At 52.7% G+C, this 131,027-nt stretch overlaps 3 protein-coding genes and 1 long non-coding RNA gene across 5 annotated transcripts; 3 read left to right on the top strand and 1 right to left on the bottom strand.

The window, feature by feature from the left end:
- Nucleotides 1-13,590: 13,590 nt before the first annotated feature.
- On the top strand, nucleotides 13,591-16,818 carry LOC122381227. The gene is made up of 2 exons (XR_006256494.1): nucleotides 13,591-13,797; nucleotides 15,576-16,818. It is a non-coding gene; the product is annotated as an uncharacterized LOC122381227 (long non-coding RNA).
- Nucleotides 16,819-30,372: 13,554 nt separating this feature from the next.
- Nucleotides 30,373-41,589, top strand: LOC122381226 (deubiquitinating protein VCPIP1-like). Its single transcript, XM_043365170.1, has 15 exons — nucleotides 30,373-31,126; nucleotides 31,505-31,756; nucleotides 32,646-32,807; nucleotides 33,454-33,649; nucleotides 35,004-35,138; nucleotides 35,340-35,464; nucleotides 35,807-35,918; nucleotides 36,890-37,098; nucleotides 37,424-37,509; nucleotides 37,807-37,951; nucleotides 38,363-38,495; nucleotides 39,090-39,271; nucleotides 39,547-39,972; nucleotides 40,239-40,559; nucleotides 40,825-41,589. The coding sequence occupies exons 1-15, from the start codon at nucleotides 30,905-30,907 to the stop codon at nucleotides 41,356-41,358; spliced, it is 3,240 nt and encodes a 1,079-aa protein (XP_043221105.1). The 5' UTR covers nucleotides 30,373-30,904; the 3' UTR covers nucleotides 41,359-41,589.
- A 27,570-nt stretch (nucleotides 41,590-69,159) lies between these two features.
- LOC122381225 (fibroblast growth factor receptor-like 1) lies at nucleotides 69,160-119,448 on the top strand. Its single transcript, XM_043365169.1, has 8 exons — nucleotides 69,160-69,384; nucleotides 91,646-91,802; nucleotides 111,248-111,520; nucleotides 114,420-114,628; nucleotides 115,196-115,349; nucleotides 116,418-116,533; nucleotides 117,311-117,545; nucleotides 118,582-119,448. Exons 2-8 carry the CDS (start codon nucleotides 91,703-91,705, stop codon nucleotides 118,932-118,934), a joined length of 1,440 nt encoding a protein of 479 aa, XP_043221104.1. The 5' UTR covers nucleotides 69,160-69,384; nucleotides 91,646-91,702; the 3' UTR covers nucleotides 118,935-119,448.
- LOC122381224 (E3 ubiquitin-protein ligase KCMF1-like) lies at nucleotides 119,379-130,590 on the bottom strand. Of its 2 annotated transcripts, none has more exons than XM_043365167.1 (8): nucleotides 130,211-130,590; nucleotides 127,745-127,912; nucleotides 127,230-127,369; nucleotides 123,119-123,366; nucleotides 122,424-122,556; nucleotides 121,882-122,084; nucleotides 121,573-121,645; nucleotides 119,379-120,729 (listed from the first exon to the last, which is right to left on the bottom strand). In XM_043365167.1, exons 1-8 carry the CDS (start codon nucleotides 130,257-130,259, stop codon nucleotides 120,295-120,297), a joined length of 1,449 nt encoding a protein of 482 aa, XP_043221102.1. In that variant the 5' UTR covers nucleotides 130,260-130,590; the 3' UTR covers nucleotides 119,379-120,294. The 2 variants fall into 2 exon arrangements, with proteins under 2 accessions (XP_043221102.1, XP_043221103.1); XM_043365168.1 differs by having other exon boundaries at nucleotides 123,125-123,366.
- Nucleotides 130,591-131,027: the final 437 nt, after the last annotated feature.

Raw genomic sequence — 131,027 nt, 5'->3', positions numbered from 1 at the left:
CATTTATCACCAAATGAACAGACTCCCCGGTCGTCGGTACACCGGGAGCAGAGAGCAGAGTGGTGGAGTCGCGGAGAACTTGGGAACCACAATCGACAACCAACGAGTTGTGAGCGAGAAAATCGTTACCGAGTAGTGGCTCTGTCACTTCAGCCACTACAAATGTCCATGTGTAACTGCGTCTGAGTGTGGGGAGGACAATATCGAGAGTGGCCTCGCCATGCACGCGCAGTGGCTGCCCGCTGGCAGTCGTGATCGAAACAGCGGACGGGTGGATTATAGTTCCATTCACATAGGAGGGTGGAACCAGGGATACACCAGCGCCAGTATCCACGATGAATTTCAGGGGCTGATCATTCACCTTGGCTGTTACCCTAAGGAGCGGCAGGCCGAGGGCTGCGTTTACGGCCTGCTCCTCTCGTTTCCCGACTCTGAGGCTGCACGGGAGGGAGATGCAGCTCGTGAGGACGGCTGCATGGTCAGATCAGCAGCTTTGTCGGGCCAGTGACACCATGGCTTGCAAGTGCGTGCTCGGCTGCCGAAAAACAGGTGAGCACGGCATACTTTCGGCTTCTGGTCAGGGTGGAACGGCGTGAGACCGAGAGACGCCCTTGAATCACGAGCAGGGGAGTGTGTGGCGGCTCGGCTCTGCGGCTGAGTGGCCCTGTGGTACCTTGGGTGCTGCTGAGCCACAAAGAACGCCTGTGAGTCGGACTGTGGGTCCTGATCCTGACAGTGAACCATGTTAGCAGCTGAGTTTTGCACAAGAGGTATCAGTTCGTCCGCGAGTTTGCCCAACTGCGACAATGAGAGCTCGCGCTGAGAAGCCAGGGCCGTAGCAATGCCTGTGGGTAGCGACTGGATAAATTTGTGCCGAACGAGATCGTCTCCGACACCAACCTTGTCGGCCACCTCTCTGAGCTCGCTTAGAAAGAGTGAGGGGCGGCCCGTCAGACGCGTTTTGCTGATCAGTTTCTCAAACATCTCTGGCTTTGTCTTTTCGTACATGTCAGTGACGGCTGTCTGTAGCTCAGAGAAATTTTTGTTGCTCAAGACAGCACGCGGAATGTGCGAGATGGTTTCCGGAGGCAGGGCAGAGAGAACGTGGTAGAACTTGGTCTGCGAGTTGGTGATTTTGGCAATGTTAAATTGGGCGTCCATAATAGCAAACCAGCCGTCAACCGCGGTGTCCATAAAAACCGGCGGCTTGATCGACACATGATGGACCGGCTCAGCATGAGCGGGTTCCATCGTGCCCTCGTTCGTCATGATCGTTAAAGTATAGCCGGTGTTTGCAATGCACTGAACAGTTAAAATTTAAAACACCGAGTGCAAAATCCGAAAGAGCCAATGGAACGCCGAAATAAAATCACCGAGAAGATAAAATGTAACGGAAGTTAGCAGGGATTCAGCAGGGGTTCAGCAGGGATTCAGCAGGGATCGACGGCCCCTACGATTTCGCTGAATTTTGGTGGAGAGGTGCAGAATGGTGTCCTCTATCGAAAATCCTAGTGCCAAAATGCGGGGAATCCATCAGGGGGGCCACAAATCCCAAAAAACAGTATGCCCTCAGGGCACAATCGACGAACTTTGAAAACCCTACTTCTAGCCGTCAAAACAGCTAAAAATGCACGTCATTCGAAAGAGGACAAAATTTTACGTGCAACGGTACCAAATTTAGGGGGCTAGCGCCCCCCTGAACCGAACAAAACAGCTTCAAATATATGGGCCCGGGAGTATGCCCTCGGGGCATAAATAAACGTTTTCAACAATTTCAGGCCTATAACATCGACAAAATCCAGCAATATGCACATCATTGGAAAGAGCGTAATGTCCCAAACAAAAAACCCAAGTAACATTTTTCGATGGGGCCCACCTGGGGCCCACGGGACCCAATTGAAATTTGGGGCCCAATGGGGCGGCCCCTACGATTTTCTTCAAAATTTGCACAGACACTCTCCTGGGCCCCCTCTTCAATCTGGCTGAAGAAACCTACCGGGGAATCCAAAGGAAGGGGCCCAAAGAGGGCCCCAAAGAGGCCCTTTCTAAGTATTGCCCCTAATTTCGCGACCAACCCCGGCAATATGCACATCATTGGAAAGAGCGTAATTTCCCAAACAAAAAACCCAAGTAACATTTTTCGATGGGGCCCACCTGGGGCCCACGGGACCCAATTGAAATTTGGGGCCCAATGGGGCGGCCCCTACGATTTTCTTCAAAATTTGCACAGACACTCTCCTGGGCCCCCTCTTCAATCTGGCTGAAGAAACCTACCGGGGAATCCAAAGGAAGGGGCCCAAAGAGGGCCCAAAAGAGGCCCTTTCTAAGTATTGCCCCTAATTTCGCGACCAACCCCGGCAATATGCACATCATTGGAAAGAGCGTAATTTCCCAAACAAAAAACCCAAGTAACATTTTTCGATGGGGCCCACCTGGGGCCCACGGGACCCAATTGAAATTTGGGGCCCAATGGGGCGGCCCCTACGATTTTCTTCAAAATTTGCACAGACACTCTCCTGGGCCCCCTCTTCAATCTGGCTGAAGAAACCTACCGGGGAATCCAAAGGAAGGGGCCCAAAGAGGGCCCCAAAGAGGCCCTTTCTAAGTATTGCCCCTAATTTCGCGACCAACCCCGGCAATATGCACATCATTGGAAAGAGCGTAATTTCCCAAACAAAAAACCCAAGTAACATTTTTCGATGGGGCCCACCTGGGGCCCACGGGACCCAATTGAAATTTGGGGCCCAATGGGGCGGCCCCTACGATTTTCTTCAAAATTTGCACAGACACTCTCCTGGGCCCCCTCTTCAATCTGGCTGAAGAAACCTACCGGGGAATCCAAAGGAAGGGGCCCAAAGAGGGCCCCAAAGAGGCCCTTTCTAAGTATTGCCCCTAATTTCGCGACCAACCCCGGCAATATGCACATCATTGGAAAGAGCGTAATTTCCCAAACAAAAAACCCAAGTAACATTTTTCGATGGGGCCCACCTGGGGCCCACGGGACCCAATTGAAATTTGGGGCCCAATGGGGCGGCCCCTACGATTTTCTTCAAAATTTGCACAGACACTCTCCTGGGCCCCCTCTTCAATCTGGCTGAAGAAACCTACCGGGGAATCCAAAGGAAGGGGCCCAAAGAGGCCCAAAAGAGGCCCTTTCTAAGTATTGCCCCTAATTTCGCGACCAACCCCGGCAATATGCACATCATTGGAAAGAGCGTAATTTCCCAAACAAAAAACCCAAGTAACATTTTTCGATGGGGCCCACCTGGGGCCCACGGGACCCAATTGAAATTTGGGGCCCAATGGGGCGGCCCCTACGATTTTCTTCAAAATATGCACAGACACTCTCCTGGGCCCCCTCTTTAATCTGGCTGAAGAAACCTACCGGGGAATCCAAAGGAAGGGGCCCAAAGAGGGCCCCAAAGAGGCCCTTTCTAAGTATTGCCCCTAATTTCGCGACCAACCCCGGCAATATGCACATCATTGGAAAGAGCGTAATTTCCCAAACAAAAAACCCAAGTAACATTTTTCGATGGGGCCCACCTGGGGCCCACGGGACCCAATTGAAATTTGGGGCCCAATGGGGCGGCCCCTACGATTTTCTTCAAAATTTGCACAGACACTCTCCTGGGCCCCCTCTTCAATCTGGCTGAAGAAACCTACCGGGGAATCCAAAGGAAGGGGCCCAAAGAGGGCCCCAAAGACGCCCTTTCTAAGTATTGCCCCTAATTTCGCGACCAACCCCGGCAATATGCACATCATTGGAAAGAGCGTAATTTCCCAAACAAAAAACCCAAGTAACATTTTTCGATGGGGCCCACCTGGGGCCCACGGGACCCAATTGAAATTTGGGGCCCAATGGGGCGGCCCCTACGATTTTCTTCAAAATTTGCACAGACACTCTCCTGGGCCCCCTCTTCAATCTGGCTGAAGAAACCTACCGGGGAATCCAAAGGAAGGGGCCCAAAGAGGGCCCCAAAGAGGCCCTTTCTAAGTATTGCCCCTAATTTCGCGACCAACCCCGGCAATATGCACATCATTGGAAAGAGCGTAATTTCCCAAACAAAAAACCCAAGTAACATTTTTCGATGGGGCCCACCTGGGGCCCACGGGACCCAATTGAAATTTGGGGCCCAATGGGGCGGCCCCTACGATTTTCTTCAAAATTTGCACAAACACTCTCCTGGGCCCCCTCTTCAATCTGGCTGAAGAAACCTACCGGGGAATCCAAAGGAAGGGGCCCAAAGAGGGCCCCAAAGAGGCCCTTTCTAAGTATTGCCCCTAATTTCGCGACCAACCCCGGCAATATGCACATCATTGGAAAGAACGTAATTTCCCAAACAAAAAACCCAAGTAACATTTTTCGATGGGGCCCACCTGGGGCCCACGGGACCCAATTGAAATTTGGGGCCCAATGGGGCGGCCCCTACGATTTTCTTCAAAATTTGCACAGACACTCTCCTGGGCCCCCTCTTCAATCTGGCTGAAGAAACCTACCGGGGAATCCAAAGGAAGGGGCCCAAAGAGGGCCCCAAAGAGGCCCTTTCTAAGTATTGCCCCTAATTTCGCGACCAACCCCGGCAATATGCACATCATTGGAAAGAGCGTAATTTCCCAAACAAAAAACCCAAGTAACATTTTTCGATGGGGCCCACCTGGGGCCCACGGGACCCAATTGAAATTTGGGGCCCAATGGGGCGGCCCCTACGATTTTCTTCAAAATTTGCACAGACACTCTCCTGGGCCCCCTCTTCAATCTGGCTGAAGAAACCTACCGGGGAATCCAAAGGAAGGGGCCCAAAGAGGGCCCCAAAGAGGCCCTTTCTAAGTATTGCCCCTAATTTCGCGACCAACCCCGGCAATATGCACATCATTGGAAAGAGCGTAATTTCCCAAACAAAAAACCCAAGTAACATTTTTCGATGGGGCCCACCTGGGGCCCACGGACCCAATTGAAATTTGGGGCCCAATGGGGCGGCCCCTACGATTTTCTTCAAAATTTGCACAGACACTCTCCTGGGCCCCCTCTTCAATCTGGCTGAAGAAACTTACCGGGGAATCCAAAGGAAGGGGTTAAAAGAGGGCCCCAAAGACGCCCCATTGGGCCCCAAATTTCAATTGGGTCCCGTGGGCCCCAGGTGGGCCCCATCGAAAAATGTTACTTGGGTTTTTTGTTTGGGAAATTACGCTCTTTCCAATGATGTGCATATTGCCGGGGTTGGTCGCGAAATTAGGGGCAATACTTAGAAAGGGCCTCTTTGGGGCCCTCTTTGGGCCCCTTCCTTTGGATTCCCCGGTAGGTTTTTTCAGCCAGATTGAAGAGGGGGCCCAGGAGAGTGTCTGTGCAAATTTTGAAGAAAATCGTAGGGGCCGCCCCATTGGGCCCCAAATTTCAATTGGGTCCCGTGGGCCCCAGGTGGGCCCCATCGAAAAATGTTACTTGTGTTTTTTGTTTGGGAAATTACGCTCTTTCCAATGATGTGCATATTGCCGGGGTTGGTTGCGAAATTAGGGGCAATACTTAGAAAGGGCCTCTTTGGGGCCCTCTTTGGGCCCCTTCCTTTGGATTCCCCGGTAGGTTTCTTCAGCCAGATTGAAGAGGGGGCCCAGGAGAGTGTCTGTGCAAATTTTGAAGAAAATCGTAGGGGCCGCCCCATTGGGCCCCAAATTTCAATTGGGTCCCGTGGGCCCCAGGTGGGCCCCATCGAAAAATGTTACTTGGGTTTTTTGTTTGGGAAATTACGCTCTTTCCAATGATGTGCATATTGCCGGGGTTGGTCGCGAAATTAGGGGCAATACTTAGAAAGGGCCTCTTTGGGGCCCTCTTTGGGCCCCTTCCTTTGGATTCCCCGGTAGGTTTCTTCAGCCAGATTGAAGAGGGGGCCCAGGAGAGTGTCTGTGCAAATTTTGAAGAAAATCGTAGGGGCCGCCCCATTGGGCCCCAAATTTCAATTGGGTCCCGTGGGCCCCAGGTGGACCCCATCGAAAAATGTTACTTGGGTTTTTTGTTTGGGAAATTACGCTCTTTCCAATGATGTGCATATTGCCGGGGTTGGTCGCGAAATTAGGGGCAATGCTTAGAAAGGGCCTCTTTGGGGCCCTCTTTGGGCCCCTTCCTTTGGATTCCCCGGTAGGTTTCTTCAGCCAGATTGAAGAGGGGGCCCAGGAGAGTGTCTGTACAAATTTTGAAGAAAATCGTAGGGGCCGCCCCATTGGGCCCCAAATTTCAATTGGGTCCCGTTGGCCCCAGGTGGGCCCCATCGAAAAATGTTACTTGGGTTTTTTGTTTGGGAAATTACGCTCTTTCCAATGATGTGCATATTGCCGGGGTTGGTCGCGAAATTAGGGGCAATACTTAGAAAGGGCCTCTTTGGGGCCCTCTTTGGGCCCCTTCCTTTGGATTCCCCGGTAGGTTTCTTCAGCCAGATTGAAGAGGGGGCCCAGGAGAGTGTCTGTGCAAATTTTGAAGAAAATCGTAGGGGCCGCCCCATTGGGCCCCAAATTTCAATTGGGTCCCGTGGGCCCCAGGTGGACCCCATCGAAAAATGTTACTTGGGTTTTTTGTTTGGGAAATTACGCTCTTTCCAATGATGTGCATATTGCCGGGGTTGGTCGCGAAATTAGGGGCAATACTTAGAAAGGGCCTCTTTGGGGCCCTCTTTGGGCCCCTTCCTTTGGAATCCCCGGTAGGTTTCTTCAGCCAGATTGAAGAGGGGGCCCAGGAGAGTGTCTGTGCAAATTTTGAAGAAAATCGTAGGGGCCGCCCCATTGGGCCCCAAATTTCAATTGGGTCCCGTGGGCCCCAGGTGGGCCCCATCGAAAAATGTTACTTGGGTTTTTTGTTTGGGAAATTACGTTCTTTCCAATGATGTGCATATTGCCGGGGTTGGTCGCGAAATTAGGGGCAATACTTAGAAAGGGCCTCTTTGGGGCCCTCTTTGGGCCCCTTCCTTTGGATTCCCCGGTAGGTTTCTTCAGCCAGATTGAAGAGGGGGCCCAGGAGAGTGTTTGTGCAAATTTTGAAGAAAATCGTAGGGGCCGCCCCATTGGGCCCCAAATTTCAATTGGGTCCCGTGGGCCCCAGGTGGGCCCCATCGAAAAATGTTACTTGGGTTTTTTGTTTGGGAAATTACGCTCTTTCCAATGATGTGCATATTGCCGGGGTTGGTCGCGAAATTAGGGGCAATACTTAGAAAGGGCCTCTTTGGGGCCCTCTTTGGGCCCCTTCCTTTGGATTCCCCGGTAGGTTTCTTCAGCCAGATTGAAGAGGGGGCCCAGGAGAGTGTCTGTGCAAATTTTGAAGAAAATCGTAGGGGCCGCCCCATTGGGCCCCAAATTTCAATTGGGTCCCGTGGGCCCCAGGTGGGCCCCATCGAAAAATGTTACTTGGGTTTTTTGTTTGGGAAATTACGCTCTTTCCAATGATGTGCATATTGCCGGGGTTGGTCGCGAAATTAGGGGCAATACTTAGAAAGGGCGTCTTTGGGGCCCTCTTTGGGCCCCTTCCTTTGGATTCCCCGGTAGGTTTCTTCAGCCAGATTGAAGAGGGGGCCCAGGAGAGTGTCTGTGCAAATTTTGAAGAAAATCGTAGGGGCCGCCCCATTGGGCCCCAAATTTCAATTGGGTCCCGTGGGCCCCAGGTGGGCCCCATCGAAAAATGTTACTTGGGTTTTTTGTTTGGGAAATTACGCTCTTTCCAATGATGTGCATATTGCCGGGGTTGGTCGCGAAATTAGGGGCAATACTTAGAAAGGGCCTCTTTGGGGCCCTCTTTGGGCCCCTTCCTTTGGATTCCCCGGTAGGTTTCTTCAGCCAGATTGAAGAGGGGGCCCAGGAGAGTGTCTGTGCAAATTTTGAAGAAAATCGTAGGGGCCGCCCCATTGGGCCCCAAATTTCAATTGGGTCCCGTGGGCCCCAGGTGGGCCCCATCGAAAAATGTTACTTGGGTTTTTTGTTTGGGAAATTACGCTCTTTCCAATGATGTGCATATTGCTGGATTTTGTCGATGTTATAGGCCTGAAATTGTTGAAAACGTTTATTTATGCCCCGAGGGCATACTCCCGGGCCCATATATTTGAAGCTGTTTTGTTCGGTTCAGGGGGGCGCTAGCCCCCTAAATTTGGTACCGTTGCACGTAAAATTTTGTCCTCTTTCGAATGACGTGCATTTTTAGCTGTTTTGACGGCTAGAAGTAGGGTTTTCAAAGTTCGTCGATTGTGCCCTGAGGGCATACTGTTTTTTGGGATTTGTGGCCCCCCTGATGGATTCCCCGCATTTTGGCACTAGGATTTTCGATAGAGGACACCATTCTGCACCTCTCCACCAAAATTCAGCGAAATCGTAGGGGCCGTCGATCCCTGCTGAATCCCTGCTGAACCCCTGCTGAATCCCTGCTAACTTCCGTTACATGAAGATAAATGCCTAACTAATCACACGGCGGAGAGATGGCACAGAAACCATCATGGAAAAGTGGCGCAGAAGCCACTGTGGAGCGACGGAATAGCAATCCATGTGGGGGAATAAAATGAAATAATTGATTCGGGAATGAGCGGAGGCGACAACCCGGAAGTATAGAAAAATCGAACAAGAATCACGTCGGGGGTCACCAATATGTGGTGCTGTGGGGCAGTTCACCACATATCAGTGACTGGATTTTACGTTAATCAGAAATGGAGAATATCAACCTGGTGCGTGTTCCAAAAATTCAATCAGTTCGATCCAAACGGCCCCAAGTAAAAGAATTAATTAAAAGAGCGGGTTGTTATATTTAAATTACCAAAACGAAGTCAAAAACCAAAACAGCGAATCAGACAATGGAGCGACGAAGAGACGAGAATGAAATCCAAGTTTGCCAAATATGCCCTGCCTAATCTAAGTTATAAATCCCGGACAGAACGGGCCAAATCGCGGAGCCAGACGTGACGCGTCTGCTCGGGCCAAGAGCTCGGCCAGAAGTCCCGGGGTAGCGCGCGGCCCGACGCAGCGGGCCGGGTCCAGACATGCGCAGAAGCACTCGGACACCACGTGGCTGCCGATCGGAGCGCGGATTGGTCACTGGCCGACGCACTGCGGCAGCGCAGGCCGCAGACACGCGGTCGCATCGTGATGGGACAAAGTTCACGAACAGACACGTCCTGGGCCGCCTCCCCAGCGCCGGGGCGGGGTAGCGACGTCACAAGTCGGCGCGCGAATCGGTCTGCGCCGGGAACTCCCGTGCCGGCCGGCGACACACGTGGTTACCACATGGTATTGCAGGGACGTTTCTTATAGGTATCTTGGCAGGAACCATCGATAGTCATGTTTAGCTGGATAAGCATTTCAAACATTCGAGTTTATTGTTCATTGAATGAGGCAACTCTCTGCAATAAACGAACAGACCATTATGTTGAGTGCACAGTAGGTACATACGGTCATGCTCAGGTATGCCCCCACGGAAACGAGTGGATGCGAAACGCAGGCACGAGATCTTGTTGCGGAAGCTAAAAATGAAAATGAACGTGGTAACTTCCCCAGTAAGCAACATGATGGTCAAAATGCGATCGAGCTCCAAGCCCAATACAGCAGAAAAAATACTCTGCTGCTCACCGGAAAGGTGATCCCTACATTCGTTCAGGGGGAGGCCACTAGGCAAATTGTTGTGGGACTCCTTCGGGAGTACCTTGGCATGGATGTGCACCCGCGTGCGATTGCTGCCTGCCACCGACTCAGCAACAAGTCCACCATCCTAGTCCGCTTCTTGGACCTGGACGAGCGGATGGCCGTATACAGGCAGAGGCTGTCTCCCAAAAAGCGTGGACTCTTCATCCACGAAAGCCTGACCAGCGAAAGGCTGGCAGTAATCAAAATCCTCCAGGAACTTCATAAGCCGCGTGAGTCATCCCCGTTCATCTCATACTACACATCCATGGGTAGAATCTTCATCAGGCTGAGTGATCAGGCAAAGCCGGGTTCAGTCAGGACCGTGGAACTCCATGTGGGAGTCACGGAGGGTCAGATCCTGGACATTTGCAGGGCTCATGGTCGTCCGATGGATGTTGGTCGCAGTGACCGTCCCCGACACCAGGGGGCGGGTGGTCGGCGCCCTCGGGATGGTGTTGGGGGTCGGGGTGCTGGCGGGCCGGCCCGGGGCGGTGAAGCCTCCCTGACCCGCTCCGGCCAACCTGGTCCGGACCCGGCCTCTGGCCGTCCCTCGGGTGCTGGTGATGCGATTCAGCCTCGTGCTGTGGTGACCGGCCCTGAGGTGCCTGGCGCCCCTGGTGCTGTTGCTCCTGGTGCTGTTGCTCCTGGTGCTGCGGCCCCGGGTGCCGCTGCGCCTGGTGCTGTGGCTCCTGGTGCTGCTGTGCTGGGTGCTGCTGCTCCTGGTGGCGCGGCCCCGGGTGCTGCGGCTCCTGGTGCTGCTGCTCCTGGTGGTGTGGCTCCTGGTGCTGTGGCTCCTGGTGCTGTTGCTCCTGGTGCTGCGGCCCCGGGTGCCGCTGCGCCTGGTGCTGTGGCTCCTGGTGCTGCTGTGCTGGGTGCTGCTGCTCCTGGTGGCGCGGCCCCGGGTGCTGCGGCTCCTGGTGCTGCTGCTCCTGGTGGTGTGGCTCCTGGTGCTGTGGCTCCTGGTGCTGCGGCTCCTGGTGCTGCGGGTCCTGGTGCTGCGGCTCCGGATGCTGCGGCTCCGGATGCTGCGGCTCCGGATGCTGCGGCTCCGGATGCTGCTGCTCCTGGGCTGGTGCACTGACTTACCTAGACTCGCCTGGTTGAGGCACCTGTAAACAATTGTTATGCCTGTCCCATGTCATTGGTGCAGATTGAGCCCACCGTCCTGTTGTGTCCTATCATGTGTGTCCTCATGCTGAGTGTTGACAGCTGTTTCCACTCCGTGTTTTTGGCAAACAGTTTTTTTTCTCTTGTGTTTTTGGCAACCTGTTTTTTTTTTTGTCTGCTTTGTCTAGTCTCTGCTTTTTTGCTCGCTGTTTCTGTGGCTAGGTTTTGTTGTCGTTTCTGTTCTCCTGTTCCCTTCCCACACCACCCTGACACCTGTGAATGTAACTGGCAAATTTACACCTACTTTCTCAACCTTGGGTAATGATGTCGACTCCCCACTTCCCGAGTACCATTCTCTCCTTGAGTCCTGCCAGTACACTGCACTTGGTGACTTCAACGGGCTTAGCTTAGCCCAAACGAGTCTGCTTATCTTGCACTTAAATATTAGATCCCTTCCAAAGAACTTTGACGTACTTGAACACTTTGTGCAGAACCTTAGTATAAAACCTTTTGCAATTTTTGTGAGTGAAACGTGGCTTGATGATGCTATTTCTGACTCTTTCAACCTAGTTGGCTATAACCTCGAAACCTCCTCTCAACTAGACCACAGAGGCAAAGGTGCTGCTGTTTATATTAGAAATACTGTGGCCTACTCGAGAAGAAAAGATCTTGAGTCGAGCATTCAGCAATACCAATCTATCTTTGTGGAACTTAAATCTACTCGGAATAAAAACATTGTTCTTGGGGCAGCCTACCGTTCACCCTCATTTCCTTCCATCCAGTTTGTTGATTATTTGGAAGAAATCTTAGTAAAAATAAACAATGAGCGTAAAATTTGCCTCATTGGAGGTGACTTTAACATAGATATCCTGAAACATCAAAATGATGATACTTGTTCCAGTTTTATTAACTTGTTATCCTCATTGGGCTTTTATCCCTGTATTTGCCTTCCAACTCGAATTACTTCCCACTCTTCAACTTTAATTGATAATTTTATTTGCAATGATCTTTCTTATATAACGTCCCCTACCGTCATAGCACATGATATTAGTGATCATCTTCCCATAAGCATCTGCCTTAAGGTTAGTGATGATTCCGGGGAAGGATCACGGGCCAAGCATAATAACTCATTTGATTTTAGAAATATAGATGCTCTCAAACGTAGCTTGGCAACAAAATTATCGCGTTTCTTCCAAATTATTGATGCTGAGGTGGCTGGCACTTTTCTTACAGACACCTTGAGCAATGAAATACTGCATCACAGTACTAAAAAGGTCAGTAGAAGATCCACACCTTTCCAGCCTTGGATCTCTTTTGGGCTTCTACGCTGTATTAATAAGAAAAATTATCTCCATAAAAAATTCTTACATTCTCCCACAAAACGTAATGAGGATGCATTCAAGAAATATCGCAATACCTTAATTCAACTCATCAGGACTGCTAAGGCTCAATATTTCAAACGTAAACTTAATGAAAACAAGTCTGACTCCAAGAAGGTCTGGGAAGTGCTTCTCACCATGATCAGGAAAAAGAAGCCCAATGAGGATCTCCCTTCCTATTTTGTTATTGATGGTGCTAATGTCTATCAACCCGATTTAATCTCGGATCGTTTCAACACATTTTTTTGCAATGTGGCCACGAACCTTGAGGCTTCCATTCCCCCATCAGTAATTAATCCTCTTTCCTACCTTGGCGATAACCCACCTACCAATCTATTCCACTTTAACCCTACTAACCATGATACCGTGCATCACCTCATACAGAGCCTAAACAATTGTGGTGCAGGCTCTGACGGTATAAGTACCAAAATCGTCAAATTACTTTGCCCAGAGCGCTGTTCGGCGGCCGGCTAGCGCGCTAGCCCGCGCACACATACGTGCACGTTGCCCCGGCAACGGGCTATTGACCAATGAGAAGCGCGCTACGGGGGGCACAGGTATATGAAAAATCGCAGTGACGTTGCACTTTCCTCGCTTCTCATTGGTCAATAGCCCGTTGCCGGGGCAACCAGCACGCATGTGAGCGCCGGCAAGAGTACTAGCCGGCCGCCGATCAGGGCACAGATATCGTTCCCTACCTTACCCATCTCTTTAATCTTTGTCTCCTCCAAGGCACATTCCCAAGTAGCTTTAAAAAGGCAATCGTTGTCCCTATTTAAAGGTGGGAACAAATCAGTGCTGCCAGATTTGGAGGATTTCCGCAAATCTGGAGGATTTTGAACTCTATTTGCGGACAAATTTCGCGTTTGGAGGATTTTTGATTCTGGAGGAAAATCTGGAGGATTTGTCACCCGATTAATATATTCAATTTCATGGAAAAATACAACGCGTTCAAGACTCAAAAGACATTTTCCTGCCCAGCTTCACCCTACCCGTTAGGATATATCACTGCCCTTTATCACCGTGAGACTGGAATGTCTCAGTCTGTAGCTATATCCACGAATATCATGGTGACTATTTGTTCCTATTTCGTGTACGATTGTACCATATGTTTTTGAAGGTACCGAACTACTGGCGGATCAAAGGGGGACATTTGGCGCAAATTCCCCCCCCCCCCTCCTGCAGCGTCCAAAATCGAAGAAAATTTTCGTTTTTTTTCAAGGATAAAACGAAAACTAAACAACTTTTATTATAAAAAAGCATCTTTTAAACTACACAGCAGTGCGAAAGGAATCGAAATCCGATGAGTTTTTAGAATTTGGAGAAACCTTTTCGGAGATATGCCCTCCCGCAGCGTCCAAGACCGCCTATCTGGATCCGCCAATGGGATTTGGAGGAATCTGGAGGATTTTTGTAACTGATCTGGAGGATTACAGCCTTCTCCATCTGGCAGCACTGGAACAAATTTTTGTTTAACAACTATCGACCCATCGCCTTACTGCCGATCCTTTCTAAGATTCTGGAAAAAATCGTATATTCTCAATTGTCTTCTTATTTAGCAGTGGAAGGAATTCTTCATCAAAATCAATTCGGCTTTCGCAAAAATCATAGTACTTTCATGCCTATCTCCGTTCTTTACGAACACATTACAAATGAATTAAGGAGGAGGCAAGTATGTGCGGCAGTCTATTTGGACCTTTCTAAAGCCTTTGATACTGTCAACCCCAAAATTTTACTTCAGAAACTGAACTTCTATGGTATACGGAACAAGTCGCTCGACTTTTTTCATTCGTACCTAACTGGTCGCTCTCAAGTACTAAAGTACAACTCATTTACTTCCACCTCCTCCAAACCTATCACGCTCGGTGTGCCCCAAGGCTCCATTTTGGGCCCCCTCCTCTTTCTTCTCTACATTAACGATATACACCTCAGTTCTAACGTGCCTCATTTTCTTTTGTACGCTGACGATACCGCCCTTCTCTTTTCTGCCCCTTCCGTTGATCAACTTCAAGTAGCTATAAATAATAGCCTCCCTAACGTAGCTTCTTGGCTTAACAGCAACAGGCTGACATTGAACGTTAAAAAGTCTACTTATCAATTATTTTCTATTCAGCACCGTGTGTCGGATATTAACATAAGCATTGGTGGCAGCCTTCTTGCCCGCAGTCACTCTTTCAAATATCTAGGCGTTACTATTGATGAGAATCTTAAATGGAGTAGCCATATTAAGCACGTCGAAAACACTATCGCGAGAAACATCGGACTTATAGGACGCTCTCAATTCATGCTCGACTCGAATTATCTTCTCTTGCTCTATAATGCCCTTATCCTCCCATTCCTTAACTATTGCCTGCAAATTTGGCCAGGGGGTAGCACATACCCCTCCAATACTTCTAAATTAGTAATCCTTCAAAAGAGAATTGTCCGAATTATTGATCACGCTCACCACCGAGACCACACCAATCCTCTTTTCAAAAAATATAGTATACTGAAATTTCATGACCTAGTTAAATTTTCGCTCATTAATATAATGCACTCCTTCATGACGGGTACCCTCCCTTCGGCCATAGCCGATTACTTCACGGCTTGTCCACAGAACGACCTACGGTCCGTTCGATCTCCTCAACATTTTCAAGTTCCCTTTGCCCCTACAAACTATAGAAAATATTCACTATATGTTCAGGCACCTGCTGTCTGGAACGAAATTATAGCTAGTAATTTGCCCAACTTAGAGGATGTTCCTAGATCCAAGTCATTTTTCAAAAAGGTAGCGAGGAAAATATTTATTGATAGTTACTGAACCTTGAGGGGTTGGCTCCTGTGCATGTGACACATTTGCAGGTAGCTCTTCTCTCGTGTTGATGTCCTCCCCGTGTGTGCGCTGGCGGGACTCTGCTACCTCTGACATCCCTGATCCTATTCCCAAGTCACTCCTACCCTCATCTGTGTCCGTCTTTGATCTTTAGTTTGGATATATTTTATTTATATTTGTTCTTACTTCCTCGTTAATACTTACATTTTTAGTACCTCATTTTTATGTTACTAAATCTTTTATTTCGTTTACTGTCAGTCACCAGAATTTGGATGAGTGATTACTGTATACTGTCCTGTGCCGTGTGTGTCTTGTACTGTCCTGTGCTGATGTATGTCTTGGTAAACTATTGTACATCTTCTTTTTCCAATATGCTGTGGCCTTTTGTCTGCTCCCCTTTCTTCCACGCAATTTTCTTTTAAACCCCACCCCTAAACGCCAGTCATTTGGAAGCTGATATATTCACTGGTGTATACATAGCGGTCGATATCTCTGATGGGCTATAGGGCGCCGACCACAGGCTCTGCCTTACGGGCCTTGCCTTCTCACCGTGCTCACTTCCCTTTCCGGCCCCTCTCTCTACCCACTCTTTACCAGCTTCCTATACCTCATCTTACTCACCTCGCTTACCTCCCCAGGACACGGGGGACTTCACTGATGATTGGGTGCTCTGGGCCGGTGAAGCCTAACTGTCTGGATGGACGCCAGGGATCGTAGCCCTCTGGCCGTGGCTGCGCCTGTGAGACATCCAGGAGGGACACCTCGTCTGCTGTTGGCCGCGGGCCAGGACCGGACTGTGATGTGTCCAGCAGTGACCCCTCGTCTGCTGTTGGCCGCGGGCCGGGGCCGGACTGTGTCGCTCCTACTGCAACTTCCAGGAAGACCTGATTGAGCAACCCACGGCCATGTCCGGCGTGAACTGGATCTCCGGCAGTGATACTGCCCTAACTTTTTGTGTATCGACATGCCGGACCGCCGCACGTGCCGCGGGCGGTGACCGGCTGCCCCGGCGGGTACATACTGCTTGGCCGGGTGGTGGCGGCGGGCGTGCGGTTACTCACCGATCTGAAGTCTTCGCCGGGGCTCTGCGTGGCTGAGTTGGAGAGTGTTGCAGTCTCGACGTGCTGGAGAGGAGTGACGGCGGTGCGAACGACGCAGGTCACATCTGGCCCTCTGTGCGTCAGTCGCCATCGAGAGGCGACGTGAACTGGATCCGGTACTCCGACTGTGGCTGCTCTCGGTGTGTTGTGGTTGGCATGTATGCACTTTCCGTGACATACCTATACTAGTCACCCACGCGGCGCCGGCCTCCCGCACTCGTTGCGGCTGGTACGATTGCTGACGCCTGAATCCGTGTGCTGCCACCTGACGGCTGATAAATGAACTTAAGCCCACGCGTGTGCCCGTGTTCGACCGTTAGTGTCATAAAACGGTGCGTTATCTCTGTGATGCGGCTGGGATGTGGTCGGTCGCCACTTACGATATGCTGATGCAGGCGTCATCATGTGTTCATATGATCATCATATGATCATATGCGTCAGTATATGATATATTGATGGTTTCCGGATGCTCTACTCCGTGACCAATGACTAGCTGCGCTCGCTAGCATGGCGACATGCCTACTGCCGGTGTCACGCCCGACTATGCGGTTCCGGTGCGGAGTTTGATTTATCTTGCACTCATGGTTGATGGCCTATTTGACGCTACTGGCATCTCCCTAACCTCTAACAAATAACATGTCTACTTTACTAATTTATTAACTGTGACTGTCCCTGTTCCTATTCCCTGCCCGCCAGTAGCGCCACCTGTATATGAACTTGCACCTCATCATGTTCACTGTTTGCAATATACCGCCGGTGGAAACCGGTCATGGATTCAAAAGAGACATGGCATAATCCGCATTACAGGAAGGTCTGGAACGCATGTGAAAGAAACACTGGATGACTCGTAAAGCACACGCAGTTACGACGAACACACGAGTGCGCACATGACTCGTAAAACACACGCAGTGACGACGAACACACGAGTGCGCACACCGGGCGCTTGTCGGGTACATGTTGTGCATCACTGGGCGCTAGTAGTCGGTAAGCAGCACATAGGTGGCGCAGAGATACTACAGATCGAGAACATCACGTGCGAACCGTCGGCGACCCCGAGAGGACGGTGGCAGCTCCCGGTCTGAGCGAGGGGTGGTTAGGGAACGCGAGCACGGGTGACAGTGATTCGGGAGACACACCGGTATAGCAGTAGGCTGCAGAGCTGGGCATTGCGCAACTTAAGTCCGCAACTCCGCAACTCCGCAACTTGCGGACTACCCTCTTGGTAGCGGAGTTACGGATCGGCTACCGAGCCCAAAAAAGTTGCGGAGTTGCGAGTTGCGGAAGCGAAAAATTCTAAAGCGCAACCGCTACCGGGGCCGCCACCGCTGGTGGGGGCGCCACTGTACTCTTTGCACTCCACTGCACACTGCACGTGTTTCCAGGCTAGTTTTTGAAGCTGATTTCGAATTTAATGACCGTTTGAACATTTACGAAGTAGTTTTAGTGCCTTAGTAACATGTTACGAGGCTTTCAGTGGTGGTTGACACTGGATAGGCGGTAGGACGCCTACTGGTTGACCTGACCTGACCTGACCCGACCAGGCCCAAATGCATGAAGGCGTCATCTTTGATCAAAACCAACATGAAATTTGTTATCAGCGCCCCCCAAAAAAGCATAAAAGCTTCACTTTACGAAGTTCTAGCAGGTCCGATTTTCCCGACTTTTGGGTCATTGACCTGGCCTGGAAGGTCAACCAATGACCTATGATGACCTTAAAATTGGGTATCATCGGCTTCCTCTCGTCACGGGCAACACGCTCGTTTTTTTCCCGCGAAGCTCTAGCTCGATCAGGGGCCGAACGGCAGGGGGGGGAGGGGGTCCAACCGACGCACACGTTAGACGCTGTAAAACACCGCACACAGCGAGGGTTAAGTCAAATTTTATGGTCACCAGCACGGGGCCGGGGGCGGGGGGGGGGGGTGTTTGGACACCCCTCCGTAAGGTTTTCCGCAAATATATAAAAAAGGCGGCGGCAGCGCGGCTGTTTTCGACACTGCTATTAACACATCCTTTCCACTCATTGTATCAACATGTCAGACCCAGGTCACCTCAGGTCAGGTCACCAGGTCAAGTCAAGGGACCCAATATCCGAAAAAAATTAAACACCCGCCCTAGCAATACAGGGCAATATAGCAATATAGATACACCTATTGACCGATATCACTTTGAGACTGTCTGCATGTGACAAGGGTAACAAGATATAGGTACAAAGTGTATTGTCTCATATTTTTTTTTAATATTTGTGACTTAAGGTAAGGTCAACTGTGTGACCTCTCCATTATAAGTCAATAGGAGAAAATACAACTCGTCCGGATTTGCGGCAAAATGATCCCAAACAATTAAAACATGCAAAGAGTAGCACTGGCAGGTCATTTACGTCGACTGGTGTCGCAATGACTTGCGCATAGAGCATTATAGGTCACGTGACGTCATCAGAGGTCACCAACAGTCAGGTCACCAACAGAGGTCAACCAAAGGTACTACCTGTCAGACATAACACTGCACTTCAAGACTAAAACTGATAAAACATAGGAACCTAATAGAGGTTGGTAGCGGAGTTGCGGAGTTGCGGAGTTGCGAGTTGCGGTTTTACGATCTGCAAAATAGTTTCGGAGTTGCGATTGCGCTTTGGGTACCTTAGGTTGCGGAAGGTAGCGGTAGCGGTTTCCAAATTTCGGTAGCGATGCCCACCTCTGGTAGGCTGTCGGTCAGGGGAGTGCGTCCCTGATTCAAGGGCCACAGCTGGAGGGGTCGCCGAGGGCGATGAGGCGGCGTTTGCAGGATCTGGCTCTGGACTGGGGCCCTGCGCGGGGGGCGGAAGTGACTCAGCCCCGTCGGTCTGGGACGGTGGTGTGCCAGTCAGCGAAGACTGAGCAGTGCCAGGTCGCAGCTGTGGGTGGTGCAGACCGTGATCGGCGGGGTGGGGCCTGGGCGCGGGAAGAGGGACAGTAAGTGTCGTGTGCGCGAGGGGTACAAACGAGCGCAAGAACTTCCGATTGCGTAGGGTCATCCGTCGTGATCCGTCGAGCATGATCTGGTATTGCCGAAACGGCAATGCGGCCACCACCACTCCACGGCGGTCCCAGTTTCGAGGGTGGTTGCCCGACTGATTTTGAACCAGCACATGCTGGCCAGCTTTTAGTGGAGGCAGGTCCTTAGTGTGTGCTTGCAGACGCTCATGGTCACGAGAGGTGCGCTTGGCTAGTGCTTTCTCCCTCCAGCATGCGACATCTTGCCACGTCTGGCTGAGATCCTTGTGGTTACGTAGGGGGGGCTGCAGCGGTAGCCCTGGGAGGAAGTCCCGCAACTGTCTCCCGAGGACTAGCTCAGCTGGGGACAAGCCGGTGTCTCTGTCAGGGGTGTTGCGGTGCTGCAAGAGTGCGCGAGTGAGTTTCACAGAGTCGAGGGACCCATCAGCAGTGACGTTGTCCCGTATGAGGCGTTTGGCCGTTTTCACAGCGACCTCAGCACGGCAGTTCGCGTGAGGAAAAGCGACCGATGTGAGGCGGTGGTGGATCCCGTGCTGAACGAGGAAATCCTTTACCTCTTGGGCCATGAACTGAGGCCCACCATCACTTGTGAGTGTTTCGGGGACCCCCAGACCGCGGCAGAGTTCCAGGAGGACGTCTTTTAGGCTGATGCCGCGCCAGATCTGAAACCAATTGCTGAATCGGTCAACAACGACCCCGTATGTGTTCCCCATGTACGTGAAGTAATCGGCAGCCACGTGTTGGAATGGATATTCCGGCGTGGCTGGTGGGATAGGCGGCATGTCGGCCTGTGATGGCGCATGTCTGTTGCAAGCCGCGCAGCGTTGCCGGACCGCTTCAATGTCCTGGGACATGTGGGGCCAAAACACGGAGCGTTCCGCGCGTAGCCTCATGCCAGTCACTCCCTGGTGCGCGGCATGGAGGGTGTCTAGGACACGGGACCTGAGAGCCTCGGGGATGACAGGTCGGCCGTGGAAGAGAAGGACGGGCCCCGACGTGCTGAGGTCGTGCCGGATGCGCCAAAGAGCGCGGAGTGGATGAGGGAAACCATCCGGACACGCAGGGAATGACGTGTTCGCCATTTGAACTGCCTGGCGGATGATGGGGTCTTGTTCCGACGCCCGAGACAGGGTGGGCCAGTCGATCGGTTGCAGTGCTGGCGACACCGAGCACAGAATGTCGGAGTCGTCTTCATCACCTGGATCCTGCGGGCGTGCCATTAGAGAGAATAGGTGATGGAAAGAGTAGCCCTCATCGACCACAAACAGCTCGTCGATCTGTGACTCGACAAAGCTGTCATCGGACCCCTCGCGCTGTTCCCTCACACCATACCTCGAGAGAGCGTCGGGGCCTCCATGGAGGCGACCCGGGACGTGGACCAGAGAGAAGGACCAGCCGAAGCTTTTCTCTTTTAGGCGTCTCAGCCTAGGATTGTCTATGCCGTCCAGGGAACGGTCGCCGAAGATACCCAGGAGAGGTTTGTGGTCGGTTCCCACCACCAGTTGGTCACAGCCGAGTGTAAAGTATTTAGTTTTTTCGAGGGCATTGGTGACGCTCAATGCCTCGCCCTCTGTTGGGGAATAGCGACTCTCGGCGCTAGAGGTGAACCGAGACCCGACGCCACACACACGCCACCCAGCGGGGCAGCAGGTCGGCTTGAGTTCGGTGCAGGTACAGTGTTTTTGAAGGAGGACGTACCCGAGTCCTGTTTTACACCAGTCCGTGAGGATGCACGTGGGCTTGGCGCGGTCAAACGACTGGATTCCCTTCTCCACCTCCCGAGCGATGACCTCCCTGGTGTTTCGGAACAGCTGGTCCAGAGTCTCGTCCCAGTACCAAGGACAGTCCTTCTTAAGGAGGGCGCGGAAGGGGAGGAGTTTAGGCTGGGTGGCATAGAAAGCCGACACTTGATTGACCAGAGCCATGAATGATCGAAGGTCGGTCACCGAGGTCGGCGTCGGAAACGACCGAATAGCCTCCGTGTGGGACGGCAACGGTCGGACGCCGTCAGGGCCCAGACGAAAGCCGGCCCAGTCCACGGTCTTTTCACAGAACACGAACTTGTCGCGGTTCTGGAGGATGCCGTTTCGGCCACAGAGCGTCAGATACTCCGCCGCATGTTGGAACATGCATCGAATCGTGGGCTGGTACAGGATGGAGTCGTCGATGACCCTGTCACAAGACTTCACATTCAGTGTGACCCGATCGAATCGGTGAGTGTAGGCATCTCCGGAGACCTTGTACCCTTGAGGGACGGTTTTGTAGCGGTACCTGCCCCATGGTGTCAGAAAGGTCGTGAGGTGGCGGTCCGATTCGCGAATGGCGACGGAGTGGTAGCCGTTGAAGGCATCTGTAGTGGTTTTCCACTGATCCGCGGGCACGGCCATGGCTTTTTGGAAAGGGGGCATTGTGGGATGCGTCTGACGGATGCTGGCCTCGTTGAGGGCCTGGAAGTTGATGGTTCGGCGGGGCTCGCCGTTGTGCTTGCGGGTCACTACCATTCGTGAGCACCACGTGACTGGCTCGTTGACGTCTACTTTTTCCAGTACCCCCATGGCGACGTCCCTGTCAAGGTCCCGACGCACCCTGTCTTCCCAGTGTAGGGGAACGACAGCTGGTGTGTACACGGCGTGAGGGGTCGCGCCAGGCTTCACGGCGAACTCGAGGGGTGGGCCGTGCATGAGGGGGAGGGGCTGGTGGCAGCAAGTGTTAAACGTGGATGACGCGTAATGGTCGAGCAGCAGCTGCTTCAGGGCAGGGATGTCAGCATCGGTGGGGTTATCTGGCAGAGGTGGCGGCTCGGGTGTCGGAGCGCGGCGAGGGCATCCGCATGGTGCCAGGTCAGGTGCAGACGGAGCCGAAGCAGCCGGCTCGGTGTCGAGCGCGGAGACAGCTCCTGGTTTACCCGAAGGTGGGTAGGGGAACTCGGAGGAAATGGAGCCCAGCGCCTGGAGTGCACGGGCAGAGAGGTACAGTCCAGTCAGTTCCTCCGCCGCATACACAGCCTCCAGCGTAGACGCCGACCGGCCCCCGTTACTCACTTGGATGGTGGCAGGGAGGGTTCCCCAGATCGTAAGTCGGGCCCGGTTGGCGGTCGAGAGCGTGATACGTGACGGCAGCAAGGACGACCGCCGCACACCTAGGGCGCTGAGGGTATCCGGGCCGCAGCAGGTCACTGTGGCACCCGTGTCAGCCACTGCCACGCACGTAACTGGTGGCGGGACCGCGACACTGTCACGGGCCCGGTCGGTGCATGGGAGGCTGGCCACGTCGACTTGGACCTGCACCGGCAGACGGTTTGATGCTGGGCCAGCGTCGGCGATGGAGCTGCTGCTCGGTTCCAGGATAAACCGGGAGCTCAGCTCTAGGAGAGTGGCGTCAATCTCATCTGCTGTTTCTCTACGAGCGGGCTGACGAGGCCGGTGTTGGCTACGGCAAACAGCTGGCAGATGGCCACGACGACCACAGGTGCAGATGTGGTTGACTGCCTTACACTGGCGACGGTGGTCGTGGGCAGCCTCCCCACAGTTGCGACAGACTGTGTGGGATGCCTGGCCGCTTGGCTGTGGCGGTGCGTTGGTGCGGAGTCCAGAAAGTTTCAATTTTTGATACGAGGAGCGAATCCGACCCAGTTCTTCACTCTGGATAGCTTGCTGGCTCCGTTTGGCGGTTTCCTTCGTCACTGCATACTGCTCGGCCGCCGCAAGTGTAAGCGGAGTTTGAGTCAGCAACTCTGATTGCACCTCGGTGTCGCACAGGCCCGACAAGAACTGGAATAGCACCATTTCCTCCTCGAAGCTTACTGCCCGGTCACAACGGCACTGTACGACCAAGTGACACTGTCGCGCCACCTCACGCAGCCTCGCCGCGAATTGCGCCACGGGCTGACCGGGATCTTGCTTCATCCGCTGGAGCTTGAGGATGTGGGATAGCCGGTTCTCAGGTCGCACCATGAGGTCTGCGATATGAGTCAGGAGTTGGTGCTCGCTCAAGGATGTGAGTCCAGCACCAAATCGGGCGTACAACAGGCTGTACGCAGGCGAAGGCAGCGCTTGCAAGACAGTGTCTGGGTCATCGCCAGATATGCCGGCCCTTCGCTTGTAGGTCGTGAGCTGCTGCCTGAAGACCCCCAGCGCCGTGTCTGTTACAACACCATCTGGCGAGACCTCCAGTGTTGGTAACTTGGCCTTCTCAGGGGCGGCAGCAGCGGTTGGTGGGTGCGACGCTGTCTGATGCATCTGCAGCAGCTGAATGCCCACTGACCCGTCAAGCGCCGGAGTCTGGAACCCACAGTTGGGCCAGGGGCACTGCAACTGGATTGCAGAGGGCGTAGGTTGAGCAGGAGTGGTCATAGCTGTAGTTGCAGGCTTGTCGGCTCGATCAGATAGCAAAACTTCAGTGGAGTTGCCTCATAGCTGGATAAGCATTTCAAACATTCGAGTTTATTGTTCATTGAATGAGGCAACTCTCTGCAATAAACGAACAGACCATTATGTTGAGTGCACAGTAGGTACATACGGTCATGCTCAGGTAATGTTTTCCATCACTATTGTTTTTCTAATGATTCTTTTACTCGTTATCATGTCCGTTATGTAAGGTGTCTGTCTTAAAACCGATTGATCCCGTGGTGATGCTCATTTTCCAGATGCTGAAAACATGCATATACAAGTTTGAGAAATAAGAGATAAAATTGAAAAAAGTCTCGAAAGAATTATAAAAAAAATAGCAATCCAAAAATTCGTAACAGACAGTTTAAAGGGACCCTCCCACCTTAACATTAGATTTGAGTTGAGATAGCCAAATTGGTGGCCATGGCCTGAAAATACCGGTTTGGGCACTCACAACATCGAAAAATGCTTTAATTCGGAGATATCGAATTTCAAACTTGCAGTTTTCGGATTCTAAGGGGCTAATGCCACGGTCATTGAATACTAAGGTAACACGGAGCCGAAGCTTCAAGCCAGGGGACGCGGGAGGCATGCCGTCAGCTGATTGTGTACAAGAGTTTACCCAGGGCCCTATGGGAGTGCTTCTATGGGGCGAATTCGATGCAACAATGGCGCAGTAGCGACATTACTCTTGTTCGATGTCTTTCGGACGACAAAGATTCTACGCCGTTTGGCCAATCACATTCCATAATTGCAGCCGAGCCCCCGTTGACCTAGAAGAGGATTGGCCGGACGACGTACAATCTTCGTCGTCTGAGAGACATCGAACGAGGGGTACATCGACTGAATATACATTGCGATTCAATATTCAGTAATATGGCCTTGATTCAGTATTTTATGACCGTGATTGCAATTTGCATTTGAGCTCAGCAGTCGAGTAAGTTGTGCCAAAAATACCAGAAGCGATATCCTTTATTGATATACGGCCTTGACCAGAAGTGTTGCATGCCCTGGATGCAGAAAAACAAGATTGAGATGAGTGGATCAAGATGTATCTTTAGTGCAGATGTATCAAGATGTACCTTTCACTTAAGATCCATGCAGGTGAGGTTCCAGTGAAATTTGAATTCGATAGGTAGCTATTTTTGTTTTTGCTTTGATACTTGTGGTAAGGAAACATGATTATGGTTGCATGAACCGCCCACTGCTCATTGCTGTCTTGTCTCGGGTTCGATATCCGATCACCATTCTTAAATAGCTCACCCCATATGGAAATCAGGTTTCAGGAGGCCACTAGGCCTGTGGGGCCTGTATTGTATTGTATTGTATTGACAATTAAAACACTCTCCATATTAAAATGGCTATTCTGAGTGTCGCGTCTGAGTTAAAAGGGGAAAACGAGTTAAAATGCACTCAAATCACAGCACTCAGTAAACATATCAAACCATTCACTCATCCCTAAATACGTAAAAACCACTCGGAAACAGAGGGCCTGGTCTCAATGAGCTCCCAGTGCTAAGGACAGTCAGGCTCATATGTTGGGTAAGGTCAGGTTCAGGTAGGCCAGTATGCACTCTGCAAAGCATGGCAATTTCGACAAGATCTCGTCTGTGCTGGCTTGTCCGGCTGGTGAGGCTTTGGTGTGGCGTGGATTTAGCTTGGTGCAGTGCGGATTTTGTGTAGCGCGGTGCAGATTTGGCCTGGTGTGGTCAGGTGGTGGGGGATGTAGTGTAGTGCATTTTAAATGTGGCTTGGTGATGGACATGATGGACCCAACAAAATGGATGGCCAAAATTGAAAAAAGCATTAATGGAGCTTTAACATGCAATTTAGTGTGCTCTCGGGCTGATAGGTGTGCGGTGGTCAGAACGGACTGTGCCAGTGCTGGTGCCTGGTGGTCCCACCAATCACGGGGGTCATCTCCTGTTGTGACCCAGGGGTCTAGTCAAAACCTTACCTATAAGTCTTCATTTCACTCATATATTAAACCTGGCCCTTTTTCAGGCACAAGCTTTGGATGAACTTCTGCTTCTGCGGTCAGCATTCTTACAGGAGAACCCAAGATTCACTGTACCTGTATGCATTTCAAAACTGAATAATTGATAGCAACAAGTCAATATTTGAAGTTGCAGCCAAATGCTGTGCCTTCTCTGCTGCAAGAGCTACATGTCACCATTGAAGCAAGGTAAGTGTTAAAAGAAATAGTTCACCTTCTGTGAGTAATTTGATTAATAAAATTCAAAAAGATGTGTTAAAAATGTGATGAATAAAATTTAAATGTATTCTAACTTGGAATTACACACTTCTTCTAAAGGGATTTCATTATTTTAATGATTAGAGTTATGAACACTAACTGCTGAACAACCTATCAGCTGCAAGGGATTCTGCTCCTGTAAGTGCTCTCATCGCTGATTGGCCACTGTGTGTGTTGAAGAGGTTTTTGCTTGCTGTAAATGAGCACTAGAACATGAATTTAAGCACCAATATTCACTGATAAATGGTGAATATCTCAAACGGTTCAAATATAGGGCATACACAAATCTGCTCTATCAGACTGCTATCTCAGTTTAAAATCCCATGTTAAAGGTGAACTATTTCCTCGACAGGACCAGCTCGACTCCTGCAGTAGGAGTCCAGCCTCGTCCAGTCGTCGCCGCTCGCCAAGACCAGCCGGACTCCTGCAATAGGGGTCCAGGCTGACCCGTTCGTCCAGTAACCGCCGCTCGTCAGCACCAGCTGGGCTCCTGTAGTAGGGGTCCAGCCTCGTCCAGTCGCCGCCGCTCGCCAAGACCAGCTGGGCTCCTGTAGTATGGGGCTAGGATGGCCCGTTCATCAACCGGTCCTGAAGTCACATCGCTGTCAGCCAGCCGAACTCAGTACATAAGTCACCAACCCTGAATGTTGCCAGCCAAAGTCGGCAGTTTCCTTCGGACAGTCATCTCACCAGTGTTGTACAGTGTACGAGGTTAGTGACGCAGTTAAATGCGTCAATTAAATGCGAGGACGTGCGCTTGTATGCAGCGTTTTGTCATGTTGAGCTGCATGGGTGTCGATTTTCACCGAATTGAGGGTGCCCACTGCCCGGGCGCAGCAAATCCGCCGCCGCCTCAGCGGTGACCTTGACCCGCACCGTCTGTTGGGGCTCCAAAGCCAAGCCAGCCGAGCCGGCGGGGAATTTAAAGAGCTTGAGCACCCCCAACCCGGCGGAAATTGACACCTATGTTGAGCTGTATGGATGCGTTTTAGCCTTCCGCCGTGGTGGTAAATAGCAGCCTACATGCAGAATTAGGCAGGCTTATTGGCGGGCTCATTATTGGATTCATTGTGTCACGTTTGTCGGCACGTGTAAGATGTGCTTAACTGCCATTGGCTCTCGGCCTGGCGACTTCTGGGGACCACGTAATGGGGATGACAATTGGGATCCTGTGCCTTAAGCCGGCCATTTACGTCCATGGCTATATACCCCCGTACTAGGGCTAGTTATGACGTATATAGGGATCCACGAGATCTTTTTTGATGAATGGGTTGTGCAGTGTTGAGATCCGCGTGTAACGTCACTGTTTGGCCAGTCTGCCCTCAAACGGGTCATCTTTACTCATATTTTATTTACATGAACGCTTTGCATGGTCCAGTGGTTTATATAGACATCTTCCTTGCACTAGCTAGTTTTATGTGGCCAGGTTGATTGCCTGTCAGCGCGGTCACGCTGTCGTCTTTCGATTGGTGCGCTTAAATGCGGCGAGATGAATATAGGATTTCCTTTGATGCTATTTAGTACCTGCGCCCAGCTCAACTGGGGAAGGGGGGGGGGCACTGCCGACTTTTGGTCCCATTCTTTCCATGTAACGCCCATAGAGCCCATGTTAAAATGCCAAAATCAAAGGGGGGGCACGGTGCCCCGGTGCCCTCCCCGTTCCGCCGCCTATGCGCGAAAGTACCAACTACCATCAGTTTCCAGTTGTTTGTGTCCCAATGTTTTTTATGGGTTGGACGATTGGGCTTTTCCTATCGCTCATAGGTTATGCAATTATTTTGTTAAACGCTCTAAAATTGTTTCTCTACAATACAAGTCATTAGAACTTAGAACTGAAGCAAATAGATATTGATGGATACGATCTCAAGGGGGCCGATAAGAAGGAAGAGCGCGCGGCGCAATGATTGTGGAGCACAGCACACGATTAATGTGAGGCGCATTTGAGCGAGAAATAACTTTATTGAGCAGAAATGAGCAGAGTACCAGCATTGAAACTGCACCAGTACCAGCATTGAAACTAAATATAAGATATCTCAGAAGGTTGCGCTTTTGGGGTGAGTTGTGGTGCTTTACGCCGTACATCATGCTTAATGAATGTGACCGTCGTGTTTGTGGGATCCCCGTCGGTACTAGTCAGCCCCACAAATCGTGGTATCATAAAGATAATCTTCGCCTCCGGTTATCATTTTGATATATCTACGAAACGGGTGCTGGGTGGTACACGAAAGCAGCTTTTTCAGGTGAGTTGAAAGGGGAAGAGGTTCTTTGAATTACCATTTCGGACCATGGTTCTAAAAAGCGCTAGTTTAAAACTATTGTTATAATTCCTATCGTAAACCATCGGACGCTCGACGCTGCATTGGCATCCTCGGCGAGCGATTACCGGCACATCGTACCAATTGGTACGATGTGCCGGTAATCGCTCGACGAGAATGATAACGTGGCAGGTTTACTGATATGTAGGACTATCAAATAAATGTAATAGAAACGATATTAAATCCACTACCTCTTTAGAAGCTCTTGGAATAAACCTGGCTATCTGGTTGGCGAAGCCAGGCAAACTATATGCTTGGAATGGCTAAATGTCCATTGTACATGACATTAAATTGAATTATTTTCCTTCTTAGCACTTAAAATACATTTCAGCGACACAAAACTCCCAAAAGTCTGATATCTTGCCCGTGGTATCGTGGTACGATCGGCGAGTACCTTCCTACGCAATGTCCATGGCTATGCGAAGTCTAAGGTTGGCCTACATAGCCTTGGGTTGGCCTGTTTATACTATTTCATATCGTATCTATGAAAATAAAGTGTTCACGATCGCATAGCCAAACTGAGAATAAAATATTTATTTGCAAAACTCCAGCAATACCCCTCGCTTGATACTATAAAAAAATATTGCACACGATCATGCAAAGCCGTGAATCCTACCGCCTTTATTTAGCGCCGGCGTTCCCGCGTTAATAATTTCTCCTGAATCGGAGGACCAATAATCAGCTGACGCACCGTTGTTTTGATGTTGGCGGACCGTGCCAGCCTGGGCTAATGCATTGGTATGCCCCCTTAGAATTTGTGACGTCAGCGGAGATCTAACGATTTTGAATCTTTTACTAAAACGTTTGGTAGCACGCGGTGGTATATGCTGCTTTGCGCGCAACAAATGCCGCACTTTCAAATAAAGTCGCTAGGAACAGCGGAGATCCCGAAAAGTAAACAAAAGTAAAAGTCTAATATCTTGAAAACCGGTGAATATTTTTCGATGAAATTTGGTAGATATTCGTTTTTGCTCTTTCTGAACCGAGCGACATCACTTTCATGCCAATTCATTAACTTTTTTGAAGGTGGGAGGGTCCCTTTAAATGAAATTTAACATTTTCCGTGTAAAGTTTTATGTCAAAAATTCCAAGAATATTTCAGTTCGCGTGCATTCGGCATCCGGCTAACAGGGAAAATTTTCCGGGATCATCGGGATCATCGGGATCATTCGTTGTTTGAGCTGACATCGGTTATATCAATATCGTTATATCTTGGGGGCTGGGGCTGTCACCGTGCACAACAAATATGTCAAGCCATTAGTGAAGCAAAGCAATCTAGAATTTGGCTAATTGCATCGATGGTCCCTGGGGTCCCTGCAGGCTGCAACACAAAAATATTACTGGTAATCCCGTATCATTATCCCTCATTTTCCGATGCCGAGCGCACGCAATGTCTGCCGCGAGCCATAGATGAATACATTTATTTATATACACTGTGAATACATTCTTCATAAATTGACTTGCATTGACCCAACAGAACCAACATTGACCTCTATTGGTACCGTACCTACTATTAGTACATATCATATTGGTATGTAGTTATAGCGTTTTTATATACCTAGGTGTATTTAGGGCCTTGTACGTAGGTACCGTAGGTACATATATTAGTACCTTTATTAGCATTAGGTATTATAGAGGTCAATGTCTTCATAACTTGTTTATAGCTCAGTAGATTTTCTAAACATTGTACTAGCGTTAATAAATTTGAGAATTTTATAAATGCGCTCATGCCTTAGCTTTTACATGTGTGGTAAACCCTTAGATCAAGATCAAGCCCTTAGATAGAATCAGAATAGATTAATGTGCAGCTTTAGAATAGATTAGAATAGATTAGAACAGAATAGATTAATGCAGCTTTAACACTTAACTCCCACTATGGTGTTACTCCCACTCCCACTCTACTCCTACTAAGGTTTTGCCTTAATTTTTGCACAAATAGGCACCCAACTTTGGCCAGAAATCATGCAGAAATGTCAGCACAAAATTGCTTGCGCCAAATTTTGGGGCATGATTTTCGCAGGCATCCTGCCCTGTATAGTGCATGAATGTTTTCCAGTCTGGACACCAACCAGCCTGGACAGCCTAGAGAACAGAGATCCACACTGACACTAGTCTTGCAATCAACGCTGTGTGGTTTTTAGGTACCACAAAATTTATAATTCCCACGTCTGATTTCTGAACCTCTGAATTGAAAACTGGAATTATAAAAAAATACCTATAGAGGCTATTTATTCCCTGGGCAACCCATTTGTGGTTATTTACATCATTGTTTCAGCACTGCTGTGCCAGCACTACTCAGCAGTTGCACAGTAATGCCCATGGCCATAGATGTATTTATGTACCTACCAAGTTTTTAATTGATATTCATGAAAGTGTAAGCTCTGTAGGAAATTATTAATACCTATTATTTCAATCAGGCTTTCCTGTTTACCCTGTAAAGCCTTGTGGTCAGCTACAACATCAGAAGACAGAGGAAATTGAAAATTGCAGTGCATCTAATTGAAGTTTCAACTACTTTTAAGCATGCAATCAGCTATAGTGATTCATAGGGGTGTTAAATGACAGTTTATTTAATTCTGTTTACAAAGGCTTCCAAGTTCCAACATAAGGCACTACAAATGACATTTATATTGTTTATTGGTAGGTGTTCCACGTTTGAACTACATTCTTTTTGTGCACAGTATCTCATAGCATAAATTAATGCCTACCTAACTGTGCACAACCTTCTGTTTATTCAGCAATGTTTAATACCATAAACTACCACTAGTATTTAAGCTGATATTGGTACACAAATAGCTTGAAAACTTGTGAATTAATAAAAATGATACCTTTGTTTGCAGCTCAGTTCTTTTAAACACACTGCTGGCTATCTTCACCACAATCGCCTCTGCTGCCATTAACAGTATCAGCAGCAGCCAATATGTCGGCGTTCATGCGCGGCGCGTGCCCGGACGCCGGCTGCGCGCGCGTGCTCTTCTTTCCGGCGCACGAGCGCAGTGTGGAGTGCTCCGGCTGCGGCCAGAGGCACGCCTGCTCGGCTCTGGAGTCCGCCGCGCCGGTGGAGGATATCAGGGCGGCGGCGCTGTTGACGTACCGCCGGCTGGCGGCCAGGGGCGCCGGCGCCGCCAGGGGACCCGAGAACGTGAGTGGACAGGGAGAAGGGGTGATGGCAGGGGTGAGCCGTGGTCCGGGGGGAGGGGTAGTGTGTGGTAGATGTAGTGCGACCTGTGCTGACTTGAAGCATGCATAGTCTTTTATGGTCACTAAATAGTTTGATGGCCCCAAATTGCAGGCTGCGGGAGAAAATTACGGGTTTCATTTGGAAGCAAGCGCTATTTCCGTATGATTTTGCGAGGACTGGATATGTACTTAAGCTGGACTGGTTCTTTCACTTTAAGCTTATTAACACTGGTGCTTATATGAATGACGCTTCTGTATAAAACGGAACCAAAGCACTTCCTCTCCACTCGCTCCCCGCTCTCCGCTGACCGCTGCACACCTCGCGTTGTGTCCGCCTCAGGTGAAGGTGCTCGGCTCGTCCAACTACCACTGTAAGCTGGTGTCGCCGCTGCTCAGCTCGCACGGCCTCGAGAAGAGTTCGGGGCGCGCGCGGCCGCTCCGCGAACTCACGGGCCAGGCCGAGTTTCAGTGCTCGGTGCTGGCGCCGTACGCGTTCCGTCTGAGTGAGGAGCACCTGGAGACGCCCGGCTACGGCCGAGACACGTCCGGCAGCGCCGCCTACCTGCGGCACACCCTCCAGGCCGTGGCAGAAGTGCGTACCAGCTGGGCACAGGCGGTGGTCTGGCAAGGGATTTGTGGATGACTTGGAGCCGAACCTGGCTAGCATTTTGGCTTTGTAACCATAACGGTATGAATGTTCTCATGCGTCAAGCTCCGTGTGTGCGCATTTTGGCCACGGACACATGATATGATCGCGGATAGGAAGTGCATATCATACCCTGGGTATGATGAGATGCTGGAATTCAGCATTTCAGCGATGCACTTGTCATTCTCAATTATGTGTCACCCTCAGTGCTTTGCGTGCTCTTGTCTAATGTCTTGCTGTTATAGTTCACTTTCACGAAATTATTTTTTTTGCAATGGATTTGTGATTTTTTATGTTCAAAATGATCAGCAAAGAAAATAAAACCTTTTTATAACAAAAGATTATTTTCTATATTTTTGATATAGGAAGAACTTTTCAGTTTCTGTAAGGCACACGCGATCCAGTATGAAAAGAGCATGGGTCCCGAAAATTCTTCAGAAACTAGAGAAATTATCGCGGCCACCGGCATTTGGGCGATCTGCTCGTGCTTTTGTTACTGGAGCGCCTCACTGGAGCGAATTTCTCTAGAGTTCTCGTAGATAATTTCTCTAGTTTCTGAAGAATTTTCGGGACCCATGCTCGTTTCATACTGGATGCGAATATATGCAAGGCACACATCCTCAACGCAAGACACCTTTTTCGGGACGAGAAATAGAATATCTTTGCCTAGGGTGATCGTTGGGCTGTAAAAGCTCCTGATTTATGCTCGTCTCAGCCCAAGCTACGGAACTGCTATTCCAGTTCAAAACCCATGTTAAAATGTGAACTATTTCCTTTAACCTACCTGTGTCTCCAGTCTCCACCAGCTGCATTTGACGGTGTGTGCTGTGTGCAGGCCAATGACGGCGAGGAGCGGCTGGTGCCGATCCACGCCGACGGAGACGGACACTGTCTGGTGCACGCGCTGTCCCGAGCGCTCACAGGCCGCGAGCTGTTCTGGCATCCGCTGAGAATGAACCTGCAGCAGCACTTCACCGACAACATGGGCCAGTACCGGGTGAGGCTGATGGCCGGGCGGCTGCTGAAGGAAAATTGGGATGGATGATAACGTGTTATTCTTAGTTAACCAAAAAAAAGAGGCTTTGTTAGTATTATAACCTTGTTTTTAATATGGGGTCATCGCCTGGCGTGGACCGGTTAAATATGCTGGCGAAATAATTGTGGTTTTGGGTCATAGGAGCGGGGAAAATGTCGAGGCTGGGCTCATCGTGTCTACGATTGTGTGAATCATGGTATTTGGTTTTCCTGTCGTCTATCTACAGCGGAAGGAGCCGCCCGATAGTCAATAGTTTTCTCGCCCGATATCAACTACCTACATATATGCAACAATGCATACAGGGCACCATGACATGTACTGAAGCGGAGCCAAGCATGACCAATGCAGTCCGGTATCCTTAAAACCCATGACCATCATCATATTCATAAAGTGAAGCCAACAATGAACAAGTACCGATCTTTATCACGGCTCACTGTCCTCTCCACTTCACGAGTCCCTTAGCTTTACCCAGCATTCACCAGTCTGTCTCCCTCCCACTCCCAACATTGAACATACACTCACCAATCCGAATCGCTAGCTCCGACTTCGCAGTCACTACTCCGTCTAACCTCCATCGACCATCTCCGACCCACCGGCGTGTCCCCAGGAGCTGTTTCGCGAGTTCATCTCGGCCGAGGACTGGCCGCTGATTGTCGACGAGTGTGATCCAGACTACGTGCCTCCCGACGGCCAGCCGCACGGGCTGCGCAACATACACGTGTTCGGCCTGGCTAACGTACTCCGGCGGCCGATCGTGCTGCTCGACAGCTTCACAGGCCTCAGGAGCAGCGGGGACTACGCCGGTTAGTGACAGTGAGACGATGGGAGGCGGACAGATGGGCATTATTTGGAGGTATTTGGAGGTAGTGTGGGGTTGTTGGCTGGCTGGCCGGTCGATTAGTTGGCCGTGTGGTAGAGGAAAGGCTGGAAGGGGATTATTACGGAGCGAGCGAAGCGAGCGGAGTCTTACGTAGAATAACGGAAATTAATACATACTTTACGGTGCGTTCACTGGAGATTAACCGTGCGTTAATTCGAAGGTAGCCGTGCACCAATTTAAATTGGTGCACGCGCGTGCAGTGATGACTTTCTCGACTGAAGTTTTCGGAAGGGTCATTGACTTTATTCTTAGAATTCCCATAAAAGGCCCTTTTAGTGGCATGGACTAGGTTTAATTTTCATTTAAATTCGCACCGTTAAGCATGTATTAATTAGTTTAACACATGGTTTCCGTGCATAAATGGTTTTAACGCACTCGTGGATGGAATGGAGCACTCGTGCGTTAATGCACTCGTTTCACTCGTGCATTAACACACTCGTGCTCCAATCCATCCACGTCGTGCGTTAAAACCATTTACACACGGGAAACCATGTGTTAATATATATTTCTGAGTATGAGCGGCCGGCCGGCCGGTCGACCGGCCGTGCGGACGCTTTTGCGAGGCTTATATCTCAGCAACCACTTGACCGATTTACACGCGGTAATTTTTATAGGGTAGCTTCATTCCTTCTACCAAGTATTGGACTATTCCCGATGCATGTGAGTGACCCCTTATGCACGTGCCACGTGCAAAACGAAGAGGTGTCAGTTTTGCAATTGTTGCAATATTTCGGTAACTACTTGGCCGATTGCGCTGAAAGTTGGCATGTAGGTAGGCACCCACTAGGCACTGCATATCCATGTGCCAGAGTTGGGGTGCTGCTGCACGTGCGCACGTGCAGGGGTCGTTTCCAGATCTCGAGAACGGCTGGACCGATTGCGCTCAAATTTGGTACACAGTTAGGGACCGGTTAGTAGGGTGCCGTGCAAAAGCCAGTCGGGACCCATTTTGCACGTGCGCACGTGCAGGGTGCCGCTCCTAGATCTCGAGAACGGCTGGGCCGATTGTGCTCAAATTTGGCAAATCGCTAGAGACCGGTTAGTAGGGTGCCGTACACAAGTCAGTTGGAGGTACCCCCTCGCAATTTCGCACGTGCAAGGCCCACCCTCTCGCTCGCTCCGTTAGTCGCCCCATAAGGCGTTATACTGGTTTTTATTACCGATTTCTCTTATTTTCTCATCTTCATGAGACTTACAGGTATTTGCTGAAATAATCGTTCAGCCTTGCTGCTCACCACCCTGCCTCTACTAACTGTGTACGTATCGGTGTTTGCCAGCTCTGTTCCTGCCGGCGCTGGTGCCGCCGGACCAGTGCCGCTCCGGCGCCTCCCGTCAGCTCAACTCGCCCCTCTGTCTGGCCTGGAGTAGCGCTGGACGGAATCACTACATCGCACTGGTGCCCGTCAAAGACAGTGAGTCCTCTTCGTCAAGACTGGAACGTAACTTGAAAGCTAATATCCATTTAACGAATTTGTTACTTACCTAAAGTTTTTTTTTGGGATTCTGATGATTCGTGGCTATGGCAGTACCTAATTCAAGTGTAAAGTAGCGATTTGCCACTTTCACGACCAGAGCTGGTTGTAACGAGACTTAGTATCGCCACACCTCCCCAGGGAAGCTGCCCCGCCTGCCCGTCTCGCTGCTGCCTAAGGTGTGGGGCGTGGACCAGTCCCTGAGGGACCGGTACCTCACCATCACCGACGGCTGCTGTACCATCGGCAGTGACAAGTCGCTTCAGGTGAGGCTGAGAAGTTGGAGTCAGGGCAGCGTTGTTGTAGGTGGTACTGGTGATTTCACCGCCTCGGCTTGCTAGAAATTGGATGAGATGTAGCTGATGTATTGACGACACAAAATTAACGGAGAGCTTGCCGTGAGATTGTGTGGGTCAGCGCCGTAGTTTTAACCACCACGCAGCCACATATCATCTTTCACCTGCAGCCGCTAACTAAAATATGCATTGATATTTTGATACAATATCAATGCATATTTTAGTTAGCACACTATGTCAGCTCTGTATAAAACCTGCTACTTTGGTACTACAATCTCGTTTTCTGACATACCATTGTTAACTACCTTTCAGGACGGCTACATCCAGCGTCTGACGGCCGCCATGGACGAGCTGTTTGTGAGGAACAACGGCGTACACCCGGAGCTGGTGGCCGACGCGCACCTGCACCTCTTCAAACGAGTCGGTCAGTGACACCCAGGCCAATCCGGCGTCGCTATTTCACCGCTGGCTGTATTTTGATAATCTTCCATTGTTTGTTAGTGGGAAAAATTCATGTCCGCTTTTTGGGTGCGGTCACACATTACGGGGTTTTCTCCTCGCCTCTCACTTGCGGCTAGCCAGCATCCCCTCCTTTAGGTGCGCAGGGCTTCTCCATATCTTACTAGTCTTTCCCTGCTCTACACCTTTTTAGGCGCAATTTCAAAAATTTAAAGACTTAACTCAAAAAGTTTACATTCAAAATGCACTTGAACGTTTTGAATTTGGTCTTTAACTTTTTGAAATTGCGCCTAAAATGCTGTAGACGCTCAGGGTTCTCCCCTCCCCACGTGTGTAACTAATCGTTCCCTCCTTCGCAGGCTGCTGACGAATTATCCACTATCCCTCCTAGACGTTCAGGGTCTCTCGCCGCCCCAAGTGTTTGACGAGCTGCTATCTCTCCCAGGCGTGCAGGGTTTCTCCTAACATCTCGTCTGTGACTACAGCTCGTCCCATCCTCCCCAGGTGTGCAGGGCTTCTCGCCACCCCACGTGTGTGACTAGCTCTCCCCCTCTCCCAGGCGTGCAGGGCTTCTCCCCATCTCACGTATATGGCTAATTCTCCCCTCTCCCAGGCGTGCAGGGCTTCTCTCCTCCCCACGTGTGTGACGAGTCGTCCCCTGCTCTCCAGGTATTCAGGGTTTCTCCCCTCCTCACTATGACGAGCTGCTGTCTCTCCCAGGTGTTCAGGGTTTCCCCGCTTCACATTGACTAGTCCTCCCATCCTCCCCAGGCGTGCAGGGCTTCTCGCCACCCCACGTGTGTGACTAGTTCTCCCCCTCCCCCAGGTGTCCAGGGCTTCTCGCCACCCCACGTGTGTGACTAGTTCTCCCCCTCCCTCAGGCGTGCAGGGCTTCTCTCCTCCCCACGTGTGTGACTAGTTCTCCCCCTCCCCCAGGTGTCCAGGGCTTCTCGCCACCCCACGTGTGTGACGAAGTGCGTCTGGCACTGGCCGAGGACCGGCTCTACCGGTGTCTGCGCTGTGACGCCGTGCTCGAGCAGCGGCTGGAGCCGGGCTGGCTGCGGCGCGGCGGGTACCTCCACCGACTGGCCACCGAGCAGCACGGCCAGCTCTCCAGCACTCGGCTCTACAGGTTCCCGCTGCAGGTACATACGAGGGGACGGATGGTGTGCGGATAGTGGGCTGGCATTTGTCACAGTATGTGTGTTTGCTCATAATTTGCTGTTTGTCAGATTGTCTCTCGACAATGGGTTTGATGGCACCCTGCTGTCCATTCCTGTCAGCTGTGCATTGTGTCAAGTGAAAGAATCCCACTGTGTGATAGGATTGAAGTGTTCGAATTACTAGCTCATTTTCTTGTGATGAAAATATGTTTGTATCTGATTTGTTCCAAAGTCTTGCATTTAAATTGTCCGTATGCTATCCGGCCATTAATTGTTCAGCAGTTATGACGTGCTGTGTGTTTTACAGGGGATCCTGTGCGGTTATGACGAGGAAGAGGACCGACTGGTCCTGAAGGAGGATCAGGGAATCACATCGTGTCCATGGTGCCACGGGTAGGTTCTGCTCCGTGACATCGCTTACTAGCTGGGGTGGAGATACCAGCTAACAGTTACCTCGTGAATCATGAATTACTGACGGTGTGATTGTGTCCCACATGCCCTAGAAAGCAGGTGACAATAGTGTGTTCAATATTCATACTACGCATCGTATTGCTCGTCTTTGTCGTTAACGTCTGCTGTGAGTTCATCAACCCTCAAACACTACTTTTGTTTTACCTCTGGGCTCTGAGTCAGTCCACCCACATATCCCGCACACAACCAGAACATGTTTTATCCCTCCCTCTTCCACAGTACGGTACGACCGGTAGAACCCACCGGAGTACCGCGCTATAAGAACGGCGACCCGACGCGCACGGCCGCCGCGGACGGCGCGCGCTGCCACTGCGGACAGAAACACTGGTGGGACGGAGTGGAGTACGACAGCCCGCCGCTGGTGGTCAGTCAGGGGTGTGGTTGTGGCGTGGTTGGTGCGGGAAAGAGTGGGAAAGGAGCATGTGGTTAGTAAGTTCCGGTCAGTGACTGGTGTTGTCAATCTGTAGTGACTTGTGCGGCGTGTGCTGCTGGGTTTTGGCAGTTGGGTGGAACGAGTTATAATCGCAGGTATGGGCGTAACAGTTTGGTGCGAAGGTCGCAGCCTATAGTCCGTTACAGCAAGCACACTTTTAAGTGGGCTATGGACCTTCAGTCTTCATTGATCAATTGTCATCTGGCTGTTCCTAACCCTGTAGCGGCTTTTGCTGTGAACCAGTTGCTCCTCACCATTATGTTGTGTGTTGTGTGCCAGTGCGTGCCCCCGTCTCTGTTCGGCCGATGTGTTACCCCGTGCTCCTTCCCCGCTGTTCCCCAGTTCCCGGTCACCCTGCGCTGGGGCAGCCGGGTAATCGGAGAGAAGGTGGCCTGGTTCGAGGGTGAGTCGGACCCGGCGCTCAACTCGAACGTTTACCAGACGGCCAACCAGATCATCGTCAAACACTTTCCCGGTGAGCATCAGACGGCGGACAATCGCTTGTTTCGTGGTTAATTACTTGTGTGTAGCTTATCTCATCTGGTGTTAAGTGCATAATATATTCCTCTTTGGCGATGATCTCATGCTTTCTGTCGCTTTATATGGCTGAACCTTGAAAGATTATCCATGTTTATTCGTTTGTTGTCAGATAGTTTAGTTGATCAGGCTTCAGTCTTCACTTTGGAAGACTGAACTTTTGGCGTTTTCCTCCGTTTGTGTTCTTTTCTCCCCCACTGTAGGATATCAACACCAGGGCTGCGGAGTCGATGGATTTTCGGCGACTCCGACTCCGACTCCGACTCCGGCTTTGAAAAACCAGCTCCGACTCCGACTCCGGGCAGAATTGTCGACTCCGACCGACTCCAACTCCCGACTCCGACTCCGCAGACCTAGAAGGGCTGCGGAGTCGACAGATTTTCGGTGACTCCGACTCCGACTCCGGCTCGGGTTTCTAAAATCGACTCCGACTCCGACTCCGACTCCGGTCACAACTGTCGACTCCGACCGACTCCGACTCCGCAGCCCTGATCAACACATTGTCAACTGTGTCCATCCCCCACTCCTTCAGGTGTGTTCGGGATCGAGACGCTGGTGAAGCAGGTGGTGGACCAGATCCTGGAGCAGACCAAGTCCCTGGAGCGGCCCACCTCCTGCCAGGCCGCCGGGGCTGCCGGGGCTGGCGCTCAGGCGCAGGACGGAGGCGCGAAGGAGGAGGACGGATCCAGCAAGATCATACTCACGGGAATGAAGGTGAGGATAACGCTTTACTTGCGTTGGTGTGAGCTCCAAATTAGGACTGAGATGTGTGTATGAAAAATTCGGCATGTGCTATTAGTTATTACTCGCTGATTCGGCTGCCAAAAAGGCACTTATTTTCGGTGATGGTGAATGCACTTTCTCTGGCCCACACATAATCGTTTGTATTAGTGCCCTGGTGCTATTTTTATGATGCTGCCACAATATATTGTGCCACTCCAGTCGTGGACGTTTTCTAAAGCATTCATTTCTTGTTCCATGTTCCTCAGACTCTTCATAAGGAGGAGCTGGGAGTCAGTGAGACAGAGCGGCGTCTGAAGGAACGCATCGAGCGGAACGCGCCCGTCCAGCAGCAGCGGAAGCGGCAGCCGTCCCAGGAGCTGCGGCCGGCCGCCGTGCCGCCTCCGCGCCGGGTGGAGGGCTCGCCCCGCTCCTCCCCCGGCCCGCCGGCGGCCCCCGCCTCCCCGGCGGCGGCGCCGTCCCCGCCCCCCGCCCCGGCCGGACGCCGGGTCCGCGTGGTGGCCTCCTCGGGTCAGCAGGCCGACCTCACACTGCCGCCGGAGGCCACCTATGGCGCGTTCCTGACAGACGTGGAGGCAGCGCTGGCCGTGGAGCGGAGCCGCATCCGGCGCGTACTGCATGGGTTCCCGCCCCGCCAGGTCACCCTCGCAGAGGAGGAGCTCGCGCCCTTCCAGGTCAGTAGGCAGGCCGGGGTGAAAATGCGGGATGGGACTCGTGTGATAGCCTGCATTAGACTCTATGATGTCCATGATCGCATGGATATGGGATAAATTAAATGATTCATGCCTAACCAATAAGCGTGGGATCAAATACACCTGAATTTGACGGGAAAGTAAACTGTGTACATTTGTCTCGCCGTGTATGATTACGGTCTTTGTTTTAGATGAGCTCAAAGATGAAAGCTGTTGTATGTCAAATTTTCCACATTCCCCTGTTTCAGTCCGGCGAGCGGATCCAGGTGGAGCTGGCTGCCGACCCCTCGGCCGCTCCGCCGCCCCCGCCGGCCGCCTCGGCCCCCGCCGCGGCTACAGCAGCGTCCTCTGCCGGCCGACCGGTGCTGCCCTCTGTGCCGGCCTCGGAGCTGGACGCCGGTATCCAGGCGCTGGTGTTGGCCGCCCAGCTGTCCGGCACGGAGCTGTGGCAGCAAGTGCAGGCCATGCCCGTCCTGTTCGCCAAGGGAGGTCTGTTTTACCGGCTGGCGGAGCGGGACGTCGGCCTCACCGACGGCAAACACATCAGTCTGCAGGCTCTGCCCGGAAAGGTGAGGCTTCCCGATTCGGAGGTCAGGAGTTGGCTGAATGGAACTGGCACTCTGTTAGTTACAAACTTATCGAAATATTGCTATTTTTTAACCGTATGAATTCCTGATTATTTCAACGCTGGTTTCTTTCAGTTTTGTCTGTTATATCTGTTACAAACGTATTTTGTGGAATGGAGGTATGTGTGCTCGAAGCCAAAAATTTTGTTCGGAGCTTCCGCACAGTTCAAGTGTTCCAGCGATGGTCCTTTCCCTCCTCTGTTGACAGATGTTCATCTACGACGCCGCCTCTGACCGTCTGCTGCTGTGTCTGGAGCCACTGGGCGGCCACCACCCGGTCACGGCCGGGGTGGAGCGGCGCGTGCTGGGCGCCGCCGCCGCCCCCGCCGCCGCCCCCGCCCCGGCTCCGACCGCCGCCGGGGCCGCCCGGATCGGCCAGCTGCTGAGCAGCGGCACACGCCGAGTGACGCCCGGCAGACTGATGAACAGGCCAGTACCGCCGACGGCGTCCTTCACCGGGCAGGGACACACGCTGGGCGGCTCCGCCCCCGCCCCCGCCCCCGCCGCGGTCCCGGCCACCTCCTCCGGGGCGGGCGGGACGCGGGAGGAGGGGGCCACGTTCGTGCGGGTCGGTCCGGGCAGTGTGGTCCTGAGGCCCGCCGAGGGGGAGCCCCGGCCCGTGCCACCCTCCGCCCCGGCCCCGGCACCGTCACCAGAGTCTGCCCCCGATCCGGCGCCGGCCCCCGAGGCCGCCGGTGACGGCGCCGGTGACTGTGACGGCGGCGAGATGGATATGTCCTAGTCTAACGTCTTCCGTGCGCGGCGCCTAGCGCCCGTGGAGGCTTGTGCTGTGATTTGGAGCGGCGCGCGAGAGGTGTACTCGACTCTCGCTCGCGGCCGCGCGTTGTTGGTGATTCTGCAGGCGGAGAGGCGCTGAGAGAGCTCTATTTATCTGTTGGTGACGACCGTGACCGATGGCGGCGCGGCGCTCATGTGATCGTGATCGGAGAATATATATTACATCCGACGAGCGGCGCTGAGTGTGAGAGGGGAGGTCGGTTGGCAGGCATGGCCCTGTCGCGGCTGGGCGCGCACCCCGCCGCAGCGCGCCGGTCCGAAGACGGATCACCCGAGGGGAGAGAGGTGTGAGCACGGAGCGCCCCTCTATCACGCCCCCCGGATGGTTTAATGAGACGGGGGAGCGGGCCGCAGCCGCAGATGGGACGCTGAGCGCCGATAGATGATTCCGCGACAAAGCGACCGGCCGCCGCTCCCCGCCGGCGAGTTGAGTCGGGCCGATCCGATCAGGCCGCTTCAAACGTAACTAGTGTTTGATGAGATGGTCGGCGGATTAGGGGAGGTAGCGCTGGCGCTGACGCATTCCCCATGTCGGGGGACCGGTGAATTTCCTCTGGTGAGTGATGACTGGGGGACCGAAAGCGCCGAGCCGCCGCTGAGCCGTCACCGCGGCCGGCACCAACTCCACGGCCCACGCTGACACCCCGCATCCCATTTGCAACGTTACGGTCGCATTTGCGGCATCTGCAAGTTGAGCACTGTCGCAGTCATGGTGGGTCGTAAAGTACGGTCATAACGGGCACGGGGGCGCCGCTGACAGGTCGCCCCTGGCCGCTGTGATCGGCGCCGCTGGTTGGCAGGGCCAGCGCTCACGGCCAGCAGTAAAACGGCAGCCGAACGGCCGCGGCGCCGGCCGTCCCATTGCTTTACGTCCGACACCGTACCTGCCACATCAGCTGATCACCAGTAGTGGGCATTTGTATTCATCGGTTAAGTTCGGCGTCGCGTCTTTTTACGAGCGGAGACAGTCGCCGAGGGCGCTGTCTCCATCGCACCTGCACCTGTCCCCTCGGAGCGGATCTAGGGGAGAGTGGGGCACATTCGTGCATGGGGCACATTCGTTTTCAGCAGTTTATGGGAACACGAGTGACTGCACGAGCTCAAGGTAAATTATGGAAATATGTCTATCATTGCCGCCCTTCGTTCACCGTAGAAGACAACACTGTACCTGCTGTCATGCTTGATAAAAACGCAAATTTGTAATATTCGTGAGCTTTCCAAACTTTTCTCATATTATCCATTTTCGTGATCCTGACTCGGAAATGTGGTTCAGCTTTTCAAAATTGGGGGTGAAGAAGCTCACTCTATTCACGGAACTGCTGCAAACTTGTTTGTTGAAAGAGTGTCATTTTTTCAAAAAGAAATTTTGAAATATATTACTAATAACGTTGTGGGGCAGGTTCGTGTACGCACTGCCTGGGGGCACATTCGTGCATATTTTTTTTTAGTTTTTGCGATTTATGACTTTATCTGTAGTAGGTTTCTCTAATGACGCTCGCCTGACTCAGTCTCGACTGCTTGCGACGTCGTGACGAGCAATTCACGCGAACTTGGCGAGGTCACGGAGGCCGGCAGTTGGCACATTCTTGTTGGCCAGCCCATTCTTTCTACATATGTTGTGCAATGCATTCTTGTCGAAAGGAATCAAGTGAAATGACCCCCTGCCAATTTCCTTTGGTAAATTTCTGGTAATGCCCGGTAATTTCTCGAACTTTGCAGGGTGAACGGAAGTGCCCCACCTCTTGAACGAATGTGCCCCAAAGGTGGGGCAGTTTCGTGCAAATGTTCATAGTTATTAAAAGTCATTTTTTCTAATGGAAGCAATAATTTTAGAGGATAACTTTTAGAGAGGAAAACTATCTGCAATAGTTCCTTTCCATACTACAATCAACAATTTTGCCATTGCACTAACCAAAGAACAGATATATGGGTTTATCCATTTTTTGCACGAATGTGCCCCACTCTCCCCTACCTTCTCCTCCGCTCTGCCCAGAACTTCTCACTGCGAACACAATCAGTTACTGGCGGCTGAGACCGCGCTGTGTGCGTCGTCGCGTCGTCATTGTCATCATCATCATCGTCGTCGTCGTCGTCTTTGTCGTCGCGGCGGCGGCGGCGGCGGGCGCTTGTAACTGCGGAGCGCGGCTGCAGCCGGTCCTTTGGGACCGCCGTCGGCCGGCTGTATTGAAATATGTCGGCGGCGGTGTACAGTCATCAGGCGAGGCCGGTCTCCAACCGGCGCCCGGGGACTCGTACGCGCCGCCGCGGCGGATGGGTAAAGAGCGCCAGCGCGGCTGGATACCGTCTAATACGGACCTCCGAGACGGCGGCCGGGCGGAAACCGGCGCCGGTATAGGCGGTGAACGCCGGCCGCCAGTGCACCGATATTGCCACTGGGAGGAGGCGGAGACATTGCAAACGAATATCACCATGGCAACGGCCGGTAACAGAGAGGCCGTCTCCCCGGTGACGCCTTTGTCATCGGCCGCGGGCGGTGAGTAGACGCGGCGCATCAGACATGCGGTGGTTAATCGGTACTGGTGGCACCGCGGGGAGCCGTAACGGCCCTCCTGGCTGAGAGGGTGGTCCGGGTCCGGGTCAGGCACCAGGCCGGAGACCGGCGGAATACCGGCGACTGATGATCCGGAGACCGGGACACTAGCGCTGCGTGGATCGGAGCTAATCGGTATTACGAGCCCCGACGGAGCTATTCTAACGAGCCAATTGGCTGCGATATAATGATAACACGTCTTTGTTTGAATTTTACAACGGCGAATAAATGAACCAATTTATTGCCGGTAATCGCTATTCATTCAAAGTCTTGTAGGAAGGCGTCGATGACACATCGCTGGCTTGTACAACATGCATACATACATGTAACATGAATGATTTCGTCACAGAAGGTCCCACATCTGCATTTGCATCAGCGCGAGTTAACTGGGACCACGGAGAGGCACGGCCTGGCGCTTCTGTCGCCGCACGGGGGCAGATGTGGACCATTGATGGCCGCGTCGTCCCCCACCATTGGCTCGTGTCCTCGTCTGAATATTTACCGCGTGCTGAGGGCCGCGCGGCCATGTTCGGGAACGGACGGCGAGCGGGGTGTCACCGTGACAGATGCAGGCACTCGCTCAAAAACGATCCCCGTTGATTGCACGGGACATGCACGCGATGAGAGGCGGCCAATGAAAGTTGCTGAAATATGACAGCAGCCAACGCGGGCATATCGGTCGCTGTGACCGTCAAATTCAATCACCGGGGCCTGAAATATTGAACGGTTCAGTTTGTATTTGCATTGTGAGCCAACTGCGGGATGCGAACGGTGCTGTGATCAAACGATGCGCTGCCGGTGGCTGGCGCGGAGGCCGGCCGGTTCGCGCCGCCCGCTGCGATCTCAGGCTACTTTGGCGCACCTGCGGCGACCATTGATCACGGTGGCGCCGGCACACCCGGCTCAGCGAGCGCTTCATTCCTCAAACGGCACCAACTTCCGCCGAGAGCGGCACTGTGCGTGTTTTCGCAACTTACCTGAGCGCCTTTCAAAGCAAACTTGGCCCTAACTTGTGAGCGACGGCCGGGACCACGCGACCTTTGTGTAAACACTTCACTCCGCTGTATGATTTGCGCCCTCAATTTAGCTGAATAGACCTTTTTATTGTGTTCATAAAACCGACTGCTTTTGGCGTGCCTACATCATTATTGTGTTTCGTTTCAGCTTCCAACGAACAAAGTTGGTCTACTTTATTGCGCCGGTTTTTTCCCATTCCCAAGCCACCATCACCCGTGTTCAGAACGTTAATTTTTTAGTGTACCTAATTATCAATTAACTGTATATGTTTGTGCGACTAGGAGCTAGATCAATAGCAAAATAATTATGAACACAGGCACAGCTTCAAAACAGTACTTTGCTACTTCGCTGGAGAACAGCTTTTGATCCCCCTCCTTAAGTCGATTATTGCCAACTGAACAAGCACACATCTCGGCGACAACCGGCTACATTGATCCATACCCTCTTGACGTAGGAGTTTAGTATATGAGAGAGGAGGGGGAGAGGGACAGAGAGTAGGAGGAGTAAGACTCTTGCCTTATCGAATCGGCCTCGGGCCGCGGCGGCCGCGGAAAAACAAGCCCCCGGGGCACCCCGTCCGGCTGCGGGCCGGCGATTGCCGCTTTGTTTATTCGATATATGCGCTATTGTATTAGGGCAATGACAATCGACCATCGGAGCAGCGGACGGCACCTGGATGGGACGGAGTCGGGTAGAGGCGGCAGGGGACTGGAGAAGAGACGAGAGACGGCACGGGAGGAAGCCTAAGCGATAGGGACAGCACCTGCATGGGACAGAATCGAGTGGAGACGGAGACGGAACGGTGACGGGAGACGGGACGCGAGACTGGACGGTAGGAAGCCAAAGCGATAGGGACAGCACCTGCATGGGACAGAATCGAGTGGAGACGGGAGAGTGGCTGGAGAAGGAACAGAAGCCAAAACGATAGAGACGGCACCTGAATGGGATGGAAGTCGGGACTGAAGTTAGGACGGGAATCGTGACGATTGGTCACGGAGGATAGGGAGTCAGGAACGGCATCTAAATGGAACGTATACGGTATAATAATGGCTTGTCAGGACGAGCAACAACAATACATAAGACAACGGGACAGTTAGACGACGGAAAATTATGCATAAATGCAGCAGAAAGGCGAACAGGACAGGTGATAAACGGAGATGAAACCATGGGACGGGAGGACAGGATGACGGAATTTTCCGATAGCTGGTGGAACGGTGGGACGACGTGGAGACCGAACGCTGCACCGACCACGGGAAGTAACGCTGGCGGCTGGGCAGCACTAGTCACGATCTCTCGGGGGACAGGACTGGGTCCGCGGAAGTTTGCACAGACAGACATGGTGGTCTGTTTGGTGCAGGTAGGAAGTGTATGTTCGGAGGGAAAAGAAATAAGGAAAACCGACTGCCATACCAGGAGGAAGGTGTCAGAGCTGAGTAGACTGCTGCGCTTTTCCGGTGTCCTAATATGATTGCGCAACTTGCGACTTACTCTTAAAGAGCTTGGATGTGTCCAAAACTCAATTACAATCAGCCAAAAACCACTGGCGTCACGCAGTTATGTATTTACTATTTATGCTATAAAAAAAAAATCGAACCTACATTCTACATATTATTACAACAATATCAGAGCCACCCGAACGATGTCCAATATGTAAAAGCGCTCCCCCGTTCGTCCGTCTGCGTCTATAGGCATTTAGTGAATCTCGCTGTGTGCGCCTGGTGGGTATACTGTCCCGCCCAACTCGTATGCTATGCGGCGCAGCGGAACGCCTGGTGGGTAGGCTGTCCCGCTATACACAACCTAACTTACATCGCTAGATCGCTTCATAAGCAGTGGGGCTCCGCTGCATGCAGCGTTTAGGGGATAAATGAGCTAGCAAATTAGGACGGGAACCTTAGAAACAGATTTGCTATTGTGAATCTTTTTGTATAAAACCGTGCTTGATAAACTCCGTGTAATATGCACCCCGGTAACTGCAGATTTTGCTCTGCAAGACCATTCGCCAGTTACCTCAACAGATGATTTGATTTTCGGTGAATCTTTTACTAAACAATACAATACAATACAATACCAAACAATACAACGAACGACTCAAGCCACATTCAACATTTATAGCCGTCTATTACATTCGCCACAAGTAGCAGTGAAAACTGCAGTGCTCTGTCGGGGGCCCACAGAGGCTGGTTTGTCCGCCCCATAATGGTCCACATGACTATGGCGGCGTCCGGCTGGGGTGCGACAAACGAGTGGGGTGATGAATGGGGCCCTGCTCTGCAGGAAGGGGTGCCGCGCACTCACAGCACCCGCGGGGACACTGCAGCATTCATAACCGCCACCGGGCCAAATTAGGCGACCTCTAATGGCGCCATATACATTAATGAATCTGGGTCGTTTTGCGTCCTGTTTGTCAGCTGCGTTGCCCACCTCTGGGTTGTTTGCTCGCGTGTCTGCCGCTCCGGGCGGATATACGTTAATCTAGCCTGAGCTCACGGGACGGAAGCGTACTACTTCAGCTGCTTGTTGTTTATTCCAGAGAGGATAATGTTATCGGGCTGGAGGACGTAACACAACATTGTCGCATCATTCTGTAACAGCCAGCATTATACCAAAGCTGATATCACAAGCATGCGATTTGCCTTTCCCCGAATACAAAGGGATCTATTGAAACACTTCCCGGTACACGGCCATAGGGCTGGGCTTATCATTGTCAGGCTCAACGAGACATGGCCGCTTTAGTGCATAATGCATACATGTAATTAGTGGTGCGTGGAATCCGGAGGCCCTCGGTCTAGAGATAGCTGCCATGCCCGATTTCCGCGACTGGTGGAATCGGTTGACGTGAAACAGGGACAAGATACGCTCCGTCAGCTCGATGCCAATATTTAATCCGGCAGTATCTCCTCTGGGCTTAAAATTTCCATTTCCATGCTAATGACCCGTTGGCCAGAGCCGGTGCCGGCCCGCGCCGCTGTCCGCTAATGTGGAAACGGACGCCAGTTTCAGGGTGTTGCGGTCTACCAGCATGAGCTTCTGTGGACGATATCATTGCATGGCCGTGTGGTGTAGTTTAACGCACCTGGTGGAATTGATTGAGCTGACGCGGCTGCATTCATTTCTTCATTTATTTAGTGCATCCGTTGCTCCTTTCTGATATGCTCAAGACGCCTCAATATTGTTAGGAACTGAGAAACGTGCACAGGGAAATGTCAGACGGTCTGGTAAATAATGGCAGTTGTCTGTATGTCTGCTGTCTAGAGATAAACAAAAATTGGGAAGTTAGAGAGAGAAAATATGTGAAAAATTGACCTCTCCTCGACATTTAAAATTATTTGAATAGCCAAATATTATTCAAATTATAGCCAAATACTATTCAAATTCAAATAATTTTAAATGTCGAGGAGAGGTCAATTTTTCATATATTTTCTCTCTCTCTAACGTTCATAATGTTCCTCGCAAGAGCGCTCCAAAGAATAAGTTCTGAAAAATTGGGAAGACTCTCGTCTGTCTTTCTCCCGCCTGTCTATGGATTCCCAAATGTCTTCCCTTCCCAAATTTGCCGCCTCCTGTCCCCACATCACCCATCGTTCTGCGCCGTGTGACCGCTCTCATCATCCCCCGAGCAGTGTTTGTTTGGGCCGTGGGTCACCGGAGCGTCGTCCGCAGTGTCGCCGGGCCACGTTACACCTCGTAAAGACGCCGTAAACCCTCCCCGGCGGCGCGGCCGGCCCCGATTGAGAGCAAAATGAAGCCACAAGAAGCCGCACGGGAGCGGGAGGAAGCCCGCGGGAGTCGGATTTAGAGACGCGGAGGGGAGACGCGGCCGCTGTCTCGGCTAAGTGAATCGTGCTGAGGGTGGGGCGAGATGCTGCCGGCGCCGCGAGATACGGCGGCCGACGACACAGGTCGCTTAATTATATCGTGTCGGCGGCGACGGCGCCAGCCGCGGCGCTGGAGACGATGTTATGGCGTGTTCGGAGGGGGGAGGGATCGGTGGCGGCGTGTGCCGCCTTTCCCGCTACACTGCTGACCTGGAGAAGGGAAGAACCGACGCTGGAACCGCATTTAAACGACCCATTTAATACACCGACTGACGTGGAAAGAAATTGTTGAGCGTTTTTAGCGATCGGTCACTAAGTAGGCTAACGAAACAAGGGGATAAATGGCGTGGTAAAATCATAAAATGATCTTTTCTGTTTAGCAAGTTCTATAATGTAAAATGGTGTGCGTATTTATTTGATTTTTGTTCCTTTCCTTATTTATAACGTGTTATTGGCTTCTTGAAGTGTAAATACTAAATAACTGAATTTACGTAAAACGGCAAGCATCGCCATACAGTCCTTTCCTTCAACAATATTTTGAGTGTATTGGTGTTGCATGTAGGTATATGTCTATGTCCTTTTTATGCCAGGATTCTGGTGATTGTTCATTTCCAGTTGCAACACAGTTTTATTTATTCATCCCTTCATCTCCGTACAACACACTTAGGAAAATGTCGAAGTTTGCGCTCTGAGGAAAGTACTCTGCCTCGCAGGATACTTGGAAAATGCAAACTTCCGTGGCTGAAATTACAAAATGTTTGCATAGCCTGAAGCAGAACGGTGAGACCCCACAGTAAACAATTTGATGAAACGAGCAAAGATGTTACAAGCAGGCAGGATGAAAAAAATACTACTGCGTGCTAGTCTGAACGGCGCCGTGCGATAGCGATGAATATGTATACCTCTGCACCATCGATATACCGGACAGACTCCTGTATACGGTGGGCGTCGAGCGGCTGCAAATCCGATAGGAGCTGTCAATGGCGCCGCTGTGATCACCGATCGGCGAGCGGCGCGCCATTGTCTCGCCACAGTCCCACAGTCGAGGCCGTGCGATATAAAACTGCCGCCGTGAGTGATGCGGAATGCGGCCCGATGGCATGGTGAAGTGTCACCGTCTGCTGGCCTGTCCGATAGGGCTACCATAACTCAGGCCGACGCGCTCTCGCCTGCAACCCGTATGACTTCTGTGTCTCACCCAGAGTTTTTATTTGTTGCAAGTTCCTAGCAAACGGGTGTGCAGTCCTATTAAAGCGGGTTTTATTTCCGTCCAAGGCGACAGAGGCCGTCGTAAATTACACAACTTCGAGCGCTCGTTCGTCCGCCGTGTTTTCATATGTCGCTGTTCTGTTTTATAGGCAGCGCGTTCCGATGTCTCAGCTACGGGCACCGTTTGGGTAACACGTATCGTGTCCAAAGTAAATAGCCGTGTTTTCAATGCAAATATGAGATCATGACGAGAGCGTTTTGGCCAAGCGCTTTATTAATGCATCTGAGTTCGATCATGATCTCCTGTTTGAAGTAATCGACTGGCCCATTAGTGTTGTTTGTTTTGAGCACGAATACAGATTGGGTGAAGTTGAGATGATACTAAGCACTCGAACGATTATTAGTGGACAGTCCATTAGCGGACCAAGTCCTTGGCACTCATACGTAGGTACATTACATTGCACACTCACTACGCGACAGATATGAATTGCATTAGGTAGGGGAGAGTGGGGTGGGTTGTATCAGTTTTTACTCCGAGACCCATAACCTCGTAACTATCCGTGATAAACTCATTATTTCCATACTTTCCCCTTCCTTGATTCTTCTGCTTTTTTGTGCAAAGTAACTTTTCCGCTACCTCTACCAGTTTTTCTTCTACGGTCTCCCGAATAGAACAATGTTTTTGATACAACTTGCCCCATGGCTTGGGTGAGTTGTATCACATGGTGGGGTAATTTGTATCACTATCTCACGTTTCAGGGAGTGTGCTTGCTACTGGTTTTGAACATAACAACAACATTAAATGTGGTTAATACAATGTATAGGTGTGCTCAAAGGCTTCACTTTATTAGACCAAACTTAGGTCAATGCAATCCGAACAAAACATCAACAGACTAGACGCAAAAGTGGCCCGTTAAGAGCAAAGAAGCCAACACATTGTGCCGAAATGGAACGAGCATTGTCTAGCTACCTACAAACGCGAACCAGGGCTTAGCTTTCGCGATCAAAAGCAACATACCCATACATACATACATACATACATACATACATACATACATACATGTTACAACATACCCCACCCGGCTCTGATACAACATGTACCTAGCCGCCATCTTGGAAAAAAAACATCCTCGTGCTCAAAAAACAGCGGACAGCTGGAGAAATCCGTTTTCACTCACGCAGCCTTAGAACCTACCCTCACCACCGCTACGGAGATCTTTCAAATTCGTGCACATCTAAATGCCCAGAACACACATTTTCTTGCAACTTATTTTTTTAGAATGACATTAAAAAAAAAACAACATAAAATCGGCTCTCACCTCGAGACGCGTCCACTCAGCCACAAGACAGAACAGGGAAAGATGGCGCCCGGAAAACCTCGTCGGCTGGTCGTGTGGCGAGCGCCATCCATTGGATAAGTTTGGCACAATTCGCCCTGATACAGCTTGGACATGATACAACTCTCCCCGCTCTCCCCTACAGGTACTTTTTAGGCTAACATGAAAATTCAAATTTTTAGCCGTAGTCAAACTACGGGGTTTTCAGCGAATTTAGGCCTGAAATAGATAAAGCTGATGAACACAAATTCAGAATCAGGCTTCTCATCTCACCTGCAAAATATGGAACATTCTGCTGATACGTAATTTACTCATTGATGCTATTGCTATGTCTTTTTAGTTTTTATAAAGAAAATGATTGATTTGCAATATCTCGACATTCGTTGAAGTGCTCAGGAATGGCACAATAGAAGTGTGCTATAGTCAATATTTATTTATGTTAGTGATTGAAGTTGATTTTATACGTTAACTGCTCGAGATATATTGTCAAAATACCTTTTGCGATTTTTCTCTGGAGAATGTCGGATTATTTTCCACAGCACGGCTATCTCTGCGCTGGTCTGATCTCCACTCGATCTCCACTCGATCTATTGGAGCCGGGAAAACGTGACCCATCAGGCCTCCATCTATCAGGCTTCCAAAGCAGAACTCTGAGTCCCAAGTCTCTGTTCAGTTATCGATCGCCTTTCAGCAGCTGAGTCGGAGTATGACAGCAGCGATGACGCTGCATGTTCTCATTTAGTTTGACGGTCTTGTAAACGTGCTAAGCAAGGTCCATCTTATCATGATGAACTCATAAATCTGGTGAACATTGACCCACACCTACTATGATAAAAGAAATGATGAGGAGACTCGGAATCCCTCATGTGCATGATCCAGAACACGCCTATAATGCGCCGCAAAATATGTCATCAGTCTCGCTGTCACTCCCGTGCCACGTGCGCCATTGCCGCACATAACGCATTCTCACGGGCTGCTGCAGGAGGCCACTGATACAGTCGTCATTTCCCTCGGTCCTCGCTGCCACACTGATCCTCCAATGGAGCTGTCTCTGGGAGACGGCTGTCTCGCCGTAATGGGAGCGGCGATATTACTGCGGTGTGACGGACAGAAGCCCTGCTGGGGGATACATGGCGTCATCACTCGGCCGTATGTATTGGATGAATCACAGGGATACAGTGACGGTGAATATTGTGCAGTGCGAGATGTGGCGCATGGGATTAGTCGTGGGGAGCTAAGAGTGAAATTATAATTTTCAAGTAACTATACCTATAGTCATTGGAAGCCTTATTGTTTAAATGGTCCTCCCAAGCTGTCCTAAGACCTAAGATGCATGCATTGTGTCATAAAATGCGCACAAGCACGTGTGCTAATGGTGGTTGCGTTTGGTCGGACTTTTTTAATCGTTTCCACAGCAGCCAGCACCATAACAACGATGGAGCACAAAGGTGCTGAATGTTTCCACAGTGAGAAGGCATCTTTTTTGTCTTCTTTCCCATCGACTGGCATGCTCTATTCCGCAGCGCCAAATCTCAACATCGGCAGGCTATTTGTAGCAAACCATAGCAAGCTCTTACCCCAATGTTTGCCGCCGGCATCCCGCGTCGTCAGCACATAGTTACTCACCGGGGCTTTATTTCTGGAACGCTTAAACAAGAAGTCCATTCATGTCGAGTCGGCCTAATCGACCTGGGCCGGCCGCCGGAGAGCCCTCCGTTTGTGGCACGCCCGTGGGTACGGTGCGATAACATTTACGGAGGCTGTCGGCAGGGTGCGACTTCCCACGGCTCCGCGGCGCTCTATAAACAGCGGCCAGCAGCACACGCCACCCCCTCGTTGGGCGCCGCTCCCGACAGGCTCTGGGCCCGACGGTAGGTCGGAGTCGGCACGGGATCGGCACGAGATGGTGCCACACGGAATGAGACAGGACGTAATATAGTATGTAGGACAACATCGCACAGCAAGGCGCGAACCGGTGCATCGTAACAAATAATGCAGGCAGCGGAGCACGTCCGCCAGTGCACTACAAAACACAGCCAAACATAGCAGTGCATGTTGCATAATACACATAATTGCACAATCCACACACTGCAATACAACCTAGCACATCAGTGCCAGCCCAGATTGCACTGCAGCCAAACCTGGCCAAACCCGCACCCAGCCCAGCCTGCAGCCGGGCTGAGCCCCGCACAGCCCAGATGGACCTGTGTACCTGTGTACACCTGTGAACAACACGTCCCTGGCCGCTGGGGACGTCCGCCGAGGAGACGCGCCGAGACGCACAGAGGCGCTCTGTTCGAGTTAGCTGCCGAGTTAGCCGCCGCCGTGTTTTCGCCGAGTCTGTCCGAATTGCACCGCAATCGCCCCGGGGCAAGGCTGCCGGAGAAACAGTGACCAACAGGATGTGAAACTTTGGCCGACCGAGACGGCCGCTGCGACGACAGACTGGACGCCCGAGTTGTCCCGAGAAGGTCGCCGGGAGTTTCTTGGAGGTGCCTCATTCAGCCGACGAGAAAGTAAAACTTGGGGCATTGTTTTATGTTAGGTGAGGCCTGCCGCGTTGTATTGTCGGTGCGGTGTCACGGGAGGATAGCACCTATACTAGCAAGCGAAACGATGGTTGAGTTTGTTTGAGCTGCACACTCGGCCCGCGGTTCTCAATTATGTATTAGCCGCTTTCACGACAGGCTATCTGGCGAATGCAACTAATTTGGCCAAATCTGCACCAAATCTCCTTAACGACAAATATCTTCATTCTTCATATCATTAATTTATTTCAGTGTTCTAATCGAAAACGAGGTCTGATAATATGAAAAATAGGTCTATAAGCATCTGTGCAACCCAAACTGTCAACATTTAAGAACTAATTTGACCAAAACTGCACCAAATGTGCACCTAATCTGCACCAAATGTATACCACTGGCCGTCGTGAAATAGGCTATTGAGCACCTTTTCTTTAGGCGTTTGTATATATTTTGTAGACGAACGGACGCATAACTGACAACTATTATATCTTACCGAATCCCGGAGAAAAAAAATCCATCTTCCCTAGCACATCAATCCGGCCACTGCTCCAGTCTGGGGTTACCTATAGCTATACCCAGACGTGATGACCTGCCGTTGACCCGGCCGGCCGCGGAGGGTGTCCTGCTCGCCGCTCGGGCCGGCTTCTGACACGATCGACGAGCCCAATAACGCCGCGGGGCGCTGCGGCCACCGGACGCGCCGCCACCGCATTAAGGGCTCTGTCTTATAGCGCGCATCGCCGCCAGAACGAGCCAACTAAATCCGCACGATGTCAAATATGGCCTGTCGGTAAATTTTGCGGCCCAGTAATGGGATGCTTGCCGGGTGTCAGCCTTCCTCCGCTGTGTGTCATTAAGCTTATGAGACATCAACTGGGCTATGAAATTAAGAGTTGTGTTTAATGAGCCCCGTCAAATGCTGGAGCTTGTAATATTTCATGACGTTCAGAGTTATTGTACTGCGGACAGTGTCTTTCCACCTGCGCGGTGGCCTGATGCTGGACTGTGGAATATGTCATATTTCGGTGGGCCAGGTGGTTTATCAGACCCTCACCTATTCCCACCAAACCGGCGGTCACACATACCTGTGTGTGTGCCCGCCGCGGCCGGTTACACAACCAGTGACTTACCTGCAGTGCGCCGCGCCTCTGCAGAACAGTTCCTAACAATGCAATAAAACACCTCGTCGCCGGTCGTTTTTCAGTCAATGTCAAGTTAGCCTCACGGCAGTGCCACTCAACTGTCAGCGTGGCGAACGCTAAAAACGCCCGACGGAACCACCCAGGGGGCTCGGCTCGTCCGCTTGGGGCCGTCTCTCGTGCAGCGACAGGTGACACCGCGCTTCTTGCTTGAACTATACGACGGGTTTTATGTTTTAGTCCGGGCAATTCTTGTGTTGTGTTGAAAAATCGACATGCGTATGTTCCATATAGTATTGAACCGCCCGAGGTATGTATGACCCCCTAGATTTTAGCTACGTTCTTTGTCCATTAAGGCCCAAGTTAGGAAAGAAAAGTCACGCCTTTTTCTTCAAATCACTCTTATCATCGATCTACTGCGTCCCTCCCATCGTCCCTATGTCCCACCACTTGTCTATCCCTCTCATTTCTCAGTTCCTCCATTTCTCCATCTCTCTATCTCTGCCTTCGTCCGTCCCAATCACGGGCTCGCATCCCTCCTACCTGTCCATTCTTCTCGCCTCGTCCCCGGTGTGACCGTGGCGGCTCGCGCAGTGACCCGGGCGGCGCGCGACACCTCTCGAGGTCACTCATCTGTCAGGTGTCGCCGCTGGGCCGGGCCCGAATACTGATGAGCAGGCCGTGGCTCTCCGGTCGCCTTTGTCCCAGGCCGCCGGACCTCCCGCGCCGTCCGCCTCCGCGGACCTGAGCGGGGAGGATGCGCAGGGACGGACAGGCCGAGAGGAGGCAAAACAGAGGCGAGAGACGTGAGAGATGTGCAGTGAGGTAAGTATAGGTTGGGATGAGAGAAGTTGGTGTAGGCTGTAGGCTTCGTGCAATTCCATCATTAAAATGATTGCGACAATACCAAAATATTTCTCAATTTGGACTCAGTCCGAACCAAGTTAGTTCTACGTTTCGCCGATATTTTGTTCGTTTATTTTATTTGATCTCGTCCGGGACTTACAATCTAAGACCGATAAGTAGAAGGAGAAGGCTGTTGTCAAAACAATCTTTTAGAAAAGGGGAGAACGACTAACGAGTCAAAACAAAAATATGATTTTTTTGTGAGATTTTGAATGGAACTGATGCATGCATAATTATATTCATAAATATGTAATATATATATTAGCGGCACCATTGGACTGGCTACCAGTGCATTGCGGGTGTGTGTGAGATAGGCCTCGGTATGGCGGCAGAATATCTGAGGGAGCACGGCATAGAGCGGGCCGTCGGCTCCGCGAGTCGACGCTTTCGTCCAAGACGACATCGCGGCGTGCTGAGGCGACACCCGGATGAATTTAATCCCGATAGTGGCATTCTCTGTCCGCGGCCGGCGCCACAATAGTCCGATATCACTCCGAGGCGCCGACCTCTTTGGCGACCGAGGAGCGTGCTGAGGAATTGTCGGGCTCTCGCTGTTTGTCATCCCGGAGAGGCTGTTGCGCGCTTATTGCCTGTTTCAGCGGCGACGGCTATTTGATCGCCAAGGAGTCCGTCCGCGAGGCTACTCCGCCAAAACAAGGTTCTCGCTGACCGTCATCTGTATTGGTGCCAGGTCTGTGCCTTGAGCCACGCCGCTGCGACAAGGCAAGGTTGCGACACCGGCCTCGGCGCCGCGGGACTTCTCTACAACTCGGACATAGTTCTGCACTCAAGGAAGTTTGTGAGATATTCCGGCCACACTGCCATAGACCTCAACTAGTTTGCACGTACGTGACCCGAACTAACTTATCCAAACCTTGGCTTTGAAAGTGCCCGGGACCGGCTACATGTAAGCATATCGAACTACTGACTAAATCTTACGCATTTCTTCCCTTTTCCAGCTTTCTGTGGACTATGTACCTGGACTGATATTTTTTTCGTAAAACATCTTATGATACCGTAGTGAATAAATAAGCAGAAACAAACCTGACAACATTCGTATAGTTTTCTCTCTGAACTACTAACAAAATACATTTACCCAGATAGTTATTTATGCAGAATCTCTCGTATGAGACCGTTAATTTTTTGTTAATCACGCTAACTTGGGGAAATAATTTGCACTTAGAGACCCTTGAGGATCGCGAGTCGTGGCGTAAGGTAATTGGATCCCTCTGATCCTGTTCCTCACAACTATGGTAAGTAGAGACCAACTTCGTGAATACGGAGAATAGTTGGTGTGGTGGTAGGTAACTTCAGAGCAAGTCTCACATTCTGACTGTGGAGCTGATCAGAAGGAATGGTGGAGAAGCTAATGGGAGACAGTAGCCGTTTTCACGACGGGCAATCTGGTGAATGCACCTGATTTGACCAAATCTGCACCTAATATCTTTTACAGCAAATATCTTCATTTCATGAATTTATTTCAGTGTTTTAATCGATGATGCTCTCTGATAATATGAAAAAGCAGGCATGTAAGCAATTAGTGCAACCCTAGCTGATAGCTCCTAAGAGACACACTGAACCTGATTTGACCAAATCTGCACCTAATCTGTACCAGATGTACACCAAATGTTTACCAGTTGGCCGTTGTGAAAACGGATACTATCTATCTAAATAATTCATTCTGCCTGAAGATTCACCGTTTTGGTTAATAGATCATCGGCCAAAGATCAAAGGTTCGAAAGAGGCTAAAGTTACAATCGAAAGCACCTGCCAAAAGCATACCTACGAAGGCATGTACCTATGCAATCGCAGACTTCCATATGATCATCTGACACCTCCATCGGGGATCCTAATCTACGATTACGATAATACCTTCCTAGGCCATAGGCATTTGCTTTCAACAAAAAAGTCGTCAAACATTCATAATAGGTACATGATCTATGAATGCATGGCATTATTTTGGGTTTGTACTAGAAATCATTCATTAGGTGATAATGGATTGAATCGAATATTTTTGGGTTTAATTGCTGTATTTGCCAAAATGTTATACCACTGTCAGCTGTCTCTGTTTTATGAGTTCCCGATTTAGTTTGTCGTCGTGCCAATGTTACTATACGTCGACCCCATTACACTGATGCATTAATCATTCCATCTTCAGATTAGCTCTCATCAATAGTCCATATGTCATGCTGCTAATTCGACATATCACGAGAGGCTGCAGCCGGCATGAACACATCACATCCATCAGAGTGACGTCCGCCGAGGCCTGATGTAATACCGATCCTGTTACCAGCCAGCCCCCGGCTGCCTGTTTGACCTATAACAGGCTCACGGTGACCTCAACGATCCATCGCATGATATCCTGCACACACGAAATGACTTCGTTCCGGTCGGTTCAGACCACTCACCGCCTCAATTGCTTTTCATGTATCATTGTTTACCACTTAACACCACTGTGTCACAGGGCTGTTCGTTTCCGTTCGAGCCATGTCCGGTCCTCCCCGCGTACCAGCCGCTTTGCTGAGGGCTCGGTAGTTTCCCCATAACTCTTCTCCGTCTCGCCTGGTTCAGCTCATAGCCCATCATCACCCACCACAGCTCCCCAGCTGGCCGCCATCCATCGTGTGCAGCTCGCGCCGGCACACTCCACCGCCGAGGAAGCCATGTGTCACGGCAGACGTCACAATAGCGCCGCGTTACGGCCGGCGTTGCGGCCGGTCGCGCTGACCCGGCCGCCGGCGTCACAACACGGTCACACCGGCGCCAACTGCGGTGATGAACGGCCGACGCCGCGGGGGGAGGGAAGGGGTCGTGGGAGGATCGGGGAGATGTCGGAGGTCGTGGGGTGGTAGATGAAGATCATCGCGTCTGAGCTGGGAAACAGGGGGTGGAAAACAGCTCAACTGCATTGTTACCTCTAGTGCCCGTCTGCGAGTGAGCATATTTACAACTGTCTCATTTTCCTTCAGCTACCTTTCATGCAGTTGAAGCCCCACGAGCACCAGAAGAATTCGATATCTGTCCATCGTCCGCCGTCCACCGCCCATCGTCCACCATCCACTTCCCAACCTCCATTGCCATTTGCTTACCTCCTATACTGTTCACAGTCCTTCGTCCTCCGCTCTACACCCTCCTTCAGCCGCCCTCATCTCAGCTCCCCGCCGCTGGATCCAGTCGCCGTCTGTGCTCAGGCAGGGGCGCTGACCCGCTGTCACGGCGGGCTGCGGAGGGAGGGTGCCGGGCCCGCCGTCACGTGAGATGCCGGCCGTCAGACGCGACTAATGGAGCGTCAGCGACCCCCTTCTGACGTCACAAAACCCCGGGCCACAGCCGTCCGCGTGAGCGACACGCGGCCAGAAAAACAGAAACGCTATAGCTGGTTTTGCTGTCGAGTCATACGGTGGCCAAAATAGGAGTGTCGTGGGAGTCGTTTGGCTGATGAAGCTGTAGCATGGAAACACGGCGCTGCATTTACTCTTGCTGTAACTAGGTACTTACGTTCATTGCTCGTACCTAGCCCTCATTTTGTAAATAGGTACAATACCCAACTATATTATCTCGAGTACTGAACGTTGTCGATCGTTAAGTTCGCCATCTACGTGAGCTTCCATCTGAATTGTTATAAGAATTCGCAGCAAGAAAAATGTAACGAGAGATAAGCCGTATCGCAATGCAATAGCCAATATAGGTAAGTACAGGTCTCGAGGGTTTTAACGGTAGGTTTTGCACCTAGAAAATTTAGTGTACTTCATGCTATATCTTCGTCGTCTTAAGCTTTTAAGTGTTGAAGATGCGATCGACTTGTTGGGTAACAAGCCGGCCATGCAGATCGTGTAGAATGGCTTCAACGTAGATCGATTAGTTTCTGAGATATAACCGGAAATGTAAAAGTGCAAAACCTACCGCTTAATCTCGCGAGACCTGTGCATATAACTAACTAAACAGAACGATCATGGAACTTTTGTTGTTGATTATACACGGCCTCGGAAATGCTATGGGTAAGAGCGTTTGTTTTAATTTCTTGGCATTTCCATCACTAATGCTTGCCCAGTCTTTGCCGTTTGATGACCTTTAAATACGTGTCACGCAGTAACACTTCCACTCAACCTAACTCGCCAGCCCATGACAATTAGTTAAGTGCTCAGAATGGACGATGAGGGTGCTTGTCGGTCCACTGCCGCAGTTCATGACCCGTCTAGACTGCTTGGCAGGGCCGTTGTCGACACTAAAACCATCATCAGCAGCTATAAGACTGGCCGAAAACGAGCCTGCATCCCTCTGATGACGCGATAAGACTCCTCTGATGACGCTCGCTGGCGTCTCTGATGACGCTGGGTGGTGTCTCTGATGATAACTCCCTCATTGATGGCTATCCAGCGCCATCTCGTCGCTGCGTGCGGATACGCCACGCAGTACACACTCGCTGGAACTGCACTGCACGTATACGTCTACATACACCGATTCTGCACAGTTCTGATCATTGATCAGTGTGGCACCGCGCTGTATCCCGCATTCCTACCGCCGCCGCCGGCGGCGCCGCCACAGCCCGCACCCGATGATGGAGGAGAGCAGGGTGTCGCCGGCAGCCGAGCGTGCCGCCCCCGCCCCCGCCCCCTCCCCGCCCGAGAGTAAATCACGGAGCCCGCACCGGTGTCGGGTTCTAATGGGCGGCTGCACTGCGGCGGATTTGTCGGTATGCCAGCCATCCCTCGGCCTAATGGAGACATGAGAAGCACATCAATTATTAAATCGGGGTGATCCTCCCCTGCATGTTGCTGTGGTAACGCCCCACTAACGCGCCAGGTTTCGAACACGCACACCTCATTTTGCCAGCGAAGTTGTCCCACATCAGCAATGACGAATGAAGCCGATAAACTGTGACGATACTTAAAGTGTATTAACGATCAGAGGCTTATTAACTGATCGACATCTCTGCGGCAAATTTTAATTAGCTTGCAAGTAAAACTGATATATTATCCACGACACATGTTTATTGAATGGTTGTTGCTTTCTCTTTTATCCCACATCATATTCAATTCCAATTTATCTTTTTGAAACATAAGATCGATTTTCGATCCTTCTTTGTGCGTCGCATGCGCTGAACCCATCGACGAGCCACTCGGCTGAACTTGGCTGTCGATTGAAACCAATGACCGTACAACGAACCGCATCATTCCACACAGCAGAGAAAATCAGGGATCGCTCGCCGCACGCGTTCGGCACAAAGGCGACGGCACTGACGCCGTTCATCACACAATCCGGCTTCCGCTCGGGCGAGCAGTGCGTGAACAGTGGGCCGGAGCCGGGCCATCGCTCAGGGTCGTGCAGTCACTGGCACCGATCCCACGCAGGGACAGGAACAGACCAGGCCCTCGTTTCATAAAGCGAGTCCGTAACTTACGCCGGTTTTTAGTCTTGTATTGTAAGTACTGATGTGAAGCGATAATGCCGTGTTTACATAGGGTTCCCTTAATCTTCCCCTATTTCTCCCCTATTTTCAGATCGAATTTTAGGCATCATAGCGATCGCGTGTAACGTTGCTATGGGCGCTATTGTTGTTAGAAGCATACAAAGCATCGTTTATGCTGTAAACAATAGAAATTGGGCTTATTTAATACTCGAAATTCAACAATTCATATTTTGAAGTATTTTTATCCTGCCCTTCAATTCCCTCTTTAAGCGACAAATAGGGGAGGATTTGGTAGCGTAGCGCCTTTCCAAAAGCTGCTACGCTACCATATCCAGTGGTTCTCAAACTACCAAATCACAAAAGCGGCGTGCTGATTGGCCGGCAGTTCCGAATCGTCCGACTGGTGGTCCCCGACTCGACAAGCGCACGTGCGCCGACTGAGGATTTTTAAGTGGCATTAACGCATAAACGGCAGAAAGTCAAGGCAGAAATTCGACAGGTGCTATGTTCTGATATTGCCGTGGATGTGATAACACCTACTTGAATAATAGCTCAGCCGTTTAAAGTATGTTAAATGCCAGATAGTTTTCTGATTTTTCTTGCTTTGAGCTTTCATGTGCTATCACTTTTACCTCAGTGTCTAGTCTGGAAGCTATTTGGGAGAGCCCTAAAGGTAAGTAAAAATTGCAAACTGCTTCGGGAATGACTTAGTTGCGCCATATTTGTAGTGAAGCGAGGTAAAGGAGACAGAGGATTCCTTTATAAGGGACATTTAAGAGACAAATAGGGGAAGATTAAGGGAACCCTATGTAAACACGGTTAATGATAGTTTGAATCGTTGAATTTATTCATCTTGCAAGCTAGAACAGAAAGGAGAAGGGGAAATAAATTTATCGCTTCACATGCGCTTGCAATACAAGCCCAAAAACCGGCGTAAGTTACGGACTCGCTTTATGAAACGAGGCCCAGGAGCAGGGATCGGAACAGACCAGGAGCAGGGATCGAGACAGACCGCACTGGGACAGAGACAGACCGCACTGGGACAGAGACAGACCGCACAGGGACAGAGACAGACCCCACAGGGCCAGAGACAGACCCCACAGGGACAGAGACAGACCCCACAGGACTGCAGAGACAGACCGCACTGGGGCAGAGACAGACCGCACAGGGACAGAGACAGACCCCACAGGGCCAGAGACAGACCCCACAGGGACAGAGACAGACCCCACAGGACTGCAGAGACAGACCGCACTGGGGCAGAGACAGACCGCACTGGGACAGAGACGGGCCGGGCCGCACAGGGACAGAGACAGGCCGCACAGGGACAGAGACAGACCCCACAGGGACAGAGACAGACCCTACAGGGCCAGAGACAGACTGCACAGGGTCATAGACAGGCCGCACTGGGACAGAGACAGACCGCACAGGGACAGAGACAGACCGCACTGGGGCAGAGACAGGCCGCACATGGACAGAGACAGACGGCACTGGGCCAGAGACAGGCCGTGCTGGCGCAGAGACAGGTAGCACACATATATAGGGTAGGTATAGAGACAGACTGCATAGTAGCGAGACAGGCCGCAGAGGGGCAGATACAGACTGCACGCATAAACTGAGGACTGTAGAGACTGAGGACTGGAAACAGTGCAGAGGACCAGCACTGGAATAGAGACAGTGCATTACTGGGGGCACTGTGTGCTTACATGGCACATACACAGATCGCAAGAACAGTGGCGACAGAGACAGTCAGAGACCTCACATAAGAAGATGATAGAGATAGCACTATGAGGGGATTGAGACCGTATCACATACATATCCAATAGATGTTAAGCTTGAAGAGCTTTAAAGAAAATAGTTCACTTTTTGCATGGGGTTTTAAACTGGAATACCTAGCAGTTTCGTAGCTTGAGCTGAGACTAGCACAAATCAGGAGTTTTTACGGCCCAACGATCACCCTAGCCGAAGATCTCCCATTTCTCGTCCCGTAAAGAGTGCCTTGTAGAGGAATGCGTGCCTTGCTGAGAAATGCAGTCACGTCATCGTCAGCCAATCAGCATGCTGCTTACAGCCAATGGGTTTGAACTACGCAATATGATTGGTCAACGTGTAGGTAATAAGCTTCCGCGTCAAACATTATTTTTCATAGAATGTAGTTCTTCCTATATCAAAATATAGAAAATAGTCCTTTTTATAAAAAGGGTTTATTTTGTTTTCGGAACATTTTGAGCATAAAAGATAACAAAACCATCGCAAAAAAATAGTTTCAGGTTAATGCTGAAAATTAATTGACAATATTTTACCGACGTGGAAGTTCAGCTGAAAGCTTGTAATAGCTCCTAAGCTACAGCTTAATAAAGTGGTGTTGATGTGTATCTAACAAGCAATTTGCCGGCGGTTCCTGTCAAAAGCAGCCGGCAGCAGCAGAATAATGACGTCACACTCTGAACTTTTCACACTACCTCTGGAAACCCTGCGAGCAGAACTGGAGTGCGAACTGACTGAAGGCCGACAAATATTCCCTGCCAGAGTGAGGCACTGTTTGTCTTTGTTAGCACTCGGTTCTACGTGGAGTGACTTGCGTTTTCGTATTTAGCCTTGCTGCAAATTGCTAGTTGCAACCCACTTTTTAAGAAATCAAGGACCCGTAAACTTACCCAAGTGATTTATATATTTCTGACTTCGGACGCTGAATAAGGTGTGTTTTGTATAATCTATATAAAAATAAAACGGCTATACAGGCGACGCGTGACTCCATGGCAGCAACGCACCTACCTGTGTGTAGGTATAGGCACAGTGTATATAAATAGGTATAGGTGTGTATTGATAAAGACGATCTTCTAAATAAATCAGTACCACTATGTAAGCTACAATAATACCGAGCAGTGCATGTGTATACGATAGTTTACCCTTATTGTTCCCTGCACGTCTTTGTGTGACATACGACAAATACCGTCGACGCTTCATCATAAAAGGGATAATATAATGACACGAGCCCAATGTGCCATGCATCATTAGCCTGAACAGCGCCGGGTCGATCGAGAAATAATTGTACGCCTCCCCCGCTTATGGTGATTGAATGCGTCTGATGGATGCGAAATTACCACGGACGCCAAACGAAAGACATGCTAACCGCTGGGACATGTACGATGTTGTGGTAATGGTATGATGTAATACAAGGCACAAGCACTAAAACATTTCCGGTGTATCGTTTGGGGTTTGGGTCTAGTTAGCCGTTGAATTTTGTATCTGGATCAGGCATTCGTGCTCACATAGCGTGTCTTTACACATCATCGTGGTGGCAATTAACAGCTGATTACCATGAGTAAATGAAGTCAGTTGGGCGTGTGCAGCTTGCACTCGCAAATGCCGTTTCAAGTTTATGTGGCATTTATAAGGTCAGATACGATTCATCACACATGGAAAGCTTGCTTATCGTAAAGATCAAATATCATGTGCTGATTTTCTTCTGATGTCATGCTAATTGTGCAGCATGTTCCAAGTTCAATCTTCTCAGCTAACGTACAGGCATCTGTATAAATTAGCAAAATCGTAACCATTCAACAGTTCTATCATGCATAAGACTTTGAATAGCCCTTTCAAAATACGAGTTCCCCATGCTTATATGAATACAAGTAGGATGGGTTCATCCTTGGACCACTGACTTATTCCGACAATAACCAGTCAGCATTCAAGGTATTGTTAAAATCATCTTGTTAGCTACCTGTTCATTGCACCAATTCGCAGATATGAGGGTGCCTCCTGACGATCGTAGTAACAAATGTACCGAGATAATGCTGATACAGCAGCTGGTGCGTTTTAAACCGAGATAAGAGAATCCGATTCACCTCCTTTAGAGTGAGAGCAGTTACTTGCCGAGGACTAGCCGGATCGAGCCGCCCAAAATATTGGCACTTTGCTGGGGCTCCGGAAATCGGGAGTTCCGATTCGGTTTTCTGGCGCGACATTTTCAGCCCACGCCGCCGTCATTGTGCTGTCGCAGCATTTTGCTGCAGTTGATCAGAGAAGTATAGTTGGAAAGCAGCGAGGTCCAGTTCATAAAAACCAGGGAGCTTACAGACGTATGTACCTAACCGAGGGAAGGACGCAGGAGCAGGGAGGGCTTCAGAGCGACGGGTCTGGAAGAGTGGCAGTCGCAATGAGATGGGTTTGCAGGGAACAGAGAGCCCGAGTGTCTGGTAAATGTTATAACTTCTGCAAAAAAAAAATCAAGTTGGAACTCTAAAACTATGCCAAGAAGCTAAATATACGAGAACTATAAAATCACATCCATAGACCAGAAATATAAAAATAGTACGCTCTGCCACGCGACCCGTGCCCGCCAGGAGCCATAAGTCGGACCTGAATGGACCAAAACCTCCCAGATGCGGAGTCGGAGGTAATCCAAGCCGCCTCCGGAAGCCACCCTTCATCGCCGTCCGCTGAGGGGCGGGGAGCGAGGGGAAATCGGAACAGCGGCGCCCCGTGAGCACGTACCGAGTTAATGGCCGGCGCGGCGACGGAGCGACACTCGGCCGCCGTCAGCGACACCCGCCGCCCGCTATATCGACTTCTAAAGACCGGCAACAGGCTCCCGGACGGACGCTCGCCGCCGCCGTCCGCCGCCGTCCGCCGCCGTCCGCTGTTCCGCGCGCAGAGACCCGCTTTGTCCGCTCCGAGACGGCGCGCGGACGCGAGTTTCATCTGCGTTACACGTCATGAAGAGCGGAACGGCCGAACAGAGGCGGCGCCGGCCGATATCCGTCGCCAAATGGTGATGAGAGGGCGAAATTGTTACCTGCTGGAATATAAGGAGACCACAAATCTTCGCGCCAACGTTATTTCGGCACCAAAATGGCACATGCGGAAATTCCGCACGGCAAACGAACGGCGCGTCGCGCAGCCGTGATGGCCGCGGAACACGGGCTTACGGTGAGCTGAGCCAGTGACGCACGAGTCTTATCGGACGAGCTGGCGGCGGGTATTACAAGCTCAGGTGTCTTTATCTGGGAATTTGGTACGTCTCCAGTGACATACATTTGTCACCTAAGAAATGAGAACTTTTCACACGCCTGGTTGAGCCGCGGAGTGATGTGATGTGCCTAGCACGGACAGTCACTGAATGTCACCGGCTGGGTTTTAATAAAACTGGTAATCTCTTCATCACGGGGTGAGCGTTTCTGATTCAAGTTCCAGACGGTGCACTAAATTATAAACGACACTTCTGCGCCTCAGCCGGCTTTTCCACGCCAACCAAGTCTGTGGGGTGTCACCAATCTATTTCTCATACTCAAGATGGCCTGTCGTGAAGGAAAAAAGTCGGCACTTTATATCGCCAGACGCTGCAGCGCCAACGCCTCCACCGCGACAGCATCGCGGCCATCGCGCAACCATCGTCGCCAAGGCGCCACCAAAGCCGCCACCGCGCCACCGCGCGCCACTGTGCTGCACCGAGACGGTCGTATAGCTAAGCGCACTAATGAAGACGATTCTGGCGACGCCACTAATGAAGGCCATTCGTTTACATCGCGCCCCATGTGTGGCGATATCGTCCATCAGCGGAAGGTCGCCGGCTGGCGGCCCTCGCCGGCAGACTTGTTTGGCAATAGCTGATAGTAGTTGTGGGGGTGCAGCGAGACCCTTGGGAGGAGCGGGTAGCGATCTGTCGAGCCGGGCGCACGACCCGCGCCGGCTGACCGTTTGAATCATGGCGCCGTAAATTACCACGATCCAGCGATGCGTTCGCAGGACCGACTGGGCCGCCCAACGAACGAGCGACATTGATGGGATTACGGCGGCTCCATTCAGGCCAGTGATCACGTTTTATTTGGGTTCATTCCAGGCGCGAGTGTCGAGAGTGATGGCAGAGCCGAGGCTCAGTTCTGGGATGACGTCTCGGCTATAGAGATGCCTCTATCGGGGAAGGAGTCTGAGGCACTTGCGGTTTTGTGGCGCGGTTGCGAGAAACGCCTAAAGCTGTCACTGTTTGACTTCCCGACACTCGTTCGTCTGGGAACTTTGTGTGACGATCCCAGTGGAGTGCAATTTCTCATCTCGATTCCAGAACAGCGGTCTATAAAAGAATTATGGCTTTATGCTGGATGAAAGGGAGCCTGCATATTGGCTTGCTTGTATCATGCATCAACTGTGTCAATGAAACTCAAAAGAAGACTTAAAGGGACCCTCCCACCTTCAAAAAAGTTAATGAATTGGCATGAAAGTGATGTCGCTCGGTTCAGAAAGAGCAAAAACGAATATCTACCAAATTTCATCGAAAAATATTCACCGGTTTTCAAGATATTAGACTTTTACTTTTGTTTACTTTTTGGGATCTCTGCTGTTCCTAGCGACTTTATTTGAAAGTGCGGCATTTGTTGCGCGCAAAGCAGCATATACCACCGCGTGCTACCAAACGTTTTAGTAAAAGATTTAAAATCGTTAGATCTCCGCTGACGTCACAAATTCTAAGGGGGCATACCAATGCATTAGCCCCTTAGAATCCGAAAACTGCAAGTTTGAAATTCGATATCTCCGAATTAAAGCATTTTTCGATGTTGTGAGTGCCCAAACCGGTATTTTCAGGCCATGGCCACCAATTTGGCTATCTCAACTCAAATCTAATGTTAAGGTGGGAGGGTCCCTTTAAACGTTCTGTGATCAGAATTATCACTCCATGATCAAACCATTGAGCTTTCACCTAGCTTTTCACGCAAACGTGCACGAGTTAGCCTCATATGTGATATCCTGCCTCACCATTCCTGAAACGATACCTGACCTGCATCATTCTAGGCTCGGGGTAGCTTTACTAAAATAATGGGATCGCTTCCATTGGCTGATCACAGCGGCTACGTCGGTTGTCGAAACAAATACCGCGAAGCAGGGCTGCGGAGTCGATAGATTTTCAATGACACCGACTCCACCTCCGAACCAACTTTTAAAAAATCGACTTCTTCCGCGAATGGGGGCAGAACTGTAGACTCCGATTTCGACTACGCAACCCTGCCGCAATGGGGTTCGCAAACGCGAACTGTACCTAATTAGAAAGACATGAGGCTTTACTGAAAAGATGAATAAGAAAAGACGCTTTTGTTTTTATACTATAGTCTTATATTGGCGATATCTAGTGACACGAGTGAGTAAAAAACGATCGAATAGGTTATAGGTACGTAATCATCCGTAACCGTCTAAAATATTTTGGACTGAGGAAAGCCTTTGAACTTAATTAATCGATATGCTGTTTGTCGGCACTCATATGCAAATGATTTTGAATGGTTCTCAATGATAAATCACACTTCACTTAGCTGAAATACTGGTGGTGATGGATTACTGCCTAAATGGTCTGAGACTCAAATTTCTCACATGTGACTTGCGGGCTATAATGCTTGCGGGTAACAAATTGTGGCGCACCTACCGTCTACGCCGGCTTTTACAGCATCACTCGTCCTCCTTTTAGTTTACTGGAACAAATGCATATATCTAAGCGCATGGGGCTAGCGCGGGACCGCGGGTATCCTCCGAAGTTATAATTTTTGCGAAAGTTGGTGTAATATTACCGCATGTTGTTGATGGCTGTGTTTAGCTCCGCATGGTCGGCCTCGCGCGCAGCATCGGAATAGGAGGCTGATTTAATGTCCCTCTTTAATGAGAACCCACTAGTTACGGGGAGGTGACATCCAGCACCTCACGTTCCCTGGGCCAGTCGGACGGCCTGTCGGCTGCGGAGGACCCCTGCCGCGGCTGCCCGGAGCAGTCCGGCGCGACACTAGCGCCGCTCGGCGGCCGAAGTTGGCAGCTCGAGCCCGGCGGCTCGGGGCCGGCCGTCGTACGGCGGCCGCCCGGCGGGCAGTGTGAGTTCGTCGTCAGTCGGGTGGGGTGCGCCCGTCAGCCGCTCCTGCGCTCTGCCAGGTGTCCGAGGGGAGGAGGACTTTGTACAGGTCGAGGACTGTGAGGGGGAGTTGTGTCGCTCGGACTGTATCCACGCCGTCAGCAGCCGTTTATTGCACAAGTCTCACCAACCGGTCAATCACCTTCAGACAGCACGCGGCGGCTTGCAGCAATCAGGTGAGTGCCGAGCACTGGTGTCACGGACAGACATTTCGTCAACTCCACACGCCCGGTTGTTTTTGTACCACATTTTCGTGACTCGCTATGTACTGATAACCTCGCCATCGTTACCGTCGTCGTTAGTCGTCGTCGCCGTCGTTGGCTTGTTCGAGTTGACGATGCGAAGAACTGTGCGTGGCGGCGCCGGCTCACGCACGCCGCCAGACGGGTGGGGACGGGAGAGGTGCGCGCGGTGGAGGACCTGAAATGGGTCACCGTTGCGGTGCAGTCGTGCAGTGAAGGGTCGGCGAATTATCAATACTGCCTCCTCGGTCCCGGCGGGCGGCTGTGGGCTGCGGCGGGGCGGCAGCGGCGGCCTCGGCCGTACAGGTGGTCGGCCTCCCGCTGCCGATGACAGATCGTCTGTATGTACACGAATGGACGGCTGCAGCGCACGTCGATACTGGACCGACGCCGGGCCGCCCGACGGTTCATTCATACAGCCGGCGCACTCACGACCCTATCGCGTGAGCAGGTGTTTGTACGGCCCGGTGTGCCAGCGGCGGTCTGCAATGAATACACGTCTGTCTGTTTATCAGTGAATGTGCGCAGTGTCCTTTGTTACTGGTGTTCATATGCAGCTGCCGCTGCTACCTTAGAGTTCATTGTTAGTGATAAAATCTCCCCTAAGGTGTGCGTGTCCATAGCTGGTGCCCCTAATTCCCTTTGTATGTCCGTGTTTGCCAGTTCATTGTATTTTCGCCATTAGGTACACGCATATTCGCATTCCGCGTGGTCGCGCGGCCCGGTGAGATGACCGTAATCCGATTTGGCTCCGTCCTCCGCCGCCGCCGCTGCCTGTTTTGCGTAACTGCGTTGGCGGACGGGCCGACGTGTTTGTCGCCTATTCCCGTGACACTGGCGCGGCGCGGCGGCTCGGAGGCTCAGCTCCCCGACCTGACGGAGTCCGCGGCCGTCCGCGGCCGTCGCGTCCCACGCCAGCCACAGCTGTACCCAGTGGGCGCTGAATGGGCCCACGGCCACTCGGCACCACCGGCCCGCCGCGCCTTCACCCTGCTCTGATTGGTGGCAATTTACGACATTGGCGGTCGGCTGCAAGCTTCGAGCGCGGCCGGGGCGGACCGGTCGGCTCGGGGCCCCGTCACCACCGGCCCGGGGGCCGTCTGAGCCGTGTGCCACTGTCGCGGCCTGTGGAGCTGTCCGTATTCTGCGGTGCGATATGCGGCTGTCAGTGACAGGCCGCGGCTGTCGCCGGCAGCTGCGGCACCGGCGTCACAAGGCCGGCCGGCCGGGCGCCGCTGTGTCCCAGTCTGTACTGGGGTCCCGGGGCACCTGAATCCCCGATGTAGGCGACGATCGAGGTCACGCGTGGGTCGTTTGGACAATATCGCAGGACCACGGCCGACCTGGCGATGTGTGGCACCTGTCGCAGACAGACAGACACCCTCTCGCGCCCAGGGTCAGCTCAGTGACCCGTCCCGGCTGTCTGTCCGGCGGGGGTGAGCGTCCGTCACCGGCGCTGATCCGTCTGGCGCCCGCCGCCGGGCCGGGTCGGTCCGTCTCGGCCGTGTCACTGTAAATAGTGCCAGGCGCGCCCGACACCGTAAACCTGTCCCGTGTCACCGGCCGGCCCGCTCGAGTGTGCGCCCCCGCGCAGAGGATCATGGGACGGTGGTGGCGCAATCGCGCGCCGTGGACCCCGTGTGCCGGGCGAGGGTGAATGGCAGGCCGGGTTATACAAGTATACAGTACACAGTCGTTCGGGGAGTTATCTGTAACTTCAAAGCCATAAAAACGGTTAGTGGTGCTGATAGACTGAGTCCATGTATTTGAAGGATAAACTGATGGGTTTTCAGTTCACTCAGCATGAGATAAGTGTGGAAGAGAGCAGATCGATGATCGCAAACCAGCGAGCGAAAATCGTCGATAAAGCCCGAAGCTGCGAAGTGGATGTGCCGCGAGCGCTGCGATTGTGGTAATCGTTGGTCCCTCCCCACCATATCTCCCGCTGTCGATGATTTATCGCAGCAAGCCGTGCCCGTCCGCCGTTGTTTGGGCTTCCTCCCCTCCGCAGATCGGGGCGCCTGCCCCTCTTCAGTGGGGCGCCTGCCCCGCCGCAGGTCTGGCGTCCGTGCCCCTCTGGTTCGCCCTCTAGAACGCCGCGGGGGAAGCGGGGCGCCTGTCTCCGGCCGATGATGGCTGCTTGTTTGCCTAATGTCGGCCCGGTCGAAGTCCAGCCCAGCCGCGCAGTGACGCTCCGCGCTCCGCACATCACGCGTGTGACAGATGACGCGCGACAGCTGACGCGTGATGTGTGACGTACGTCATCTGATACTGCCAGCACTCTCCACATGTTGACGCCTGCGGCTGCGTGACAGCTGCTTCATTCCCCACTTCGCTCCATCTTCAACTGTCTTGTCGCCTCGTTCTACCTCGACCTCTCTCTGCCCCACTTCCTCTCTCCTCTCCTCTCCTCTCCTCTCCTCTCTGTCTCCCCCGGGGGACGCGGGGCATGGGAAGGTCGGTGCAGCGCCGGTGTCCTGTTACCGCGCCCGCCTGTTGATGTGTGGCCACGCTGCTCCCTCGGTAGCGCCGGGCGCGCGACACATACGTAAACAGCGCCCCGCACGGCCGGCCGCCTGCTCCGCGCGCAGGCTCGGCGCCGAGCGCCCCTGGCGCGCCTGGCGTGACTGTTTTTCCGCCGCGGAAGGCGTCCAACCGACACGGCGGCCGGCGTGCACCATTTGCACCGAGCGCGAGCAGGCGTGCCTGAGCGCTGTCGGCCCGGCTGGTGGCCGGCCGACCGCTGGTGTTGACGTTTGACGGACCAGTCACTCGCCTGCACCCTGCCCGCCAGCTGTCACCGCCACCGCCCTCCGCCCGCCCCCTCCCGCCCTCCGACCGCCCCCGTCCGGCACCATGTCACGAACACAGCAAACTTTTGGGCTCAGCTGGTCCGAGCTTAGAGCAGAGCTGGCCTACTTAAGCACCTGCCATACACCCTCACCTAAAATGATAGATTTTGCTCCCGCGGGAAACGCCACCGCAAACTCGAACAAATGATCGATGCCACTATAAAATCCCGCCTGTCATCTGACCTCCCCTGGCGGGGCTCAGCTGTACAGAGTGTCAGAAGTGGCGGCGTCCGTCAGCGGCGCGCCAGCACGACACGATGACAGAGCGACCGTGACGACGGGCCGGGTGTCGCCGCTAACGACGTGTGTCGTCGACTGCGGCGACGGTGCCGGTCGAGCCCGCCCCTCATTAGGAGCCACGGCAGCGTCACAGTCACGCCAACGCCCCTGGCGCGGGCGGGCGCAGGGGATGTTCACCAGATCAGCGGTGTAGGACACGTCCATGGAGACACGTCAAGTGCCGGAGCATGAAAAGCAGCCCACGGAGTGGTCATTGGTCAATGGTCATGGTCTTCAAAAATGATATTGTTTTATATCGGTAGACTATTTTGGGACTAAGTCGGTCGCCCACTTGTTCACTTGTTTGGCAAAGTTGAAAGTGGCAACCCTGCTTCCGTCGGAGAATCGAGGCCAAATGTTAGCTATATAGTTCAATTCGAAGAGTGAGAAGACCCGTGACCGTTTGCAGGTCCGGCCAGCATCATTGCGACGAGTAGCTTGTCAAGGCGCTCGTTAATAATGGAGCCGATATTTATAAAGCTGAGGTTTCCCTGCTTAATGGTGAGACGTCAGTCAGTAATGGTGCGATGTCAGCTCGGCGGAGCCTGAGACGTTGATGTAAGATTTACCCGGCAGGGATGCGACAAGCCGTAGGTGCTAGCTATGGTGCGACGGATATGTTCATGGCCTTGAGCTTTCGTGCTGAAATGCCTTACAGATATATGAATGTATTCGCCACTACTGTTGGTATCAATGACTACATCTATGCCTGATGTTTATGCGAAAGCCTATATTTCCATAGTCCGTTTATCTATCACGACTTTTACTACGCTGGCATTGCATGGTACGACTTCTGCCGCCAAGCGGCAAAAAACACAGACACGCTAACCACCGGCCGCCGACTGCCGCGACGTAGCCCCGTGAAAACTACGGCCTTCGCCGGGTGTCGACTGTCGACCAGAAATGGAGGACATTACCGGCCGTAACGGCGGAAACACTGCGCCGTAAAACTGCGCCAGTTGCAACTTAAACGACTCAACAAGCGGCCAATAGACGGCGCTCACAATGGCCCGGCGATATTTATGCGTTTGGAACAGGGCCGGTATGCTGTAGGTAGGTCTACCCATGGTATTTCAGTCATGTACTGGTCATGTTCGCATTGCTGGTTCTTTGTGCGCTGAGCAGAACACGGTTCCTATTCGAGGTCATTGTTTCCGAAGAATGAAATGCCACTGTCTTGTTGAAGCAACATAAACTGGCAGGTATTCCTGAGACGTTTGTCGGACAGGGATTCAGCAAACACCGGTCGGTGGTCCGTTCATTTGTCTGTTTACCTGTCCATCAGGCTGTCTGTCGCCTGTCCAGCCGCTTACCTGACCTGAATAACCATACAACTCGCTGATTAGCCTGCTCGCCGCGTACCTACCCAGTGAATCGATGCTCCCAGCGGCACCATTCTGACCCGGGCCACCCGGCAGTGACCCACGCCACGGATCACATAACGGATCGGCAACTCCCCCCGCGACCTGTCTCCCCTGCCACCTGGTGGGCGTTTAGGTAAACTATCTTCACTAAGGACGCGGCCGGCCTCGTGCGTGTTGAGGGCGTCGTGTCGGAGCTAATTAAGTGATTTTTCTGCGGAACATGGTTTCTCAGCTAGCTTAGAAGATACCTATGGTATAAATGAGAATGGCAAGAATCGTTAGAGACAGGTTAAGTATTTGAGATTGTATCCTTTGTCATGAAAATCGTTGTTTTCATACCCACGTGGGCGACCTAGCGTCCATCGTAAAATGAGTAATTTTCCGATCGCTGTCATCTCTTACATATATTTCATGAGTATATTTTTGATAAATATTCATCTGCCGATTAAATTAAACCTGTAACTTTCACAAATATACTTGCATAAAGTAAAAACCCACGCCGGGCCGGTACACGGTACCAACCGCGCCGGGTCGAGGGTGTATGAAACCCCCGCACGCCCCCCACCCTAACTCGGCTTCTGGGCCACGTAGCCACACGAGGTAGGCGGCATTCCAAAGAGCGTAAAAATAATGGCGGAAATACTTCAGTCATTTTTTAGGTCAGGTCAAAGGTCAGGTTACCAGAGGTCATTAAAGGCAAATTGTGCCTATTTCAACAGTTTTCGAAACACCCGACGCATAACTTGAGAACCAATAGAACTACAGCGCCGCGGAAAAGCGCATTCGATAGCTCTTTCACAGGTCTTTCTGAGTTTTATTCATAGATTTGACCTCAGGTCAACGGTGTAGCCTCCAGAGGGCAAAAACTCCAAAAATAGGCGTGTTTAAGAAAAACGTTTTTTTTTCGGTAATAACTTTTGACTTAAACGAGCCACGAAATTACTTTTGCCAGCATCGTGTTCCTCTCGTCGAGACGCGTCGAATAAACTATACTCGTAGGCTGACCTTGAAAGGCCATTTTGAAAATTTTACGTCAGGCCAAGGTCATGACCTGGCCGGAAAGGGTCATGCTGCATATCAGTCGATCCGTAGCGTCGAGCTGAACACATCTGACGTGTTTTCATCGCTCTAGCACGTCTATCAAAAGTTATAGTAAAAAAAAAACTGCTGTTGACCGTTTTCATGCCACTGTTAACATGTAACCCGATGTTTGAGGGTGTTAAGAATGACCCGCCCAGACCAAATGAGACGCCTTACAATTTGCTCTTATTGACTTATTATTAGTATTATATATATTATTATATAGAGAGAGAGAGAGAATGTTGAATATGAGGCAATATATAGGGTGCAAAATGACCTGACCTGGCTGTAAGCCACAGATATCTTGAGATGTAACACGTGGCTAAACCAGCATCGGGGCCAAAGCTATAGTCACTGTTTAGCGGCACGCTGCTACCCAGTACCTAACATCATCAGGTATGGGTGCCTCCGTTCCTATGGAAACGTAAGCAAACTTCACAATGTTGCCAACGTCTTAATGAAAACCGGCTAAGTGTCGATACCTTGTAGCGGCGGGGAGGGTCGTATCGTGAAACAGGGGCCGAGGTCCACCTATAGTCTCGTTAATGGCCAGCTCGTTGGATTTGCTCCGATGTTATCTACTCCAACTGGTAGCCGGTGACCGTCTAGATAGGAACAGGGGATGAACTCGTACTATGGGCAGACGGATGAGGAAAGGTTTTCGTGTACCTACGGCCAAAAACGACGTTAAAGTTGCGAGGACGTGCTTCTTGCTCATACAGCTCAAGCATAACTAGAATCATTTGGATCATTATGCATGCTCCAGCTGATTAGGGAATAAAGTATGTAACATTTCCATGTTATGGTAACATTCCAGCTGTTAGAGAGACTCCGTAATTTAATCCGTTCTTAACCTTTGTTTGTTTTTGTTTTGTTGGGTTAGGCCCTTTCGGTCCATTGAGACCATTGCAGAGCCGGAAGGATTATAGGAATTGGGGTAAACATTGGTATGGACAGGCACCCTATAGAGAGTCACCGGGGCTGAGCCCGTCCGAATGGACAGGCCGACCAGCCCCCCAAGCACTCTCTGCACCCGGCTACGGGTGTGCTCCCATGGGAGGAGTGGTGCGCTTTGTAATAACACGAAATGTGGGTTCCTACCATACTACGTCGTTGCTCAACGAGGCACATGTCTAGGACACGCCTGCAACTCTAATAACAGTGTGTGCCGCACCGTCTGCCACCCAGTGCAGTGCACAACAATCGATCGGTTCTGGTTCCAGTGGGATGCTGCGCCTTTTGAACCACTCGGTGGGTAGCGGTCTCCTCGGGCTGGTGTCAGTTCTCAGGCTCTTTAACAGCTAATTCCGGTTAAGCCAAATATAAACGGTGAACCGTGCGAGATTTAGCGTCTCCGTCAAATACTTCCATACTCCCGGCTCTCCGTAGTAAAAGATGTACAAGATTTAGAAGACGTTATTATTCAAAACAACATAGGGCCAAAACAACAAACAGACTGCAATAGTTAAAGGATAGTCGCGCAACTAAAATTTAGACAAGAATTACCCGATGTGAGGGAATTCAACCCTCAAGCCAAATATGAAATAACAGGAGCAGTCACCTACCTCGGACGCTGCCAGCCACGAAGCGCCCCGATAGACGGCGAGCGCTACGTTTTAAGCGGTCCGAGGCGAAAGCATGTGACGTGGCCGACCCGGGGTAGCGGCCGGCCCCGTCCCATGACGGCGGCTGCACCTGAGTCCTACCCAGGCGTCGCTGACATTACAGCTTCAAGGGAGCAGCCCGCATGAGATAAAGTTGAGCCCGGATCAAGAGTTGCTGCGTGGAGGAGAAGGATTTGAACTTGATCTGAACATCCTGAGGATGGAAATGACGGACGGGTGTTGCGTTCACACCCGTTTCCCCGTGCCTTTTAACACTGGTTGCGGCGGGCGCCGGCTCCCCTCCTTAGTGAAGATATCCGCGCCGCTAGATGGCAGCCCGCTCCGCGGGTACACCGATAACAAAGGGAATCGGGGAGAGTTGCCGATCCGTTAGGTGATCCGTGCCCACGCCAAACATGCCGGCCATACCGACCTGTGCAGCGCAGGGCTGGCCGTCAGCCACGCGGCCCGGCCCGTGCCGTCCGGGCCGCCCGCCTGTCCACCCGTCATTCAGACGGTGACGGCAGAGGTGCAGGGGAGAACGGCTCGACGGTCTGACTTGTCTGTGCAGACAGACTGACCTGTCATAACGGATGGTCGACCCGTCAGTGCGTACCACCGTACCAATTGAGTAATATGACCTTTCACGCCGGACCATCTGACCTCTCATCAGATAGTTTGACCGTCATTTGACCGTCAAATTGGATCCACCGCATAGTCCGCGCGGCCTAAAACTTCCAAATCGTCACCATCACCGGACGATCTGTCCTGTGTGTTCTGGTCGTCCGCCGCTGTCATATCTGACTTTCGGAGCCGTCAGATGTGTCTGGCGAGTCTGCGAAATCTGATAGCCCGCCGCTGTCATTTTCCCGTGTCTCTTACGGCGGAGACGTGTGACATCCAGATGGATCTCCAAACGATGCTCGTTTGATTCGGCTTATGATTAGACGGAGGCGTCTTTTAGCAGCTGGTGACTGGCCCCGACATTTCTTGAGCCTTTATCCACAATCTGCGAAACCCGTTGCTGATGCTTAGCTTTATCAAGTGAAAGTCAGAGACATTATTGCGCAGGGCTCGAGTACTCAGGGAGGATTAATTAGTCTATTCGCGATGGTCTTTGCCGAGGGGACAATCATTGTTGAAGCTTTTGGATTATGATCTGACCAATCCACGCCTCGCGAAGTCGGCCAGGAGTTCAAAGGGTTCAGCAAGACCCAGAGAAGACTGAATCGGCGCCCGATAATGCAATATACGCGGACGAAATCCACATTGGCGAGTGGATCTGTCTCGGTGAATTTTGTCCGAGCCGACAGACCCCCAGTGAGTCATTGGCCGGTCGAATCCCCATGTGTGAATATTGGCTGAGCAGTGGGCGCCCCTCGGCTGTGACAACAGAGGGCCGCAGTGCCACCCACAGCGCGGACCGCAGCTCTACTTACCAGATTGGCTCGCTGATCAGAGCCGCTGGGGTGCTCGCCGGCCGGCCGGCAGCGCCGGAATGTCTGAAACGCCATCTAATGCGGTGTCATTCTGTCGCATTCCGGCAGCGGCAGAGGCTGGCCACCGGCCAGGCCACCCGAAACCGCAAACTGTCCTCTCCGGGAAAACGGCACATTTATATGTCAACAATATGTTCTGTGGAACCAAACAGTTTGTTCTAATTTTAGAAGTGGTTAGCGACCATGAGCTCTAGCTCGTTGCGTTTGTTCACGGATTTAGAACACTTGCCATCGTGAAGCGCCGTCAACACTCAATTATTGCAAAATTAAAAAAAAAAATAAACGTCTTGAATTATCTCTAACAAGACTGAAAAAGTTTCTTGTTAAACTCGGAAGTGAATGGAAAGGATCTCTCAACTCCGTGTCTGTCGAAAACTAACAATTTTCCTTCCAGTGCCCACCTGCGTTTCATCCTGCATGTTCAACGTCATCTGCATTCCGCTGCGGTATGCGGCTCCTCCGTGGCCTAGTGTCGCGGCCTCGGTGTGCCGTCCCGGCCCATTTGCGGCCGCTCTTGTATCGGTCCGATCACAGCACCTGATGCCGCACTGCTCCCGGGGGACGCTCCGCGGATCCCGCCGCTCCGGCTCCCACACCTCTGATCCCGCTCATCCCAGAGGATCACTGTCGGGGCGCCTCCTGCGCGATCAGACCCCAAAACGGAGCCGGCCGGTGGCAGAGCTCCAGCGCCGCTGACGCTCTCTGACTGTTGTTTATTCTACTTAGCGGAACAGTCATTAGCCAACTTGGCCACTGGTCATGTGGTCAGAGAGGTGATTAACTTCGGAGCCTCTAAATTCTTAGGCTGTTTTCCTCGGAAAGTCGGGAAGAGTGGCTGACAGACGTCAGACTAAGAATCCACCCCTAGCTGACGCAGTGTCCTGCAGCAGATCAGCCCGCCCCGGTCTAACGCGACTGGTCATGCGAAGGCGCCATATCTGGCGCCAGTGCTGACCTCAGCCTTTCTTTTCCATCGGTCCCAGATTTTCGCCGGCTCCTCTCGGCCGGCTGCTATTGGAATCGAGGTCGCGCAGCTCAGTATTGAGCGATTCGCGCCGGCTATCAAATCCACCTGAATAGGAAACGGGTGGGTAATGCTGATAAATGCGCTAGTTGATTGTCTTTGGAGCCGTTTTCCATTTTAAACGTCAATTATCATGATCGCGCCATTGTTATTCCGGCGATTTGGATAAATATGGCCATTACGGCGCTGTATTTCAGCTTGGCTGAGGATAAATGTCTTCCGCTGGGTAGTCCAGGTGAAATAACAATTCTAAAGTGTGCATGATGAATGCATTCTAAACGTGACGCTGTATGCGAATTAACGTCTAATTTTCGTATTAGCATCTGCTCACTTTCAGTGTGTTCAGCCTGTTCAAATGCTCCTTGATATCGCCATTATCGTTGCTGTTATTTATGATTCTCTACGACTAGATACCTTATGCAAACATCATGCTATCGGCAAACACCACGGTCGTGGCGTGACTGTATGCTTAAGAGCTTAACGAGATCTGTTCTTCTGAGACGATCTGATAAAGTTATTTGGATTTTATTTCTGCATTTATTTATGACCTTCCGCCTGTGACTGAGATAAACGGGACGGGCCCTTAATGTGTCATTTCTGTGTGGGCCGCAGGTGACAACTGTCAGGGCAGCGATTATTGCAGAATGATCTTCATCGGGCCTAATCTTTGTCCGTGTGCCATATCGTGAAATGCCAGCTATGCCTTTGGTATACCTGTCGTAGATATATCTGGTAAATACGATTTACAACACCTCACAAGGAAGCCGACCAGAGGTCACTAAGAAACGATACGGTCACCTGCTGCATGTCACATTGCATTGTAGTTTTATTTCATACTGTTCAGACAGATTCTGGTCGCCTTGCCAACTGTTTCAGCGATTTTCTTTGCACGGTCGTCACAGACTGCTATAAAATGTGCCTACATTTCCCTTATAACATTGCCGTTGTAATTGCTTTCCGCCTTTGCTCGTATTTTCGTCTCACAGCCAGCTGCTATTCCCTGTGCTTTAGCCCATAAAATGCGATTTTCTCAAAGTTCCTTTGTTCCTTTGCTAGCGTCGACATATCCTTTCGTCGATGCCATTTGAATTGTGTTGATTCCAAGGAACGGCGCCTTTGCCGGCAAATGACAGAGGCACTTTACGGCCTGAATGTATCAAAAGACTGGCGCTCTGTTTCCGTCGTTCCGTTCCGTTACGGCTGGCTCGATCGGCCGACTGTTGCTGTAGTGGGATTGTTAGTGGCTCGTTAGAAACGGCAGCCGTCGCCGGCGATGGGGTGCGGCCGCACCGCTACATATATCGGCTGGTCCCAGCAGCAGGCCGCCGCTTGGCCGTGCCGTGTATTCAGAGCAGGCGCCCCCGTTGTTTGCACTCGCACAGTGCATCGGTCCTGTCAGCGTATGGCCATAGCCGGCCTCTTTATTGCTGCACGACGTGCTTATATCACAGTCAATGCCACCAGCCGCGCTGAATGGGATATTAATCTTGGGCTTATTTCTCGCTGTGTGTATTTTAGAATCAATTCATGAGCGTGGAACCCAACCGTCACCGGTCGATAAATCTGCGCGCACCGCTCGCGGCACTTCTGCACCGCGGTCTCTCATAACTGTCTGGTTTCCGCACCTCGCATTCAGTGCGGCTCGCGCGCGTACATCTGCCAGCGCTCATTGAAATACAGCGGCGCGGCTGTTTGCACCGGCGTGGACCGGTTATCGCGCGGCTCGCCGTTCCGCGAACGGCTGTGTACTGTGCCGTTATCGGCGGCCATCCCGCGAGCGCCGCGCCCGCCGCGCCGCCGCCGCGCTGTCACCTCCGCTGCCGTCACCTCTGCGGCACGTCCGCGCGCGCTGCTGATGTCTCCCGGCGCTGCAGGGCGATGTTCCGTGACGGGCCTGCGAGATGTCGCCGACAGATCGCGACGGAGCGCGCTCGCCTTATCTCTGTTTCGGCGCCAGTCGGGTGCAAGCCGAGAGAGAGCGACTGCAGGCGGCGGCGAGAGTGTGCACGACGGAATGTGCACGCCGGGTAGAGGACGGAACATGGCGCTGCTTCACGGAGATGCCCTCAGCGCAGCAGTCACGTTCGTCATCTCACTTGAGCTCCGTCAAAGACTCTGAGGTCTTCATCTGTGGCGAGAAGGACGCTTCAGCGCAGCCAGGCTTTTCACTGCGTCCCATCGTGCAGAGAAAGAGACATTCAGTAAATGGAGGTCGCCTACGCTGAGAATAAGGCATAACTGATGATGACCTGTCACTTGCCGGCGTTCCTGAACCAACAGATTCGTCTGTGTGTGATGACGCTGCAGCGGCAGACAGCGGCTTCCCTGTTGACCGGCTTCCCTGTGCTCGGCCGCAGAAGCACCAGAAGCTGCGCCGTCACGCTGCCGGACGCCGACAGCATTGTTTGCAGACCGTCTCCGGGGCCGGCCGGCCGGCCCGGGCTGCAGACGGCACATCACCTATCAGCCATCTCGACCTTCTCACACCGCCACAGGTGCGCTGAAGTCGCGGCTGGCTGCGCGGAGCTGTTGGCTGCCCTGCCCGCTGAGCGACGTCCGGGTGCGGCGGCACAGAGAGGGATCCCGGGATCCGACTGGTGCGGTGGATCCATAGCTCTCCGGATCCTCCGTGTCCAACAGGCGAACTGGATCAGGGAATCTTCCCGCCGAGCCCGCGGCCGCGACCAATATTCGCCAGCCGGCCGGCCGACGCAGATCCTATCTCACCACTGAAAGTCAAATCGTGGCCGCGATGTGTGCATAAATAGCGGCTCATGACCTAAACGGCAGCGCCAAAGGCTCGCCGTCGACGTCCCGCCGACCGGCGCGCAGTTTATTGCGGCCGGCCGGCTCGCCCGCTGGTGGCGGGCAGGTGAGCGGCCGCTGCACCCCGCCGCGCCGGCCGGCCGCGTTGGCTGCACACCCGCCCGACCGGCCGGCGGATTTGTGGCGCTTATGTCATCGCGAGCTGGCTTTTTTCTCACGTCGGCGGCCGGGCGGCGCGGCTAGGTGGCTGCAGTCACCTCGTTGATGTGGTGTTGCGTGTCGCCGTTTGCCGGTCATTTATCACGGTAGATTTTGCCGGTTTTCCTGTTGGCCGTGTGTGCTGCCGGCGCGTCGTCCGTCACTGTCGGGGCGCCAGTGGCGAGCCGTCAGTCTGTGTCGGCTCCTCGCACGGACGGCCCGCAGGGTGTGACTGCGCCGGCCGCGCCGGCCGCCTTTCACGTGCGGTCATAGCTCATCGTCAGTCAATGCGGGCGGCCACCAACAGGCGGCGAACAGGGCTGGACGTCGGTGTTTGTATGCGCGCCTGTGCACGCTGTGTGGACCGCGGATGCTGTTGCTTGCCGGTGCACAGTTGATCAGCGCCGGCGTCTGTTTGGCCGCGCCGGTGACACCTCCAGAGAAAGTCGGTCGGACTGAGGACGAGCCCGACCTGCATGTAATTCACTGACCGGCATTCATGGCCAGTGTCTGGCTGTGAAGCTCTGGAGTGCCGGGCGGTGTTCGGGGTAGCCGGACATTGCATCCGTCAGTGTCGCCGCGACCGCCCGCCGACGCCCCGCCGGCTCCGAGCCGGGCTGAGCGAGGGGACGGAGCCGGGTCGTAAAGTCTGGCCTGCTCTGACCAAGCAACCCCCTGCCGAGTGTGCCAATGCCGTTCCCTGTGCACCGGACGGGACATCAGCGCCGATTGCAGTCCTTTGTAGCCAGCTCCTGCCCTCCGTTCTGCGGATCGCGCTAAATGAACCTTTTTCTGGGATAGCCTTGAGCACGACACGACATCGCACGACTTGGCTAACCACAAATGTGTTCAGTAAAACCACACAGTTGGGGCGCATTGCGATTCCTCGACCTCATCACGTCGCGCTGACCAATAACTTACACCCGTTCGGCTGTCGTTATCCGCTCTCCCCCAGCCCCGTCTGTGGCTGCCTCCCCGGCGGCGGGCGCGCGCCGGGCGAACCGGTCCGGCCGAGCCGGCGCTCCGACCGCGCCAGCCACGAATAAACACGACCGGAATCCGGCCGACAGATTTACGGTGTGTCCTGAGCGTCGTGTATTCAGTGAGGATGATGTGTTCCTGTTTATGGTGCCCTTAATCAGCCGTCGGACGGCTGAGACGGCGGTGACGCCGCGGCAGACGCCAGCACCGATAGTGCGGGCGAACGTCGCGTCGGCCACGCTCCGTCGCGAGCTCTCCCAGGGTGTCAGAGGATCTGATCGAGAGGGACCGGTCCCAGATGCCTGCAGCTCTTGGTTCTCACCGTCGCCCCTCGTGTTGAGTCACACACTCAGCGCTGAGCCGCCGCGCGACCCTCGCTCACTCAATTAATGCGCTGCGAGTTTCGAGTCTCGGCCGCGCGCCGTTCTTTTATTCGTCGGATTAATTCCAGATTGGAGTGAGATTCTTGTGCGACAGGCGACGCGGGGGAGTCGCCCCGGCCCCGGTGGTGCGCGCTCGACAGCGAAGGCCGCCGGTCGACCGGCCGCCGGCGCGGCGCCGCGTATAAAAAGGTGCGGCCGGCGCGCGGACGACCGCGTCCCCGATGGAGCGATAGGGTCCCGGCCCGGTGGACGCTGTGCGCCGGCCGGGCAGGGACGGCAGAGAGCGGCCAGACAGAGCCCGACCAGTGCCCAGTCTATACAGGCAGCTCTGGGGGTGCAGTACCGATCTCAGCGGCCGAGATAGAGTCGTCATCGGCGGCCGGCGGCAGGCGTTAATCGTCCGTCACCGCCCCGCCCCCGCCGCCCCGTCCGTCATCGAGCGTGACGTCAGGCTGGCGTCATCAGTCTCACGTGCGGCCGTGCGGCGGCTTTACCCGATCCGTCATCGGCACAGTCCGACGCCTCATCGGCGGCTCGATCCGTTTGGTTATCCGTCAGAAGGCGGCGGCGATCCCATCCACATTCGCGGTTGGTTCGCCTCCCACGTCGATTCGCCGCGGACGGCCCGAGTTTTTCAGAGCCCAGTCGATAATGATTATGGTAAACGCCGTGTAAACGCATTAATTTCTTTGGAGATATTCTGATTCAGCGAATCGGTTGGAACCTGGCGAATACGGCTATCCTGTTAGATTTTTTTTTCTCCGAAAAATCAGAGTGTCTGAAACTAAAAATTGAGATAGCGATGTACCGCTCAATCACGATAGTTTATTTCTCCTACTAAATTATTCAAATTTAGAGCTGCACTTGCTCATTAGTAGATTGCATTGGTGGCAAATATGTCTACTTCTTGACTGCCTGCTCCTTGTCAGTCAAAGGTATGGCGGCGCCCTACTCGCAAGCGTTTTCCCCGCAGACTTAATTAAACAGCCCCGTAATTAGCTTGGGGGTGTGCGAGAGCGATAACTCGCTCTGTTATGTTACCGTTAGCGTATAACGGCGAGGATTACGAGCCTGTGTTTAATTTGTGACGGGCTGCGTGGTGGTAGGTCCTCGCACCCTGACAAGGCTATACGCGAACCAGCGAATTTGTAAACAGCACTAAAAGAATGACCGGCTCTTGAGTTGATTGGCTGGCTGGTTATGCGTGCAGCTTGTCATATATTCACATCGTAGAACTTTCTTGAAAAATGGCCAGGGCATATTTTAAGGATTTTTCACTGCGTCCCAAAGGTGGCATAGGGCACATGCTTTGATCGGAAAGGGCACATTGCAAGCGAAATAGTATATAATGCAAGTGAGATAATGTACAGATGCATTGTGTACTGTGCTGGTGGAGGGGCACTGCAAGCGGGATATTGGGAGCGGGCTGTGATTGCTTTTGGCCAGTCTCGAAATTCGCCCAGTCGTATAGTTCGTTTTTCTTAAGTTTGCCCCTCACTGTAAACGTCTTTTTGAACACAGCACGAGAATTGCTAGCTGAATTACTGAGAAAACTGGTTGGCGCACATTGTATCGGAGATATGAATAATATTTTCAAAATAAGTTTTGAACACAGACGATGTAACGTTAATGTTAAACGCCGTGCAATTTATTAATTAGTTCAGACATAATTCCTGAGAAGTCGTCTATCACTGTGGAGCTGTAGGTATGGGTAAATACGAGCTATGAGTCTGTGAAATGGTAAACAAATTTGATAAAATTGATCGTCTGTGAAATCTGGTGAAATCAATGTGCGCCAACCAGTTTTCTCAGTAATTCAGCTAGCAATTCTCGTGCTGTGTTCAAAAAGACGTTTACAGTGAGGGGCAAACTTAAGAAAAACGAACTATAGTCACTCGTTTTCCTGAACGGCGTTGGGCGTGTTTGACCTCCCTTGACGCACCAAATTGTACCTATGCTTAGAGAATAAATATGAATATGCACATGATTAAAATGTGATACATACGTCTCTTCCTGCGTTTTTCACCCTTATCAATTGATTCAGAATAGAGGTTGACGTGTGAAACATGGCCAATTTGCATTGAAGATACTATGTGTTTGAAATAATTAGGTGACGTAAGGTCAAACAGTACCCACCTAAGTTGTGACAAAAAATCATCGGATTTTAAAGCTACATAAAAAATCCATCATAGATTAATGCTTTGGATGAACGGATGCTTTGGATGCTTCGGATTTCGCTTCCTTACTGCCTATCATGTAATATAACCCAAACTTTTCCCAATGGAAGTTCCTTTGTTTAATTATTATGCCCAGAAATGTGTCGATTTTGTGCCATTTCCGGGCGCTTTGGGGGGGGGGGAGCATGGCCCGTGGCCCCCTCTATATCCTCCTATGGCCAGACGGCTATGACGGCCCTGATCTGACCGTATGCCATCAAATGTCAAACTTCGCAATGATGCGATATTTTTTTTTCGGAAAACGTGCCGGTATCTCAAAAACTATGATAGCTAGGAGGGCGCAATCGATAGGAGAAAAGCAATCGATATATCTTGAACAGCTCTTTCGTCAATATTTCGTCAGGATTGAGTTCAGATCAACGGTTAAGGCTCCATAGCCAAAAACGGGTAAAATTACAATTTTTGTCAATATTGGTTTCATGAAAAGCTTTTGAACTAAAAAAGGTAGAGAATTTTCGTTTGCACGATCGTTCTTCTCTCATTTTTACCTCGAAATGTCAAGGTCAGAACTTGAGCTCACATTACGGTCATTTCGTGACCAAGATAGATCATGTCGCATATCAGTCGATGCGTTTCGATGAGGTACCTCAAAACAATGATACAATCCACTGTGCATGCAAAAGCCCTGTAGGGCCGGATTTTGGGCCAGGCTCCGGGCCTGCGGGCTCCAACTTGACATCTCTAAACAGGACTTTAGGGAAGGGCAGGACACAGAGTCTGAGCCCTAAGGACAGGGCAGGCACAGGCCATGAAGCTAAGCTAAGACGGATACTTGAGGGCTGGGTAGGATGCAGGGTCCGAGGGCAAGGCAAGGCGCGGGTCTGAGGCTATCATTACACAAGGCCGGAGAGTAGTGCAAGACACAGGGCCTTAGAACACCTGATGATCAACACACCTGATGGCAGGGCAACACGCAGGATCTTAGAGCAGGGCAAGAAATAGTACCTAAAGGTAGAGCAAGACATAAGACACAGGTATGACACAAGGCCCGAAACACCGCCCACGTCTTGTCATACCTTCGGGCCCCGAAGGTATGACAAGACGTGGGCAGTGTTTCACGGACGTCGGACGCTGCTATCAAATTCCGCGAGCTGACGTCATACTTGTGGTAGTGTTTGAGCAATGGGCCTGTTGATGTCTCCATGGAAACCCAATTTGACACGTGTAATAGCAGCGTGCTGCTATCACCGGTGAAACAGGGCCAGGGTATGGGGCCTGAGGGCAGGGCAAGGCTCAGGGCATGGAGGCAGAACAAAGCACGGGTTATGAGGACAGGTAAGGGCACGGGGCATGAGGACGGGAAACGGCACGGGACCTGAGGGCGGGAGACACCACAGGGCCTGATGACAGGGCAGGGCACAGCGCCTGAGAGCGGGCATGGGACACGAGACCTTAGGGCAATGCAGAATACAGGGCTTGAGGGCAGAGTAGGACACAGGGTCTGATGGCATGGGACGGCACAAGGCCTGACGACAGGGCAGAGCACAGCAACTTAGGGCGAGGCCGGGCACGGGCCTGAGGGCGATACAACGCATAAGGCTTAATGGCAGAACAGGGCACAGGGTCTAAGGGCAGGGCAATGCACATGAGGCCTGGAAGCAGAACATGACAGGACAGGGCCTGAGGCAGGGCAAGGCATTAGGCTCGAGGATGGGCGCGGGGCCGGGGCATGAGGACATGGGAAGGCACAAGGCCTGATGGCAGGGCAGGGCACAGTACCTGAAGACAAGGCAGCGGCACGGGGTCTGATGGCAGGACAAGTGTACAAGGCTTGAGGGCAGAGAAGGGCAGGGGCCCCAAACTAGGGTAGGGCAGGGCACGGGGCCAAAAGACGGGAAGGCAGCGCATCAAATTTCCAGGCAGAATATATAAAGTATCGTGTTTGAGGGCAGGGCAGAGCGGGGCAAAGGGCCTGAAGAAAGGCCAGGGCAAGGTAAAAGACCTAAGGACAGGGCACTGGGCAGGGCACATATCCTAGGGGTATAGTAGGGAAGAACATAATAAGGTGTATGACCAAGGGTAGGGCAGGGCACAAGGACTGGAGAGGGCATGTATGTGCTTAGGTACATAGTAAATCAGGGCACAAAGCAATCGGAAAGCCAACATCTTTTACACAGTAAAAGACCGAGGCATGTTACTTATTTTTGCTCGCACTTTTCGGCTGAAACCGTGGCATTTCAGTGTGGGACGCAGTGGTCCAAATTTCGCGAGGGCTACGTCCCAAAGGCAGAGGGCTGCGTCCCAAAATGGGACGCAGTCAGTATGTTAAAATATGCCCTGAAAATGGCGGTCGCTGTTTAAACACAGGCGGAGTTTGATGGGGCACATGATGTCCATGGACAAGCGGCTCAGTATTGCGATAAACCGTGCTGATGGTCGTATACATAGTTCATCAGGATGTAGAGCACGGAATGAATCCGGAGATGGGCGAATAGAGCACGGAGCGGGCGCCGAGCGCATTCGTCGAGTGTGGTCCGAGCGCGGATGGAGTGGCCGCCTCGGTCACGAAGTGGAGCGTCTGGGAGCACAGGTCACCGTGCCCGTGCTCATTTGACGACGGCCGGGGCACCGGGAGGTCGCTGGGAGCGTCGGAGGGCCGCCGTCGGTCGGCGCACCGCCCGCAGAGTGAGCCGGAACCGGCACAGCGCACGCTGTTTGTTTATGACATACCGACGCGGCGGCGGCGGTTACGACAGGCCGCCGAGGCCGCGATTTACGGGCGCCGGCGGTCGCCACTCGCGCCGCGCGATCAGCGGATAGCGATGCACCCCGCTGCAGACCGTTTGCGGTAATCGCCGGCGTAATGAGACTGTGAACATCACGTGCAGGCTCACATTTGGACGGGCAATCTTCACATCGGTGGTCATTAACCATGCTCACATGGGCCAGCATCTGATGCCGGTGCCCAGATGCCATCGTGCCAGGTATTTTGGGATGGCTCCGGGAAACGCCGAACTGGCCGCGCGGCCGTAAGGCGATCAGCCGAGCTGGGTGGTTATGTTCAAGAAGCCGCACTTGCAGACCGCCTCTTTGAGAGCCATGGCTCCGAAAATTGACTTGTTCGGGCTGGGAGCGCTGCGGGCTGGGTAATTACGAGGCCGGCCCGCAGCCAGCGCCGTTATCGCTCTGTATCAGACGAGCGCAGAGCGGTGGTTGCATGCGGCCGAGTCCCGATCGGCAGACGTCGCCGGCGGCCGTATCTGGATCGCCTGCTGGCGGCGCATCGTACCAGCCTCATCGCGATGGCTTCATGTCACCAGCGGCGCGGCGCAGGCGAGCGGCGGCCGCACGCGACGCCTGCACCCCCGGCCGGCCGGGCGCGTCCCGCGGCTGGTAGTTTGTTTTTCGTGAGCCGGCGGGAGGGCGCCGGGGAGCGTCACCCCCAGATCAGGAGATCTTGTCCGGCTGGCAGCGGCCAGGTACGAGCCACGATGGATGGCGGCCGGGTGCGCTCCCCTGAGCTCCCCCGCCGCGCGGCCCGCCCGCCGTCGGCAGGGGGCCGCCTCCCTCCCTACCAGTCCGGTACCCGAGACGGCGAGCTACATACCTGCGTACCACACACGCCCCGAGCTGTGGAGTGGGCGCGCCGTCCTCTGGACACCGGCTCACCGGGCGGGGCAGAACACCGTCACAGCAGAAACCAGTCAGTGAACTCCCCAACGCCGGGTTATAAACCTCAAGCTAAAGACTCGGCCGGTTTGAACGTCAAATGAAGTCGACGAACCGCATCGATATAGACCGACGCTTGTCTGAGCAAACGCGAGATAAGGAAGACATGTGGTCGGACACGGAATACCGCATGCAACACTGACAGCGTGACCGGCGACTGCGGGTGTATCTGATGGCGGCCGCGGCCGCCACTGCTCATTAGTTACATCAAACGACTATCGCCTCGGTCGGGCGCGGATTTATCTGCGCCGACTCATGATGAACGAACGTATCGGAGCATGGCGAGATAGCGTCACCATTCAGGAGAGCCACGACTCGGGCTGCCGATCAGCCGCCTGCAATGATCAATGTCGTCCCCGTGTCAGATAGGTGGCGTCCGTACCCGGTTCCCACGGTCAGGATGGCACTATCGAGAGAGAGCGTCGGCCGTCTGCACAGCTGGCGCTCCATCCTATCTGGGATCGGAGAAAAACTCCGGCGCCGTAACGGCCGCCATTGACCGGACGAACGAGCGAGTCGACGGGCGGTCACGGCCGGCCCGGGAGACAGATAGAGACACCGAGAGACGGACGGAGACGGACGGACGGACGGACGGAGACAGACAGACAGACAAACGGAACGGGCCGGCCATAGAGTGGCGATCACGGCTGCCCGGGCGACGTGGCTGGCCGGTGAAAAACGCCCGAGCTCGGCGACAGAGATGAACGGCCCGGCCGGGCCAACAATGCAGCCGTCGTAAAAAGGGCCACCGCAGGTGGCGGCGGGCGCGGCGGGCCTCGTTACCGGCCGCACGCTGGCACTGCCGGTTTAACGAGCCACATAGGGTCGGAGGGGCCTCGTTCTGGGCACGGCCCGCCCGTGGGAAGTGATGGGAACTGGAGCAGTCCAGGTAAAACAGCCGGCTGGGCCACCGGTGATCTGTGTGAAACGGATATGGGCGGGGACGGTTGATTGTGCATACGGTTGAGCTTTTTATGTTGTTTATTTTTCGAAAGGTGCCAGTTGGTGTGAATGATTGGATTCCAGGTAAAAACTTGGCAGCCGTCTTTTTATAGTCCGGTGACTGGTGCGCTATGGACACGCTGGACGATGACATGGTCATTGGTCAGGGACGGAGGTCGACCCGACATTCAGTAGACAGTTGGTGAAAATTAGCATTTTATTCATAAGGTCTCATGAAAATTTATTGTGTTTTACATGCAGCGGCAGTGAATCTCTGTGTTGTGGAATGCGGAGAAATAAACGGCGGAGTCGCGCGGCTGTTGAAAGGTGCCTTCACGTGGGTGCACCATTACACAAGATAAAGAAGACGTAAGTTCGTATGTAAATGCAACCACCATCATGCATCTTGTAGTGACTACTGAATAACGGTGCATGAACGTACCGATAGGCATGTGTTTTAAGCACCTATACTTTTGATTCTTCATATCCAATGTTTTTATTTGTTTTTTGTTTGTTTTTTGCATTTTAACGACATGCGTATTGTTCTAATTCGAATCATTTAAAATACAATGTTATGGCCAATTTTATATGTTTCCTGTCTCATTCCTGTAGATAAAAAATTATCGTGTATCAGGCGAGCAGCCTCAGAGTCAGGCCAAACAGGAAATGACATCCTTTGATGATAGCTAAAGTTACTTCTTACCTGTCAGGCACACGAGGCTGCAGCAGCATCCGTTTATCTATCACCACCTCGCTATCGGGATGTAAACGCGAGCTGTCAAATTACGCATACACGGCTCTGCTGAGAGCAATGTCGCATCTCGCGGCTCCCTCGACAGCCACTTTATCAACTGTGTACGAATTAAGTCGGCGCTCGATGGGTGTCGATCCTCTTATGCGCACCCCGTAAGCGGTTTTGTCGCGCCGGCACTAGCGGCGTGGGGTGAAGGAACGCGCCGGTCGCGAGAGCGGGGGAAGGCGCGGGGAAGGCCGGGGACAGACGCGACTTGTCAGTGTTTCCGGCCAGGGCGCGATGTGCTCGTGAGGGAGGGCTTGCGGAGGTGCGGCGGCTTTAAGCGGCTTACGAAGCCATAGGTGTGACGAGGTTCAGTGTCCAACCGTCACGAAACGTGGCGTCACATATGGAAATTACTTCCGTCAATATCCCGACTAGTGTGCAGCTGCCCTTATTTGTGTGCAACCTATAATAATCCATTGCTAAAGACATGTTGATTTGCACGGGTCTGTGTTGACTGTGTAATGCGCCCATTACGAGCCGTGCAGCCCTGTCTGAGTGTTGTTCTCTGTGTGTTGCAGGGTCGGAGCGGGTGATGTATTGAAGCGGCTGTGACCCGCCGCTGACCTGGGCCGGCCATGGGCGGACGCCGAGTGACCCGAGTGACCTGGCCGACGTGCAGGGACGTCTGTCTGCTGCTGGTGGTGCTGCTGATCGGACCGACTGTCGCCGTCAAAGGTGAGGACCTGCTGGCGCTACTGCTACGGCACTGCCCCAAACGGAGGCCTGGTTTACAAACGTTGTTGTCTTTTCTGCAGCCGATGAACAAAAACTTTTGGTATCAGTCGTAGTTTGCCATAATTATCACTTATCTCCTGACATCGATGTAAATTAAGTGAATCAGGCACACATAACGGTTATGCACATCGTGAATTCGTACGGATGTGTAAAACAGCGCTGAACACGTGTAAACAAAGCCAACAGCGTGCAACAACAGCCGTTGCAGACCAGTGCAGCTTCACGGAGCGTACACACCAGCTGGCGCAAACACAGCGGCGACGGCGAGCCATGCCGGACCGGGGCGCGTGTTAAGTGCCACGCTCCACCACTCGGCCAGTGTTTACATAACACTTCTGGGCTGGAACTCGGCTGGCGCTGAGCGGCTCGCCGTCATAAGCAGAGCTTCTGGTGCGGCCAGCCTGGCCGCCCAGCTGGGTATAAACACACCTTCAGTGGCTCAGGGCGGCTCTGTGGCGCCCGGCAGGAGGTGCACCGGCCGCCCGCTGCGGCCAGCGCCGTCTACACGCCGCACAGGGCCGCACTATCTCGGCCCGGCGCCGAGCTGAAACAGCCTCAGTTCCACCCGAGCTGCGTCCATTGACATTGGGTGCTAGGGAGCTCAGAGTGGGCTCTGTTCGATACACAGACGCCTGTCGCCTCTCACGCCCTCTCTCCACCCTCTCTCCGCCCTCTCTCCACCCAGGCATCAATGGACGCCGGAGCCGGGCGCCCCGAAACCGCTTCATAAAGTGTCGGGCCCGCGACGGGCATCACAAAGGTGTGAATGGCGCCCCCAGGGACTGGGCGTGCGGGGCCGGACAGCCCGAGACCGTTGGGTGACCAGCTGAATGATGCGACTCTCTCCGCTCGTTTCAAACCCACGCCCGGCGCCTGATGTCGATCAGCTCATGGTTCGTCGTTCGAACTTGGCTCTAGCGCTGCTCTTCCCGGTGACGCAGCCTGTCGTCAGACATTCCGACGCGCACCGACACAGGGAGCCAAATGCCGGAGACTTGCGCGGGGCGTCTGTCGCCTAATCTCGTGTCGCTCCGTCTCTGTAGTCTCGCGGTAATGGCCTGCTCTGACTGACGGCGCTGTCTCGTGCCTTGGACGGCCCTCGGACAGCGCTCGGCTGACGGACGGTGGACGGTGGGCGGTGGGAGGCGTGCGGCTCCCTCCGCGGCGTCGTGTGCCGTCCGGGCGGATAATTGGTGCCAGTTCCAGCACTAATGAGCGTCTCCGGCCCACCTGTGGCCCTGTGCGCACGTCAGATCAGCTGCTGTATCAGCGTGGTGCGATCTCGGGTGGCGGACAGAAGCACCAAGTAGCGTACTGCGTGGTTCGTAGGATGTACACAGCGGAGAGGCAAGGTGCACAGACTTCATACTCAGTATCCGGGAGATGAATAGGGGCACCGACGGGCGCGGCCACTTGACGGGGCGGTGCGCGCCGCCGGCCGGAGGTAAGCATCTTGTGAGTGCGACAATGAGTCGGCAGATCGCCGCTGAGACAAACCGCCCTCGGCCGCCAGCGTCAGGGTGGAGGGCCACTCGGCCGTGTTCTGTCGACCCGCCCCCGCCTGTCCGCCTGTCCGGGCGGCGGACAGGCGTCTGCGCTGACCGCCCGACCGGCGCCGTCGGCCAACTGACCGACCGGGCCAGAGCGGCCGCGCCGAGCCGCGCCGTACCGCGCCGAGCGGTGCCGATCAGTGCCCGAGCGGCGCGGCGTGGCCATATCGAGCGTTTACGATCGGCCGGTGCTGATGCCGGCTCCGATCCGGGGCGGCTCCGCTGCTAATGACTGCGTTATGGGCCGGACGGGCCGGTACTGGCCCCCGAGTTAATCTGGCAAGGTCGGTCATCGCCCGGTCATCGCCGGGCCATCCCGACCGGCACATCGTCTGCCGATCGGCACGGGTCAGCGCGGGATGTGGTCAGGTCAACGTCGGAGCACACGCGGGCCATGTTCCGGGTCGGGTCATTCGCGGATTATTCTCTAGTCGCACGCCATTCACTGGTAAAGTAATCATGCTACACTGAAACTTTTTTACCATTTCCTGAAGGGTAAACCCGCCATAGCATGGTAGCTTGACACACAGACGTTTTTTACCACCTTCCAGATGGTAAATTTTACTCTTTCATGAAGAGTAAACTCGCCAGGGAGGGGTAACATGACACACAGACGTTTTTTACCATCTTCTGAATGGTAAACTCTTTTGATTTACTCTTGTCTAGAGTGTAACATTTTTTGGGTTACACTCTTTGAAAGGGTAAATCTTTAACGGAACCCTTTTTTAGGGAGTAACGCATCATCTACTCTGTGCTTTACCCTCCTACATAGAGTATATTCTTATGGCCTACCCTTTGTCACATGGTAATGTTTACTCTTTCCTTTAGTGTAAACCCCCCAGAGGATGGTAACAGACCCACAGACGCTTCCTTCAGAAGCTTCACGAAGCTTCTGTTAACCGGAGCTCACCAACTAAAAAAAATGCTTCAAGAGCAACAATGTAGGTATATTTGGCTTCCGTACAAACAATACGAGGGGCACACCAACCATGAACATTGTGAGACTCTTCACTTATTCATACAAATTTATACAAAGCGTTCAGCAATGCACAAGCGGTAAATAAACACCACGATACAACTTGAATGCAATTTGAATATGAATACAAGACATTCAGCGCCCTCATATTGGATTAGGCAGAGCACACAATATTTGAAGTGAGCGACGGCGTTCCTGGGTGGTCGCCCGTCTGCGTGAGATAATGAGACTGGATCACTACAGTGCAAGGCTTTTTCAAAGTCACCAACAAAATGCATAAACTTGTAGCATCACAACAAAATTAATGTACGTACTCACAACACTAGGCCACGTGGCCGTGCACGGGGTCCTGTTAACCAGGTCAAATTAGCACCACTCAACGGCACGCAATGCTCTAGCACATAGGTACTTACAATAAAATGTCCACAGAGGCTCTATAGGCGATGAACAACACACAAGCACAATCACCAGACACCAACGGCCACGCCGCGCGGCACCGACACTGCTCACATCCGCTCTCGGAGACCAACGGCCGAGAACTGACAGATGCGCGCGGCCTTCAAACCGCAAACGGCCGATCTCGTTTCTGATTGGCTGATTGTTTCCATTTCAAATATCATCTTCACGAAGGTAAACAAGATCCACGCATGAAACGACTATCTGTACCCGAGTCACGATACTCAGGAGGAAAGAGTTTTCGTGATGTTCTGGATCGCGAGAGTAATATGGATATTTACATGGTAATAATACTATTCGCTGGCGAATAAGTTCATATTAACCACGTACCGTTACTATGCACATAATGGTAGCAGCGAGTTACCCTTTTAATATACTATTATCTTGCGGGTTTGATGAAAATGAACTCTCCAGGAGGTAGTAAAAAAGTTTTGAGTGTATGACTTAAAACTGATCGTCTTTATATTCAACCGTTTAGGGCCGTTTTGTGTCACCATGGCCACTTAACGAAATCTAATGGTTCATCAACGCTATGGGATGGTTTTGACCTTTTAGGTAATCGCTAGATTGTCGGAAAGAAATGTGCGCCCGTCTCATAACCAAGGCTGCAAACGGTCTATTTATAGTTGATAATGATACCTTCACGGGCTGCATTCCTCATATGTTATGCTGAGCAGTGAACATTTAATCCGGCTCATAATAAGACATGGTGGCTCTGGCTTTGCTCGTGGTCCGTCATCACATATGACTGGCGGAAACGGATCAGAATGCATCAGACTTCTGTCGACATCGAGCACGATCCTAATGGAGGGCAATGTTTGCCGCGGGACGCCAAACATTGGTCTTGGGCTGCGGAACAAACGGACAGGACAGTTGGACAAACACACAGCCGGTCAACGGGACAGCAGTGACGGGTAGACGGACAGATGGGCCGACTAACAGATGGATTAATGCACTGATCGACTGCCGGCTCGGCCTGGCAACAGACGTCCGACTCCGGCACATCACTCTGGCGCGGGCCGAAATCTCGGAGCTAATGCTGCCGGCGGCCGGGCGTCTGGTCAGAGCCCGTCTGATCGCCCCTCTCGGACCCGCGGCGTATTGGTGCGGCTCTCGGCCGGCTGCTCCGGTTGAGTTCATCAGACCTCCTCTAACCGTGGCGTGACGACCTGCTCTTGGAGCGTCGGGCAACTACAGCGCGCTGGCCGGGCCCGCTCCGGTTGTAACAGGCCCGGCAACACTCGGCACCGGCTATTATCGTGTGTTCCTGAACAAAGGCTGCAACGTTTTCGGACGTTCCGTTTATGGCTCATTACGGCCGAGTTATCGCGGCCGCAGGTGGATTGCACGGCCGGCCGGTGGCCGTAAACGTTTGCACTGCACTGCAGGTTGAGTTATGGTCGGGCGCCGCGGTATCGGGCCGAGCTGTTGATTTAGCCATGCCGCTCGGCGCGCCGCAATGTGCCCACCCGTGTATTTTCCGCTGTCATCGGCCGCCAGGGCCGTTTCCCAGACTGCGAACTCATGTCGCCTGATGGGGAGATAATTATTTACACAGAAGAGGCTGCATACCTGTCTGAAAGTTGGAATTATTTGCAGATTATTATATGCTCCGTTGCTGTGAGTTGTCCGCTCCGACCTTATTATCACCGTGCAGAGGATGTGATCAGCTCTGTCACTCACCCTATTTAAAGGATAACCCGTCATCTAGTAAACGTTAGCCCGCTTTCTAGGACTTGTTAATTATTTATTGACCACTTCACCTCAGGCCGATTACCGAATAGTGCACCATCGCGTCGCTCTTATCACCTGATTATGAGCCGTGTGTGCCTCATCTAAAGCGATGTCGTCGAAGCTATACAGTGAACGCTGAGAGATGCACCCTAGTGAACCCCTGCATCGGCCATCAGGGATCGGTCTCCACTTGCCTCTCGTCGATCAACAATTGAGAGCGGCTCTCCGCTACCGCCGCCGGGTCAAAGTTATCTAGATGATTGAAGTTAATGGAATGGGCTGCATCAAAGCCGTAAGTAAATAAGCCACTTACCGGTAGACTTCAATGCGGACATCACATTAAAATCAAAGGAATGGAACTACTTCCGTTGGAAAACAGCAGTTAACATGATTTACGGAGCTCACGTGAAGAGTAAACATTTCTACCGAAATTGCTCTGAATGAGCAAGCCTTTTCAATTAGTCGTGTTAATCAAACTGATGATTTATTTGATCAAAGCAAAGAACTTTAAAGTTTCTTTTGCTTTAATGTTGTTTGGAGTGCAAATAACTAAACTTCGTTGAAGATTAAAAAAGATTAACTCAATCAAGCTTTTAAATTATTTATCTTGATCTACTTTCTGGGCGGTAGTTTGACATGTCTTACTAACCACTTGAAGTCGTCCCACCCTCGCTGCCTTATATATTTACTTTAATCATGTGCGAACTATTTGCACCATCACCCTCTAACCTGCCGTGGACGGGACCTCATTAATTATCACCGCCCACCGGTGTGCGAGCGGTACATTCCTGCGGTGTCCGTGTGCGGCCACGGAGCGACCCTCGGCCCAGCCCTAGTCGCGCGGCAGATGAGCGGCACGAGTGCCCAAAGTTCATCACTAACGATGACGTGCTGCAAGTCGTTTCATCAGTTCGGGAGCCGTTCGGCCCCTCCATAGATTGGGGTATCGACTGAGCGCGCCCAGACCTGGCGACCGCCCCTGTGACCGGAGCGGGCTGCCGCCAAACTAAATGGAGCTGGACAGCCGGGCCGACCATCAATAATCGGTCAGATATTTTGATCGACGATAAGGGGGTCGACGCGACACGACGTCATATTAAAACCGAATCGATGCCGCGTGCTTCCTTGCATCTTCGATCTTCGGCTATAAACCGTGCGGTATGTTATGCCCGGGCCTGCATTTCACGTTTACGTAGTTTGTGTATACTGATTAAAATGGTCGCCTGCAGCGGTGTTAAGAAGATTGGAATTCATTCCAGCAGAATGCATTCGCATGCACTCTGACATCCATTATTTAGCATCAATTCCACCAACAATCTCACACTGCACGTCCGAAACCCATGTCGGTTTTTCCCATTGTCCGTGCCAGCTGCCAGAGAAGACCCAATCGGCCAATGACCTTCGTTAGACCCCGCTCAGACCTTATCTGTGCTGGTCTCGGCCCTCCCATGGGCAGCTCGGCCGTGCAGATACTGGCACGCTTAATTCAATTACCGACCACCGCTGCGCTCCGTTCGCCGTCCGCCTCATGTAAATGTCACAGCTAAACTGACCAGCGCTTTTTATTGGTGGTCGCTCCTGCTGGCCGGTGGGGGTCCGGGCCGGACCACGGGCGGTCCCGGCCGGACCACGAGCGGTCCCGGTCGGACCGCGGCGCTCTCCACAGCCGGGGACCGCTGGGGACGGTCGGGAGTGGGGGATGATCAATAGCGGTCACCAGAGGTCACGGGCGGTCAGAGGCGGGGAGGAGCGCCATGGGTGGCTCAGAGGGATGGAAGTGAACATTATCAGTTATCACTTATCAGTTGATCCATGGGCGGGCCAGGAAGACATGCGGGAGTTAGCAATGCCCGTTGGCTGCTGCTGAGGCTGCATGGGTGGTCCAGTCACTCCCTATCACCCACAGGGTGCAACAGCTGACGGAGACGAAACAAGGTAGCCCTGCAGAGCGCTCGATTAGAGTGTTTTGGACAGTGTGTCGGTCTTCCACTTTTGCTAGTCTCTCCGAGTGCACCAGCTGGTTAGACGTTCGTTGGCAGCGGGACTGAGTGACATACCCGTCACAACCAGCTGAGGGAACCGGGCCGAGTGAACGCCCTGGCTGTCCGATTGAACGCACTCCTCTCCATCCTCCAGCTCCGTCCGGCGCCCTGCAGCCCCAGTTCTCACCCGGGCGACCTTGTTCGTCCGATCCGTTCATTTCTCATCACCGCCTGCAACATCTCACTGCGCCCCACAAAGCCGCCGAGTCCAGTCTGCGCCGCCCCCGCAGTCCGCCGCAGTCCGCCGCAGCCACCCCGGACCGCCCGCGCCCGCCAGCTGACCAGCATTCATCAGCGCCGATTGAGCGTGCCCTATCGGCCGGGCGCCATGGCCGTTTTTCACCGGCCCTGTATTGTTCCGTCGTATTTATACGCGCGCTGTTCTTTAGCGCGCCATCGAGCAGCGGTGACACGCGATAAATTGACCGCGCCGCCGCGGCTGGCCGAGATCAGCCGCGTCCGCCCCGCACCGCACCGCCGAGAGGGCAAAAACCACGCGCGCGCGTGCATAAATCGCGACGCGACACGGCGGGCGGCGGCCGCGGCTGTCGGCTGGGACGGCTGGCGACCGGAGCCTGGGCTCCCCGCTGAGAGAGGCTCGGAGAGCAGTGGGATGAGCGCAGCCGGCAGCTGCGGCTGCTGCCTCGGTTCACACGAGGGGAAACAGAAAGAAGAGGATTTAGCAACTGTTTAGGGAGTGTTTAATGATGTAGCCAGCAGAAATGATCGCTGAAAAAGAAGACCGTTAGACACCCGCGTTTTTTTTTTCTAAACATTACTCATAGTTTTTACGTGACGCTTATGATGTCGCATGTGAAGGGAAAGTGAATTATATGACTAAAACTATCGGGACCAAATTGGGGAAATTGCTTCCACTATGGTGTTTCCCATCTATTTTATGTAATAATGAGAAGACATTTTCCACTCACTCTGTTTCGTGTGCCGTTTCATCGCCTTGTCCTTCTACCAGCTTCCTTTCTCGTCTCCGTCCCGTCTCTGTCCTGTCTCTCTCCCGTCCGTTTAACCCTCGCCGGATCTATTGGTTTTCTACATACGCGCCGGCCGAGGGGGGGGGGGGCGGGTACGACCCCCCCCCTCGCCGTTTCGCCCCTGGTGGAGCTAGCGCGTCGCGGAAAAAAACGAGCGTGTGCACCGTTACGAAACGCAGAGATTGGTACCCGATTTTAAGGTCCTAGGTCAACCGGTGACCTCTGAGGTCAGGTCAAGTGCCCCAGGGTACGGTTCAGTTTTTGGTGAATAACTTCGCAAAAAACGGCCGCAGAGCCGCGATTTTGGCAGCATCGTGTTCGCCTCGCTCAGGCACGTCGAATGATATACTTTTTGTCCGGGTCAGGTCAACTTGGGGTGTTGACCTCAGGTCAAGGTCAGGTCAGCACCCCCAGGTCACGAAGTTGGTCGAAAGAGGTCATATCGCATATCATTCGATTCGGCAGGTCTTCCTGAGTCCATTGGTGGCTTTCTCAACTCGCTAGCTCAATTTGATCAAGAGTTATTGACGAAAAACTAATATGACCTTGATGACGTCATAAATGACGTCACGCAAGGTCAACTGTAGAATATCCAAAGATGATTGTGATTGCTAACGGGAGGTGCGCATTTATTTAAGCTCTACAGAAAAAGAGTATGTTTGTCAAAAGTGTACGTGCAGAGAATGTGTGTCACAAGAAATTGAGAAGGGAAAGTGGCTGGAGAGAGAGAATGGTTTTTGGAGAGAATAGAAAAAGATTTGAATCATAGACTTTTATTTTGATATTAATTTGAGTAATTTGAGTTGCTAGACACAGTGACGTAGCACATTGAGCAAAAATGACATTAACGTAATTTGCTTAACTGAAGTTGAATTGAAACCTTAATCTAAGGCAATCATAAGTGGAAAGACTCAACATTATGGCGACCGTGACAGGACTCAAAGAATACTTGGAACTGGCCGAGAAGTATGGTTTAAGCGGCGAATCAGCCTTGAAGTACGCGAACGAGCAAGTAGACAGGGCAGAGAGGGCAAAGGCAAGACAAGAAGAAAGAGAAGAAAAGGCAAGACAAGAAGAAAGAGAAGAGCGAGAACTCTTAAGACGACATGAGCTGGAAATGGAGCGATTGAGATTGGAGAGAGCAGAATTAGAGAGCACCGGTGGTTCCAGGGAGCCGCAGCAGCCGAGCGAGCCTGCGCAGTCAGTGCCGGCCGTCAAGCGACCCAAACTGCCTGCGTTTACGGATGGCAAGGATGATCTTGACAGCTACCTTAACCGATTTGAGCGACTGGCCAGAGTAAACGGATGGGACGAATCGGAATGGGCTGTCAGTCTCAGCGCTTTGCTGTCAGGTCGAGCGCTCGAAGTTTACACCCGAATGAAGGAGGATGACGCAAACGACTACATGAAACTGAAGGCGGCCCTCCTGCACAGATATGGCCTCACTGGGGAAGGCTACCGGCTAAAAATGCGTGATGCCAAGCCGGAGCCGGATGAGAGCCCCCAGCAGTTTATTTATCGTCTGGCTAGTTACCTAGAGAAATGGATCACGCTGACTAAAACTGATCAGTCATTCGAGGGTTTGAAAAACTTGATCATTCACGAACAGTTTATGAACACCTGTGCCAAGCCCCTGGCCATCTATTTGCGAGAAAAGGCCACATACTGCTTAGATGAGCTAGCTGAGTACGCGCAAAGGTTCTTGGAAGCCCATGATCGGTCTCCCAGCAGTCTGAGTAGGCGTGCGACGGTCACGGAAGACCATACCGCGCACGCACCATCCAGAACCACTAGCTCAGCGACAGCGCTGCGAACTTCTCGAGAACAGAGCCAGAACTGTCTGTTCTGCCAGTTTCCACACCCGACCGAAGAGTGCCGAAGGGCCCAGACGCTCTCAGCCGCGGAGCGTCGAGAGGGGTCCGTATCAAAGCGTCCAAAACCGCAGCATCCAAGGTACGCAACATCCAAAACCGCAGCGTCCAAAGTACGCAACGTCCAAAATACGTCCAAAATCGGGTTTATAGGGGGCATTCACAAAGTCCAAAACCGAAACATCCAAAACCGCACCGTCCAAAAACGTATCATCCAAAAAACGCAACATCCAAAGACGCAACATCCAAAGTACGTAACCTCCAAAACCACAACGTCTAAGACCACGACATCCAAGGCACGCAACATCCAAAACCAACCTAACCTAACCTAACCTAACCTAACCTAACCTAACCTACTGATTTTTTCCTATCCCTAACCCAACCTAACCTAACCTAACCTAACCTAACCTAACCTAACCTAACCTAACCTAACCTAACCTAACCTAACCTAACCTAACCTACTGATTTTTGCCTACCGGGGATAAGGAAACCTAACCTAACCTAACCTAACCTAACCTACTGATTTTTGCCTACCGGGGATAAGGAAACCTAACCTAACCTAACCTAACGTAACCTTACCTAACGTAACGTAACGTAACGTAACGGAACCTAACCTAACCTAACCTAACCTAACCTACTGATTTATGCCTACCGGGCATAAGGAAACCTAACCTAACCTAACCTAGCCTAACCTAACCTAACCTAACGGTTTTGGATGTTGCGTACTTTGGATGTTGCGTACTTTGGATGTTGCGTTCTTTGGATGATGCGTCCTTGGATGTTGCGTTTTTGGATGATACGTTTTGGATGTTGCGGTTTTGGATGTTTCGGTTTTGGACGTTGTGAATGCTCCCTATATACCCGATTTTTGACGTATTTTGGACGTTGCGTACTTTGGACGCTGCAGTTTTGGATGTTGCGTACCTTGGATGCTGCGGTTTTGGACGCTTTGATGGTCCCCCGTCGAGAGCAGGTGATGCGGCGTGGGGCCTGCTTCCTGTGCTTTCAGCCGGGACACCTCGCCGCGCACTGCAGGGAGGACAAGCCCAGATGTCCGCTTTGCGGTGGGAAGCACAACCAGCTGGTCTGCGCTCCGCGGTCCAGCTTGCCATCTACTGCCAGCTCCAGCGCGCGAGATGGAAACGTACGGGAGGCATCGGCGACGGCAGCTAGCACCAACATGACTAGAAAGGAAGGAGCAGTTCTGATGCAGACGGCCCAGGTAAAAGCGACAGGAGCAACAGGAGCACGACTTGTCAGAATAATGCTGGACTCTGGAAGCAACCAGTCTTTCATACGGACGAAGACAGCGCGTGAGTTGGGCTGCGAGGTGCTGAGCCAGGAGCACCTGCGGGTCCACACCTTCGGAGGCGGCCAGGGGCTGCAACAGGCCAGTGATAGGGTAAAAGTAACCCTATCAGCAACACATAACGAGGATAGCAGAATCACTCTGACAGCTTACGAAGTGCCAGTCATCTGCAGTCCACCTCCCGCCGTGACGCAGGAGGATCTCCGTGGCCATCTGCATTTAGCTGGCCTGAAACTGGCCGAGGAGCCCAGCGCTGATCCTCTCAACGAAGAGATCGATATCCTAATCGGTCTTGACTACATGCAAGATGTGATTGATGGGAGAATGAAGAAGGGAGAGGACGGGCCCGTGGCCATGGGTTCACAATTCGGCTGGATACTGGCTGGCCGTTCAGGCCGGAGCATCACAGAGTCGACGCCAAGTATCGTGAACTTCATCAGGGCCGAGTCGACTGATCGCCTTCTGGAAGAGCTATGGAACATGGAAAGCATTGGGATAAGCAGCGAAGGAGTCAGTGACCGCGACTCTAAGAGAGAACTGGAAGAACTCGCTACAAAACACTTCGAAGATACTTGTAACCGCCTTCCAGATGGTCGGTATGAGGTCCGCTGGCCCTGGAAGCCCGGACATGCAGAGATACAGACAAATGGATCGCAGGCTCTGGCTCGCCTTGAGGTCTGTGAAAGACAGCTACGAAAAAACGGGCGTCTCAAGCAATATGATGATGCGATGCAAGACTACTTGGAGCAGGGACATGCTGAGAAGGCGCCGGCTGTTCCGGATGGACCGGTGCACGTCCTTCCTCACCACGCAGTATACAAGGATGATAAAGTCAGAGTGGTGTTTGATGCGGCAGCTGGCCCTCCGAATCAGTCACTGAACGACCACCTCCTGGCGGGACCCAACTTGATCGCTGACCTGACAGGGGTGCTCCTGAGATTCCGGACGAAGAGCGTGGGCGTGACAGCGGACATAGAGAAAGCTTTTCTGCAGCTGTCGCTCCATCCTGAAGACAGGGATGTGACACGGTTTCTCTGGAGGGAGAACGCCACCGATCGAGATCCAGTTCTCTACCGGATGACCCGAGTAGTTTTCGGAGTCAAGCCCTCACCGTTCCTACTGCAGGCCGCCCTCAGAAAACACCTGCAGCAGTATAGAGAGTCAGATCGGGACCTGGTTGACAAGTTACAGAGGGACATCTACTGTGATGACTTGATAACAAGCGTGGACACTCAGGAGGAGGCGCAGACTCTGGTTGAGCGAACCAGGGAAATATTTGAAGCCGCACGGATGAACATGAGAAAGTGGACGGTGAGCCAGTCAGAAGAGGTAAGCAGCGGTGAACAGGCTAAGGTGCTCGGAGCCCAGCCTGACACAGCTTGCAAGGTGTTGGGAATAAACTGGGTTCCAGACCAAGACAAGTTGGTGTTTGAAACGCGCAAGTTCGCGGAGCTCGCTACCGAAGCACCAGAGACGAAGAGGAGTATTCTTCGCCTGTCAGCACGTTTCTTCGATCCGTTGGGAATGCTTACACCATTCTCCGTGCGCACCAAGATGATGCTGAAACAGCTGTGGCTGGAGGGTCTGGCCTGGGACCAGCGGGCTTCCGAAGGTGTCGGCAGGAGCTGGAGACAATGGCTGACGGAGCTCCATCAACTGAACGGCTTCTCTGTGCCCAGACCATATGGAAACAGGCTTCAAGACGGATACCAGCTCCACATCTTCTGTGACGCCAGCAAAGAGGCGTACGCTGCTGTGGCGTACATAAGAGCCGCTGAACAGGATCAGGCAGTCGGCCCGCCTGCCCTGGTGATGGCCAAGTCGCGGCTCACACCTCGCCAGCCGGTGTCACTGCCGAGACTGGAGCTGACAGCGGCCCTGATTGGTGCTCGGCTAGCTTGCTATGTTAGGCAGCAGCTGCACGCGACACCTCAAGCCGTGTACTTCTGGACGGACTAGATGGTGGCTCTGCACTGGATCCGTAGCGACGCCAGACGCTGGGGTGTGTTCGTGAAGAACCGAGTCTGCGAGATCCAAAGCCTCAGCTCTCCGGCTGCCTGGAACCACTGTCCCGGAGCGGAGAACCCCGCCGACCTGCCTTCCCGCGGCGCGCCGGCAGAGAAAATGAAAGGTGAATTCTGGCTGCACGGACCTGAGTGGCTCAGAGAAGCGAATATCAGATGGCCACAGAGGATGCAAAATGAACAGGAACCTGCGGAATGCAAGGTCGAAGAGAGAAAGCAAGCACTTCCGGCCTCCAGCAGCTATGAGCCTGCGCCAGGTATTGGTCGTTTGATCAATATTCAACGGTTCAGCAGTCTGAACAAGCTCCTGAGAGTCACAGCTTACGTCCTGCGCTGGATCTGTAATAGCAGATCGTCAGAGAAGCAAGACGGCATCATAACAGCAGAAGAGCTCGCGAGGGCGGAGCGACTTTGGATTCTGGACGCGCAACGCTCTCAGTTCAGTGAAGAAGTGGGGGCTCTGAAAGCCGGTCACACCGTGCCCCCTGGATCGAGAATAAAAGATCTCGGTCCGTTCTTGGACGGGGAGGTCCTGAGAAAGGAAGGTAGGCTGCACTATGCTGCGCTGCCAGAGGAGGAAAAGCGGCCAATCATCATGCCACCGGATCATAGATTCGTACATCTCTTGATCGAGAAGACGCACAAGCAGCTGTGTCATGCCGGCACACCGCAAGTTTTGAGCGCCATCCGTGATCGGTATTGGATCGTTCGGGGACGACAGAAGGTGCGGTCAGTGCTGCTGAGCTGTCGGAGCTGTCACCTGTTCCGCGCCAGACCGTTCTGCCACCAGAGGCCGGCCCCTCTACCCCGCAGTCGGACCACCCCGGCCCGGCCCTTCAGCAGAACAGGTGTGGACTTCGCAGGGCCACTGTATGTGTGACAGGGAAGAAACTCCGGCCCCCTCAAAGCGTATATCGCCGTCTTCACCTGCGCAGTAGTTCGTGCAGTTCATCTGGAAATGGTGAAGTCGCTGACAACAGAGGACTTCATAAAGGCTTACCGCCGATTTAGCGCCCGACGAGGCTGCCCGGCCAGCCTCATGAGTGACAACGCCACAACATTCCGTGGCGCTGCGTCCGTGCTGGCTGCAGAGGGTGTCAAATGGCACTTCATCGTTGAGCGCGCTCCGTGGTGGGGCGGCTTTTGGGAGCGGATGGTGGGAATCACCAAGGCCGCTCTGCGACGCACCCTTGGATCTTCACTGATGTTGTGGGAAGAGTTGGAGACCGTTCTGTGCTCGGTGGAGTCAGCGATCAATGCGCGACCCCTAACGTCCGTCAGCGATGATCCCGATGATATTCAACCGCTGCGACCCGCCGACTTTCTGCACTGTGCCTTCGAACGGAGCGAGGCCGCCGGGAGGCAATCGGAACAGCTGACGCGGAGGCGCCGCTACCAGCAGAGGGTCGTCACCAGCCTGTGGACTCGGTGGCAGCGCGAGTACCTTCGGAACTTGCGAGACTTCCGTCACAACTCCTCAAGAGTGGACCTCGAGCCGGAACCGGGCGATGTTGTGCTGATCGAGGGGGAGAGGTCATCCAACCGGCTCGCCTGGACCACGGGCACAGTGAAGACCCTGCACCCTGGCCGGGACGGGCGGTCCCGGGCCGCGACCGTCCACACCCTCCGGGGGGACGTGCGGCGTCCTATTCAGAAGCTGTACCTGCTGGAGGCGGCCTCTCCACCTGAGGAATGAATTCCACCCCGGGGGAGAATGTAGAATATCCAAAGATGATTGTGATTGCTAACGGGAGGTGCGCATTTATTTAAGCTCTACAGAAAAAGAGTATGTTTGTCAAAAGTGTACGTGCAGAGAATGTGTGTCACAAGAAATTGAGAAGGGAAAGTGGCTGGAGAGAGAGAATGGTTTTTGGACAGAATAGAAAAAGATTTGAATCATAGACTTTTATTTTGATATTAATTTGAGTAATTTGAGTTGCTAGACACAGTGACGTAGCACATTGAGCAAAAATGACATTAACGTAATTTGCTTAACTGAAGTTGAATTGAAACCTTAATCTAAGGCAATCATAAGTGGAAAGACTCAACAGTCAACATTGCAAAAGTGACGCATCTAACCTTGCAAGGAGTGCATCAAATCACGATTATGTGTGCTTGAGATAGTTGGAGATCGTTCCCGGCGCCAGAATAGCAGTTTTCATTTTTCCCCATTGACTTATAATGGTGAGGTCACGAAAATGACCTGACCTCATATGACCTTTAGGAAAAATCCGAGATATACAAGTTGGGAGACTCATAATAGATACTAGATCCTGCAAGTTTCATTTCCCTGTGACATCTCCTCTGGCAGTGAGGGCGTTGCGAAGTTGCGACATCTGAAGACCGTGCAGAGGTTCACTTATGACGTCATAGGTCAGTGACCTGACCTGACCCAAAAATGCGGTTGGTGTCAAAAGATGCGGCTTGGATCAAAGGTCAGGTATGCCAAGTTTCAGCTCTCTATCGCCAGCGTGTTCGGAGCTATCGCGAAAAAACCCTATGGGGGGGGCGGCACCCGCCCCCCCCCCCTCGGCCGGCGAGGGTTAACGCCAGCTGACTTCCGACTCCGTCCCGTTTCAGTCTCGTTCCAGTCCCGTCTCCGTCCCGTCTCCTGTCCCGTCTCCGTCCCGTCTCCACTCCGTTTACCATCCTGTCCGTTTGCCGTGCTGTCTCCCGTGCCGTGTGTCTCTCTCCCGCTGATGAGCCGTCGGCCTGCCTCATCTGGTATTCGGCTCACGGAGTCCATGTTGTCTTTGCGCCACGCTCGTTTATCTTGGTCGGCGCCAGCTGATTTAGTGTCATGTACATACACGGGTGAGCGGGCCGCCGAGCCGACGATTCGGCCTCTATCTGTTTGCCATCTCCCGGCGGGGCTGCACATCCGTGTCTGCCCAGCCCAGTCCAGCCCAGCCCAGCCCAGCCCAGCCCAGCCCAGCCCAGCCCAGCCCGGCCCAGCCCAGCCCAGCCCAGTCCAGCCCAGCCCAGCCCAGCCCAGTCCAGCCCAGCCCAGCCCAGCCCGGCCCAGCCCAGCCCAGCGCAGCGCGGAGCTGATGTCATCATGATTCAAGCTCGATATCTCTGAGCGCGACTGTTGGCCCTGTAGTTCGCCATTGCACAGCTCGCGGCAATGGCACACGGGTGGGCCCGCGCTATGCGGTGCCTCGTGCGGTAACTCGGCAGACAGCGCCGTGTCGGACTGACCAGTCGTTTCGGAGGAGAACGCTCCGTCTGGACAGGCGTGAAGTCATTCGCCATGAGTTTATCGCTCTAATCCGCCGCTAATGACGACACTAAAAGCGCTAACGCCCAGTATAAACAGCCATCGTATTCGGCGGCAGCCCGCGATAACTGAGCCGGCGACTGGTTGGGAGCCGTCTGGCGATTCCCTATCTGATCAATGGACATCGGCCATGCTGGCTTTAGGATGTCAGGCCCATTACTTTCAACTGCAAAGCAAAGAAGCGACCGGCTTGCACTTAAAGGCCTGCCGGCAAATATTTACACAGCAAACCGCCGTCAGTGGACAAAAACTTTAGCAGAAGCTAGAGTACACTGCGATGCTCCATTTTAGTAGATCAAACCGCACACTCCACTTCTGACAAAGGGTCCGCTGGCGCCGCTGTTTTCAAAGACCGTCCTCAGTTTCATTGTCATTTCTGTGCGTTACCTGCACCGCCGGAGACGATAAAACGCGCCGTCCGCGCGCCGCGCCCGGAATTCCAACCCGGCCGGAGCGTCCGATCGGCGGGCCGCTGTCATCCGGCATATCGGAGCCAATTCACCGCGACCGTTTACCTAGCTCACCTTGTTTACCGTCTCTGGCGACAGGCCGCTAGCCGCGAGACATGTTTATTTCGCGTGGAAATGCGCGCCGGCGTCGACATCTTTATTTGGCACGGAAACGGGGCGTCGGTGCCCTGTTTTTCGGCGGCTGCGGGCGCGTGCGCGCGCCTGTAGTGCGTGGCATTGTTTGGAGGGGCGGCGGGACGGGAACGTCTCCCCACTGGCGCCGGGGCACGCGTCACACCGGATGTGGTCTGATGGTGCCACACAGCCGGGGAGGTCCTGCGAGGCCATGGGACGACAGCTAGAGAAAGGGACTGGGTGGAAGCGAGAATACGGTACCTACATTGGGCACGTATGACATACGTGCGAAGGAATGTTTGAACTGTGAGAGTTCGTGCTATAAATATCGCGTGTGGTATTGTTCGCCATCGTGTATATTGTTCCATTCTATACACATGCCTAAGATCCAACAATGCATCAAAACACACCACATGCATGGCGCATGATTCCGCAAGTAAAGCCAGCACATTAGTCACGTATCGGGGAAGATATGCCACTGTTGCATTTGGCGGAGGTGAGGCTACCTCCGCATTGACGCCGCCTGACCGGCGCTCGGCCTGCTAATCGCGGCCACTCGCTGGTGGGTCTACTAACCATCGGGGGTTGGTCCGACCGGCTATCAGGAGCCCGTTTCACCGCGACCGGCAGCCACCGGCCTGGTGTGACCGGGTGTCCCCTGCCGCTCACTATCTGTCAAAACCGGTATCTTAATTGCTAAAAAGTGGCTGAGGCCCTCTCTCGAGCTCACCGATAGCCGCGATATCTTTTACGAGCCGCTGGTTATAACGAGCGCGCCGGCAGCGCGGTGTTGGTTTTGTGACGTCACGGGGGCCATCGCGGCTCGGACGCCGAGAAAAACCGGCCGATCGGCATGCCGAGGTGTCAGCGGCGGCGATCGACGCGTTTGTCTGCGTCCGGGCCGGTGCGACAGGCCGTCTGTCATAGTTATGGTGAACTGACGCGAACGGGAACCGCCGGCTGGCGTGTTAGAAGGCATTGATCAGCCGCGCCGGTCAAGGGCATCGCATTCGACAGGCTTTAGATAGCACACATCAAATGTATGAGTAGAGTGGCACTTACCTGTATCTACCGAGCCGATATCGCCGTGTCAATAATATATATCGCTGAATTATGCCCGACTGGCGACTAAGTGGCGGTGTGATCTGATCTATAGTGTATTATGGACACAGCAGCACAGTTCAATAAATGTTGCACAAACACCGGTGCAAGAGTTCCTCGAACATGCTTGATGCTGTAGTCCTTCCAGCTCTCCAAGCCCATTCTGCCATATCCCTCTATACTGCCATCCCATATCGCCGAGGTCTCTGACCCCACCTGTCACGCTCTCTGCTGTCCCCTCCGGTGGCAGGGGATGACGGGTGCCACGTGCGCCACGTGCTCCGATGACGGTCCGTCAGTGTCGGCCGGACAGCGGTCACGTGCCACGGCCGGCCGCCACCCAGGCCGAGCGGAGACACACGGCATCTCCGGATTGTGGGTAATCCGCGGCACGTCCCTGCGCCGGCCTCTGGCCGCCACTGCCGGCCGCGGAGCAGCGCCACTAATCCGCTCTAATTGCTGTCGCGCGCCAGCGCCACCGGCCAAATCACATCTCGGAGCGGGGAGCGAGCCAGGCCGTGTCGACCGGCCGGCCCGGACACCAAGTCATGTCGCTAACTTCCCTGTGTGACCGGCCGGCTGAGAGGCGAGCTCGGGTGAAGGTGAGCAGGTGTGAGCCGTCCGCGAGCTGCGAGGTGTCAGATAATCGAACGCCAGATCGAACGGCCCACAAGTACAGCTGTGACAGGCTGGAAGCGAGGCTGAGTTATCAGCACGGCGGCACGCCACTCAGGTGACAAATATCAGCCGTCGGGGCGCGGTGCGGGCCCTAGTTAGCACTTTGTGACAGAGATGTGGGCCGGATGGCCTCGCCGCGGCGGCGGCGGTAGGCGGTAGCCGGCGCGAGTTAGCGCCGTTGTCCGATGGGCCGGCCCGATGACCTCGGCACGGCCGGTCGAGGGCGGCACCGCGGCCCGGCGCCGATGACGCCGCGCGTTTGGACGCGCCTCTCCCGCCGCGCCGGCTGCCAAGTCATGTCACGGTTAGTTAATGTCCAGATAACGCGCGTGCAGTTATTCATAAATCATAATTTAGCGGCTGGATGTTTTAACGAATGACGAAGTGTTAGTGGCGCCCGTCGACTTTGACAGTTGACGCGAGCGCTGCAGTCGGATGTTTATCTCTCCCGGGCGGCTGCAAATCTTCCTGACCTCGACATTAGTGGGTCTGACAGGACCGCGAACCCATCCAGCGTGACTTCACGGGGTTAAATATATCAGTGCCGATTGGTGAATGGCCCTGTGCAGGCACTTGTGTATGCATAGATTGATAATGGGGCTTGGACGTTTGGTGTTCAACTGTTCCAAACGATGTCAGCCAATTGATGTCTGTTACAAGAGACAAGATCCTATTTTTAAGCAGCCATACATACATGGCTGCTTTCTCTTCTCCTCTCTCTCCCTGTTTCTCTCCTCTCTCCCTCTCTCTCTCCCTCTCACCTTCTCACCATCCCCGTCTCTGCCCGCCAGGTCCGCCGGTGCTGAAACAGAAGGTCTCTCCTCACCTGGTGGTACGTCTGGGGGATGATGTCCGTCTCAGCTGTCCCGTGGCCGCCACGCCTCCGCCCATGCTGGAGTGGAAGAAGGACGGCACGCAGATCCTGGACGCCTGGGACCGGTTCACCCTGAGCGAGAACATGCTGCGCGTCTCGCGGGTCACAGAAGATGATGCCGGAGTCTACGTCTGTATTGCCGTCAACGGCTTCGGCACGATGAGGGTGGCCACCGAGCTCTTCGTGATCGGTGAGTGGGATGCGTGGGCTGGTCGTTATCGGTGAGTGGGATTGTGGCTACAGAGGCGCTGTTTCTGTCGGTTTACACCATCACGTTTTTCCGAGACACACAAGGCGTCCCGGGGCACATCAACCGTACTTATGTCCATATCATGAGAGAGGGTCGTAAATCACTCGCCAAAGAGGCGTCCGTCCCCACCGAGAAGGTTATTGCAGTTTTAATGTGGCCGCACCGTATCTTGCAGATTTACAGAGAACCTGTCGCTACGTTCTCCCTGCACTCGGTGCAGATTTTACGGCAGACATCACGCAACTCATAGATAAAACTGGCTACTTTAGAGAATATTAAAGATGCGAAGATTTATTATTACTTGAGTGTATGCGGAAAGCTCGTTTTCGTCAAGAATTTGTCAAATATAGCACTCTGTTTATGCTTATAACTGATGTATGATTAAAATTGAATATATGTTGGCAGCATGCTTGTAGGAATGCTCGTCTATGCGGAGTCGTTTTATAATTCCCTGTGTATGTCGATATATGATATTTCGCCGTATCCATGCTCCAGTGCATGGTCGAATCTAAAGTGATTCTGTGCCAACGATCTAGCGCGATGTAGACTCTGTTCCATTTCCATTGTAGTCCTCTGTTCCATTTGGTTACAGTAATGAGACTTCAACTCAGTGGATTGGAAATAATTAGTTGAGTTAGTGTCCGCTGCATAGACTGCACCGGCTGCGTAAAATCAGCATTAGTTTTCATCCTATAGTTTTACCACGTGAAACTTGAAAGCAAGCCACATTGAATGTGATATATTTAGGAAAATGTTTTGTGATAGCAGCTCTCTAAACTGCGGCGGATTGATAGTTGTTATTTTGCATATAAATTCATCAAAGCTCAAAATAAAGCACTGTTGGTTGTCATGGCTGAACTCGGCCAGTCCAGTATGATTCAGCTTACATGATGGCTCCTAGATGTCGCTAGTTGTAAGCGCCGTAAGTTATACTGCGCCGCAGTGCCCCGTCAGGAACATTAGCTGGATATTTCTCATTAAAATAGATAGGTGTGGAAACGAGAGGCGAAATTGAGGTGATTGCTATGTCTGATTGAAAGGTAACATGAGGTATCTCCTAAGCGATGTCATCAAAAAGGTCGATAAGTCTCCCGGGAATGCTACAATGCAGGGCTGCATAGTGCATACACTTGCTTCATTTGCCTTTTGAGGGCATCACTTACGATCCATTCCTTCCATCAATTCGTTCGTCTGTGATGATTCCAATATTTATTTACACAACCATGGTAACGTACAGCTATGGTTTTATTGTCCAGCCTACGCTTTAACCACGAAGTGGTGTCATATTATAGGTTAGGTATTAACCTAGAGGGAAACAAATACCTATAGGCACTCGTATTTGAAACCCGTTTCCTTTTCTTATTACGGTAGGCATGCGAAGCTTCCCTTTTCTTTTCTTTTCCTACTTTCCCTATTGCAGGAACAAAAAGCAATTAACTTTTAGCATGCTGTGAAGGCTTCAGACATAGTAAACTATCCCCCAAGGGGTTGGTTCATCCCGTTAATGGGAAATGAGTGAGATGCGCCTCATTTGTTTACCTGCACACGCTAATACCCTCCAATATGACAGTCTATTATTTCGCACATCGGATAGGCCTTTGTTCTTTCCGGCCCACCTCCGTATATGAGGTTGGATCTGAAATGTAAACAGAGCGATAAATTGGCTGTTTTCATTAACGGTGGAAAACACGGTCACAGCTCTGTCCAGGGGGGCCTGTCAGAGCGGACTGTGTCTATTGGAGCGGGCCTGCAGTTGAAGCGGTGGTCAGTGGTCACTCCTCGCCTCTGCAGTGCCCCGCCTCTGGTCCGCCCCGCCTTCTCAGTACCTTTAGACGTCCAGCGGTGACGGTAGGAGGCCGGCCGTCGCAGCTTTGATGCCGTGTTTAAGATGCGAGTGACACAGCCGTGCTGCCTTGCACCTCGCTCCAAAGTTAATGGCCGCGCCGGCTCTGCCGTTTCGCCACAGTGGCATTACTGCCACGCGACTACCGCCGCATTTGGCATTTTCCCCGGCTGAGACGTCGCCCGACTCTAACTTTGTGCTATTCATATGCATATTGCACGGTTTCCGTTATTGCAGACGGCATTCAGAACCGGTGAGGGAGGGCTGGCGCGGCGCGCTGGGACCGGTGATAAAACTACGCATACGGTTCGCACAGCACAGAGCAATCAGCCGGGCGTCAGCACCTTCAGCGCGACCCGCGTCTCCGCGGGCTCACCACCCGGCGCCCGGCCGGCCGGCACAGACGAGCTCCAACGCAAACACTGCGCCAAAATGGAAAACGTGCCGGCCATTCATCTGAGGCGTTTGAGCCATCGGCGCCGGGCGTGTTCCAAGTGGGCCACATTTGTCAAACGGCTATCGGCGGGCGCGCGCGGCGCGGATTACACTCCGATCAGTGCCTCTCAGTCGGTCGATGACATCCAGCTGCCTCCGCGCGTGACCTTTGGTGACCCCGTGTGACCTCGGGCCAACCCCGCGTGGCATCGCACAGGGGCGACGAGTGGATGAAATTGCTGGATGATTTATAGACGTATATCACGTGTGACTCGAACAAAGCCCACCCTTCTGCGGTGACTTCGAATAACTTCATTATGGGATTATCGTCTCTTAATGCGATTTATGTGTTTCAGTCATTTGTCGGGCTCGATCAGAATTTTCAAACTCAATTCATCCAATCGACCCAGATCCTTCAATTCGACATCCACGAGGCTAAGTTTTGTTTCCGGACTGAAATCAACTCCGCGTGTCCTCGGTCCACACGCAGCGCCCAGAGTCAGACCTGCACAGTCCTCCTGTCCCTACTGCGCCCTCTGACCTCTCTTCTCCCCTCCACAGACCCGAAGTCGTCCACGCAGTACAACGGGCGCGGCGCGGGCGGCGGCGAGCGTGTCATGGCAGACAACCTGGTCACCTCGCTGGGCCGTCCGCCGGTGATCCTGCTGCAGCGGCCGAGCGGCGCCGTGGTGCGCGGACCAGTCGGCTCCCGACACCGCCTGACCTGCACCACATCCGGCTACCCCGAGCCGCAGGTCAAGTGGTATAAGGTGAGCCATGGGGTCTGCCAGGAAACGGCAGGGTTTAATGCTGGAGAGCTGCAGAAGTTTCGGTGTGCCTGTTTTTGGTTTTTATTTTGTTGACTTATTGATCCCAACTTTAACCTTTTAGTGATTTGCGTCGCGCGTTTTGAGATCCTGCTTTATGTTCTACTTCTTGCTGCAGTATTTCCGTCATCCAATTGTTCGTGCATTTGTTACTCTTGCCCGGAACGCTTGCATTATTAGGAGCCTAAAATATGGCATCTATGATTACGGTCATGTATTTTGCCGAGGAATGCTATGATATATTCGTCTGCTTTAAATGGTTTACCGCAAACGTTTATAACCCAGCGAGGCATTTATCATCCTCAAGGCGCTTAGACTTCTATTTATCGTGAGCATAACGCTGAAAGTTGAATCGCTCGTAAACCGGCAACTTGCAACATAAAACATGGTCTGACTAATGTTGCTGCTGCCGGGCGCCGTGGGCGGTGTTGCCCCGGCCACGGATGTTCCGGAGGCAGCCCGGACAGCGGCTCGTGCTGCTGATATCTGACGGCCGCCCTCCCCTCTCAGAGCGGCCACGCGGTGCTGAAGTCGGTGCGGGTGCAGATCCACGGGCCCACCCTGGTGTTCACCCAGCTCGTGCCCTCCGATGACGGCGTGTACATCTGCGTGGCCTCCAACGTGTTCGGCTCGGCCAACCACAGTTTCACGCTGCAGACCACAGGTGAGCCTCCGACCCCCGACCGCGGCCTGTGAGCGCGTGCCGCGTCGGCCTACCCACCGGCCACCACCGCCGCACCCGCCACCACAAGTTGCCGCTCCGCCCGCAGCGCATACCACACATGGCACACGTAACGACCCATTGTGCCGTCTCCATGCGACCATCGCAACGGCAGTCGGCACACGATGGACTGCCGCCAACGACGGTGCCGTCGAAGGCGTGCCGCGTGCTGAGCGGTGCCCGCTAAGCCGCCGGCTTTGTCGGCGACAGTGTCACATTGATTGCGTGATTACGACAGTGCCGCAGTCGTAATGAGTCTGCCGGCCGCCACCGCCTTCGGCAACTTTTACAATGGCACGTGGATCGATGACGGCTGCCGCTGCCGCTTGTGTGCGTATGTGTGTTTGTCGAGGGTCTCTGTGTAAATGATTGCCTTCTCATGGTGAATGGCTGTAAGCGGTCGTTCGTGCATTATTATGCTGGCGGGGGATGCAGTGTGCCGACCGACGGGTGCTGGGTGCGGTTGCCGGGTGCTGGGTGCTGGGTGCTGGGTGCCGGGCGCTGGGTGCTGGGTGCTGGGTGCCGGATGAGTGGAGTTGGGTTGATTGGGTAAGGTAGTACAGCCGCTGAATGAATGATTGGAGACGGTAGTTTAGCAGTTGGTATTTACACACTGAATAATGAACCGAACTGAATGGACCAAGTTGACTGGATTCCTGACTCGCAAAACAAAGACGAACGACTTATGTCGCAGGAATTCTGCCAGTTCGCCGTACCCATATCGTCGTTATCCCGTCATCGGTCGTCGGAACCAACCCAAATCTCTGTCTACATAAAACCGGGCGACATTCAACACTGCCGGCCAGCTCGTTTGAAATTCAGACGATGTAGTACAAGCGCCTCACATGTACGTTCCTGTGTACCTACACCGATCGCGATTGCATTATACAAGATCCCAGCGGACGCCGCCGGCGGGGCAGATGGCCGAGCCGGTATCTCGGGCCGGCCGAGCACCGCTACAGTCCGTTACATCGCCCGATTTCATCTCTGACGCGCTGTCGCTCTTTGCAGAGCCGCTGTCACCGGACCCGGTATTTCTGGCGGCTCCAGCCAACACCACAGTGTACGAGGGAGAGATGGCCGTCCTTCAATGCCGCATACAGAGCATCTCCAAAGCGCACATCAAGGTGAGACCGCCCGCATCGTCGGCCCGACGTCAGATCGTCCTCTCTGAGCCATGAGTGCGGCAGCGACATCCCGGTTATCCTGCCCACATCCGCGGGCGGTCGGGCTGTGGACAGAGGCCCCGATCGGGTCGGATCGCTCTTCTGTTAGCCCTCCCCGAGGCGGAGAGGAGCGGAAATTACAGCCCCGGGGCAGAGGCCCGCGTCTCGCCCCCGGGCAGATCACACTGGGCGGGTTAGTGGATTGCGCTGGTCGGCTGACTGACTGCCGGGGATCGGACGGGATACCAGCAGGATGTTGGGTGGTGGAAACAAGAGTTTATTGGACCTTTCGCGGATGGGTGGGTCGATTCAGTGAGACTCAGTTATTGCCGCTGTGTTTGTACTGGTATTCTGGAATGCATACAGGACACTAAAACTTGAAACTTGAAAACATAGCGCTTTAGATGTCTAACTATTCTGAGAAGTTGTAGCTGTATTTATTCTGGGAAGAATTACAGTACATTGAAGCTTGAAAGCAGTCGCTGTATTTTTATCATATGTCAGCTGAAAACTGAAAGTTGAATAACTGACCGGAAGGTGTGATTGCTGGCACCTGCAGCTACTTAGCCAAGACTCTGACGTAAGTCCATTGTCCTTTCACGCCGCTGCAGTATAAATGACAGCTCATGCATAACTCAGGCGTTAGGCCACCCACTCGACACCATATTTGTACCTCCGCCCTACCCTATCGACTGTCCGGACTCCCTCCCCTAACTGACGGCCCCTCCTCCGCTGCAGTGGGTGCGCAAACTGGGGCCCTCCGCCACGGACGGGTTCAACCAGACGGTGATGATTGGAGACGGCCGATACGCAGTGCTCTCCGGGGGCGCCCACACGGTCCAAGACGGCGACCGCTACCTCACCAAGCTGACCCTGCCGGCCGTCCGGCCCAGTCACGAGGGAGTCTACGTCTGCATGGCGGCTAATGAGAACGGCTTCAGCGGCCGAGAGGCGTTCCTGCACGTGGCGCCAGGTGAGCAACAGTGCTGAGAGGGTGAGAAGAACGGGTAGCTAGGCCACAAGGACAAGATCTACCTTTTCACATGTCATATACATACCTGCATACCGTTAAAGTCTTACACTCGTGGGCTGTATGAGCCGAACTGTACGAATTGTCTGTGCAATAGGTACTTAACAAATATTCAATATCGATTGGTGTGTTTAGTCACCAGGAGTTAGAGATAGGATGGATGCCATTTGATGCTTGAGAGGACCGGTGACCAGGAGCTCCTTCACCGAGCGAATGTAGATCCTATGTGAGCCATTGCCCAACGGTGCCGTGTAACAGATGGGTGCGTCCGTGCGGCTCCGGCGGCCGGCACGGATCCCGCTGATAAGCATTTTTGTGTGGCCGGGCGTGTTTCAGCACCCCAGTTCACACGAGTTGCAGGCGCCGGTCGCATTTTATAAGTGGCGAGCCCATGCTATGTTCGTGTTTCCCTGAGTTATCGGCGCCGTTCGTTCCGGCTACCATGGGCGAAAGCCGGGCGGCGCGCTCAAAGTTTGGCCCACAAAAATTGTCGGAAATCTGTAACCGAGGGCGTCGGAAGAATTTGCCTCGTGGGCCCCGGGTCGGGCGCGGGCTAAGGAGCGATCAACCGCTAGGTGGAGGCGAACTTGTGACCAAGTTTGACGGTATCGGCAACTTAATGCGGCTGTTGGGTGCGTTTAGGCCGCTGGACTGATTTACGGTTGGTGATCACGCCCCAACAAAGGCCGGGGCGGACGAAGTGGCACGGCTAAATCTTCGGACCGGGGGCCCGTGCCCTGTCGGGCCTATCAGGGTCATATATTGCACGGACCATTTGTATGGCCACCCTGGCGCCTAAGTCCGGATCGATCACGGCAATTTTAGGTCATTTGTTCCCCGCCTTGTGACGCTAATGGTTCGATGATAAGTGTTTCTGCTGCATTCGATGTTGTGTCATTCGTTCCTGTCACGGTTGCCGTATTCCGGTATAGTGTTCACGGTTCGTTCTGTACCTAACTCCCCGTTTTCCTGTTCGCAGCTCCCACCGACTCCATGCAGGCGCTGCTGATCGCGCTGCCTGTGGTCGCCCTCGTGGGCTTCCTGCTGGGAGCCGTCTGCTGTCTGCAGCGCCGCCGTAAGGCGCTACCGCCACCTAGCGACGCCAAACAGAAGCACTATGCGTCGAGCCTGCCGCCAGGCGGCGCGCGGCAGCACTACGTGACACAGCGCTATGACAAGGATGGCGAGCGCTCGGTGCGGACTGTGCTCATGCCGCCGACGCCGCTACCCGTCACAGACGACGGCAGCCTGTCGTCGCGCTCGACGAACGCTCCGCCGCCGCCGCCGGCGCCGTACGACTACCGGCACTTCCGGCACCTGGACGTGGTGTAGAGACCGGTGACGGCGGCCGGCAGAGGGCCGCACTGACTCTGAGGTGGACGGGTGTGTGTGCACGCCGCCGGGCGAGCGGAAAGACGCTAACGGCCGGGACGTGATGAGTGCGTGGTGCTGAGGAGCGCGTGTTGAGTGATGGATGTTGTTTACCGCCGCGGTGCCGAGTGATGACTGTTTTGTACCCTGACTGTGTTGTCGTTCGAGATGTTCGGTACTGGTGTTGTGCGCTGTATAGTTACACGGGCCGAGGCGTGTAGCCTCTGCCTGGGCGCCGTCGGAGGGCGCGAGCTTTGTATCTAGTCATGTGTCCGTGCGGGAGGGCTGTGGGTGGGATGAGGGAGGGAGGGAGGGAGGTCAGAAGCTACCGGCACCTGTGTCAATACGCTGTCGGCGACCCGCCGGCGCTCGCGTTATAATCGATGTTAATCGTTTCACGCAATCGCTGGTACAGCAACAACTTTTATTTATAGCATTCCTCGGAGAGCACAGTAATATACAGATTTATAGGTGATTTAGTGTGTGTATCATCGAAGCATCATTAAGCGGGGAAGGACGCCCGCGCGACTGATAACTGTATCACATCCCGAGTTGACCCCTCCCAACACGCCTAGTTACGCTCAGCGCCGGACACACGCGCACGTTCACACGGCGAACACACGCGCACAGACACACACAGACTCGCGCACACGCCAGAAACAGCAATCACAGGAGGTCGAGAGCCGGCGCCGGCCGGGACGGACGGCGCCGCGCCGGCTCCCGCTATCAGTCGTCTTCAGAAGGCGGGGCTCACGACAGCAACTCTCACGCGCGGCGAAACTCGCTCCACACCCAGTCCCGGCGAGGGCCGCGCCCCTCCCTCACCTGGGATCGGTCGACTCCTTAGAGGGTGTCGTCAGAAAGAAGCCAGGTTAGTCGTCTCGCGCCAGTCCCTCGGCGGTCCAGTCGGCCGGTCGGTCAGACTAGCACAGAGGGCGCCGCACGCGGTGCCCAGAGGCCGGCAGGGTCGCCCTCGCCGCCCCCGCAGCTGGCGGCAGCTCATACGGCTGGTTGTGCGTCAGGATACTGCGCGTCGCTCGCGATTCGCCGCACGCACACGCACTCACAGGCACTACAGCGCAGCCGAGCGACTGAGCTGGCGCCCGGCTCCGGACGCCGGTACACCGCGCGCACCGCGGCCCTCGGCAGAGCACAGCACACCGGGCCGGCTGGGCCGCGCTGTGCGGCCGGACCGGCCCGCTCCGCCCGCCTCCGTGCCGCGCTGACTTCTCTGCGGCCGGTCCAGGCGGCCGGCCGGCTCCGCAGAGACGGCGGCGGCGGACAGAGACGGCGCGCACCCTGAGCGGTACCCGACGCCAGGCTAATGGGCGGACGGCTCGGCCGGCCTGCCGTCCACAGCAGCGGCGGCGGCGGCCGGCCGCGGCGGCTTTCTCTGACCGCGCACCCCGGCCACCACGCCGACCGGGTGGTGCACCAGGCCGGAGGCGCGCAGCTGCGGCGCACCGCGGCCCGGCCGCGCCGCCGGCAGACGCGACGACACGGCCGCCGGCCGGCCCGCCGCCGCCGCCGCTCCGGCCGGAGGGCCGGCGGACGGCGGCGTCACGCGAGCCGGCGGGCCTGCGGCGGCGGCGGCGGCCGCGGGTCGGGCGTCCCGCCCCTTCTGACCGGCCGGCTGGCTGGTGACTACCGAGCTGGGAGCGGGGGAGGCCGCGCCGACAGCCGCCGCCGGACGGCCGCTCGATTCACATATCGACGTAGAGTCAATGGAGTCAATAAGAGTGGACAGAATCACCTCCTGAAACAGCGGACAGCGTCGGTCGTGTCAAATCACAATCGTACGCATCTTTGTTAATATCGGCATCACAACATTTTGGAACTCAACTGAAGTAAACTGAGAAGAGCACAACTTTCTGACTAGGTATAGCTAAGCTCAACTCGTGCAGTAAAAAGCCATGTTCCTATTGACATCAAACTTGGAATAAAAAAAGCTGGGAGCAAAACAAAAACCGAGTGAATATTTGGTCCAGACAAAGCGTTGTCGTTAACTTATTAAAAAAAGTCGAACAAGTACAGCTGCTACTCTAAGCATTACCGACCGCCGAGCAACCATTTCTAAAAAGAACAATCATCAAATATTTGCTCAGAAACACGAAAAACAGTAGCTATCTCTTATAGTCGACAGGTTTACTTCCCTTTTATCAAGATGACTTTTTAAAACCGAATTATTCCATCAATGATCAAAACGTTGGGGAACAGTGGTCCGTAAACCTATCAAAGAGCGATCGACTTCCGAAAGCTATGACCTTTCTGGAGCAGGAAATCAAAACGATGACCGTTTCATTTGTGAATTGCCCTAACTAAGACGGCTTGGTTGGCGTGCTACGAAGGCACGTGCACATGGCACGTGCCGACGGGATCGGACACGTGCAGGGTACTTTTAAAAAGCACCTCATGTGTGCAGTCTGTTGCTGAGTCGAGCTGTCGGGGAGGGCTGTGGTCTAGGAGTGGTTTCAAGAAATTTACTTTTGATGTGTCGTAGGGTGAGTTCCTCAGACACAAGGAGCTACAAACTGAAATACAAGCACCACACGCCCGAGTCTATATGATCAGGCCCAGTACCTCTTTACGGTCCCCTCACCTGTACAAAGGCGCTACGATCGGCTCTGTTCATTTGACGGCCGGCCAGCTCCGAGTCATCCTCGTCCAGAATACTGTCAACAGAGACCCGCCACCGGTCAGCATCGTCCACCGGCCGTGAAGACCGGCACCAAACGGCAGCAGCCGCGCGAATCACCGTCTGCATAGCGAGATAAGGCAGAACAAATCATATAACGCCGACTGGTATCAGCCGTAATAAGCTTACAAGATACTTTTCACTGCAACAAGAGGTACTTTGGCGGTAAAACTGTACTCAAACACAAGCCCTGTACGATCGCGCGGCACCCACCTAGCCAGCAGAAACTGGGGTCCGTCGGCGGCGGTGGCCCCTCCGGCTCCGGAGGCGGCGGCTCCAGCCTCCTGACGGCGCGGCGCAGCGGCGGCGGCGGCCTCGGTGGCGGGCGCGGCCGTCGTGCTGCCGTCGGCCGAGCCGCCCGCCGTCGCCGGCTGACGGCGCGCGGGGCGGTCGCCGCGCTGACGCACCGCCTGCGCCTGCCGCGGGGGAGACCGGTCAGAGACGTCGGGGTAAGCCAGACAGGGTGCCGTACACGACAGAAAGTGAGCTAGTCTGAGCAGAGGCAATGGTACTGAAACAGTTAAATTATTGACCACTAAATGAAAATAGCGCGATATGCAAGTGTTAGGTCCAAAACGATACAAAACAGATCAACAACAGCCCTTCAATCATGCCAAATCAAAGTATCCCACGCTAAACAAAAATAGACAACACCAAAGCAGGCTGCATTCGTCAAGCACGCTCAATTTGCCTCCAGCCGTCTAATGAGCCATCTCCCTGTCTTGCCCCACTGCAGCCCCGTCCGATCTACTGACCTGCAGCTGCTGCAGCCGGGAGGCGGTGCCCGTGCCGATGGCGCCCACACTGGGGCCGCCAGAGACCAGTGTGGCGGCGCGACGCACGCCAGACAGCTGAGACAGGAGCTCCGTGATCGGGTCCATCGACTCCCTGCGAACACAGCGGTGGTGTGGTGAGCGCGGCGCGGATACACGCACAGACATGGGCATACAGACGGACACAGACAGACCATCACAGCATAAAATAGAATGAACAGTAAATTGGAACGACGGTGGAGCGTACCACAATTACAGTAAGCCTCTAAACCACAACACTGAGTTGATGATGCTTTGACAAATGAAGTCCATGAGCACCGTATATCCATAACCTACATATTTTTTCGTGTAGCGAAAAAAAGGTATCGCAGAGCTTCCTTGGGCACTGGAACAAAAAATATCAGCAAAAGCGCTTGATCTAAGCCCTGGAACATAACTGACAATCGTGCAAATCGCGTCTCAGCACCTCCCATTGGAATGCATGATATATTTTCCGCTCCCAACTCGTAGCGCATTGAGCTGCAGGTTTAGATCGGAAAATATGCCATGTATTCCAATGAGAGGTGTTGAGTCGCACTTCGCACACTAGAAAGCTAGGTTCCAGGCTAAAGAGAGAAGTGTTCGATATGACACATATCAGCACCGTTCCCGCCCAGGCGCCCAGTTCCTCCACTCACTCCCACCTGAAGTGAGCCGTGTTGAACCGGCGGATGCGCGGTGCGCCGCCCGCCTGAGCCGGGTGCGGCACACGGCGCGCCGACTGGCGGCCGGCCGGCGCCGGCTCGTCCCCGAACGAGATGAGATCGCGAGCCGAGAGGCCGCCGCTGCCGCCGCCGCGGTGGTGGTCCACAGTCAGGTGGGTGGGCAGGTCCTCGGTGACGTGGTTCGGCTCTCCGCTCGGTACAGAGGCGCACACGGGACACACCTGCGGAGAGGGGTGCGGTCAGATAGCTGGAGGAGACGCCCGCATGTGGACGTCATGTGGGGAGACGAGGACGGTTGAGGTCAAGCACATTAAGAAAAGACGCGGCTACACGGTACACACCTGAGGAGAGGGAGGATGCGGTTAGACGCCAGAGGAGGGAGATACGGTAAGATACCTGGAGGAGACGAAAGACGTGCTTTCCGATCCGGGAAGAGATGAGAGACACGGTAACAACACACACATCAGACAAAGCTGGGAGACAGGGGGTCACAAGATCACATACTATGCAGAGAGATGGCGAGACGCGGTCATACACCTGAGAAGACAGGAAGAGATACGATCGCTCATGGACTCAGCTGGGAGACAGGAATTGCGTTACGCTTGAGGATACAAGGTCACAAAATGGACACACCCCGTCGATAAAACATTGGGGATAAACAACATTTATGCGGTGGCACACGTAAGTCCACACACAGGGTCAGCATATAGTACCATGCATTTTTTGACGGTGTTCAAGGTAAGCAGAGGTCCATAACTAACAGTTTGTGCAGTCGCAGAAACAGCATAATGCGTTTAATCCTCTACGATCGAAATGGCAAACCATCTCCTTCCAACTCTTTATTTTACGGCCATAGCATTTTTAACGTCTCGATAAGACGAATGACCTCCCACTCGTCAGACATAAACAAATAGCAGCCCGAGAATTCCCCCGGCTAAAGAAACAGGAGTGCATAATGTACCACCATCATTCGATGCCATCACTAGCACGCTAGATCTAAATATATCACCCAATTAAAAAAGAGACACCCGACCATGGTGTGAGACTGGTTTCCGAGGAACAAATGTTTCGCAGTTGAAGATATGATCAGTTTCCCACAAACCAGCCAGCAAACCAGTAAGAATAGTCGGGAGCTGACCATAAATTGAACTACAGCTAAGGAATCAGACGGCAGACATAAATAGCGAAGACACTCGCGGCACTTTTCCTAAATATTGACCATGCCCAGGCGATGCTAGAGATCAATCAAAATGACGAGCCAATACTTCATGTCAGTATGACTCCATGAGCTGTACTTCGCTGGGCAGGTGATTATTAAAAGCCGACAATATCAATGAATAATTAAAAAGGTTTTCACTATTTCGAGGGCGTGTTAACTATAACACAACTACGATTATGTTAAGTCGTCCCGGAAACCAGGTAGGGTTTTCAATAGAAAAAACACGATTCAAACCAATAGTGCTTTTAACTTTTGAGCACAAAGCTTCGGTCAAAAGTAAAACGTGAAAGTCAAAGTGAGGAATAAATGAATTTATTTCCGAAAATTTTTCAAAGTTGTTTTGTGGTAAATGTATTATAGTGAAAACGAAACACGAGAAGAAATACAATGCCTGGTCCTAGTGTCAATCATGTATTTCATACGACGTGTATTTATTCATGTTTAGGACATGTTTATTTATTCATGTTTAGGACACTGCCGAATTAAACGTAAATGACATGACACAGAATACCAACTCCCCATAAACATAAGGCGATAAGACTAAGTCGGTTGCAGCGAATGACTTTCCAAATACATCAGACCTATCCAGAACACTGCAGCGGGACAGTCCCGTCCCTATCTGGCCGGTCGCGCCGCCGACCCCCAGCCCGCATACATCACTGTCGGCGACTGCTGTCGGGACACCGGACGTCACCACCGCCGTGTCACACCCGGCCCGTCACGGCACCCACTAACCAGCGTCACGTCCCGTCACGCCGCCCGCCGTGAGCCGGAGCCGTGACCGGCGGCCCGGCCCGGTCGCCCGGTCTGTCCGCCGCCACTGACATCCTCGGCCGCTGTCCGCCGGCCAACTCGGGCCCGGCGCCGGGCCCTGCCAACGGACCAGCTGCCGACGGGCGGGCGAGCCTGCCAACGGGGCCCCACCGGCCCGTCACCGGCCGCCGACACCGGCCGTCACCGGACGACGAGACGGCCCAGACACCACCACCAAACGACACCGGGTGACGAGCAGCCCCAGACAACCACCATCTAGACACCGACCTACAACGGGCAACGGGCGACCCGAGATACACCACGTGCCATCACTGACCATCAACGGGCGATGAGCGACTCGACATATAACCGACATAACCGACAGTCATCGGCCAGCCACCGGCCGTCACCAGTCAACCAAGATCGACCAGTCTCCGCTGTACCGGAGCATGGCCAAGGATGCCACTACCAGAAGCCCGACAAAACCCAGAGAGCCGACAACACCAGGTAACCACCAATGCCAGAGGGCTGGATAATGGATACTACCCGAACGTCGGCAATGCCAGAGGTCCGGGACTGGTGGGAAGTGAATGGAGGCAATCTCTCCCTCGCAGGTCCAGCACTGATCGACTGAGTGTATACCAGATGCCGGATAAAACAAGGTCCCGGAACAGCTATACTGAGGCTGGAAAATGTGGCCTAACGACACCCATCAGACACAGAGACTTAGAGATCGACATAACATTTTGTTCTACTGTCCATTTCCGAGTGGTTAGCTGCCTGGTAGTAACTACCCTTTCTCATTGTCATAATGGAAGACGCTACAGATGCAATTGGCTCGGTATAGAGCTAGATATATGTATATGAATATCCACATGAAGGTGGGTAGTTCAACGAACAAACAAATAACACTGGCCATTCAATCAACCCGACGGACTCAGCTAAAGAAAACTATCCGGGATATCACCCTACTTGGTCCACACATTCCGTCTTGTTTCTATCCAGAGAGGGAAAAAATAATCAAAAATATAGCATATGCCTCTACATTTAACAGCCTCACAATCAAACAGTTATCGCGGACCGGTGATATTAGTAGCTAAAGTATCTGCGAATACGAGCGCAGCCAATCTTCATAATGCTTTCCTGAACAGCCGATATAAAAAATATTTATTTCTTATTTAAATGGTCAAATGTTGATAAGTCGAATAGGTCTTCACTTTAGGCTAACTACATGCAGATGGAAGCTAAATTACAGCAAAATAAGTCGATCACAACACGGTGGTCTCGCTACGTGAAGCCGGCGTGGCATTCCACAGTGTTGAGCAATAAGCGGTCAATATATGAGTCATGGATAAACACGTGCCGTGCAGCCGAGAAGTGGCGCCAGCTGATCAATGCATGCAGATGGCGTTTCGACACACTTTCACAACCGTCTACTATTTCTCTCTTGCTGAACAACAATGGATTCCACGTTAGATAAGAGAAGACCAGCATCGGTACACGGCATGCACTCAAAATAAGTCATCATCGTACGTAGCATGCTAGCACATATGTTCGCAAATCAGGGAGGCCACAATTCAATCACGTGAGATGACATGTGAAATGTCACTTGGACCGTACCAAAGATGCACTATTAGCATCGTACCCATGTTTACCAAATCGCAGCTCTCTCCAAGAATGCCAAAAATATCCCGCAACCCAAGCACTTCAAGTGCGCATCACTCAGCTGACCACAACGCAGCGTCGTGGCGAAACCCAGTGCCGACATGCGCACTGCGCAGTGCCGCAAACTTATTAACCACTGGACGTCCTTTCTCCGTGTTCCCCGTTGAGCTCAGCTCCCCACAACTGACTCGACCCAACCCTATAGCCCTCCCTTTCCCAAGTACCCCGAGCCCCGCTCCTCACAACGGACTCAATCCAGCCCTATAGCCATCCCTTTTCCCACTCCCTGTTGAGCCCAACTCCCCACAACTGGAGGACTGACTCGTCCCAGCCCTCCAGACAGCCCTTCTCCCTGTCCCCTCCGAACCAATTTCCCCACAACTGACTCGTCCCCTCCCTCTTTACTTTCCTTTCCCGAGTTCCCTCCAAGCCCCGCTCCCCACTCACCACTTGTGTGACGGAGTCAGAGTGCTGAGCGCTGACGTGGTCGGCCAGTGTCGTCTCTGTGAAACCCATCCGGCCACAGTGTGGACACACAAACGAGCGCGGTTGTTCCAGAGGCAGCGCCTCGCCGCCGTACAGCACCTCTGTGAGCGGACAGACACGCGCAGGGGGTGTCAGTAGAAGCTAGATGATCGGGTGCAACGTGTGCATGATGGATGAATAGATTTACACGATAGACTCGCAAATAGAGCTACAAAAATGGAGAGACAAAAAAGTGTCTTCGGTAAAGCTGGACGAAGATCGGCTAGGACGACTGCATACACTTAAAAATACATCAAACGTTCTAAAAAGGGAGAAACTATATGAAAATATAAACCCATTTATAGGTTTTACCTCAACAAGTCCCTGATTCAGTGGTGAAACGTAAGACCCAACAGACTCTCTAAGACGAGCAGCGCCCTTTCTCCTCTCCTCTACCCTCCAGCGTCTCTGCCCGTTCTGCCCTCTCCCCGCCTCACCAGCATCTGTGCGGGTGAGGATGCACTGCATCGGATGGTCGGCCGTGTGGCGCGTGGTCGTGGAGCCGGCCTCGTGGCAGCCGGCGCACAGGTCGTAGTCGTAGCAGATCAGACACTTGTAGCGCCGGCCGCGGAAGTTACTCCGCAGACACGCGTCGCAGCTGACACCTGCCGGGGACGGCCAGCGGTTAGTGCGTCCAAATGGTATGATAGTGATGGTGTCACTTATTGACAGGTATTGTGAAGCATGAGAGCAGTATAATGACTAATTGGCCAAAAACCTAATTTCTTCTGCCGTTTTGCCTCAAAATGAAGAAAGATACTTATTCTGACTGTATGTGATCCAAACCAAATGCATGAAATACATAAAATGTAATAAGCAAAGCCTTGAAGCAATATCAGCCACAACATTCAGGCCGAACACGTTACATGAAGTATATTACCTGTGCAAGTACATAAAAGCACAAAATATATCCCAGTAATTAACTTTGACATCAACAGTAATGCTGCAAATGAATTCCCCACATACACACGCCACATAAGGCCTGGAAACTACATCTCTTGTTCCCCTCAGGCCACACATTGAGCCAGTAGGTACATCAGCATTACCACATGGTGTTTCCTGATTAATTTTGTCACATGAAAGTATTTCAGAGACAGAAGGAAGGAACACCAGACACCGCATCCGACGGCCGTCGGTGATGGCATCACCAATGGGAGAGGTCCCCGCCCTGCCCCTAACCTTCAGAACCTCTGTTGTCAGTAATGTGAGGTTGACAGGGTTTAATGCCCCAATTCAGGTTGTATCAGCCCTGAACTGGTATTTCAAGCTTCGTTTAAAACTTAGCCCCATCGATTAAGGCTATTTATATAAGAAGCTTGTTGAAACATAGGTAATTACACACCACCTGAACTGTAAACTTTGTGTTAGAAGTGAACCACAAACAAACACAAACATGAGTGAAACAGTTCATGGATTCAATGATATACCCTTGTTATCCTGTGCCTGCTGAGACAATATAGAATAAGACATGTGGCTAGAGAAAGATATGAGATGTTTCCAAGACTTGTTCCACCTCAAATCCTAATAAGTTAAAAATGTAGTGAATATAACTTGTAATGATACATAAATGTTCATATTGACACACTGATTTTTGTTGGTTTGGATTCATCACATCTTTGAAAAAGTGACTTCAAATGTCAACCAGGCATCATATTTCACAGAAGAGCAGCTCTTCATGACCATTCACAGAAACAATAGTTATCTAAGCCCGGTGTTATTTACTTCAAAGCTAAGTACAGATAGGTTGTCACACCTGCATGACCTACTTCTCAGTGATAAAATTGTTCTTATTTAGCTATCAATTTTCAAAACAAAATAAAAATGTTGAGGTAAGCATTAAAAGTTTACAAATACTACAATCACACAAGCTAGTTGCTTAGAATAAAGAACATTAGTAAGTACACATCTTGTAAAATGTGATAGCATTTGACTAATGATTTCTACTGTTTCCTGTTCTGTACCACTTATAAAAAGTATACCTCTTATACATTTCAAAAATTGAGTAAGGAATAAACACTTAAAATCTTTGCGGACCCAGCTTTCAACATTAGCTCCATTCAGCTGAAAATTTTTCAGTCTAATAACACCTCTTAGTTATGAAAGCCTGGTAGTGCCACTCAGCTTCCACCATGAGACACAGTGAGATGGTAGGCATTCAAATGCCTTCTATATAAAGCACACTGCTTGAATAAAAAAAAAAAAAACAAGAGAATTTATTACAATCTCAAAAGGAAATTTTTAATACCAAGTTATAATGTGTAACCTGCTGCTCTGGTAACTCAAAATGGAGTGACAATGTCCTCTGAGCTAGGGACTGGAGGGTGGCTTGGGAGTTGGGGCTAACTTCATCTGCCACCTTTTTCAGTTCTTATATCACTCGGATGAACAATAGTAGCTGCAGTGGCAGAGTTACGGTAGTTGGTGAGCAGGTCAACCATTTTCAGCTATGCATGTATTTGTGCAAATAACTGACATGATCTAATTTTACAGCTTCTGGTAGGTAAATGGAAGGAATTTGGATTAAAAAACAGGTTAACTTAACAAGTCATATCATTCTTTAGTTATTTGATAGAATATTACTATTCTTGCTTTACATTTTCTCTACAAAGTCGGTAAAATACCCACAATTTAAATACAGAAGACCACAATCCACAAAAGCATTGCTAAGATTCATTTGCACTATCTGCATCAATAGCAAAGTAGGTATTAAATGATAAATTACAGAAGACAAACATTTTCAGTGCACAAAGGAAGTGATGTATCATAACTAACAGTTTAATCAAATGAATAGGCATTTGATAGTGATGGAAAGGTATGCTATCTTCAAAATAATGCTGATAATAATCAGAGATCACACTGCGCAACAAAGCACCACACTCTCGCATGAAATAAATTGTCCTTACCTTCATGCCGAGACATTCCTCTGTCAGTTTTTGCCACCAGAAATGGCATAAATTACCACTATTTATAGAAAATCAGCAAACCATATGCTTAAAGCATATTTGAGACGGAGTAATCTTGGTAATTACAGTGATAACAATGCAAAATAAAAGAACGAATTGACACCAAAGTTGAAGTAACAACAACTCGTCAGCTTGATGCGACAACCAGTTTGGGTGATTCTTGGATGAACAGCACCTCCACAAAGAGACAGCACCCAATACTTCACTCAAATTACGTATATAGCACGGCACATTGAATATTAAGTCCCATAAGATCTCCGAAAATGTTTTTCAGCAAATTCTTGCACTCTCCCCGCAGTCTGTTTTTTCTCTGTGTTGTGTGCGCAAATCTCCCAAAAATAAGTAATACTTCGCGCCACAATTGCCTTTGTAAAATGCTGCCATATGTCGAGAGATGTGCATTTCATGAAGGAAATTCCAGAAATGATGACCGGCCAGCAAATCGCACGAGACAAAATAACATGGGATTCTATTCTATGGATATGCGGTATGCCCGGTATGCCCTAATACGGCTCGGATTAATTTATATAATCAAGATATGTTACGCTTTAACCCGCGCCGTGCTGGGTAGGGGGGAGAGGGGGGCGTGAAAAAGCCCCCTCCCTCGACCTGACATGCATCTTTTCCGCACATGTTGTGAAAATTTCAGACAAGGTCAAGGTCAAGGACGAGGTCGCTCAAGGTCAGGTCACCAGGTCACGTCAAGTGACTTTACCTCAGAAAAGGTTAAGTTCCAATGCTCGCTATAGCTACACCG

The sequence above is a fragment of the Amphibalanus amphitrite genome, unplaced genomic scaffold (genome assembly GCF_019059575.1).
Source record: "Amphibalanus amphitrite isolate SeventyFive unplaced genomic scaffold, NRLGWU_Aamphi_draft 000116F_arrow, whole genome shotgun sequence".
Lineage (NCBI taxonomy): Eukaryota > Metazoa > Arthropoda > Thecostraca > Balanomorpha > Balanidae > Amphibalanus > Amphibalanus amphitrite.
This window is presented reverse-complemented; position numbering and strand designations above follow the sequence as displayed.

Bases quoted from the DNA above. Each gene is read 5' to 3' on its own strand.
- LOC122381224 (XM_043365167.1), bottom strand. From the start codon at position 130,259: ATGCCATTTCTGGTGGCAAAAACTGACAGAGGAATGTCTCGGCATGAA. The intron at 127,913-130,210 runs GTAAGGACAATT...CGTCCCCGGCAG, and splicing joins AGGAATGTCTCGGCATGAAG to GTGTCAGCTGCGACGCGTGT. The intron at 123,367-127,229 runs GTGAGTGGGGAG...CCCTCTCCGCAG, and splicing joins CTGACTCCGTCACACAAGTG to GTGTGTCCCGTGTGCGCCTC.
- LOC122381225 (XM_043365169.1), top strand. From the start codon at position 91,703: ATGGGCGGACGCCGAGTGACCCGAGTGACCTGGCCGACGTGCAGGGAC. The intron at 91,803-111,247 runs GTGAGGACCTGC...TCTGCCCGCCAG, and splicing joins ACCGACTGTCGCCGTCAAAG to GTCCGCCGGTGCTGAAACAG. The intron at 115,350-116,417 runs GTGAGCCTCCGA...CGCTCTTTGCAG, and splicing joins TTTCACGCTGCAGACCACAG to AGCCGCTGTCACCGGACCCG.
- LOC122381226 (XM_043365170.1), top strand. From the start codon at position 30,905: ATGTCGGCGTTCATGCGCGGCGCGTGCCCGGACGCCGGCTGCGCGCGC. The intron at 31,127-31,504 runs GTGAGTGGACAG...TGTCCGCCTCAG, and splicing joins CCGCCAGGGGACCCGAGAAC to GTGAAGGTGCTCGGCTCGTC. The intron at 37,099-37,423 runs GTACATACGAGG...TGTGTTTTACAG, and splicing joins TCTACAGGTTCCCGCTGCAG to GGGATCCTGTGCGGTTATGA.